General features: G+C 34.9%; 1 protein-coding gene and 1 long non-coding RNA gene across 2 annotated transcripts; both read right to left on the minus strand.

Annotated features, from left to right (window-relative positions):
* Positions 1-26065: 26065 nt before the first annotated feature.
* Positions 26066-27452, minus strand: LOC149551234 (uncharacterized). The gene is made up of 4 exons (XR_016352710.1): positions 27294-27452; positions 26975-27047; positions 26408-26487; positions 26066-26204 (listed from the first exon to the last, which is right to left on the minus strand). It is a non-coding gene; the product is annotated as an uncharacterized LOC149551234 (long non-coding RNA).
* A 54-nt stretch (positions 27453-27506) lies between these two features.
* LOC149551235 (E3 ubiquitin-protein ligase BRE1-like 2) lies at positions 27507-85997 on the minus strand. Its single transcript, XM_089786794.1, has 19 exons — positions 85578-85997; positions 82676-82837; positions 82449-82557; positions 81966-82199; positions 81690-81857; positions 81235-81428; positions 80985-81068; positions 80722-80841; positions 80440-80626; positions 80151-80311; positions 79961-80032; positions 79769-79845; positions 72209-72403; positions 61750-61822; positions 61572-61658; positions 29189-29326; positions 28894-29096; positions 28625-28787; positions 27507-28457 (listed from the first exon to the last, which is right to left on the minus strand). Exons 1-19 carry the CDS (start codon positions 85680-85682, stop codon positions 28326-28328), a joined length of 2664 nt encoding a protein of 887 aa, XP_089642920.1. The 5' UTR covers positions 85683-85997; the 3' UTR covers positions 27507-28325.
* Positions 85998-144179: the final 58182 nt, after the last annotated feature.

The following is a 144179-nucleotide window of genomic DNA, read 5'->3' on the forward strand; positions in this document are numbered from 1 at the left end:
CTTAGCACACATCCTCGACACTTAGCCTTTCTCCATCATGCCTTGTCCTTGTTGCCTTGGTTTAGAATTGGTCTTTGTCTAAGGGCATAACAGTGTTAGCTTTGGTCTCTTGGATGTGTTAGTCTTTAGGACACCTGAAAAACAGTGTTTTTCAACACCACCCCAATTGTATTTTTCAATACAACCCCTGACATCAAGTGTTTTTCAACACTTATTGGTTTGGTCTTACCCAGTTTTTTCATGTAATATTACCTATTTGCAAGCATTCGATCCTTATCCTCGGAACTCAATATCAGTTAACACACTTAAATTTTTAAACATAAACACATAATGTTTGAGCTATGTCATGATCTTTTCTTTGTGTGCTAACTGTTATTGATTTTTGTTGAGTGGCATTGTTCCTAAGTCTCTCTGGGATGGCTAGCTAGAGGACTTGGGGCATGAGGCATATATTTTATTTTCTACATTAAATTGGGTAAGCTAACATCAAAGTCATATTGACCTTTATGTCTTTGATGCTTATGTTAGAATCTTTCCACATTCCAATCCGATATAAATCACATTCATATCTCCGTAGTTGCACTTGTGTCTAGTGATAATTGTGTGATTTTCCAATGTCTATTAATAATGGCCCGATGATGATAATAATTTCCTTTACATTCTCTAATGAATGATGAACACAAAATCATATGTTATAGTTGCTCTATTGCAAGTACACCTTTGCATTTTCATGTAGCTTGCATTGTTAGGCTTCATGTTAGTTTGCATTTTTAGGCTGCATTATGAGTTTGAGAGGGTTTTCCCTTCATCTTTCTTGTGGACTTTTAATCAACTATGGTTGCATTTTGATCTTCATTTCCTTATCTTCTTTTGTGATCTCAAGTAAAAATTTATATCGTAAACAGTTGATTGATTTTGGAGCATTCTCTTTCTTTAGCAAATTCTCTTTCTTCTTTCCATTTCTTTCCATCTCTTCCAAATTTCTATCTTCCATTTACTTTCACCCCACATCTTTTCTTCTAATTCAACTTTAGGGCATAATATTTCATGCTTGATGATCTACCTTGGTTTTGTGATTCTTATATCTTTCATCTTACATAAAGAGCCTTATCTTTAGTTCGATTTGATCAATTTTATCAATTTTTTGTTTCTCCTCTATCTCATTTCGATTTTGATCACAAGGGGGCAGTACTTATCAAACTTCAATCCTTGATTCAATTTTATCAATTTTATCCTCGACTTTTTCAAGTCAAAATTTATTTGTATTCTTTCTCTTGATGTGTTCCCAAATCGATCACACATCTGGATTGTTTTGTGATCCCGAATCGACCTCACACTTCAATTTCTTTCTTTAACTACATGTGTTCCTGAGTCAACCACACATTAGTCAAAGAGGGTCAAATGTATGCACCCTAAAATGGTCACCTAGACTATGGGCCCCCATTATTCAATTTATCAATTTCTTGAATCAATGGTTTACAATATTTTATTAAATCAATTCAAATCAATTTTCTTGATCAAATTCGATTATTTCAATATTTTTTAAGGTTGATCATTTTATCCTAATTCTTATTTAATTAAAAGAAAATTTTCCTTTTAATTAAATAAAATAAGTCCCCATTTAATTAAAACAAAACCCTCTTTTAATTAAATAATTCATCCACATTTAATTAATTAAGATAAAAACCCCTCTTTTAATTTAATTAAATATTTCCTATTTAATTAAAATAACTTGCTCCATTTTAATTTTAAAAATCTCCACTTAAAGAGGAAATAAAATAATTAAAAATTAAAAATTCCTTTATACTTAAATGCACATATTTCTAAGTGGAATTCCATTTAATTCTTTTCATATTTTATCATTGGTGGATCTTTATTTCACACAAATCATTCTTTCTCCACCCTTGATTAAATCCTTTTGCCTCTTAATCTTGACCGTTTAATCTTCTTTATAAGGGAGAGCCTTCTCTTCATTTTACATACACACACTCTATGCTATTGTTATGTTGTAGGTTTGGAGAGTGATTTTTGAAGAAGGAGTTTGAATACTAAAACTTTTTGTGGAGAACTTTTATCTTCTAGTCTTCTTCTCTCATGCATCCATGGCTTCTATTATCATATCTCATCCATGCATTTTTATATTAGCTTAGATCTTGCTTTGATAGATTAGATCTTGCATTGATAGATTAGATCTTGTATTGTTTTGCATTATTATCATATAGATTAGCTTTCATCTCCATTTGCATGCATATTGGATCTTTGAATCTCTCATTTTATGGTTGTACTTGCATAGGCACAAACTAGGTCAAAACTAAGGGCCTTCACTACAAACCCTTGCACTCCATGAATAGAGAGCTATGAGCCACCATTCAAGACTTCATTCTTGAGCAATCTTGGATATAATGACTCATAGAAGTGTGCTCACATTTTAAGCACATAGATACCACTTGTTAGGATTAATGAGACAGAAATAACAATTACATGCAAATATAACCAATATCACAAAAATAATAAATCACGTAGAAAAAAACACAAGACACAAAGATTTAACGCGGTTCACCCAATCCCTAGGCTATGTCCACCAAAAAGGGAGTCCAATATTCTTATTATCTAGTGATTACAACCTTATTACAATTTATAATCCCTTACAGCTCAATACTCCCACAAGAAGCTACAATCTCACCATCCATTATGAATTTGTGACCATGTCATGTATCACAACCCTGCCCTGTATCGTGGCAAGGAGCACACCTAGGGCCATTGACCCCAAAACCCTACAAGAGGCGTTACCCCTTTATCCTATCTAGGGCATTATCCTAGGAACCCGCAAGGGGTGTTGACAATATGGTCAATAAGATGTCTTGAGTGTTTTCATTTATGGAAACATATATTTAGCATTTCATTTATGCATTTAGCATTAGAAAATTGTCTAAGTGTTAGATAGTTTATAGTAGCATAGAGACAGATATGATGTGTACAGATGACACACTTTGAATTAGTGTATGTGCAGTTGAGGATAGTTTTATGAAAATGTCATGATGATTTTCTTAAGTGCACAGATGTGTATGAACAGTATGGTGTAAAGTTACAGTTGAAATACCTATACAGTCATTTGATAGAGCAGAACAGAGCATAGCGGAGAATTGAGTTGTACCACTTAAAAAATTATTTTGGTGACAAAATAATTACTACGTCATGATGAGCCAACTTTTTGGATATCAATCCATAAGTTGTTTTATATTATATCAAGTGTGTGAAGACATGAAGGCTGACTGAGTAGAAAATTATAATTTGCGAAGTATAAGTAAAGATTTTATCTTTCGCATATAAGGGCGCTAGATGTGGAATATGTATGATGTCTGAACTATTTTACAAACAACTTAAAAAGATATGTGAGCCTTATGTGATGCAAGATCTGATGTATGATCAGAACAAGCGTAAATTATAGCAGTGAGAAAGTATTGTATGTATATCTAATCTTGTGAAGAACTTTATTGTATAAATGCATGTTGTTGGAGTTGATGAAATCCAACTTCGAAGATGCCCAAGATCACCTGCATGAAAATAACCTATCAAAGGGAAGCCAAGGAAGAGCGTGGAGCAAGGGAAAAAACCCTAAATGGACATGAGAGAGAACAAGTATGCAAACACAAAAAAATTGTATTTACAATATGCAAAATGTGATGTTGATGTGAAATACAATAAAGGAGCTCGAATATAAAGAGCTCAAGCAATCTCTTAGAACAAGCTAGAAGATGCTAGGAGATAAGTGTGACAACTAAGCATACATCCACATGAGGTGGAAATTCCTCGAACAAGGTGAGAGGATAAGTATGACTTAGGAGAGAACAAACTCCCATATTGTCAACAACTTATAACTAACTCCTAGACTACAACTAATAAATGAAATGTATTTACCTAAGTAATCTTAAGTAAATAGAATAAATAATTAATTATTAATTATTTACTCTAACACTCCCCCTTAAGTGCAACTTAGGGAAATGCCTTAAGCTCACAAAACTAATAAATGTAGAAATGTAGTACGGGTCCTAGCAATAAGGCCATGTTAGGTACTCATGTACAAATGCAAAAAATGCAACCTTTGAAAATGGGGAAAGAGAGAAAACCACATGGGAAAACCCCTCGCCCAAAAAGAGGTAAGAACCTAGTGAAGAACTAAAGAAGCCTCCAACTAGGAAAATGTCCCCTAAAATAAGAACAAGGAGTGATCATGAAGAGCATCACTAAAGCATGAAGAAGCTGCAAAATCTGCCATCAGGAAGAAACTATTGATCTAAAGAACCTCCATGGAAGAAGAAGGCACAAATCGAGCATGTCTATATGGTAGATGATCCATCTCACTGAAATGCATAGCTAGCCAGCCACTGCAATCGCCTAGTATATAGGATCAACCATTGAATACATAGTTCACACTATCGAACCATCGAACCAAAGATGCATTAGAACAACAGCATAAACCCCCCTTAATGCAAACGGGGTGAGATGACAGGCAACTGAGAAGGTGGGCCAAAGTCTCCTGCAGACGAACAAAGAACAATGAGAGAGGAAGAGGTACAAACACTTATAAAGACACGATCACAACGACATTGCATGGGGCTAATGTCGTGGAAGGGACACTCACCTGACAAAGGAAGAAGGCCTAAAATAGCAAACAACTATCCCCCCATGGTGCTTTATAAAAATAGTGCAAGTACAACTGACTCAAAAACAACGTTCATGATCTCGAAATGCAAGTGACACTTTATCTCAGTGCATATACAAAAGTGCTTACAAATAATGTCTACAATTATCAGAACAAAGAAAAAGGTGACACAAAAGAAAGTACAGCCTAAAACAAAAGAAACCATGGCAGGAAAATGATCCTCGAACCTAAAACACCAAAGATATCCACCATAGAGCAAAAATGCCAAAAATATGATAGAAAGAGCATGGGCCAAAATCTAAGAAAAAAGACTACATTTTTTAAAATATGACAGAACCAGCTTTCCAAAAATATAAAGTTTTCAAAAAATTGACATGGAATGCAAAAGATATGCATGCCGGAGTCAAAAATAGAACTTCAAACTTCAACTAAAAAAAAAGCAACAAAACTGCATCAAAACCTAAAAATACCTACACCAATTTCTCTGTCTCGGAACTAGCTTTCTAGCGCTTCTTTTAGATCGAAAAAATACCTCTGTATACTCAAGTTATGGCCAAAAAATGCAAGTAGGTCAAAAAGGACCTTGGAGTGGTGCAAGAGGGTGATGCAGCATTGACGTCATGCTAATGTCAGCATTTCATGAGGTAAAATTTAACGGCCTACGGCCAGTCATAGCAAAAAAGAAGCCATGTGGCAAGAAGGGTGAAGTGGCAGAGTCCACGTGGCACCTGTGCCATGTGTCACCCCCACACGTTGTCGAGTGGCTGAAACTGTGGCTGACTATACCACTGACGAAGCGAGCGGCACTGACCGAAGACACCTGGGAGAGTGACATATTGGGGAGGTGCTACGGCAGAGGCAGCAGGATCTAGGGAGGCGCTGCGGCGAAGGCAGCAGGATCTGGGGAGGCGCAGCGGTGGATCAGTGGTGGGGCCACAGTGGAGCTTGGGGTGGTGTTGCTTACTACAGCTGTTGCGGGCCATGCTTAAGTGGTGCAGTGGTGGCCCCGCGGTGGCACGACGGCGGTGCGCCCAAAAGAATATTTATTTTTTTAAAAAAAAAATTGCCGAAAATGTTCGTACGGTAGCCTACAACCAAAACAAAATTTGTCTCCCAGAGCTCTATCTCCAAAAATGACAAGTTTTATATGAATCCTGACTACAAAGGGCCTTTCGGATCCAATGGCAGTGTCCATTTGGGCCTAGTGTGCTCTGAAAATTTGCTTTACCCCCGATTTGAAGAAAAATACACAAATAAACTAGGGTTTGTGACTTCAAATCATGGCTTCAAAAATCCTTCAATCAAGCAACAGCAGGAAGGCTCTAATACCATGTTGGAGTTGATGAAATCCAACTTCGAAGACACCCAAGATCACCTACATGCAATAACCTATCAAAGGGAAGCCAAGGAGAGAAGAGTGTGGAGCTAGAGAAAAATCCTAAACGAACATGAGAGAGAAAATATGCAAAACAATGAAATTGTATTTACAATAAGAAGAATGAGATATGTTGACATGAAATACAATGAGGGAGCTCAAATATAAAGAGCTCAAGGAATCTCCTAGAACAAGCTAGAAGACGCTAGGAGATAAGTGTGACAACTAAGCATACATCCACACGAGGTGGAAAGTCCTCGAACAAGGTGAGAGAAAAAATATGACTTAGAAGAGAACAAACTCCCGTATTGTCAACAAATTATAACTAACTCCTAGACTACAACTGTAAGGAAACTTGGCAACAAAGAATATAACCGTTTCCACATAACCCATAATAGATCTGAAATAAACATAGAATTAAAATTCACATGCAAGAGAATAGACAACATACCCATAAAATGTGACATAAGATATACCCTGGGAAACCCTCATTGAGGGAAAAAACCCAGCTTTCAAAAGCATCCATCACCATGTATTATTCATCAAAAATACCATTGTCATACAACCATGGAAGCCTTCATGGTCATAGCCACAACCGAGCAAACTATGTGAACAAGCATGAATCCACACATCCCATGCCATGCTTCCAACCTTCACAAATGCTCCTTTGGCTAACCTATCAAGCCTTGTCCCGCTCGACTCTTGCCTTTTTTTTTTTTCCTTCTTGTCACTCTTACTCTTTCTCTACAACAACTACCCTTGTGGCTGTTTATATAGTAGCAAGTCCCACAAAACCACTAAGTGGTATTACATAAACCATGTGCTAAAACCATGTGCTACCTAACCCACTGACCCCACATTTAATATTGGGCATTTAATTCTTTTCCCCAATAATTAAATAATTACATAAAATATTTTTACAATGTTACAATACAACTCATCAAGAATATTCCATGGGAATCTTTACATGTTGCACGTCCATCTAGGCACAACATTACATAATAAAATAAAATAATAAAATAACAATATTATGCAATGTGTGCAACACCCATTATCTCAACAATCTCCCACTTGTTGTATACATTGCATAGGGTCAATCTGTAGCCACATAAAGAACAAGGGAACAATCCCTCCTAGCACATCCACCATCATGGATCAAAATACACCAAGTGCTCCATCCTGGTACCCACGACAAAATCAAAGTATCCAGCATCTCAAACATGAATGATCTCACCTCCTATTATGCCACTCCCACTGGACATACATAGAAGCCATCCAAAGAGAAAAAACCACCCAACCTGTCGCATTAGAAGATCATAAAATCCTATACCAACTGAAATTCCAAGCACAAAAAACCTGATCCAAAGGTAATCACATGTATCCGTAGTTGTCAAAATATCCATAGCTAAAATAGCACCCACAGCAAGTGCCAAACCCATCCAACTATCCATACCTCAAAAGGTATAACAAGTGAATCTCATATCACTGACATATCCAATCTGCAACCTGCAATCACAAGCTTCAAGAGCAATACCTGCCACATATATACCAAGAAGCTCCCACTGCAAAAGATAATGTCAAATCTATAACCAATCCACTCACAACATCTCAAAGAAGTGAATCCATGTAGTCTCAAGGACATCCACAATACATAAACTGATATCCTGCAAGAACAACTCTCATAACAAGTCTCCAATAGTCTCCAAGTTCTCCACAACCAACAGAAGAAAGAGATAAAGTAATAACCATGTCATCTCTCACATGACATACATGAGCACAAACCAGTGATCACAATCTCCAACCAATCTCAAATCCAATGTAAGAAAAATTGAACATCCAGGAAGATAACCAAGACTAGAGAAACCATGCAAATCACAACCTGTATCATGTCCTTCTACACACACCTCTAGATGTAAACTGTGCAAGTATGATCTCCTCCATTAAACCCCAACAAGAAGCCTCAAAAACACCCAAACCATACCATATAACTAATCATGGATGTAAGCCTCTCACAAGAAGATCAAACTCAATAAACCCATTCCTAAACCAAGGAATAGCCATTCCTAATCCAAAGAAAATGCCCAATATAAAACCATCTCTCAAATGAAACCTCCAGAACTAACTCATGTACCATAGCTCAAGATCCATATCCATGAAAGACAAGCATAAATATAATGCACTTGAGAAAAATAATGGGCTATACCTCTCAAGTAGCAAACCGTCGAGTAGACCAAGAGTGGGGAATGAGAATGTTCATCAAGATACCCAAGTCTCCAGCCAAGACTCATCTAAGAACAATCTCCTCTCAAGTCCATATCAGGTGACTGCCCCACGGACTTCCTACTGAAACTATCAACCGTCCCAACAAATACTTCTCTAATCCAAGAGAAAACAGCGTCACCACCGTCTCTAAGTATCCATGAGCACCTGTAACCAATCAATCCATGCCAACTCCAAATGCAACATAGCAATATCATGAAGTATCTAGCTTATGATCAGTGTACTCAATACTACGAAACTAAACCAAGATCAATGTCAAAGTTCCAACCATGGCCTCAGGAACATAAACATGACAACATGATCTAACCATCTCAACTAAAGAGATAACATGCTCCACATGAACATACCATAACATGTCACAACTCTAAACGCGTATCAAGAGTATACCATGACATAATAATGAAACCATCCTCATACCAAAGATAACATGCCAAATAAAAGCATAAATCACACCTTTTCCAAGAACCCTGTGAGTCCTCAAGATGCAACCTTCTCCACACACTATGAAGAAAACCATCTCCACATACCAAGAAGAACCATCTCCACATACCATGAAGATAACCAAGAACTCCATGAGTCCTCAAGATCTAACCATCTTCACACACCATGAAGATAACAAGTGCACCATGCAAATGTCAAAGACGCTTCTGCAGCAATAGGATCTAAGACAAACCTCCAACATCTGCAAACACTCAATAAATATATCAATGCCAACAACTCCCACTGAACCGTGGTACCAAGTCACCTATGGCATCATAAAATCCATCTCCTACTTGAAGATCCAAACCAAATCAAGAACTAATCCTGCATTGTCACCCCATCATTGTCACAAGCTCCCACTAAACCATGTATCCAAGCTATCCATGACATCATGATGAAAACCCATCCTCTAACCATGAGAATCAACCAAGGCATCAAACTATCAAAGAACTCAAAGTGCACATCATGAGCTCCTCAAAAAGAAACTAAATAACTATGATCCTCAACCAAGAAGATATACCACCATAACTGAATCAAAAATCCAAGTTAATGAACATCAAGGATGTACCTGTATAACCAATCATGTCATGCCAAAATCCATGACACCATGATCACATCCATGACTCGAGCATCAGGCTCTCAATATGTCCAACCTGTCAGCATAAAATAGTCAACCACAATCCTCCACCATGACTGTACCTGGTAACAACATCTCATCCCTTCTACATGAAGAAAATAGTAGATCATGTGACTTAGGGCATAGACAACCCAAATCCAAGCCACCAATCTGAATATGCATCAATAATGAAAGATCAATGGGCAAAGACAACCCATAACCAAGCTATAAATGCAACATGTAAGTATAGACCGCTTACAACACTGCACAACCTGTAGATCCAACAAGTCATCATGCATATCCAAACCAAACACTGATAACCATATCATCATGAGACCAAACTGAATAATGAATTGAGTATACAATGACATCAAAACTTAAATCTCCAATGCCATAAACTCACAAGTTACCATAGTCAAAATATATACCATAAACTGTTCAGATCAATATATCAACAAATAAATTATGCCAAACCTACACCAAATCTGAACCAATGTGTAGAGCTCTCCAAGAGCTTTCCGTTGACTACTCGAAGTCCAAAATCTGACTCCGTATGCCCAAGTTATGCCCTAATTCGTGCTCAAAATAAATAACATCTGACTTTAGGGCTCTCAAAACCTGACAAAATTTCAAAATCATAGAACCAAACCTACACCATGTTGTAGTGCTCTGAATTAGCTTTCCAACGCCTATAAGAAATTTGAAATCTGATATTCTGAGAGAAAGTTATGACCGTTTTACTAAGACAGTCTTTTTACCATTTTTAGTACGATTTTTCATTTTTAATTTTTTTTCAATGACGAAAATTCCGACGGGATTAAATTTGACGGCCATCATGGGCTGAAACCAAAAAAACTCTTTCATTTCCTCTTAACATGGCCAAATTAGGGCATACTATATATCAAATTTTATGGAAATGTCGACCCGGATCCAATGGTGAGGTCTATTTTTACCCAGGAGGTCATTTCTACATGCTACCCCCCAAAACCCTCATTTAAATGAAACATCCGAAAAAATCTTTTTGTCCAACAATTTCACATGCCCAAATATTTTAACATCCCATCATAACAGTAAATCCAAAGCCCTCATATCTGCAATAAATCATTCATATATCTTGCCCTTTTTCTTTTATCCTCTCATGCATTCCCATGGATTCAATCTAGGGTTACAATAATAAAACCATAGCTCTGATACCACTTGTAAGGAAACTTGGCAACAAAGAATATAACCGTTTCCACATAACCCATAATAGATCTGAAATAAACATAGAATTAAAATTCACATGCAAGAGAATAGACAACATACCCATAAAATGTGACACAAGATATACCTTGGGAAACCCTCATTGAGGGAAAAAATCCAGCTTCCAAAAGCATCCATCACCATGTATTATTCAGCAAAAATACCATTGCCATACAACCATGGAAGCCTTCATGGCCATAGCCACAACCGAGCAAACTATGTGAACAAGCATGAATCCACACATCCCATGCCATGCTTCCAACCTTCACAAATGCTCCTTTGGCTAACCTATCAAGCCTTGTCCCGCTCGACTCTTGCCTTTTTTTTTTCTTCTTGTCACTCTTACTCTTTCTCTACAACAACTACCCTTGTGGTTGCTTATATAATAGCAAGTCCCACAAAACCACTAAGTGGTATTACATAAACCATGTGCTAAAACCATGTGCTACCTAACCCACTGACCCCACATTTAATATTGGGCATTTAATTCTTTTCCTCAATAATTAAATAATTACATAAAATATTTTCACAATGTTACAATACAACTCATCAAGAATATTCTATGAGAATCTTTACATGTTGCACGTCCATCTAGGCACAACATTACATAATAAAATAAAATAATAAAATAACAATATTATGCAATGTGTGCAACACCCATTATCTCAACAACAACTAATAAATGAAATGCATTTACCTAAGTAAGCTTAAGTAAATAGAATAAATAATTAATTATTAATTATTTACTCTAAAACATGCTAGGGTAGTGGGCTCTTCTTGCATACATTGTATTTGATCTACCAAATCCAAACAAAGTTGAAGAAACTTATAACAAGGTTAAGGCTTCTTACGAGACCTAGTCCTCTAACAAGGACTCGAGACACTATATGTACTTCATAGACTCCTAACAGAGTCAATATCCTTAACAAGATCCTTTTGTTTATTGAATCATCTAGTGGGTATCATCTCCACTAGGATTTTCCCTTGGCTAGGGTTTCCTTAGTTAACAAATAATGGTGTTATGAGTTCTCTATGTGTATGGTTATGTTTATTGTTCAGCATTGTTGGTTTACTTTCATATGCAAGTTCTAAAATAATTAACAATATTCAGTTGTGGGTAAAAGTTTGTAGAATACTAATTCAACCCCCTCCCTCTTCCCGCCCCCCCCCCCCCCCCCCCCCCACTCTCCTCTCAATGTTATCTATTTCTAACAAGGGGCATTGCTCATTAACCCCTAGATCATGGGGGCACTGCCCCCAAAAGCCCATAGTAAAATCTAGAGGGAAACTGCATCGATCAAAGTGGAGAAAAAATTAACCTCTGAGTCTGATTGGGCTCTACATCACAACATGATGGATAGCTAGAAATAAATTCAAAAGTTGAAAGAAAATCCATGAATTACAAAAGAAAGGGGAATGAAGTTGTCTCAACAGGCTTTTCAATTTTAAAAGTAGGAGTGATGAGAATTTCGGTGAGAGCAATGGAAGCCACATTCTTTGTTGACACCAAGGATAACTTTAGTGGCTAATATTTGCCAAATGGATAATCTCACTCATCAAGGACCCCAAATTTGGCTAATTGGTTTGCACTCTTGGGGTGGCTATGTCGCCTACACTATACAAAAATTGGGTCTCATGCTTAGGCCAATCGCCAATAACAATACAGAAATTTTTGTGTTTTTGTGATGACTTCACGAGTGCAATCTATTTTTTCCATGTGGTAAATTATATATATTTGCTTACAACTTCCAATTCTTATCTTAATCGATGTCATATTAGCCAATATTTGGTGAAAATTGAAGTTAGTTTATAGGTTAAATATGTAGATTTGACATGCGTCTCTAATCCAGAGACTTTGTAATGCCTACCCCTACTTGATTTTTCTGTTGTATTGGACCAGATTCTTTTAGACCAGTTTCTAATTATGTTTAATGATTATCAGTACTTGGTTACTAGATTGGATTAAATGTTATTTTTACTCAGTTGATAAATGTGATGATACTTAGTTATTTTATGATTATTACGATAATGATGGATGTATGTTCATTTAGTGACTTCAGTTATCTCATGATGATTAGTAGATGGATTATTTATATGCAGTTCTATGGTTGCTTACCCCATACTTGTATGTGTATGGTGTACGTGTATGTTTTCTTTATGTATGACGTTTCTGATGTAGTTGAGGAAGGGAGTCATAGTCACCTGCTAGTCAGGATCTACACGAAGTACCACTTCCTACTAGTGCCTGTTTAGTTTAGAATATATGATTTTGTACATGCGTGGATTTTATGTAGATTGCAAGTATCAGGTATCAAATATCGACTTCCCTAAATTGCCAAGATGAGTGTACCCTATCACAATATTTCAATGGTATAAGTGGGGAAATAACTCTTGAGTCCAAATCCTAACCTAAGTCAATTTCCTAGAAAATAGGACAAGTATCTGAGTTAGTTTCACCTTTCTGAATTTGTCAAGTGACATGAATTTGTGACTTTGACCTTGGAGTTTGATTTAGTTTTATATTCTATATGATGGGTTTTCATATTCAATTTTGTGGGTCTGTGATGATTTTCAGTTATAATTAAATCAAATTAAAGATGATTTAATGATTTAATTTAATGAAAATTTTATAAAGAAAATTCAATAGTTAATTATATTAAATTAATTGAAAAATTAATTAAATAAAAGAATTAAATTTAAATAGTATATTAAAATTCTAATTTTGGTGTTTTATATTTATTAAATTTAATAGTAATTTATTTAGTAGTTTATTTTAATAATAAACTCTAAATAACATTGTTAGATAAATTAATAAATATTATATTAAAAAAGTCTCACAAATTAATAAGAGGGAGAAAGCAATAATTTTAATAAAGTTTATCTTAATTAAATTGCATAAAGCTTATGCATGAAATTAAAATATGATAAATTAAATTAAAGAGAGAAAGAAAATTAATTTAATAAAGATATTTTGTAATTAAATATCTAAAATTTTGGGCATGAAAATGTAAAAGATAATAAAATAATAAAAGAAATTGATCAAAGAGTTCCCTATCGTGATTGCACAATCAAAGCCCCAAATTTTGGGGAGAACTCTTTACCAGAGATCAGGTTCATTTTCAATAACCGGGGATTTTGGAGAAATGATTTAAGGGAAGGAAGTTTTCAGAGAAAAGGGATTTTCTCACGTTCTTTGTTCAATTGCATGTTTGCGGGTTAGCATCAGATTCAAGTAGAATCTAGTGTTTAATTTCACAACAGTTCAATTGTTCAAGTTTTTGTCTACTTCATGTCTGGATTGATCCATTCTCAAATAATTGTTGATTTGTTTAATTTCTTTAATGAAACGTTGTTGTGAATCTGAGTTTGATTTCATTTCAAAGTTATATGTGCTTGAGGAATGGAATTTTTTGGAAAACCCTCGTACTTGTAAATTTTAATCTGTTGGGTTTTTGTTTAAAATCAAAATTTAGAAAGTAAATTTGATTGTTTTATCCGGGTTTCCCTACCAAATTAAATTTACAATTTTCATTTAGAAAATATATATTAATTTGGTGGGCGGGGCCACCAACCTGTCACCCACCATTCCCTGTCTTGCCATGATGGCTAATGTACGTAGCAACAAGGCTACTGTAGTAGCCACCCATAGGGCAAGTCGAGGAGCCTTAAACACTTTTTTTTAATTTATTTATTAATTTTATTTTTGCAAATTTTAATTATTAGTTATTAATAATTTTATTAATAGTTTTGTTAATTATTAATTAATTAATAATTTATAATTTATTAATATAGTTTCTTTTAGAATTTTAAATTAAATTGTAATTAATTATAAATATTATTTAATAAAGTTTAAATTTATTTGTTTTTATTATTATTTATTATTTTGATTATTAATAAAATTGTAATTATTTTATTAAATAACCAATAATTATTATTTTAGTAATTTAATAAATAATTATTTTTAAATTATTTTATGATATTAAATTATGACCTTTGTATTTTCATAAGTTAATGTTAACTGTGTGATTTGACCTAGAATAGGAAATGGGTTAAGTTGCAAGGGGGATTTTATAAAACTTACATCGAAACAAAAATGTGAACCCTGATTGAAATCGAAAACATTATCAAGTGTTATACTTGGAAACAAAAACTGAAACCTTGGTTGTTAATTGAACTTTTGTGCTTCGAAAATCAGATGAATTATGAAAGTTACTTTTGTATGTACCTTATGTGATGTGTGATTTACTGGTGTTGGATTTTCGAGGTTGTCTTAGGTTTGACGAGTCAGGATGTTTACCAAAGGCCTAGAGGTATGTGTTGTGATGTCATGATGATGTTTTGATTGTGATCTTTTATACCCAACCATGGTAATGTGTCATGTGTGCTATATGAGGAATTTGTTCAAATGGTTGTTATTTCCTTCTAGTATCTCTTGTGTAGAACTAAAATGAATGGTGTGACTTTCTTGACATAACCTTTGAGTCTTCAATCAATATCCTTGATTGCTTTCCAGTTGTTTGTATAGGACTGAGGTGATTAAATGATTTGTTTGTTTGGTGATGTCATATTATGACATGGATTTGATTTATGTGTACTTATTTTTGGATCTATCCTGTTAGGATGATCATATTGGTGGAATCTTTGATTATGATCAATAATATTTCAGTGCTTTCTAGTTGCTTGTTTAAGAACTAATGTGTAGTATATGGTCATTTGAGATCTTTTGCTTTTGGTGAGCTTAGGGTAGGTTTTTTGTATGTCATGTTGGGAAGTGGCTTGCAATGGAGGTCGAGGCCCTAAAGACGCTAATGGCTAACCCATTATAAGTTATTTTAATTGTAGACACCTAAAAACCTTTAGAAAATAAAGTATTTTTATTTTCTGAAAAATTCCTGATGACATCATCATTTATTAATTAATTAATTATTTAATTTATTTATTTATTTTTATGCCATTAAATCCCTTTATCTTAATTAAAAATATTTAATTAAGGAATCCCTCCCAAAAATGTTTAAATCTTATTTAAACATTATTTCCTTATTTATTAATTATTTAATTAATAAATTGACCAAAAAATCCAAAATAAATAAAAAATTTATTTTTTGCCCAAAATTTGGCCAATTTCCTTAAGACCACTAACCTCTTCCAAAATCTTCTAATCCTTCTTTAATTTTGATTAAAGGCTAATCCCATCATTTCCTACCCCTAATCCCAACTCAAAATATTTAATTAAGATTAAATATTAATCCTCATGTTCATTAAAAAAGTTTTAATAAATATCTCCTCAACCCAAACCCTTGAAATAAATAAAACTTTATTTATTTCCTAAAATCTAATTTATCCTCATCCTAAGAAGTTCTAGACTCTTCTAGAAAGTCTTCATCCTCATCCTAGGAAGTTCTAGACTATTCTAGAAAGTCTTTATCCTCATCCAAAGTCTAGACTCTTCTAGAAGATGTCTTTAAACCTAATCCTAATCCCCTCCTAACCTTGTCACATTCCCTAAACATGGGTTAAGACTTACTAACCCAAGCCAAAGTTAACAAATATCTCCTCCTTCACCCACCCTCATTAAATGCCATCCACTTGCCTATCCCTAAGCTAATCCTAAACCATCCTAATCCATCCGCTAATCATTTGCACAATCCTAAGAAAGCTTAAAACCCTCCTAATCAAGCCCAAGTCGAAATTGCTCTCATCTCCCTCAAAATATCTCAACCATAAAACTTTATGAAGCCCACTAGGCCATAAATGACTCTTCCAAGCCCTTTTATTGCTCTTACAAGCCATTATGAGGGTCTTTATAAAGATTTTATCCCTTGAGCCTCCTTTCTTGACTCATCCTTCCCCTTTCCTCCATCCTCTCACCATGTGACATGTGTCACTCCTTGATTGGTTGTAAGGAAGCACAATCCATGTGCTCTCCTCTCATGCAATCTGAGCCCTCCATGAGCTTTTCCCCATCCTTGCATCTTAGCCCTCAAACCCTCAAGCCTCTTGCCTATAAATTGGATCCTTCCCCTTTGCAAAACAACACAATCCATGAAGTAAAGTCATAATGCCATTTTAAGAAGCCATTTTACATCAAAACCATACACTCACACCCAAATTCCAACTCCATTTGAAGCCCTTTTTGAAGCATAAGCTTGAGCATACATCCTATCTATTTAGACAAAGCCACTCAACAAGAGAGCTTCTCATTGAGAGAGTCCATTAATGGCTCATATTCTCAATTGAGAGTTCATCTTAGTCTATCTTGAAGTTTATGAATTTTGTTTAGTTTGTAGAAGCTTTATTTAAATTTGGCTTCTATTAGCATACTAACATTGCTCATATACATTAATAAGTGATAATATTTCATTAAATGAGTTTAAAATGAATTAATAAGATATTGGTACCACAGAAAGTCACTAGGGGGTTCAGAGTATTAAAAGACTACCGTGGTAACCTTAGAGCTAACTTGTTAGTATGCCTTGTCTGTACAAAAGGATATTGATGTTGCATAGAGTCATTAGGAGGTCTGGAGTATTAAAAGACTAGACCGGGTAACCTTAGAGTTAGCTCATGTGGTGACACTTGCCCACTTGCATAGTAGATTTCCTACTTGTCTGTGTTGCCTCTGGGATTAGTTGATACTCGTGTCTTGGAACCCCTTTGAGATAGTTTTTTTTCAGGTGATTCCTTGAACCTAGATGTTGGTTTTGACTTTTTTAGTTTGTTATCCTAGTTGGGACTTGAGTTTGTTTCCTCGGTGTGGTGGGAGTGGACTTTTTTGGGTTTCACAAGGTCAAGTGGTAGTGCATTTTCTTATACCATTGAGATCCGACTATCGGATGCAGTTGTTGGATGTGTTTGTGCATATGTTTTGTTCTATCTAATCTTGTATTTCTATGATGGATGGTTATACCTATTGTATTGTATTTTATTTCATGGATCTTAAGAGATGATGTAATCTATTTTATGATGTATATTATTTTAGCCTTTCATACCTTGTGACTTGTACAGTCGATGATTGTGCATTTTGATTATTGCCAAGTAGCATCTTGTAATTGTATATTATTTCAATGGAATCATACTTGTAGTTATTTCAAGATGTGGAATTGTTATGTGTTAGATTTAATATTAATGAACTTAAATGTGATTCAACATCATGGAACCCTTAGAGATGTAATATGTTTATGTTGGTTATTATGTATGTGAGTTGATGCTTATGCTATATTTCATCTCTTTTTGTTATTGCTTTCGTTGTATTATCTATTGTTGTTAAGTTATTATCTTTCAAAAAAAATGTTTAACAAACTTAGTGAAACTTTAGGTTAATTTCTTTTGGGTTAGCTGGAGGGGTGTTATAGACTTTCCATGAAACTTCTAATCATTTCTCACTTTGGCCCAAAATAGATTTGATGTGGAAAATGTTTCTTTACTTTTGACACTTTCTTCAAAACTCGGTATCCTTTTAAAATTTTGGCCCAAAATAGGATTTAGGCCATTGATTTAGGATCCTCCAACAATTATAAACAATAGGGATGTTTTTGATAAGGTAAACAGGTTTTAAGGGGTCCTGAAACCCATAAGTTTAACAACAAGAAAGGCTGAAAATAAGCGAAAAAATGCCCAGCCAAAACATAAGCCTTACGGCTGAAAATAAGCCCAAAGGCCCAGCCCGAAACAACTGCCCACTAAAAAGGCCAGAGAACCAACCAGAAAAACAGAGACCAGACAAGAAGCCAAAACCAGGAGAAACAAAAACCAAAGGACAGAGACCCAACCTAGCAGACTACTTCTCCATCTCGAGCATGGTCTGGGCAGCTTCGGCGCACTCTTGTTGCTCTTCTGCCTTATGATCCTGCCTCCATACCACTATTCAATAATTTGGAGGGAAACTATAATGATATAAGTGGTATAAATTTAACCTTCAAGTTTGATAATCAATTAGGTTCCATATAATAATAATAATAAAATCATGGTTTCTAGGTATGTGTACTTCTATCCGTGATTTTATTAATAATGAAAGATTCGCTAGGATTTTATAAAAATTTCATATAGTTGAAAAAAAATTTGCTAATAAAATTATTATTTTTCCTACTAAAAAAAATTAATTCACCAATAGAAATTAATTGTTTTCCCCTAAACTAATATTTGATTTGCCAAAATTTTATACATTTTTCCAAAGGGGGATTTCTTAAAGTTATCCTTGGTTGACACAAAGAAGCAGCGGAAAGGTTTCAAAGGGTCAGTGCCTAAAGAACAATTACATGGACTTCAAAAAAACAAGAGTGATGTCATGATTAAGTTTTATGTGTTATATGCCCACTATTTTAGGAATGCAAACACAAATGGAGGGTTAACTTGGACATAATCTCTATTATCATAGCTTGGGCACTCGAGATAGGTGAAAGCAATGATGAAGTCTGACATGTGATTAAGGCCTTATTTGAGGACATGTTGGATGACTTTGAATCCATTTTGGAGTGGGTTGAATTTTAGGGAGTGTTGAGGATGAAGATGATGCAAGAAGGCTTGGGATGGTCCCATTTCTCAAATGGTGGGGGTAAGTCGATAAGGTGAAAAAGTACAAAGAATTTTGTAGCTTCCTAGAATAATGTTAAGGAAGAGATCAAAAAAACATAAAGAAAGGATGGCTAAAGTGGAAAGGATTTGAACCCTATATATGCCTCGTTATGGAAGAAGTCATCGATGTCACAGTAGAAGACTAATGGAACAAGTGTTAGAATTTGCAAGAGAAAATGGTGAATTTTTTGCATTAGTTTTGTTTTCAAATCCCTTTTGGTAAGATGAACTAGCCTTTCAATAAGTCTTTTTGTAAATTGTGAAGTTTCAAAATCGTTAATATCCTTATAATGTTCGGTTGGATGCAAGCTTGTGAGCAAGTTACTAATAGGTGGTTTTGGGTAGAAGATTTGAATTATTAATCTGAAGGATAGTAGTTATGCAATGATAATGTAACCATAAATAGATGATGTAATATTTCTTATAAATATTAATAAAATTGAATTTTTTATTGATCAATAAAAAAAACTTTCATCACAATTATAACATGCTACTTTTTAATGTTTATCTAAAAATATACATCATAAACATTGAAATGATAGTTTTGAGAGTTTGCATCTTAATGTTTATTATTTTTATATACGAATTCTTCAATAGTTTTTGTTAACATGCTCATATCTTACCCCTCTTATAAGTACAATCAAACCTTACATAATAATTTTTTAATATTTATATATATTAAAAATTATTATATATTTTCTCTTTTTGTATTATAATGATTGTTGAGAAACATTTAATACAAAACAAATTACAATTTAATTTTCAAAAAAATAGAAATTCAATATGTGGTAATATAACTGTGTATATTACTTCGATAAAGAAAATTTTAATTTTAATTATAATAATTTTTTATATGGTTAAAAATACTATTCTTTTATGATTGTGTGTGAATGCAAAGGTAATAAACTAAAGCATGGTAGTGTAAAGAAAAGATTGTTATATCAAATAAATATATAATTTTTTTATTATATTAAAATAATAAATTTAAAATATTTTCTAACCTTAAAATAAATTGATTATCTATTTTATAAAATAAAATATTTATTTTATATATAAATGAAATATATATTTTATTTAAATAAAATATGTATTTTATTTTCTGCTGTGTATTTAAATAATACAATGTTTTTTTGTCTTTCAATTATTTTCTTTAACTTTTTTCAAGATTAATTAGATTTCAATCTTAGATCCTTTTTTATTATAAATTTTATTTGATATTGTAGTACTTATGTCAAAATAGTTTTGAGATGGGTGACATCTTCACAAGTCACATGTACAAGCATAACCTAGATGCAATAAGACCTATATGATTCATTCATGCTAAGAAATGGCTTTGTTTATGAAGTACACTTCAATGTCTTTGAATCCAACACTACATCAATTAAATCATAAAATAAACATCATGCTTTCATGTATGGAAGTTACATCTTTCCTGGCAATAAATGAGTTTAAGAGGATCCATAATGAAAGTCTAATAAGGTGCACCACTTGTTGAAGATTTAGTTACCTAGGGGTAGCAATCTAAGTAGACCTAGTCCTAGGGGGAATCCATGATTCAATGTGTTTGATTCAGGTAGTAACTAGATGGGCGGCATCCTAAAAAGGCTTGATGCTTCAACCTAGCAAACATCACCCAACTACAATAGGACTAAGTGAACCATTCATGCTCATGAGAGAAGTGTTTATGTGGACTACTCTTCTCCTAAACCACTTCAAATTTTCTCTCATAAAAGAGGAGAAATTTTTTAAAAGGTTGATCAAGCTCCAATTCAATATAATCTGAGACAATTGTACTCTTCTCTTTATTTTAGAAGATTTAGGCATGTTTATTCATCCTCACAAAAACTTTAGAAGCAATTAAATGTATAATATAATTATAGGTCATGACAATGAGTATATAGTTGAAAATAAATAAGCATGTTTATAGTCTTTTATTTGTTAAATTTAATAAACTTATCTTTCATAAATAAATAAAAATATTTTTGTATAGTTAAGGGCCTCCTTAAAGATCTTGTTCTATTTGTTTAATCCTTAAACACTTAAAGCGAAATTTTTGTGATATCATACTATTTAGAACTCTTCAAACAAGTATTCTACAAATTTGTTTTTTTACAAGTCACAAAATCAAGAGTCAAGGCTAATTTGTCAATAGTCTTCCAAATTTTAAATTCATTTTTAAGATTAGATATATTATCTTGCTTGAAACATGCATTGTAATCTTCTAAGGAGATTTGATACTCCAAGTTTTGTATTACATGTATCCCAACCCCTAAAAGATTGCCATGCATGTTTGAAGCTAGATAATATACCTAATCTTGTATAAGGTCATGCGAACCAAATCCCCCTAAAGGGATGTGAAGTTGTCAATGTCAACTAGAATGTGTGCAAAGGTACAAAGGCTCATTGTATTAGCATTGGCCTCAAAGCAATAATTCTCTTAAAAATGAAAGGGAGACTAGGGAGCTAAACCCACATAAAATGCACACTAAGCAATTCAATAGGAGTATTAATTCAAAGAGTGATTCCCCAACAACCATAGCTTTCTCAGCACCAAACATCCTTTAGGAGAAGAAGAAATATTACAAAATATCCCTTCACACCGAGAAAAATATCATTTTACCATAGACTAAAGACCTCCAAGAACTCATTATCCAACAACACAAAACTGAAAGATCAACAAGCCAACCTACAACATTAGTAAAAGTCTACATTATCGGCTACATTTGGGCAACGCACCACTAAAAGGATGGTTCGACATAAGCATGTGGTTGATATTTCTCCTTTGAAGGAATAACAGCAGTGAATTTGGCAACATGAGTAAAACTTTAGCTTGAGCAGCATGAGCAAAATAATAACCTTAATAAACCTAGTAACACCTCTATGAAGAGTGCCTAGTGTACACCACTCCTATGAGAACCCTCTACCACATATGTCAAGAACAAAAAGAATCCTGAAATCTTCACAACCAAGTAAGAAGCACCCAACACACGAAATAATTTCTAAAATACAAATCCTCCAACTCTCCCAACAAGCTTTTGCAAGTCATGTTAGTCTTATCACCCCCTCACCTAGCAAACCGTAATAGATCGCATTTGAAATCACATTGCAAGAAGATTCATTGATCCCAATGGTATAGTCATGAACATTACGAATTACATAATTAAAACAAAAAATATATTTTAGTTATATATCCTTTTATTATAATTTTCAAAAAAAACATTAATCATTAGTAATTTTGTTTGTTGCCATTGCATGCTCACTTCATTTCATTATACCTTGTTGCTTTTGTATTAGCATCCATTTACTCTCAACTAAATATCCATTTACTTGATAAATAAACTAATCTAATTTATTAACCTAGATTGTATATTAGTCGATGTTTTTATAACATTGCAATAAAAAAAAGTTTTGATTTTGATTTAAATATATTTCATCAAATAAAAAATTGATTTATATTTTATTTATATGTAAATTAACTTGTGATAAATGGGATTTCAATTTCACTTGAAAAAGTAACTTGCATATCTAAATTTTTGAAAAAAAAGTTTAGATATTGCGAGACTTCATAAAAAGTTAAAACCAAACAAATTTAAAAATACTCACATTTAATATTGAAATTATTTACAAATCTTGTGATTATTCAAGCAATAACATGAGACTTACAATCTTATTCAAGCTCCTTACAAGCAACCACACTAGAAACAACAATTGGAAGACCAAGAGTCACAACTTAGAATCCACATTTTTACAATGAGACAAATACAACCAATAAAAGACCAAGAGTCACAACTTAGAATTCTACAAAGATGTCCCTTTTGGGATTTGAACAAGGGTCTCAACAATGAGAACTCATTACTTCAACCAAGCTAAACCCCTTAGACAAAAAAATACTCACATTTAATAATGTAAATAACTAATATATTTATTGGAGGCAACTGTCCTTTGAGATGGTGCAAGAATTTGATGATCTTGTTGCACAGGATCGAGCTCCTTGTTGAGCTCTCCTTGTTGTATTCCTTTCTGTCTTAATAAATTTTTACCCCTCTTTTTGTCTAACTAATATATTTATTGACATATTTACTCCTTCAATATTTAAAATGAAAAATATTTTCAATAAAAATTAAGTATTCTTTTTTAAATACTTGTCATTATAGTTAATTGTATTGACTTTATTATATATAAATTATTATTTTTTATCTATTTTAATAAATTTAATTTTAATCTAATTCAAATATTTATTTATTTTATCAATAAGAGGTCGAAACTAAAACTCATTACTATTATTATGTCTCATGATTAATTATTATTACTTATTAACTTCGAGTAACTTTGAACCCAAGACCTCCCAACTTTACCATTGTGTTGTAGACTCTTGCCTAATCTAATTCAAATATTATCTTAATAAATAATTATAATATGTGTGGACATGTAAAAGGATACACCATATTAAATGTATAGCTAGAAAATTAAGATATTGCGTCTCACTTTTCAATTGTATAAGACCATTTCTTTTGTAAATTCAATTGAAAAAAATCAAAATATTTTCTATCTTGTTTTATCTTTTTCCCCAAATAATATAGTTTTTAGTTGACTTATTAACATTTTAAAAAAATTATATTCTATTTTTATTTATTAAATATTTGTAGACACATAAAAATATTTCAAACATTTTATAACTAGCTTATATATATATATATATATATATATATATATATATATATATATATATATATATATATATATATATATATATATATAAGCCGAGAGATATCCTTGTCCAAGCGCCTATTGTAATAATCCCACAATTTTCATCATCGCATATTTATGAGTCGTGAGGAAATGATTCGAGACTCTTGATCTGCGCATTATACTTAGTCTATTTCTATTTTTTTTTTATGACATGTAGATGAACGTCAAATTTTTTTTCAAAATGAAAAATGTTTACATTGATGATTGCCGCTGTAGAAAGCCTCTCAGCTTAAATATATAATTTATAATGCAATTTTACACATTTTTTTCATTTTATGAAGTTAAAAATAAAATAAACAAATGTTAGAAGAGATCAAGAAAGATTTTTTATTTTTTCATATTAACAATGATTTTACCCAAAACAATTGCAAAGATGAGTTATATATCTTAGCAAATATTTTGTAATAGATGTAATCTATTTATGAAGTAAATTAAAAACATAATTGTTTTAAAGTAATCATATTATCAAATGTGTATTTGCAATGGATGTAATCTATTTATGAAGTAAATTAAAAACATAATTGTTTTAAAGTAATCATATTATGAAATGTTTTTAAATAATATAACATACAAACTAGCTGAAATTTTCGGAAAATGGACAACTATATGAAAAAAGGACTTTTATAACACCAAAACAATTTAGTCAATCATGCAATTTGTATAGCATATAAAATTTATAAATTTAAAAAAAAATTAAAAGAAATATTTGAGTTACCTGAGAAAGCGAATACAATATTATATTGCCTGAACTGATTAAATAGCTTCAAATGTATTTTCCCTTTGATGTTCTCAAATTAATAAGATATCGGAGAAAGTGAAAACAATAGTATATTGCCTAAACTGATTAAATAGTTTCAAATATATTTTCCCTTTGATGTTCTCAAATTAATTAGATATCGGAAAAAGTGAATACAACAGTATATTGTCTAAACTGATTAAATAGTTTCAAATGTATTTTCCCTTTAATGTTCTCAAAATCAAGTAAATCTGTTTGTACTTGGCCAAATACTCTTGGAGGATTGCTCAGAATAGTTTTAGCAAATCACCACATCCCACATTTCACGAGTTAATCATATACACTTGAAATTACTCTTTTAGCAAATCAACACATCCCACATTTCATCAGTTGATCTTATACACTTGAAATTACTCTTTGAAATGTGTATAATTTTATATAAATGTAGCTCAAGTAATAACAAAAGAAATTTCAAGCACCAAAGGGAATACTACACATTCCGCAGCCAGCCTCTCTCTTTCACTAGATACAGATAGAAAGCTTACAAAATGGATTTCAACCACAAGAAAGTAAACGAATAGTCTAAAATGTTTTTTTATGACTACATTATGTAGCGTCATTGACCTTGATCTTAACCTTTTCATTCTGTGCTAAAGACAACACAAACCCAGTAAATTTACAACACCTCGCAATTACTTTGGCAAACATGATCTTGGCGACCTTTAGGTTCTACTTATAACCTCAGTTCTAACAGATAAAAGAGTGAAATTCCTTGGAACTCTTTAAGACTTCCGTTCAATTTGCTGGAAATGGTAGAACGTGAAATGGTTAGAATTTACAACCCATTCATTTTGCTAAAAGTTGGTAGGGAATGGAATTAACCGAATTATTTCATTCAATTGGGCAAATTCAAATTGTTAGAGTTGAACACCATATCTCAATAACATTCCCAACCAACCGAAAAAAAATGGAGGGACTGAAAACATGACCCTACTGCATGTTCACCCATCTCAACCATTTGAGTTTAAAGATATTTTCCTTGCCAGTAAGATCTTCCAAAGGCGACACCACAGTTCGGCTTCTGAGCATCGAGACATTTTTCTTCGCTTTCACCAAAAGCAAAAACCAACCACCAGTTCTGACGTGTTGGCCACCTGAAGGAACTGGCGAAATTGTTCACAGAGACTAGAATTCTCAAGCATCAGCTGCTTCATTTTCTGCCAGAGAAAGTATGAATATGTCTCATAACACCCTACATATTCTTCAGCTTAGAGATCTTGTCTCCCACTCTGGAACCTTTTCAAACCATTGCAAAACAAGTAAAATCGGATCCTTCAATGGATCAGTCTCGAAATCCTCTTACAGTCAAAGCAAACTGTGGATAATACATCTTGAACTATGCATGGAGAGAAGATATTTGAGTGTAAAGTACCCATAGAGAGTTTTGGCAATTAATCGAGAATATGGATGAAATTATGGTTCCTGCAAGCAACTAAATTTTGTTTGCTGTGTTAACTGTTACTCAAAAACTTATTCAAATATTTATATTTTAATCAAGTCAGAAGGCAAATTGCCAATTAAACTTCATGTAATATATTCTGGCAAAACAAAGCACTATTGGAAAGCATAAGCAACATGACAAAATAGTACTCGTAAAAAAATCTCGGTGCTGGCAATAACAGACTACATACTCACTGGAGTTCAATTTTCAGCCATATATTACGTCCTATTTAGGAACTAACACCAATTCCTTTTCAGGGTTGATTATCTGATTGCTGCACATAAAAAAAATAGAAGACAACTGGAGATTACTCACTTCGCAATGAAAATGTTTTAAGGTGGGGTCAAAATTAACTTTCTGATGTTCTAAGAACTGTGTAATTTCAGCTGTATTCAGATGTGCTATCCTAATGGATAACCAGCAGTTTGATAGCATTTTTCTTCTTCTTTTGGCTAGCTGGTTCTCAAGTCAAATGTGAACTAATCCAAAAATGTGCTATTCCAATATTTAGAATTTGGTCCACCTAAATAAAAATTCTAAAAACACGTAGATGGGATGGCCACGTATAAACTATCTTTTGAAAGCATTTTAGACAGGATAACGTTTGCTAGTTACTTTAAGTTTGATTCTTCAATATTTGTCCGCAGGTTGGTTTATATTTATTTATTCCTCACCTAGGCCAAGTATAAATGCAAGTCACACAACACTTTGAAAAAAAAAATTGAGGAAACCTAGTCAAGCACACCACTCTCACAACTTACATTAGGTTTTGCAGGTCTGATCTAAGCAAGGTTCCATTCTCCAGTTACATGTCACCTTCAGATGTACAATCATCTGCAGCATGCAACTAAATTTCAGAAACTTCCATATATTTCATGCACAGAACATACGAACAAAATAACATGCTTATGTTCTTCACAAACAAATGCAAGTCATTTATGATGTGTAAACCTCCATTAACACGGCTCGTATTTTTCTTCCAAAATATCAATGGGTCAGTTTTATTTTTCAATTAATTAATTTTTTTTTTTCATGTCTTAAATAACAAGAATCTAGTTAGGACCAACACTGACTACTCACAATCCTGGCAGAACTCTTGGTATAGCTTATTAATTCAATATAACTATTGTTTGTCATAATTTCCCATTCACGTTGGCCTCTTGGAATGCATTTCAATGGTATACAAAAGACAAACTTGCTTTTGCCATTAACATGTTCAGCTCAATCCAACTACTAGTCCTGTATTGGTAAAAACTAAAAACAATTAAGGTGTAAATATGCTCCAAAAAGGCATTGACACAAAATAAAGTAGTATATTGAAATGTAAAACCTTGAAGAATGCAAGACAATAGCCATGAAGATTAATTATGAACAAATTGATTCTCATCCCTCTACAATAACGGTACGCAATGGAAGGTTGAGGATAGTCGGCACCCAGATCTGAAATGCAAATAGGATTTCAAGACATCCCAAATACTGGGAGTGCCCAGTAAATGCATCCCTGGGTAAATACTGTGATCTCTGCAAGTACAAGTCAAACTACAGACACACTTCACCAACTATATGGCAAAGCACAGGACCATTTTGATGGAAAATAAAAAGCCACAGGAAAGTTTCACTTTGAACAATATCCAAAAGACATGATGCTTTGGTGTTAGGTTCCATTCCATATAAGCAATGGCATGATCACTGTCTTCAAGATCTGATCAAATGATTTGACAAATATTCAGTCAGCTACAGATAAATATACAGAGCAAGCCATCCATCCCAGCAAATCTAGAACTGAAACCTGAAAGTAACTGCATCTACAAGGCCAATGATATTACTTGGGAGGATGGACGGTATATACACCAGAACTCCCAGCACGTCTGAAAAAATATCTATCAGAAACAAAACCCTCCAAAAATGGAGAAATGCTAAACTTAACCAAGGAACCAATGTCTTCAATTAGAATTTTACATTTTTCAAAGGGAGATGGTCTACCCAGTTATAGGTTTGGGTAGGTCTTCACCAGCAAGCTCTGGTAGTAGATCCCCATCTTTGGTCTTAAACCCTTTAATCTACACTTCTCTCCCCTTCAGTTAGAAATACAATTTTTTTGGACCATGTTTATCATATGTATACTGGCTTCACATCATTCTGTCCAAACCCTACCCCACAGCATGGGCATTTGCGGTGACGAATCTCCAAGTTCCGGTGTATACAAGCAGCACAAAACAAGTGGAAACATTTGGTAATTACAACCTACCAAAAAAAGCACAAAACAACAACTTGTCAATTGAATATGACAAGAAAAATTAAAACAGATATTTAAATAGGGTTATTTTTCCCTTCATCAAATTCAATGAGTTGACACAATAGGTCAAACAGAGAAAAATGAAGAGCAAAATCCCAGTCTCGCTCTGTGTTACCTCTTTGGGTCTATCATGGCAAACACTGCATTTTAAAATTGCTTTATACTCCTTAATTTCTTCTTGAAGCTTTTCTAGTGCTCCACCTTCATTGAGAGCACTAAGGCGTGAAAATTTAGTGTTCAACGCTAACAATTCTTCTTCAACTCTCTTCTTCCCAAACCTAATGAATGTCATTCAATTGATATGTTAGATATGTAAATCTATTAAACGACAAGATAACAGTGTTTAAGAAATTAAGATAACTTAGAAAAGTAATTTCTACTAGCCTTTCATTCATCAATTCTGCTTGCACCTCGCCTGCTCTGTGCCTGCACTGTTCAAATTCTTTTCGCACAGCTTCAAGGCAAGACTTCAGAGATTGTGACTCTTTCTCTATATCAACTAAATTCCGTTTTGTGCTTTCTAGTGTAAGTGAAAACTGCCGGCTATCTTCACTTATCTTTCCCATTTGATCTAAGTAAGTCCTGATCTGTAGAATAAACAAGTGCAAGAGGAGAAAATACATAAGCCATATAATAGCATTGCTTTTCAAAAGATAGTCACATAAAAAACAAAATGTACCTGTTCTTCCAGGCGCATAATCTTCTGCTTATACATTTCTGCCGATGTATTTGCCTGCTGCAATTGTTTTGACATTTCTTGCCTCTCCAAAAGAAGGGAGTTTTGAACCTGCTTTGCCTTGACACTCTCGGATACGAGCTGGTACATGACAGTAACCCCCTTAGCAACAATACACAGAAAAGGACATTCAAACATATACAAAATTGAAAAGCAGGCTTCCCAAGTTTGTTTCCAACTGAAAATGGCATGCAGTCTTATTGTAAACTTACTGTATAATTAATTCCTATTCACACAAATAGTGTGAGGCCTCACCCCTACCCATCCTAGCATAGATACTGTACTTCCATTTTGTTATTTAAGACTGGATATCTCGACATATATTTTGATACTTGATGGACAGTAAATTTTGCTACTTATTCGATGATATTTACCTTGTGATCTTCCATTATGATATGTATTAGGACTTATTTGGCATAGTCGATGAATTAATGGATATTTATTCAATATTTCACTATTATGACAAGAAATGGAATTATGATGTGATTCAAATGCTAAATTTGATCTTGTTAGGAAAGTAACATGCAGTTTGTTTTTGAGGATTAATGATTAAATGCTTTATATGTAAATGATAGAGAATAGGATGTTAATTATGGAATGTGATATATGTGAATGGTGAAATAACGAAATTATTATGTACCTTTACTTTCATATGTATTTTATATGTGACTTTTCATTGGACTACTGATGCGCGAGTTTAGTGTGCAGGAAAAAAACCATAGAAACTTAACAGGGAAACAAGGTATAAACACATGTTAATATGACACTGCCAAGGTGAATCTTTAGAAGATTCGTAAACTTCGTTGTGATGTGTTTATTTTGTAAACGTGAGATGTATGCTTGTAGTATGTATTTCATGAGTAGATTCAAAACATGTCATGTGTGATGTATAGTGAATTTTGTGTGTGTCACTTGACACTTGTACTCGTTATGTGAAAATGACATGCTCTCTGAAAATGGATCATGTAGCCACCTTATCTCAAGTTAAATTCCTTAATTAAGAATTAGAATTATTGCCTTGACTTAGTAAGGAAAACAAAGTTACCACCATAGAAAAATTGAAATTGAACTTACCTAGCATTGTGAGGGCCATAAAGTAGCTTTAAGGTGAATTTGTGATAGAAATAAACCCTACCCATGTTAATACTTTAAGTTAGGGGACTAATAGTGACCACTAGGGTGCCTAGAAGACCTAGGAGACCCCAAAAAGGATGCATTTTTTATTGAATCTGAAAATGGGAGTCTTATATAGAGGAATGGCCAAATTAGACACTCACTTGCCCACTCTCTATCTTTAGAGACAACTAGGGTTTGGAGGAAGAGGATAAGGAGCCCTACTACAACTTTTCATTTGCCATTGCTTGGAGTGAGGGTGGTATCCATGATCCATGGTGTTTCTTCATTGCACTAAAGATTTGATATGGTGTTCCTTCATTGCATTGCAAGATTGATATGGTGTATTTTCATTGCATTATAGATTTGTTATGTGTAGATGTGGTTTTGTGAAGAATCTTGTTGTATGTGCGTTGAATGTGAGAAGTTTTATGAAATTTCTTTGCTTGAATCTTGTTTGTTCATGTTGATTGTTTGTGTAAATGGGTGTGAAGCATCACTCACCCTTGGGAGGGAAAAGATGCTTGGGTGAAGGGGTTAGTTGGGCTCACCCACGTAGTTGAGAAACTCTCCCATGTGTGGAGATGATTTGGATGTGTTTCAATGGAGTATGGACTTCATGATTTCTTGCATTCTTGGGAGGTATAAGGAGGTGTATGAAGGGGGATGATATTGATAAGCCTTGAAGGGCATGTTATTTATGGAAAAATGTGTTTTTATGAGATTCATGGATTTGGAATTCTCCTAATGGAGAGAGCCCACCTTCACCCTATATCTTGATTCTATGGTAGAATCTATGTGCAAGCCTTGGAATGGGTTGTATTGTGTTGTGTTGAATTTGTGTTGTTATAGTTGCATGGTATGTGAATGTGAAGGTGTGCAACCGTTTGTGCTTTGTTTCCCCAAGCTCGGTGGGTGGTCTCTTTGAGGCCTAGGTTGGGAGGTGAGCCTTCATGGTTCCCCATTTTGTCTCTATTTTGCAGGTTTACTTGACAATCTTGGAAACTTGGAGTTATGTAGTCTATTCCTTGCAAAGGAGAGAAGACTCTATTGTAATGTGTTGAAATGGAGAAACAAACTCCATCTTGTTATGTGAATTAGTTTGCTTGTGAGAGTGTTATTATTGTTCTCAATCATTGTGTTTAGAAAGATTGTGAATCATCTATGTATTGTAAAGAGAAAAGGTCCCTCCATTGTATATATTGATATAATGACTTCACCACCTTATGTGCATGCTTGTTAATTGTTGAATAAAAACTTGAGAGGAACATGGAAGAAAGAGTTATTGTAAAGATGATGTTGGTTCCTAATTTTGGATATGAATGTATTGAAAAGAAGAGTTAAGCATCAATGTAGGCATCTGTATGATGTAATAAGATTATCCATTGTTATTCCATTATTATCCATGCTCATAGAATAAATAGATGTTTTTCTTTATCAATCTTGATTCATACATAGTCGTAGCATATGCAATTGATTAGAAAATGAAATTGTATTTAGTTTAAATCATGAAATAGAAATTATTTTGAAAATTGAATACTTGTTGTTCCTAAAGTTGCATGCATAGATTTTCAGTTATGTTACGTATAGAAGTATTCTTGTAATTCAGTTGATAGCAATAGGATAATTGTTATGAACACAATCGTTTGATTTGCTCTATAGAATATGCATTGGATTGGATTTTACTTTGTTAAAGTATGATCATTTCATTTTTGAAGACAATCATAAGAATCCATGAAGAAAACTAGTCAAAAAAAAAATTTAACTTCAAAAGCAACCTGTAGGTGTTTATTTGCTTACTGGAAAATGTATGGCAACCCAACTAAATCACTCCCAGAAAAATTACAGTCAATAGAATATTAATATTTGAATAAAATAAGCATATTACACCTTTAGTACTATATATATATATATATATATATATATATATATATATATATCAGTCAACTTCATAATTATGGGGCCTGCCAAGAAGTAAACAAAAAAAATTATAATTTTAGGAATGTATGGAAGGAAGATAGTACCTTAGCCAAACACCAATAAATACATCTAAAAATATATATATATTAAAAAACTACATGTTATTGCCATCCCATGGACGTGACCTGGTCCTTAATCATAGCAGGTGGCTGATTTTAAAAACATAATATTAAATATTGCAAGTGGGGGAAGGTAGGACATACCTTTTCCCCCCACTCCCTAAACTAGGCGGCCTTTCCTTCAAGGGAGGCATTTATGGCATTAAGTGCCTTGTAAGGCACGCCTCCCTCCTTCCTCTTTCCCACGTGGGAAGAGAGAGGGAAGGGTGGGGGGCATTGGGAAAAGGGGAGGGTAGATGGTTAGGGGTAGGGGTAGTTAGTTAGGTAAGAAAGTTAGTAAGTTAGTTTTAAAAAAAAATTACTTTTTTTTTAATTGCTATAAAGTGAAAGGGGTAGGATGGAGTTTTAGGAAGTTAGGATATTATAATGAAGGAATTAAATTTTTAAAAAATATAGATGTTGTTTTATGGGATTGTTGGGTAATGAAGTTATGGCTTAGTAAGTAATAATAAATTAAGGTTAATGTAGTTTATGAAAACTAATAAATTAAGATAAATGAAATTTATGAAATTAACAGATTAAGGTTAGTGTAATGAAAAAAATTAATAAGTGTTAAGACAACATAGGTAGTTTCTAGAAAATAGTAAAATGTAAAATTAAGATGTTTATAGATAGCCAAAGGTTAAGGTAGCTTTATGATGAATTGGACTAACTAAAAAGGTATGTCATTTAGAAGTAATTAATGAGAATGTTTTCTAATAAATTAAGGTTATATGGATTCATTGAAAAAATTTAATAATTTAGCTAATTCGCATATAGGTACTAGTAAAGAGAGATATGTTTATGTAAAGATAATAATAACAATAAAATAAAATAAAATAACAAATCCATTGATTAATTAATATTTGGGGGCTAGTTAGTAGTGTCTAGTTAGTAAGTTACCAAATGGTTGAAGTGTAAATAAAGGATAAAAGATAAGATGTTCATTAAAGGGATGTTTTTACGCAATTAATAAAAAAAAATGGAAGATAAATGGAATAGGTAGGTATGAGATGGAGTGACTTGCATTTAAACATTCAGGACAATTACTAAACAATCCCATGTTCGTAAACCCTGGAAACCTCACAACTACATTATTACATGCATTGTGGAGAGTCTCAATTAAGAGTATGGTAGGTGGAGTACTTATAACCAATATCATGATAACTTAGTAGTGCAGGCATTGATAGACAATCAGGCAAGCCATCTTAGAAAACTCAAATCCAGATTTTCGAATGGAACTATCTTCGTTCCATCATCAATCTTAACATCCCCTAGTTAAGTATAGATTTTGTATCATATCTTCGAATATATCTCTTGTTTTAAGAAATTTTTTGTCAGTTGTGTTTTCTTTTGCCTTGTAGAATTGTGGGCATGATATTCTAGTATCAGAGCTTTTGGTTTTAACACTAGGAGCCTAACCCATTACATCTAACCTATGAACTGCAACTTTGTGTAGGATGCCCGCAGTCACCCGCAATGGTCGTCGGAGGGCCAAAGGTCCTAGAGCAAACCCAGCACGCCAAGAGGGGGTAGGACAAGATGTGGGAGGACCCCCACCGGAGCAACCTCCGACTCTTGATCAAGTTTTGAATGCTATCAATAATCTTATTGGGGTAGTGTAGCAGAGATTACCACATGTCATTCCACAGCCAGGACAACAGAGTGCAGAGGGGCATGGAGCCGATATCAAGGAAAGAAATAGGAGTCTCCCACCCAGACTTGCAGAGGATCAGGGGGAAGCATCTGTACACCAGGTCGAGCCACCCCCTACATTAGAGCGAGCACCAGTGAGAGCACCTCGTGACATTGGGGATGAGATTAGTGAACTACTACAACTCAAGCCACTCATATTCACCGGTACCATAGATGGCACACGTGCGGAGGCATGGCTACAGAGTTTACAGAGGTGCTTTGGATTGTGTACCCACGGGAGCAATCTGAAGGCACGACTGGCCATACACCTATTACGAGAAGATGCCTCCATTTGGTGGCAGCAGCAGGAGACCGTAAGGAGAGTAGACATAGAGACACTCACATGTGAGTCCTTTGTGGACCGTTTCAAAGATAGATATTTGTCAGAACACTTTACACAGAGGCAAGTTGAGGAGTTCCATGATCTTCAACAAAGGGGTCTCACAGTGGCCCAGTATGAGAGTAGGTTCTTGGAGCTACTTCCTTATGTGGAGTACATGAGAGATGAGAAGTTACGCATCCATCAATTCATTAAGGGCCTTAACTTATCTCTCCAGGGATCAGTGCGACTGGCATTTTCTACCACTTTTAGAGAGGCAGTTGAGACGACATTGGTTGCTGAAGACATTCGTACTAGACAGGAATCTCGGGATAAGTCCCATGACTAGAACCCCTCCCAGCAGCCAACACAGCAAAAACCCTCTTGAAAGGGTAATCAAAGTCATTCAACAAGGTCCTCAAAGGCCCCACAAACACAACAAAGAGGTCAGCAGGATAGCAAACACAGGTCATCTCAGGGTTACCGAAGCAAACAGTGGCAGACACAGGGCCCCAAACGTGATCAGAGGCCACAGAACTAGTATACACAGCCAGCCAGGACTCGGCAGTCCTCTAGGGGAGGCTTTAGTGGGTCTAGCAGGACAGTCCAAGCCATAGGGAGTACAAATTCAGACCCATGGGCCATGTTATGTTTGTGGTGGTATGGGTCATATTGCGAGAGTGTCCACAGGGTCCCACAATAGGTAGTCAGCGAGGAGCCACCTTTGAGCCTACAGTAGGTGATATGGGCAGATCTCACAAGGTGTTTGCAGCGGTTGATAACCGCCAGATCGAGCACCAAGCCACAGTGATTGAGGCTACAGGTATGATTAGAGGATATGAGATTACTATACTATTTGAGTCTGGAGCTACAAACTCTTTTATATCTCCATTTGTAGTGGAACGATGTAGGCTAGTGGCAACTAGACAAGATGTTGACTGGGAGGTTGAGTTAGCTTCAAGGGCTAGGGTGTCAGTTGACTCCTCCATCCATGGAAGATAAATGGAATAGGTAGGTATGAGATGGAGTGACTTGCATTTAAACATTTGGGACAATTATTAAACAACCCCGTGTTCGTAACCCCTGGAAACCTCGCAACTACATTATCACATGCATTGCGGAGAGTCTCAATTAAGAGTATAGTAGGTGGAGTACTTACAACCAATATCATGATAACTTAGTAGTGCAGGCATTGATAGACAATCAGGGAACCCATCTTAGAAAACTCGAATCCAGATTTTCAAATGGAACTATCTTCGTTCCATCATCAATCTTAACATCCCCTAGTTAAGTATAGATTTTGTACCATATCTTCGGATATATCTCTTGTTTTAAGAAAAAAATTGTCAAATGTGTTTTCTTTTGTCTTGTAAAATTGTGGGCATGACAAATAGCTGAGAGTTGCATACACAAATCACTCATCGAATTAAATAATTTAAAGAGCAAAATTCCCTTGGAAACACTCCCCTTTTCGACCTCTCTCAAAAAAAATACTCCCAAACTTTCATAAGCCTATGGAAGCTCTCAAACTTCCAAATCCCTATTGATTAATCTTCCAACAATAATCCATTCAAGGAATAACAATATACATACAATGTTGCACTGAACATTAAAAACAATCTTACAAAGTTCATGAACATAACACTAGCTGCATTGAACAAGGTAATAATCTTAACAAGTTATTTTTACAGGGTTATTTGTCAATGAGATTTTCTTCTCATTTTCAATCTGAAAAATCACCCAGCCCCCTTTAATTCAAATCCGGTTCCATCGGCAGTACCTGCAAACAATTATAATCAAGATGTTTGTTTGTTCTTTAAGTATTTCATGACATTAGAAATTCCTTCATTGTTTCCCTGTCAAGTGGAGAACCTCATTGTAAGCAGAAACTGAGAGCTAAGGCATTAGGGCTTAAAGCCCTGCCGTGCATTTTAAGTCTTTTAGAATGGTATTTAATCGGGGAACAAATGGTATCTGTTGGGTAGAGTGCAGCTAAATGGATTAAGAAATAAAGCCCACTATTGGTCGGAAAGGGTTAAGACACGAGGTAGTGCTCAATAACTCTTTAAGAAGCTATCACTCCTCACGCTTCAGAATATAAACATGCAGCAGCAAAAACTTAGAGCAGATAAAAGTAAACAAATGGGTGGGGCATACAAATGGAAACCAAGAAACTCGAAAACTTGCAGTTAAGCTGTAGGAAATTTTAGGTTCCACCCTTTCAGTGTCTACCAAGGGGGCAATGTTTCTCAACTCGACTTAGAAGTAAATACTTCTTGTACATATAATAATAAATATTCAGCAACAAATGACTGGAACAGTGAGGTCTACAAACAGCCTGAGAAGCTTAAGGACTAAGGCTGTAAAGATGTACATAGATCTCTACTGTGATTGGACATCACAGGAGCAACTCCCACTGTTTACAAGACGATGACATCTATGATTTGGAGAGGCAGACTATTGAGGAGGGTGGATTTGCAGGGGGACTGAATGACATTGATGAGGAGGAAGAGGGCTCTTAGAGCGAGGAGGATGCAGATGATGAGGCAGCATTGCAAGGGTCAGCCCCATGTGCATCTAAGATGGAGGTCCAATCACAGCTACAGCCACAGCCGATTTCTAGCACTAGACTCCCTCCCACTCCAACAGTTTTTACTAGAGCTGTTGGGAAGGGGAAGAGGAAGATGTGGCATATTTTGATATTGTACTTGACACCTGCATTTTCTTATAGTTTTACAAAGACAATTTGCTATTTTTAGTTTTATTTAGAGTTCAGAGTCCAGACTACCAGACTATGGCTATCAGAGTCCAGACTATCGGACTATGGCTATGAGTCATTAGCAGTCTGCGTGAGGATGTGATTTTGTATCCTGTTTTCATTTATATATACCTAGATGAGCTCATTTGGTTGGTTTACTTATTTACTAACTCATTACACGTGCCTCATTATTAAATTTTGCAAAAAAAATGAATTTCCAATTAAATTTAACAATTTTTTAAGTTCCTGGGAAGTTCCCAACTCTTATCTGATGTTTGCCGATATCTTTTTTGTTGCCCTCAACGATAAATCGCCAATACTGATATTGTGAACTATGATTATAACAAGTCAATTTTTAATACAAAGTCAAGCCAAGTCCTGTTGATGTGAGGTTTTGCATGCATAATCAAATACTTAGTATTCCACGACGAAACACTGAATCTCCAACTCTCTCTTGAATAAGGATGCTCATATGCTAAAACAATGTATCTGAATTGTAGACTTTCACTCAGTTTTATGATGTGATATGTTGGTTATCACAAAGGGAATTGCGTTCTTCAATCAACAGATATCAACTTGACTTTAACTTCTTCCAACTACTTCTAACTAAACAAACTACAAAGGATAAGGGAGAGAATGTCAATTTAACTCTGAATGTAAGATAATGGTGATGATGGGCTAAAACTCTAGCCAATCCTTACTTCGTAGGGTCAACTAGGCATAGGAGAATGCTATCTTCTATTGTTGCAGGAATGGTTTTCACATTGTCGACACTCATTCAAATACCCTATAAAGGTGCAATCTCAATGAACCTCTCCAGTAGAAGTTAAAACACTTGCAATTTAGGTCAGATTAACTTTGCACTGTTACTTACAATCAGCGAGTACCAAAAGGTATGGACACTAGCTTCACCATTAATCACCCTTCAACAATATCTTCCATCCATCTACTTCTACTCAACATGAAATCTAATCTATATGAGAAATTGCAGAAATATGCAACACTCCTAAGCAACACAAGTAATCCACCATGAAGACCAACAACGAGTCAGCAATTACTTTCATTAAAATACCATTAATCACCCTTCAACAATATCTTCCATCCATCTACTTCTACTCAAAATGAAATCTAATCTATATGAGAAATTGCAGAAATATGCAATACCCCTAAGCAACACAAGTAATCCACCATGAAGACCAACAATGAGTCAGCAATTACTTTCATAGAAATACCATTAATCACTCTTCAACAATATCTTCCATCCATCTACTTTTACTCAACATGAAATCTAATCTATATGAGAAATTGCAGAAATATGCAATACTCCTAAGCAACACAAGTAATCCACCATGAAGACCAACAATGAGTCAGCAAATGCTTTCATAGAAATATGGTAATAACTTCAACAAGTCTCCTCCTACTCTACCTCTATTCTATCCTCCTCTCTAATGAATCTAATCTCAGTAGTTACAAATGAGCAGGCCTTGGCCTTTTGTTATTGTTCAATTAAAATCAAGGGCCACTATCAATTCAAGATCAAGGGCCAAGAAAGCTAAATTTAATTTGTATAAATTATTGGCACCAAAGAAGGCCGACTGGGATGGAGACAAAGTTAAATTTAATTTGTAAAATATAGGCACCAAAAAGGGCCGACTGGGTAATTAAAATTGTAAAGCTGTCATACACACACACACACACACACACACACACACACACACACACCTGCGACATGTACTCTTGGCAGAAGGCAGCAATCCAGTATGATTGTGACAGCAGCGAATTTAAAGGTAGCAGTGATTGTAATTTACCTGTGAACTACAATCAGAACAGGGCTGTGAATCATAACAGTGAATTATCAGGTCAGATCTGGGCACACATCCATTTAGATATATTATTCTGCCTGAGGTCTACATTTAATTATGCAGTGGCGATACATCTTTGTTTCGAAATATCTATGATTTGCTTCATTGAGCAGTGATCTTCAGCAAATGAATAACTGTGCAATATGTAAATTGATTGATAAAAGAGCAATAATAGATGATCTAATTTGGTGTTGGGTTTTTTCTTCCACTTCAGAGGTTTTCGCAGGGTAATCATGTTGTGTTCTTATGCTTCTCTCCATTTTTTTAATTTACAGTTGCTTCTGATCACCAAAATCAACATGGTATTGAACCTAGGTTCGTACTAACTAGTGATCAGAATTAACCATATTTGTCCAGCTCCTTGTTTTTGTCTTCAATTGTCAAGAAGGGAACAGGTTTAAAGGTAGAAGATAGGCTGTAAGGAGCACTAAATTTTAACTCTTGGAAGGTGTGAGTTCTTCTTGCATTTGAGGAAAATGAATTGCTAGAATTTGTACAAGGAGAAGAACAAATTGTACCTACAGATACGGATGAGCTCAGTAAATTCAAGAAGGATGCTCTTAAGGCCAAGAAGATCCTAACAGATTCAGTCAAAGACCATCTTGTCCCTGTCACTTCCAAGATGTCTACATCCCGAGAAACTTTCAAACAGTTGAAAGGAATGTATGAGATCAACAACATGAGTAGGGCACTTACATTGAGAAGACAATTGCTTCAATCGAGATGAAAAAGGGTGAATCTGTCGTGGCACTCTTCTCGATGATTTCAGAATTGAAAGATCAACTAAATGCCATTGGTGGTGAGGTAGTAAACAAGGATTGTGTCATGCTCGCATTAAATGGTATTCCACACTTTTGGGAGCCATTCGTTCAAGGCCTAAGCGGAATCGATAAACTTCCTACATTTGATCTTCTTCGTGCTGATTGTATTCAAGAAAAATCTAGGCTTACAGCAAGAGGAATCAAGACTTCTCATGGTGAAGAAAATCAAGTCCTTGCTACCCAATCAATCAAGAAGAAAGGTAGTCCTTGGAAGAAAAATGAATTCAAAAGGAACAACAATTTCAGACCTCATGATGCTAGCAACTCAAGGAAGAAACCAAGAGATCTCTCTCATATCCGATGCTTCATATGTGATAAGTTTGGTCACTGTGCCAAGGAATGCCAAGCTCAACTCAATCAGCAAGACGCAAAACCTAAATGAAGTTGTCAGCAAAGATGATAACAAAGGCTTATCTCTTCTATTTCTGCTTTATCAAGTAACATTCCTACTGACAGTGATACTTCGTTGATAGATAGTGGTGCGTCTAGACATATTACTGGCTATAGAGATAAACTTTCAGATCTTATTGAAAAAGAATCTAACCTTCATGTTGTCATAGGTGATGATGCTCAATATTCTGTAAGAGGTTTAGGTAACTGTAACACCTCCTTTAACTTGGCTTCTGGATTTCCCTTACAGCTTTTTAATGTTTTATTTGTACCAGGAATTAAAAGAAATCTAGTCCATATCTCTGCTCTAGAAGATAAAGGTTATCAAATTGCATTTTCAGGAGGGTGCTTGCATGGCCTATGAATTCCAACATCAAATCAGCTTGGGTAATTGTTAACAGGTTTGAAAGTCTCTACAAGATCCAGCTAAACCATTTCAAGCTCTCATTCATGAATCACATGAGTCTAGCGATCTATGGCATAGAAGGCTTGGACATCTTCACTATCGAGCTCTTCCAATCCTTGAGAAGATGGTTTAAAGGTATGCCTAAACTCAGTCATGTTCATAATGATGTATGCAAGGGTTGTGCCATTGGAAAGAATACTAAAGGCTCTTTTCATAAAAGTGAACCTAGATCTAAGGAGAAACTAACTCTTGTTCATTCTGATTTATGTGGTCCCACGTTTGTTGCTTCTCTTATGGGTTTTTATATTATGTAACCTTCATAGATGACTTTTCTAGAAAACATGGATTTATTTCTTAAGATCAAAGGAATCTCATGAGGTCTTGAATAGATTCAAAGAGTTTAAATCTTTAGCTGAAAATTTATCTAGGAAAAGAATAAAAGTTCTTAGATCTGACAATGGAGGTGAGTACACCTCGGGTAGTTTTCATGATTTGTGTGTAGAAGCAAGGATCAAGAGGAGTTATGTGCTCCCTACAATCGTCAACAAAATGGTATTGCTGAAAGAAAGAACAGATCCTTTATCCAAGCAGCAAAGGCAATGATTCATGTTCAAAACCTACAGATGTTTCTATGGGCTGAAGCGGCTAGGGCTGTTGTCTATATTTAGAACAGGTGCCCTCAAAACGTCTTAAAAGATATGACTTCGGAAGAAGCCTTCACAGGAATCAAACTGGACATCAGCAATTTGAAAATCTTCAGCAGTCCAGTGTACATTCACATCCCAAGGAGAAGAGAACAAAATTGGAACCTTCAAGTAAGAAAGGTATACTTGTGGGTTACAGTGAAAATTACAAAGCATTCAGAATTACATTCCAAGATAGAAATACATTAAGTAGAGATGTTATTTTTGAAGAGAATGTTGCATTAAGGAAATCTAAAGGTTCAATAATTGAGAATGAAAACGATGTCAATGATAATCAAGATATGGACATCAACCATAATGTTGAGTATCAAAGGGCGTATGCAGAGCCCTCAGAGCCTTTAGATCACATTGAGCCTATGGATCCTACTGATGGACCAAGAGACATCACAATAAGCAAGAAAAAGAACACTTTGGGTGAGGAACACCATTCAGGAAGCTAAAACGTTTGCTGCCCCTCAAGCCACCTTCAAGGAAAGTAGAAGACCTCAATAGTTCTCCAACTACGTTGCATTGATGTACAACCTTATTGAATCTGAACCCTCTAGCACTAAAGAAGTGATGAACCAACAAGTATGAAAAGAGTCGTTACACCGCCCTAGGAGACGGGGGGACGGGGGGGCAAGTTTCCGAGACAGGGGGACAGAGGGGCCTTGATTTGGGGACGGCAGGGGGACGGCGGCAGGGGGTGGGGGGTGGCGGAAGGAGCAGGGGTGTATATACCATACATATGGTACTTAAAATGCTAGTTATGGAAAGATGTACTACAATTATACAATATAAGATACAAAGATGTAAAAAACCTTAAACGTTGAACATTGCATTGAAGTTTTCAATTGGAACATCATGATTCATGATCAAATGACAAACAAACAATGAACATTGAACATTGAACATCAGCAAATAATAAATATTAGTCTAGACTCTATATATCAGCCTTCAGATCAATAATATGAGTATCTAGACTCTACTATCTAATAGTAATCAATGATCATATGAGTCATGACATAAAGATGATTACAATAAGTATAATGTGCCATGAATCATGATATCAAAATAAGTATATAATGCAAACAAAAACTACAAGTCTCCAAGAGTCCAAATCAAAATGTCAAATCAATGAAAGAGACTCCTTGGCATCCCCCACTCCTTGGCGTCCCCCCTCAATGAAGAAGACTCCTTGGTGTCCCCCCACACCCCCACACTCGGAGACATCTCGCCGTCTCGGAGACCTCTAGCCGTCTCGGAGACATCTCGTCGTCTCTGAAACGTCGAGACGTCGTCCCCCCGTCTCCAAGACGGCCCCTTTTTTTTTTTTGTGGGGGGGGGGGGGGGGGACGCATCCGCATGTTACACTGGCCAAAAGATGTCATGGATGAAGAGTATGAATCCATAATCAAGAATGATGTATGGGAGATTGTACCAAGACTGAAAGGTAAGTCTATTGTATCCTCTAAATGGCTATGGTAGCATTAAGAGATATAAAGTTCGATTTGTAGCTCGTGGTTTTTCTCAAAAGGAAGGCATAGATTATCAGGAAACAGTGACACCTGTAGCTAGATATAACTCTATTGGATCTATTATAGCCATTTTTGCAGCTAAATGTTGGAAGTTGCACCAAATGGATATAAAGACTACTTTCCTTGAATGGTGTCATTGAGGAAGAAGCCTACATTGAGCAAATAGAAGGTTATGAGATCCATAAAAGGGAATCTCATGTATGCAGAATAAATAAAGCTCTTTATGGAGTCAGACAAGTACCTCGAGCATGGTACAAAAGAATTGACAAATATTTGGTAAGCTTAGGATCTTGTAAAAGTGATGATGATCCTAATCTTTGTTTCAAAGTATTTAATGATGAAATGTTAATTCTAGTTTTATATGTGACTTGTTTCTAACTGGTAAAGAAAGTCTTATCATTAGATGCAAGAAAAAATTAACTACCGAATTTGAAATGAAAGACTTAGGACTAGTACATTACTTTCTTGGATTAGAAGTATGGCAAAGATCTAATCAGATTATCTCAAGTCAAAGAAAATACTATAGATATTTTGAAAAGATTTGGTATGATGGATTGCAAGCCTACGGTAACTCCTATTGAAACTAACTTGAAAAAGTTGGGTGTATGTGTTGTTGATTCTGATTTTGCAAATCCAACTTAGTACAAGCAGTTGATCGGATCCTTTATGTACCTAGTTAACACTAGACGGAAGATTTACCATGTGGTCAGTGCTCTTAGCGAGTTCATGAATGAATCAAAGCATGTCCATCTCATTGCAGCCAAACATATATTAAGATATTTGCTTGTTACTATTGGCTACGGTTTGATATATGCTCTCAACACCATTGTTACCATTGAAGGCTATTGTGACTCAGGTTGGGCAGGTAGTGTTACCAACAAAAAAAGCAATTCAAGATTATGCTTCAGTTTAGGATCTGCTATGATTTCATGGGCCTGCAGAAAAAAGTCCTCAATTGCTATGAGTACTGCTGAAACATAATACATTGCTGCTAGTGTTGCTCCTCATTGGGTTGTTTGGAAAACTTTTGGATCCTTCAGTCATTCATTGTGACAATCAAAGCTGTATAAAAATGTCCATCAATCCGGTATTTCATGACAAGTGGAAACTCATTATCACTGTATTCAAGACATGGTACAAAGAGGTGCAATTCAGCTGACATATATCAGCACTCAGGAACAGATAGCAGATATTCCCACCAAGCCTCTTACTCGAGTGAAGTTTGAGTACTTTAGAGATAGCTTGGAATTGTGGAGAAAATAGCCCTTGCTGAGAGAGAGTTTCGGCATCATTGATACACCTAGCTGTATCACCCACTCTGCAGGCAATGCAAGGTAGTAGAGTATTTATTGACCTTCCTTGAGAGAAGGCTTGATAACCCTCTTCCACCCTCTGCAGGTATGCATGATGGGCATCATGGATATGAAAATACCTGTGACATAAACTCTTGGCAGCAAATTCCCATAGGCAGTGATCGAGTCTGATTGTGACAGCAGCAAATTCAAAGGTAGCAGCAATCCAGTCTGATTGCGACAGCAGAGAATTCAAAGGTAGTAGCGATTGTAATTTACCTGTGAACTACACTCAGAACGGGGTTGTGAATCATAACAGTGAATTATCAGGTTAACTCTGGGCACACATCCATTCAGATATTATTCTTCTGAGGTCTACATTGAATTATGCAGTGGCGATACATCTTTGTTTAGCAATATCAATGATTTGCTTCATTGATCAGTGATCCTCAGCAAATCAATAACTGTGTGATATGTAAATTGATTGATAAAAGGGCAATAATAGATTATCAAATTTGGTGCTGGGTTTTCCCCTCCAATTTGGAGGTCTTCCCAGGGTAATTGTGTTGTGTTCTTATGCTTCTCTCTGTTTTTTTAATTTACTGTAACTTCTGATCACTAAAATTAACAAGGTAGAGGCATTGAATGCCTTCCAAATGTACACTAGGCATGATATGATTGAATGTGCTTGAACACCTGTAACTCGAACCTTCTGATTGGTTGTTGATGACTGGGTGCCACCTTAACATTCTCATCTTGTAGACTTGATCAAATTATTGGTGATGAGAAAATATCTCTTGATACTTAACATTACCTCTTGATATTCTCAAATTGCTTCATCTTCTCATATTTTCTCCAAACTTCCTCTTAGAGATTTTCTCATTGCCATTACTTTGAATTTATTTGCTACTCCATGTACTTGAATTTTGATATTCCTGAGGTGATGAAGCCTTCATGTAGCTGGATCTCTCTCTTTATGTTTTAACTCATCTTGCCTTGAATTTGCATTCTCAACTTTGAGCTTTGACCTCGAACTGTAATCTTGCTTGTAGTTTTGAACTTGATCTGGTAGCATCATTTTTCGTTGGCGTGATGAATGAGGGAGTTGCTCTAATGAGTGAATCTCCAACTCAGCCCGCCCTCTTTCATAGTTGCCTTGAGAGACAAAAGAGAATTACTATCAAGTTCACAAAATGATAAGAATAAATGATCTGAAGAAAATCTTGAAGTTTTTCCATGATAGGAAAATGTATCCAGATTCAACCTTTCTTCAAGACAAGGTGACTTCACCATTTCAATTTTTTCTCAAGATTTTCATCACCGTGTCATGCAAAGATTTTGTCTGTGTTTATAATCCTTGAATCTTGCAAAGAAATGTCTTTTTTTTTTTTTCACCAAAAATAACTCAAGTTCTTTGACTGCCAAGAAATTTGATTTAATCCCAGCCTTATGAAGTTTTGACGACTCTATGAACTGCTCCAAAAATTCACCCTTAAATTGATCGAAACCGCTGTATTTAGAGCTCTGCTCTGCTTGTCTTCTTAAATGCCCAGCTTACTTGATTTTGGTGTTTGAATGGAGAGGTCTGACCTCTCATATATAGGCATCCAAGACCAAGAGTTGCCTCTCTAGGGCTGGCTGACCTCTTTGGGCAAGAAGTACGGAAAAATTATTTGAAAAAAAAAAAAGCATTTTGGTGGATAGCTCATAGCAGGCCAATTTGGTCTAAATTCAAAATGTGGGTAACCACAATTCAATCAATATGCCAATAATAAAAGGGGTGACCACCTCTTGAATTTGGCAAAATTTCTCTCTTTTTTTTTTGTGTTGCAAGATGATGAAATCGATTTTATTCATGAATGGATTCAGAATGGGAGAGGGTCGGAATCCGGCCTTATCCCAATAACCTCCTCTCGTTCCCCTAAAACTTTTCAATTCAGATTTTTGATTTTATATTTTATGTACAAGGGATTCATTTCCTTCAATTTGGTGACTTTCAGATTTTACGAGTGCAAGTGTAAATCAGATCAAATCCGACCTTATAAGGGCAAGAGAAATATAGTTTATTTTGCCTTGGAAAACTAATTTTAATCATTAAAATGATGCCCAAGCGATCTAAAGCTGTTCCAAGGAAAAGGGCTCGAATTTTTTGATGCTTTAATTGTGGGAAAGAAGAGGGTCAGAACCCAACCTGCTCTCAATCCCACTAGAATAAGCAAACGTCAGATTCTGACCTTCTCTCAGTCCCTTTTAAAATTTGCAGCAACTGCAACCTTTCCAATTGTCTAATTTAAAATTCTTGTGTGCCCAGATTTGATTCAATTGGGGTTTAATTTCATCAAAACTTAGATTATGATCAATAGCCCATTAAATGAAGCCCAAGCCTAAATAGAATGGTGCAAACTTTGCTGGTCCTTTGTAATGTGAACAAGACAAAGTCAGAGTCCGCCCTTGTCTCAATCCCATGGAAATGAAGGAAGGTTGGAATCCAACCTGGTCTCAGCCCCATGCAATTTCTCCTCCAAGATCCAACTCACCATTACATATTAGTTTGATTTCAAGTTTGAATTTTTCCTTGATATTCTTGGTTTATAATTTTTTCTGATCATTTATGGAATATTTTTTCCCCCATTTGAAAGATCACTCAAAGTGTAGGGTCTAATCTGTATGCTTCTTGAGAGGTTCAACCTCCTTTTCCTTACAAAAACCTGCCCTCCCTTACAAGGTCTGTTTTACACCCATATTTTCAATTCAAATTGCAAGGATATTTAAGATTGAGAAAAAAGTTAAGTGGAAGGGGGTGGAAATTCAAGACGGAAGTTCCAGCGGGAACGAGAGAAGGTGGGAATCCAACCTGCTCTCAATGTGTTTCATCCACCGATTCTCAAACCGATGGAGCACTCTCAAGATTTTAAAAAAAGGTTATATAAGTATTTAAGTATAAGTTATTACTGTTAAGATGTTTGAGAGTGGTTTCAGTTTCATAGGAGTTGCAATAAAAATTCTAAATTTTGAAAATTTCTAAATAAGTTACACCACGAAATTTGAGGATTTAGCATAACTCCATCAATGTTATATCCCACAAACTTTCCCAATTTTCTAAGATAAATTGAGACTAGAACAAAGATTTTCAAAAGATTCTAACTCATTTCATCACAAACCCTTGATTTTGTTGATGTTTGATAGCTTCAGTCGGATAAACCTATATATAATTTTATATGATTATATATATATATATATATATATATATATATGCGTGTGTGTGTTCTTTATATTGGGATATAAGGTCATTGTTAAATGAGAAAATATATATATATATATATATGAGATTAAATTTATTATTATTATTAATTATCTTATTACTGAATAGACATGTCTATTCGTGGCCAATTCTCAATAAATATAAATATATAAATATATATATATATATATATATATATATATGAGGATGTTGCATTTGGAACACATATACCATAACAAAGGCAATGCTTAATACATTTGCAGCAGGTCCTCAGGAAATCAACATGGTATCAGAGCAGCATGCATTTCCTTTGCCTTCCCTTCGGTGAAAGAATGACTTCTAATTATAGTAATATTTCCTGTCACAAATCTGAAACAAAGGGATCAACATCGATCAGAGTTTCAAAGGAGTGACAAGAGTATTATAGAATTGAGATGTGGGGAGTGCCTGATTTGAGTAACGATTCAAATCATCAGAAAAGCCGTCAAGATAATCACAGATATTATAGAGTAGTGTTCCTATAGATAGTGATAAAATGTATTAAGACATGGATTCCTTATTGTTATCACATACTCTTAATAACTGTGAGCAGAACCGTTGGAGAAGATCAAATCAGAAGGATTAATTGGATCGTTAGGGTCATGAGTGCAATTTTTCATGTCCAGAGTTGCACAAGTGTCGCAAGTATTAACCATGAGTCACCCGAGTTTAAATCGCAAATTCCAGAGATGCACTCTGCGACAAAGCCTCCTATGCAAAATTCATATCCTTATAGTTCTTCCCCCTTACTAGGGACGCTAATACGATTGCAATATGGAAAATGAGCACCTCAAGTGTCAGACAAACATATATTGTGATGGATAACTTTTTGTTTTTGTTTTGTTACCATTTGAAAACGATAAGCAACAATGGTGAAAATTGAAGGCAAAGAAGTGACTAGATTAATTCCTCAAATGTCAGCAATATAAAGAAATTATCGATGTCATTGATCTATATGGTTACATGCGCACTGTAGATTGTCAGATTTGTTGAAGCAATGTCCACAATAAGGCTGTCAATCCAGTAATATCACCAAATGTTCCTAAGATCATTGAAACTGGATTGCAGAATGAGTCACTAAATAATATTTGGGAACTTTTGATGTCAAGAACTACCCCATCACACAGGGAACGATGTGGAGTATAAGATGAACAATCAAGGTGAAGGAAGCAGATGTGGAATGGAAACCACGAGTTGAATCACGCATCATGCACACAGACATTTACGAGGGCAATACGATCACCATATATCTATTATGCCTTGCAACATGACCCTCCTTTGACAGATCGTACATGCCATGAATAGATGAGGGACCCACCGTTACTGAGTGAAATTAAATAGGAATATTTATATGGGATGATGCATCAAACGAGTATAGGGTCTAATGATCTAAATACCCATCATTCTCGTGCATGATTGACAATGACTACCAAGAGAACTAGAGGCTCCCATTATGAAAAAAAGAAGTAGGTACAATGAAGTTCATATTAATATTATGAAGTAATATTAATTGTTTATTTCCTATATAAGTTGGTGATATTGATTACCTTCGATTATTTTATGTGGCATTAATAAGCAAATAATATGTTGAAAATATAGATCAAAATATATATAGTAAGATTGAATATATATGCATATATGTTCAAAGTATATTTTTTCTCTATATTATATTGAAATTATCTTATTATGCAGAATTATTATCCTTGGGTATTTTAGTAGTCTCTTTCTTATTGCTATATGAGCTATATACCTTGATTTTTTCCTCCAAGAATGTTCTTGCAAGAAAAAGAGGGAGATTGAAATTCAAAGGGAGGTTCACATTTCAGGCAAACTTCAAAGAGCGAGAGCAGATAAAGGATATAATTCAGTCAACCTTTGGTGATCTCGATCATATTGATTCAGAGGGAGTAAACAATGATGAGATGGATTCTTCAATGATCAATAAATAGTAGCAGACAAGAATACTGTGAGTCATGAATATACCTCGTGACTGTGATTTTAATGAGCCTACCCCCCTTGTGTACATCATGAGCAAGTAACGACTTCCAAATGATGTCACTTCTATTTGCAGAAGTTACTATAAGTTTACAATCTTACAATAACTTGTATGATGAGATCAAACAAATTGAGCATATGGTGAATGTCTTGCATCTCAACATTCTGGAAGGCCATTACTCAAAGAGTATTTGGTGAATATCATTGATACTTTGGGAGGCCAAAATTCTTGATCTCAGAGGTAATATCAAACTTTATTTTGAGTATTCGGTGAATATCAATGATATTTTGGGAGGCCAATACTCTTGATATCAAATGTGATATCAAAACCTTTTGAGTACTTGGTGAATATCATTGAAGTAATAGTAATTTTTATGTGTTTATCCTTCTAAGCTAAGAGGGAGTGTTGATGTTTGATAGCTTCTTGATCAAGTCTTTTAAAATGATAAAAGCCTCTTGATCATTAAAGGATACACCTTAAAATCCATTAAAATATTGGTTGGCATTTCAAACACTAATTGAGTATATAGTTTTTGAAGGCTTCAAAGCTATGTCACAAGGTTCAAATTCAAATTCGAGTTCATGGATCATAAAATTCGGATGAAATTCGGCCAGGGTAAAAATTCTAAAAAAGTTCGACATTAAATTTAACTTATATAAATTTATTCATTTTTAAATATAAGTAATATATCCACAAAATTGTCAAAATAGTTTGACATTGCTAAATAATTAAACTAAAGAACTCAATATTATATTAAAAGTATTATTATAAATAGCACTATTATATTTAATGTCCTAAAATTTGGATGAAGTTCAGAAAGGGTCAAAATTCGTTGAAATTCGAACTTCATGGATGAAATTCGGCGAATCCTATGACTTAGCTTCAAATTAATTGGCTGCCACATCTACCTATTGCCTTTTTGTCATGTACGTTTAAATCTCAATGGCATAGACTTGCTATGTTTGGTGGGATATGACAAGATAGCTGTCCTATCATAATAAATGGGTAGACCAATATCAATCATCCGCCACACATCAATATTGTTGTTGCATGTTCAACTAATTCTTATTTCTTAGAGCTACTAATTGTTAAAAGAGGAGGAAGGATGCAAACCAGTGTAAAACGGGCTCTGGGGGACATTGGGGCAAGTTTCCAAGATAGCGAAAAACGAGGTCTTCAATTTGGAGACAGCAAGGGATCGAAGAGGGGTACTGTAATATATATATATATATATATATATCTCCAAATGCTAGTTATGAAATGATGTATAATGGTATAAGAACTATAAATACCAAATGCTTGAACATAGCAAAATTGCAACATAGTAATGTACTCGATACAGAATATGGTATACCATGTTTGACCAACATTAAATATCAAATTATGAATTACTACAAAAAATTCAAATAATAGAAGCTTTTGATTTATATTATATCAAATTATCATAAAGATGATTATGATGAGTAGCATGAAAACAAGCACAAAATCATGTCTAAATGTAGTGAAGTAAGTCCTCTAATCATTCCCCAACGCAAACTCCTCATCATTGGAACTACTGAACTCCTCATGATCAAGATCTGCCGAAGGAATAAAAAACATCTCTAGATCTGTGGCTGTTGAAATCTCATGCTCATCAATTGTGATGGCAACAGGGGACATTCAAACATCCTTGGGATGGTCAAAGGATGCCTAGCAATGGGACATCCCCGACTTGCGTGCATGGAGGTTTGAGGGGGGCATGTGTTCTCCTGTTACACTGATGCAAAATTCTTATTTCATAAATTGAAAGATGTAATAGAAGAGCTCGAAACCTCTAACATCATACAAATAGTGACAAATTCAAACCACTTACGTAAGTCAGAAGGCATGATGCTGTAAGGTTCTTGCAAGTGCTTTTTCAATATTGTGTTGTGCTCAAGCATTGAACAACACATTAAAAAACATTTAGAAGATCGATTGGATGGAAACAATGGTAGTAGAAACTAGAGTCATGGATGTTCATTTGCAACCAATATGCTTCAGTTGCTTTCTTTTAGACTCTCTTTTTTGTAAAAGGAAATCCTCATGCAAAATTTGATAATGGTCAACAAATGAGCCAACTATTTCACTTTAATAAATAAGATGGTTGAGGTACATGAAGCTATACAATTAATGATGATTAATTTAGAGTGATGTAGATGTTCAAAGGCAAGCACAAATAAGGAACAATAGATCCTTGGCAGTTATTGGCAGTCCATAATGAAATAAGAAATTGTTGATTTTAATAATTAGTTTTTTTTAATTAAAAACCTTATGTTTCTAACTTGCAACTTGTTTTTATTCTTAGTAATAGCATTCACTGTATTGTTTGAGTCCCAAATTCGAAAATCCTTTTCGAAACTTTAATTTTTGAAATAGTCTCCACTAACAAATATGTTGATTTTTTCAAGGTGAATGTTATAGTCATGTACTATCTAGACTCTCCTAGCAAGGATCCTACTTTGAGATTTTAGGAGTATGGTAGGTCTTGTTGTGACCTTTTAACAAATCGTCCATTAGAATTGGGAGCCCTTACGTCTTGATTTGCTTAGCCTTGTGTTTATCTCCAGAGCCTCCTTGTGTTCCAAATAAGGAGTGTTAAATTAAATTTTAGTTTAGTATTGAGTGGAAAAGAGTCCCTATCATTTTTGGTTTCGATTTTGAAATATTTCCTTGTTTAGAATTGTGACGTAGATATTTCCCAATAATAATTCTCTTTAAAGTCCTAGGGTTAAAATATCAAAGAGATTTTTTATATCCTTGGAAGAGTGAGCTAATAAAATTTGAAGTTTTTTGGTGATGTCCCCATCTTGTCATTTTCAGCTACTAATTAGCAACAATAAGAGAACAAACAAAGATGTCTCTAGTTCTTAAGTTGGAAAGATGAATTTAGTTAATCAGTTGATTAAAGGATGGATAACCAAAATGGGCACCAAGCATGAAATCACTAAGCTTAGCTAAACCTATTCCTAAGATATATCTCATGACATTCAAAGTATAAAGCATGGAGGCATGGTTAAGTGATAATAGATAGATAGTGGTTGCATAAAAGAACAACAAAAATGGCAGTGAATGCAAATCCCTTCACAAGGCTACATGTAGCACAGCAGTGCCGATTTTCAAGAGTTGAGGAATTCTGTAGGAGGTAATAATGCCTCCATCATTAGCAATGTACACTTGTAAGCACTAAATTTACACCATCCAAGGAAAGCTTCAAAAGGGATCCATCTGCACTCCAAGACATGGTTTCATAGTGAAAGAGAGTGCTTCAAATTCTAAAATCCACCTCCCTTCGTCAGAGGTGTCATGAACATAGGCCAAGGAGTGTCAAAGAATTGGTTCAAATACCAAAACTCACCTCTAATACACATTTGCAATCGTGAATGCTGATTTGTGATGCCCAAGTAAGCTGTGAAATACAAAGTTTTCCATCCCCAATAACCTATATTCAGCAACTATAGAAAGGTTGTAGTCCTGCCACTAAATCAAATTGACAACCAAATACAAATACGAATAAGGAGTGAAAATGTTCAAATCCCAATCATCTTGATTCACAACAGATATGCACTTTGGGTGCAATTCTAAGTATGTCGAGGAAACGGTATAAATGTAAAAACCCGTCAAAGCCTCAAAAACACACCTTGGAAGCAAATACTACATGTCATACCACTAAATCATATTGGCGCTCAAGAACAAATATGAATACGGCATTAAAAATGTTTGAATACCAAACATCTCAGGAAACAAAAACCATACGCTTGGGGTATAATTCTAAGAATGTTAAGGAAACTGTATAAATGTAAAAATGTGTTGAAGCCTCAACAATGCACCCAAGGCACAAATATTGTATGTTCACAAAAGAGTAATAAAGTTTAAAATCCCTCACATGCCCTCATACGCGCTCTGGGCACGAATATCATATGCCCACAAAAAGATTTGAAGCACAAAATCCTCCATGCCCTCTCCCATGTGGCTAGAATGTGGATTCACAATAATCATGGATTTTTAGAAAAGAGGAGAAATCCATCAAAAGGTCTAATATGCACTCTCTGTGCATTTTTCATTATGTCATGGAAAACAGTAAAACATTAGAGTCTACAAGCACGCCTTGTTTGTGCTCATCAATGCATTTCGCAAATCAAGAAAACATTAGAATTTCAAATGTTCGTCCCTATATAAACCTCGTATATTTCAGAAACATTAAATAATGCACTGAAATTTATATGTGCTCGTAAAGAGGATAGCTGGGGGGAAAAGAATAAAATTGACCATAATGTCAGGAATTTATTCCTATGTCCAAGTTCATGCTCATGGATAAGATGGGATGTGTGATTGAATTTTTTTTTTAAAATTGAAAACCTTTTTGTATTCAAGGTGTATTGAAAACCTTTTTGTATTCAAGATTGATTATTTGTATTAAGTGCTAAAGTTGGATAGAAGTACACAGAAACTTTTGGAACTTAGTTTGCGCCAAAGACTAGGTTAGGACATGAAAAATGTCCTTGACATCACAATTTAATTCATAATGGGAAAATTGTAAATTCATTGGATAAATGGCTAGATGGATTTAACCAAGTGTATGAAAAGGTTCAAGTCGAGAAATAAAATGGTGAAAAAGAGTTTTGGAATTATTTTTGGAGAATAATTAAATATTGGAATTTTCTCACCAATATTTAACTAAAATGTTAGAAATATTAAATTGCCAAAGTATTTGAAATCCAACCTATTAAAACTTAAGCCCAAAAATCAATGATGGTAAACAACATTAACGAGTCAAAACTGAAACAATAAACACCAAAAGTATCCTAGGAAAACCCTTCTAGAATGACGGGAAAAATCCAACCACACAACAAAAAGCATCATTTTATTGATCATAGAATTTCAAGTGTACAATGCCTATTGCTTGATGCGATATACATATCTTAAGGAGAGACACTTCACATTACAACCGTAAGTCTCTCCAATTTCCCAAAATGTGACTTTTTGTTTCAAAAAATAATTACAACTCTTCAATTTCCATGCCTCAATGCATGTCGAATGACACATGTTATTACATTTAATATTACAATTTAAAAATATGTGTCCTTTTCAGTTGAAGGTGACAATAACAGTAATAACGTCCATATTTCTAGGGATAAAGATCTCTATCGCAACTACAATCTTCAAAACTCCCTCTTAGCCAGAGAGAGATCTTTAGCTGAACAATCACACAAGACTACAACCAAAATGTCGATGATAAATCTCATCACTTAGATCCTATAAAATTCATGAAATCACTCAACATGAAAACCTATAACAATTACTCATATTCATGAAATTACTCAACATGAAATCATGTAACAATTACTCGTATTCATGGAATCACTCAATCATGAAATCTTATAACAATTACTAATTCATGGAATCACTCAACATAACAGATTTGAAAGACTCACAGCTAAGCCTTTAATCACAAACTCTCTCATCGTGAATTGTCATGGAATCTCTCAACATGACATCCGACTTCCATCATGGAATGTCTCAACATGATGACATCATGGACTATCTCAACATGATGTTCACTATCGCATAGTGAAAAAGTTATCATAGCTGATCTTACAATCTCATTTATTCACACAAGAATAGAAATAGACATAACACAATAAGACTTAGTTCCATTTAAGTATCAAATTTCACAAATACCACAATCAACGTAAGCATATATGAGAATAATGGGGATTCCAAAGCACTCCCTCTTAATTATGAACCCTCCCTCTAAAGCTCAGCATCTCTCCCTGGAGCTATAATCCATATCTTGTTGCATCCTGTAGCCAATATTAATTACTTATAACATCAACTATAATAGAGATCAAAAACCATACAATATGATCAATATAAAATACTTATCTCTTTGGAGATTTGGGCTCAACAAGAGATGATGAAACCGAGATAAAGCCCGACTTTCAAACTTTACTATTACAACAATTTGGATGCATCAATCATATAAAGCTTATCTCCTAGTAATTGATGAATGCTCAAATTCTGGAAAACCATCCTCAACTAGTATTCGAAATGTCTCAAGCAAATGCAATAATAGTTGCACTACATGCAATTCTACCTCATTACCATTGTAATGTTGTTGATGCTTTTCCTTTCCTTTACTGTTATGATAAGAAAACATCTCCAAAGTATACAGAGCAATATTGATTAATTGAACTAAACATAATGAATCTCATATAATATGAACAACTTTCTTATTATAAATGATATATTCTAATCAAAACCTGAAGATTGTAAGAAATTATTAGGGCTATGAATAAATATTAAAGAAACTTCATGTTTCCTACTCTTACTAGCATGAGTGTAGCCATTAGAAATATCTGAAGACCATCAATTGTTTTATCACCTCCACTCTCTTCTCTATCATTCATCTCTCGCATATGCATGCAATGTGAAGGCCACTTTAACATGATCCACAAGAACTGCAGTCCAAGTCACTATAAATTGAAACACAGGATCATTGATTTCTCCATTGGAATTAACTTGAATGGGTTTAAGCGCAGGAGGTTGTTGCAACCTTCCACTGCTTAGAAGGACTTATGGCTTGAGTTTTCCATTGAATAATATTATTTGGAAGGATATGCCATCTCAATTACGGAGGAACATGATATGTGGTAAAACCATAATCGACGTCTGAAGTCACATCGAGTCAACATCTTTTCTCTGACCTCCAAGACAATAGTAGTAAGAATTGAAACCTCTAAAGCAAATTGGAGCCGGTGCATTATACAACTGAGAAAATTATATCATATGACTCCTATTTCACAACAGAGAGCAATAATCCATTGAGAATTCCGTTGAATAATATTATGGCTTGAGTTTTCTGTTGAATAATATTATTGGGAAGGATATGCCATCTCAATTATGGAGGAACATGACATGTGGTAAAATCATAATTGACGTCTAAAGCCACACCGAGTCAACATCTTCTCTCTGACCTCCGAGACAATGGTAGTAAGAATTGAAACCTCTAAAGAACATTGGAGCTAATGCATTATACAACAAAGAACATTATATCATATGACTCATGTTCCAAAACAAAGAGCAATAATCATGCAAACAATGTTTTAAGAAACACTTTCCTTAATATTTCTCAAGTTGTAACTTCTAGAAGTCAATTGAGTTTAACATTGCACAATTGTGCTTAGTGCATGAACAGACTTAACGGCTTCTGAAGAGAGTAATAATAATATATGATGATGGAGGAGACGATAACAAAATGACATTAATACCTATTACCACACAACATGTTGAGTGAACGGTTATGACAATGAATAAGATCCATTTGTCATATACCATACAGATATAATACAAAATATCCAGATGTCACGATCAAGAAAATTGGATGACACCACATACAAAAGAGAAAAGAATGATGCTCCAGACACCCCACCGCTCAAAGATGCCATGCCCAAATTTGTTTAGGGATATGGTGAAAAAATAAATAAAATGCCTGACAATAGAAAAGAAGCGCAGATTCTAAAGAAGTATGCCACGAAACATTACCAAGAGCTACAAATTTGGCAACCATGAAAACATGATGAGGAGCATATGTTAAATAAGACAAAAAAAAAACACAACACTAACCAACTGAAGATATAGACTAGTCGACATTGTCCAGAAAAATCAAAGGAATGCAACCAAACATATGAACCACGATAATTCCAAAAAAGGAAAAAAGGAAAAATATTTATATAATCACTACTAATATTGAAAGGAATTTTCAAAGATGATCCACACCGAATCATAAATTAAACATACGTAATGCCAAAAACAAGAGACCTGAACATAACTACATTATCCAATACGAACAAGCTTCCATTATAGCTAAAATCAAACTAGGCTCTGATACCATGTGAAATCTTAAGCCCAAAAATCAATGATGGTAAACAGCAACAAGGAGTCAAATCTAAAACAATAAAAACCAGAAGTATCCTGGGAAAACCCTTCTAAAATGAAGGGAAAAATCCATCCATACAACAAAAAGTATCATTTTATTGATCACAAAAGTTCAAGTGTACAATGCCTGTCGCTTGATAAGATATATATAACTTAAGGAGAGACACTTCACATTCCAACCAAAGGTTTTCCCAAAACGTGACTCTTTATTACAGAAAACAATTACAACTCTTCGAATTTCCATGCCTCAACGCATGTCGAATGACACATGTTATTACATTTAATATTACAATTTAAACATGTGTCCTTTTCAGCTAAAGGTGACAATAACGATAATAACGTCCATATTTCCAAGGATAAAGATCTCTATCGCAGCTACAATCTTCAACACAACCCACTTAAGCGCAAACAGATAGCCAAAGCTTAATGATGAAGCTAAAATGCTCAAAACTAACATGGAAGCGAATTTAATGAATTTAAAGGGAATCTCTCCCACAATGGTAACTAGAAGGGAACTTAACGGAATTACACAAAATTAACTCCTTGCCAATTACGCATAGCATGACTACATAAGAAATGGATTTTTCATTTCATTCTCATATTTGAGAATTGGAGAACCAATAGCTAAGCTAAGGATTTTGAAGATCTTGGAGGTCTTTACTAGAAAGAGACAAAGTCACATTTAGTCCAAAGAGTCGAGAAAGAAGTTGTGAAGTTTAGAGGGAACAAAATCTACAATAAGTTTGAAAAATCAAAGAAAAGGCATGGATTCCCTGAGGAGAGAGAAACTGTCCTTCAAGAAAGAGACTAGAGATTGTGTAACAAATGTTTTAATTGTCTTCACCAAAATCAGAATGTTTCACAAATGAAGAGGTTAATCTGCTTTTTCATTCCTTGCATGTTCCTATATTGTTTATTTTGTTTTTTAGGAAGGAAAGCAGTAGCATTCAGAGGAGCCAGACTGTCCAGATCGGCCTTGAACAAGAACGAGCAGTCGGTATTTCACCTAGAGTCAAAGATTGTATCAAAATAGAAAAATGTGTGTGACAAAATTCTTGGAGGATACATATAAAGACCATAATTCCATGTACTTGGCTACTTAGATTGTCAAAAGCAAGATTGTGGCTACAGCTAGATTGATTTCAGCCTTCCACCATGCAGAGTTGATTGTAGAATGCTCAAGGCATTACAATTTAAAAGAGAGAATGATTAGAGATCCAAATGGAAAAGTATTAGCAAACCTTTTTCCACAAGCCTTTTCAGAAGCATTTAGAATCCCAATGTATAGATTTATGGTGTTGAAGTCAAAGGAGCAGGCACTTGGATTTTATACTGTTGGGATTTACCATTGCGATGGTGTGATCAACCATAAGTGGCTACGGAAGAACTGAGCTCACCACTCAAAGTTACCCAAGCAACTGGTCTAGCTAGACTTCCACCAAGAGTACAATTATTTGCTCATGATGTTGAATAGACTCTAGAGTATTTGGGATCTTCCAATCCTACACATTTGAACCATGGATGTGGTATTTTGTTAAATAAGTGATTGAAGGAGTCAACAATATGGATTGGGCAGGAATGATCAATGACAATCTAAATGAACAACTCAGAAATCTAGAGCAGTTGGGCAAATTCTACATTAGCTCCTATATCATATACAGATTGGCCCAGATGACAAGATATGATGGGTTACCATGCAAAGGAGCAATATGGAGTGGCTTACATCATTTGGAAGTGCATGAGTGCCACCCTCAGTTACAATTGTATGCTAAGGACAACTTCATCAGAGTCAATCACACTTTCCGCCATTTGCATTGTCAAGGCTTTGCAAGATAGATTACATGAGGTTGTTTGCTGAGAAGTGTAGAGCACGGTTCGTCCAGTTCCCAACCTTCTACATCAGGCTACAGGGATTTTCTTTAGAACCATATAAACTCTCGAGGTTTACTACTAACAAGATAGAAGTCATCACACAGCTGATGGCATATAATAAGATTCAAAAGAGAGAGGAAGTTGGGACTTGAATTCCAAATCACAATAGGAGATAAAGTTCAAACTGTACATGTTTGTAGGGCAGTCAAAAAACTGGCAGAGCTGCATTTCTACCATCTGGTACTTTTACCAGCGAGACAGAACTATGACCCCTACAATAGGATCAGAGTGGTGGCTGGTGTGAAATGAAATACCAACACAAGGTACACCATGAGGACTTCTAGGCCAACGCTGCAAATGAGTACGAGATAAAAAGGATAATGTTTTCCAGATTGCCACACAACATGATCAGAGATACAAAATCATTCAAGTGCCTGATCCAGTGGAGGAAGATATAAATGTGATCCAATCCAGCTATCAGGTGGAAAGGGAAAGGACCATCCAGCCTTATGATTGATTCAAAAAGTAAATTCTAGGTCATGATTTCATATCCGCATAAGTTGTGAAATTCACAAAATGGTAATATAAGCATCAGATCAGCAAACTGAGTGTGTCTAAGGATAGCCTAACTTATAAATTGATGGGTCATCAACCATTGCAGCATGAAAGTTGGACAAAATCCATAGACAGAAATTGTTCTCATGCAATGCCATAATTCCAAAATATGCAGAAAATTGATTGGTTGAAAAGGTTTAGAACCTTTGAAGCAAATGCAATTGGCAGGTCTACACCTAGATGCTTCTGCCTACTCAAAACAGAAAGGAAAGAAACAATGGTCTAAAACATCAGCAAGTATTAGAATGAACTTTCTCCTGCATGAGCGACCAAAGTGGTGAATATTGTCACCATTCAAAACCATTGCAAGGAAGAATGAACTTTGAAAAAGGAGCGAATGAAAAGTAGGAAAAAAATCAACGATAGGAATGGAATCCATTGTCTTGCATCCCCTTTCAAACAATCTGTAATGTCAAGGCTCAAAGTTAGCCGCCCAACTTCAGATAGGGAGTGCCTTCAACATAATAAGTGAGTGCACTGCACTAATATAAGAAGCGGAATAAGTATTATAACATATTGGTTTTTAAAAAGAATGCTTAAGCTTTAGTAGCAAAAGCCACATCTGGTGAAAATGAATATGGCCTAACCTCAAGTATGGAAGCTAACAAACAATACAGATCCCTTCTAAATAAGGGGTTAGCAGTAAAACGCAATACCATAAAGATGAAAACATTCATCACATAAAGATGATGCCCGTGTTGAAGTAGTCCTACTAGGGAAATACAAATTTTGCTTATAACTCTCAATGATCACTTTATGAAAATCAATTTTCACATTAATGTATTCACTCTATTTCAACAAGATTTACAAGACTTAAAAATTATCAACTAAAAACAACTGCACAGAATGCTTCCTCTGCAATATGCTAACAAGGCTGCCTCACAGATGAATGTGTGTAAGCGGGTTTGCTTGGATATGCTAACAAGACTAGGGTAACCTCTATTGTTGCTTTGGATCCATTTGCCCTTGTTTCTGAGCCAACTGTGGCTGCTCACAAGTAAATGTGTGTAAGCAGGTTTGCTCAGATCTTGATCAAAGTAGTCTACCCCCTACAAGCGGGTTTGCTCAGATCTTGATCGAAGTAGTCTACCCCCTACGATTCCGGCTAGGGTTTCTGAGGTAATGGACGTCAGTTCCTGAGGTAATGCACGTTGGCTCCCATCCAAAGCTGAGTGATATTCAAGTGAACAAGACATGGCATCCAAGGTGTGCTAGGTGTCTCACCATAAAAATCTGACATTTTATTATATGAAGAGACATGCGTTTGGAAATATGAAGAAATCTGCATTTGGTATATGAAGAGACCTTCAGTTATGATATGAAGAGTCTCTCAATTCAACATATATGATTGCTTTGTGTGAAAATTATTGTATTCAGTTGAAAGCATTGTACTTAGCTATTTATTATTTTAATAAAAGAGATATTCTTCTGGTGCGGCTGGGTTTTTTCCCTCAAGTTGGAGGGATTTCCTAGGATAAATTGTTGTCTTTAGGTGCCTTTTTCTTGTTCTTTTGTTTATTGCTGTTTATCTTTATTTCTGGACTAAACATTAACAAAAGAACCCTAGTCCTATTGAAATATTAAATTCAAGAACCATCTGCCACAATAAGATTATATATCTATTATTTGAAAACCTTGTATGAAATATTTACCTTGATGTTATAATCATCTCTCTCAGTAATTTGCTGAAGCAGTCGCTGGTTTTGAGTTTGCATATCTTCATATGCTTGTCCAATAGTCTGACACCCAAATTTGTACAATCAAACTAATTAGACAAAAATGTACACATTTCAATATTGTTTACAATTTACATCATTATGGAAAACTAACCTCTATTTCAGCAATATAAGCTTCTCCTTCTTCATTTTTAGCCTTCAAAGCCTCAGTAAGCTCTAATATATCCCTACATGAACACCAACGATCAAATATATCAGATAAGGAAATTACAAACTAAAGTTTTGAAAACAATAACAGAAAAAAATTATTCTTGAAAGTTTAAAGCACATATAAAAATGGTCACCATTCAACCGGCCAAAAAAAAATGTCACCATTCAATGTTTGGCAAAAAAAGCTCCACATTTCCAAATAAATAAAATCGACATCAATTCCAATTTCGTCAAAAAAAATCTTTCAAAAAGAATTGAAAACAATAGTTTCCATTATCTTCCTGGAGCTTTTGTATGCAAATGATCTCCCCTAACTAGACATTTCAGCATCAGCAGTCATTTTAAAATCCCCTTCCTACTACTTTTAAGGAAATATGACTTTTTAATTTCTAGATCTAAGAGGCAGCAAATATTTCGTAGACAATCCCAACCAGTAATTTGGCGGACAGACAAGTCACAATTTTTCAACCTAGAATTTATTGGAACCAAAGTTTGTTTCTTCTGAGCAAAATCACTTCTCAAAATATATTAAGCAGCGTATTCATGCTTTTGGCCTCATCAACAAACACTTCTTCCAGCATCGAACATCGTGATTTCATCCCTCTTAACTTTGTATTTAACTGAAATCATAATTGATTGACTGAAGTCTTGCCATCATTTTAACGGTCATGGCCTCCTTCACCTCTCTTTAGGTTCTTGTAAGGCACCCACAACACAAGATCAGAACTAAGTTTCAACAATCAAGCTTCCAATGTCTCTCAATCATAATACTAAAAAATTCATAATCAAACCATATTCTCTTCCAGAATCACATGGCTGCTTCCAGAAGTTCAATAATCACCCAAGGTTCATGTGCCCCTGCGAAGAACAGATCACATTCCGGTTTCTGAAAATGACACATCTTCGCTATTGATTCATAAGTATGGAAAGTGGATGTAGACTTGAGCTAAAAGCCTCAACTGTTAGATCAAAGGCAAATGAAAGACGTTATCCTCTGTTAGATATATTAATGATACCAAACAGGTATGTGATGGCTGTTCTTTTTTAAAAATCAGAAAAGAACTGTCTTATAAAGAGGGACCTCGTTTTATAGCAGTTCTAGTCTTTGTTTGAAACCTTGGGCAACTGCTTTAAAGTTTAAACTGAGCGGATGGCCTTCCAGGTGCAATCCTCATTTGGCTGTCTTATGCTACTCTCATACAAGATTTGGGATGAGTTTCTCTAAGAATAATTGTTCATTGCACTGATGAATTTACTGCATCCTCCAAGCTTCTTTTAATACCAAGGATTCATAGCAACTGCAAGGTTCCACAGGGATGGGAGCAATTGGATGCTAGGAAACGGGTACAGCTAGTTTTCAAAATAGTGGGATATGTCATTTTTTTTAATCTAATTTATTCTTATTAGAGAATCAGAAAATATGAGTCATGACAATGGTTTTTCAAAACAACAATAGTGATAAAGTTTGTAGATGTAATATATTGTTTTCAGTTTCAAATTTGCAAAATGTTTGTAACAATAATGTATGCTAAGGTGGGGACTTTAATCATGAACAAAAAGATCACCAATCATATAAAAATGACATGTTGCAAATGATAAACTTCTGCCTTGAACAGTGACAAAGTTTATTGTTAATCAGTATTCTATCAAAGTTTCAAACTGATTTCCTGTCGAATTAAGCTTGATAAACAACAAGCAGATACACAAACAAAACAACCAGAAATCTCAGTCCAGGTCCTCAGATATGATTCTCTCCACTGAGTACCCAGTACTTGGTTACGTGTACCCAGTATTTGTCTGCGTGGGTACGCGTCACAGGTGTGTGCGTATGTGTACCCATGCAACATAGATACCAAGGCTTGTCAGTGATAATATTAAGCTTGAAAGTAGGTGGTCTTCAGTCGGAGCAACTTGATGATTACAAGAACATTCCATTTCACTGCTGGATTTTACATGCCCATGGAACCTAGCTTGAGCATGCTCTATTCAATCAACAGCCACAGGAAACATCCATGCAAAAGCAAATGAACAAAATGCTGGAAATAATTCATGACAACAACCAAGGAGACACAGAATAAGACATCGCCCCAGCAAATAAAGAGAAACTAACAATCTTAAAGTAAACAGCTAATGCCAGTAAAGAACGTGCTAGGAATGAATCAAAGCCAGAAAGTGGCCTAATGTAATCTCCCTCTACCAAATCTTTCCGAAGAAGTGAATACAGACAACAGAGCATCACAAAACCTTCTACAAGGCTGAATCTGATGCAGTATCATGGCAGCGAGAGCCAAAACAAGGCCAATAGACAATCAATTATAGTCCAGTCTAATTTATAAAAGTGCTTATGAGCTCCAAAAAGTCCCTGTTTGAACATCTTCAATCTCAAGACAGGTACTGTTGCCAATTAAAGATTAGTTTAGCAGTAGCCATGAAAATCCAAGGAGCTGCACAAATCTGATTTTTGATTCCAGGAGCTTAGGCATGAGTTAATACAGATCAGAATTACAAGACCTTAGGCATGAGTTAACATATTACTGATCATAGTTCTTTTGATTGATCCAACATTTTGAGAAAATGATTTATTTATTTATATCATAATAATTCAAACTTCGAAAACCCATGTGGACCCAATCAATGCCCATATTCCTAGGGTCAATGGAAAACTGATGACAATTATGTGCACTAAAATTTTACTAGGTATAATGGTACTGAAGATCTTTCCCCTTTCATAGTACAAGCAATACGATGAGCTTGCAAACACTCATTTCAAATGTGCGTGAGTTAGAGTAGATTTAACATCTTAATCCTTCTTTTTTGTTACTATTTAATGAGCCAAAAGAATATTTGAAATAATCAAGACATTCTCCACAGATGTCAGTGAGAAAACAATCCCAATAGTAAGACATATTGTTGCCATACAAGTAGAGGAAACAATCCAGTCTCTCCAATATGAAGAATCAGACATCCATTAGCATGTCACCTCCTATATATATTTTTGTGAAGGGAGCATTGATAAAGCTTGCTTGGGCAACATTATGCACACATTTTTTGCATCATTAAAAAACCAAATTGGTCAAAACATAAAAGGTAAGAAAAATTGATCTTTATGTTCACAATTAAACAAAACAGATAAGTGGGGCTCACAAAGTACAATATGCTATAGAAGAGGTATTCTAGGTCGAAAATACTCAAGAATAAGATAATGAATCACAAACTGCAACAGAAGGTAAACAAATCCTCGTGAGCAAACTGAAATGATTAAACTCTGATTCATAAGACATAGTACAAGTATAAATTGCCCTGCATGGTTAAGAACCTTCAAAAAATATAGAACTAGTGAAGAAGTTCAACCAGGAAGCAACAAAAGGAATTCCCTTCTGTATCATATTTAGCACGACTTTGAACAAGATAACCAAACAACATCTGCAATTATCAGGTAAAGAAAACAGGCAATCCCTCTGTGTAGACCCCCCACTTCTCATAATAGGGTTGGGAGTGATAGAAAACTGTTGCAGAAATACACAAAGAACAATGTCGTCTAACTGATCCATCGCCCTTTTTTAATGAATTAACAATATGATAAGGACACTGCATGCTGAGACTACCTGTAGTGGATTGAAATAAGCGATCAGCCTCGCAGACTTAGGGGTCCTCTATATTGTTCTGTGTCTGAGAAATAACAGCTTCTAAAAGGTCGAGCTGTCTCTAATCAGAGCACTTACAAGGTGGAAAAACAACTGCCTGCAACCTGTGCAAAATGATATCTCCCCAACATATCAAAGCATATAGGACTGTAAAAAGAAAAGAAAAGCTAACCTCAACTTCCTACAAGTGCAAAGATAACAGGTCCTATTAACATAAGAGATGTCTTGTCAAGCTCAACGGATGACTCATGGATGTGTACCCTTAGCTAGCCAAAGGTTCTGAAATCTATAACTAATGTTCGACATAGAAATTGGGCTGAGCAAGTATGGAGAGGTACATAGGACATGAATGAATTTCCATTTGTCAGATGTACCAACGAAAGCACACAGGAGAATATGGGTCATCTAAGGAACTCAGGTAAAGGGCATTGACCTTTAGAGATGTACTAGATCAAAGCATTGTGACAATTTAGGAGTGTCAACAAAAAATTGTCTACTAGGGCACAGAGAACCATCTGTAGAACAAAGTGCCAACCAAGGGCATCTCTCATGGCCCAAAATAGAAACTTGCGGTTCTGAGACTGGTAAAGATAGAGCAAATGGGTTGGGCCAAGAAGCTCCAATTGTATAATGCTAAGCAACCATCCATTTGTAATGAATCGTTATGTTGATGTGTCAGAGTTTAAACTTTCTCTTGACCTAGTGGGAAGAAACTTTTATAGAACATTAAAACTGTAGGATTAATACCTGTGTTTATCAGGCATGTTATGGACGTCTTGGAAATTTCTCTAAAAACACTATGATTCCAAAAATAGAAAACGAGCATATAACTTCCAAAAGACTTCATGCTCACCGCTCTTTCAAAGAAAACTGTATAGGAAAAGAAGACTGGATAGGTCACCACTATTTGTGTTTAAGACAATGGCCCTAGCTTTACTAATGTTTCACCAAATGGAAACAAGGCTTGCAACAACAAACAAGGCCATAAAGCTGTCTTTGTGAACTGTAAGAATAATGCAACAGCAGAGTATCATCAATAGTATATTTCACATAAACAATATTAGATAACCCAACTATACTCCAACTGTACCCTAACCAAAGTGAAGTAATAATAATAGCAATAAAAAAATGTGAATTTACTAAATCACAAAAATTCTGGTAAAGCAAATGTCTCAAAACTGGATACAAGGCCTTCCCAAGAGTAATGATGAACTTCCTCACTAATTGCCTGACTACCTAACAGTAGAATATAATCAATTGCTTGGAAATGTCTTGCAAAACCAATTGGCCAACTGTTAGGTGGATATCACTCTCTGTGTTTTCAAAAAGATTCATGTCTAGCACTCCAGCATTTAGTTTAGTGAATGTCTCCTGCAATTGTTTGGAATAGAACTGTCCTCAAATTTCTGAATGTGGCGTACGATGCGCTCAGAGCCCTGGGAGTGACAACTTTAAACACATGGCCATATTAAATGATTCTACAAAATGAAATCAAAGTCAGTCAACATTATGATTCTCCAGACATCATACTTCCTTTAAGGATGAGTTTTGTTGTGTTTACGGACCTCAGTAAATTCAGAAATATCTATTATGGGTTATGGGAAACACCTACAACAGGATGAATTACAGTCTTAACATTCTTAGTAATTAACCTTGTTTTCCAACATTTTAACAAATTGACTTGTTTGCCTTGTAATGGAAATGGGCATGTTATGGCCACAAAAAAATTCCAACAATGTATTACTAAATAACAAGGTTACCGGGAGATGGGGAGACTTGGAGGTCTCCAGTAACGGTACTAGTACCAGTACTCCTAATTTTCAAAAAAAGAAGACAGGAGTACTTGGAGACAGCAATTTTTCTTTAATAGTTTAAACAGTCTAGTACTAAATACAAAATAGTAAAACTGTAAAACTAAAAGACTAAAGTAAATACTAATAGCAATATCACAATAATAAAGAGTCAAATAGTTCAAAACTCACATTACTGTATCTCATAGTCATATTTGATTTCTGAATATCACATATGATCATCATCATATTAGATTAATATTCACTGAGATTATCATTACATGTTCAAATTTAAAATCTAAAAATATATAGTTTGATGCTAAATTGCTGATATGCAAACAAAAATGAAAAAAATTAATACTAAGTAGGAGATGATTTCCACAGCTAGTCAAATTGTGATGTGAATATCAGGATTTAACTGTGTGATTTTTGAGTCAAACTCGATGACCCATGTTTCATGAGTAGTGATTCAACATGAATCCATCTCTCATGAGAATAAATGGAACACTTAGCACTCATTGGATCTAGGTGATGCTCACTCCGGTGCTTCACCCCTGTGAGCATCACCTAGATCCAATGAGTGCTAAGTGTTCCATTTATTCTCATGAGAGATGGATTCATGTTGAATCACTACTCATGAAACATGGGTCATCGAGTTTGACTCAAAAATCACACAGTTAAATCCTGATATTCACATCACAAAATTAATACTGTAAACAAAATCAGAAATCTATCTAGTATCTAGTATGATGATGATACTATCATCTACTCCACAAGGCTGTGATCATCCATCTCAAGGTCTTCAGCTATCATGCTCTCCAAAAAATCATCTCTCCATGTTGGATTCCATGTTATTATCTAAATAAATAAAACATATTTCTAATTATTGCTGGTCGGGTTGGATTCTGGAATAAAAATAAAAACATTAAAAGTGTTTCTAATGTTTTTAAGTTATTAAATAAAAAATTTAAATGATTAAATGATTTAAATTGTTGTTGGTTTTAATTTTTGCAGTAAAAAACATTAAAATGAGGTACAAAATACATAAATAATTTAATAATATTATATTTTACATTTTTTTTTAATCAAGACATTCTGGGGAAACTTCACTTTTTGGATTCAGAGACCCAGAGACTCTAGGAAACTTCATCATGAAGTCTTCAACCTTTTTTGAGGTCTCCATAAAAGCAAAGTGCCTCTGAGATGCATTTCTGCCTCCTAGTGGGAGGGTAGACAAATCTCCTTATAACACTGCTAAATAATGTAATGTTTCTTTAATGGTCATCTTAGCTAGTTTAGTTAGTTTCTAGTTCTGGCTTCCGTTAAGGAGTAACCATTTAGAAACATCGTCATGTAATTCCTTATCAAATAGAACCTTTTGTCTCTATTATATATATGTTCACATGGTATGAAAGCAGATCATTATATATATGTTCACATGGTATGAAAGCAGATCAATGGGGCTCTTTAAGGTTAGCAAATCTTTCCCCTTCCCTGGAATTTTTCCTGAAAAAATTTAATTGTTTCTTAAATTTTAAAAAAAAAGGTTTGGAATATTTTTCATGGATTTAAATATGCAAATGACATGTTCAAAGGTCGTGATTTTCGTGGCCCATGTTTTTGCAGCTCGCTCCTTTTGAGGCAATTTATTTTTGTCTCTGGCTCATTTTTATACTGCATGCGCCATCTAGAGGTTTGAAGCTGCAACTTTGTGTTTTTTTGGTCTGCAAGGCTTCTTTCCTGAGCAGAATTGTTTATCGAGCCAGTGTGTTTAGTTATTTTAGTTAGCTTCCATTAACAAGTGTTTCATTTAGAAACATCGTCATATATGCTCACATGGTATGAGAACAGATCAATGGGGCTCTTTAAGGTTTGACAAATCTCCTAATAAAAATTCGAGCCCCTTCCCTGAAAATTTTCCTGAAAATTTTTAATTATTTTTTAGTTTAAAAAAGGTTTGCAACATTTTTCATGGATTTAAATATGCAAATGACATGTTCAAAGGTCGTGATTTTCGTGGCCCACATTTATATTTTTGCAGCTCACTCCTTTTGACGCAATTTTTCTTTGTGTTTCTGACTCATTTCTATACTGCAGGCGCCATCTAAAGGTTTGAAGCTGCAAATTTGTGTCTTTTTCGCCTGTGAGGCTTCTTTCCTGAGCAGCATTGTTTCTCAGGCCAGTGTATCCTTTATTTTACTTACCTCACAACAGCAAGTTTATTTTACAGCCAGTGGGTCCTTCAATTTTCAGCCTTGTGACAGGAGGTTCATTTTGTGGCCAGTGTGTGACTTCTTCCGTCGTTTTTTCCTGGTTTGAGAGTTTCTAAGAAAAATTGGCATTTTTTCCTGCCACATTCATGGTGGGATTCAAAGGCTAGTGCTTCACATTTTTAACACATTCTTCACAGTTTTGGTAATTTCTGTCAAAATCAACAGTCATCTTCAGCTTTGGGTTTTCACATACTTCTGTGCCCTAGGGTCTACAAAATTGTGGTGGCTCTGCATATCAGTGCCCTAGAGTCTTGCACCAGCTTTCTCTTTTTCAAGATTTTTTTACAATAATCGATCTGCAAGTTTTTCTCTGGCCTAGGGTTTCTGCACATCATATCTGTCTTTTCATAGTTTTTTGAATTTTCGTCAAAAATTATAACTGGGTTTTATAATTTTGTCCCAAAAAAAAATATGATTTGGTTTTAAAGTTTCATACTAAAAAATTATTGTTGAGATTTTTCAATTTTTCTCCTCAAACATCATGTCTGGGTTTTCTAAATTTTTTCCAAGAAAATCGTGACTGGTGTTGCTGATCTCAAGATTTTTAATTTTTCCTGCAAAAAATCATTAAAGTATTTGGCATTTTTGCCACAAAAATCATCTTGCAATCTATTTCAGGTTGTAGTGATCATCTGCAAAAGTTTTTGTCAATTTTTTTTAAATGTAACTATTTTTCTCAAATATTGGAAGGTTTAACAATTTTCTCCTCAAAATCACAGTTTTAATTTCAGAAGTTGACTCGGTGTCTCTAATACAGGGAGGGACAACTTTGTTTTCCCAACATCAGATTGGAAAGTTTGAAGTTATCTTGGTCCTATCCAGGATTTCTGCAGAATCAGAGAGGGTCTCAGGAGTAGGCTTATCTTGCAAAGCAATCTATGCATTTGAGACCAAGAGGAAGCAGACTTCTATATGCATTTGTGACCAAGAGGAAGCAGACTTCTACATGCATTTGTGACCAAGAGGAAGCAGACTTCTATATGCATTTGTGACCAAATGACCTGCAGATTGTGTCTTTTATAGGATAGATAGAACGATGACCTTCAGAGATGGTATTGAATAATGTATGTTTTTTTAAAGGTCATCTTAGTTAGTTTAGTTAGTTTCTAATTTTGGCTTCTATTAACAAGTGGTTCATTTAGAAAAAACGACATGAGATCTCTTATAAATGGAGACTTTTATCCCTGTTGTATATATCGATCTATAATAGCATGTATTGGCATCCACTATTTAATATGGGGAGAAAATCACCTTGCTGCTAAGGACAGGTGTAACATACACATCTGCATGTAAGGAAACAAGAAATTTATTATTACCTTGGCCAATAACTCTTATCTGCACAAACAATTCCCAAGCTCAAACTTCCTCAATATAACTGGTCATTTGGTTATATATGACCCAATTTCAAGCTATCTGAAATTTCCACTTATTTCACTAGACGCAGGTCACATGAAATTTTGGCCTAACCAACAATTTATTGGTATTCACTACTGAATTTACGGAAAAGAGCACCTTGCTATGGACATGTGTCACAAATACATCCAGAGACGCACAACAAAATGTATTATAATTTATTACCTTGGCCAATAACCTCTTATTTGCACCTTCAATCCCCAAGCTCAACGAGTATCCTACTTAACTAACTGGTATTTTAAAATATAATCAAACCCACTTTTCCTCGGCTTTACATCTTTACCAAGTCAAAAGCAATTGTAGTGAAATAGCAAGACCAAATTGATAAAACTGTGACTACAAACCAATCTGCGAATTCCACTTGTTTCACTAGACACGAGTCAAATGAACATTTCTGCCTCTGCTATTAACTAGGACCCACTATGATTCTCAATCTAAAACCCATTCATATTACCATAAAAGTTCCGATGTTTTAATTTTCTGACAGCAATTCACCTAGACATGGTTAGGTGCATAAGTTGTTTACTATTAAGCAATAGGGTACATGCCCACGTCAAAGAGAGATTTTGTAGGGAGCTTACTGCTCCTTTTTTTCTCAATTTTCTTTTGCTCAACAAATCAAATGAGGGTTTTGCTCAGTTCTCTCCATGGGGACTGCCTACACTAAACAAAATATTTTCGTGCTTGAAAGTTGTTAAGCTCTCTCAACCCACTTTTTTTGGATACGAAACATACCCCATCGTACAAGCAATGAGATTGTTCCCTATAATTTTATAGTTTTGACAAAGCAATCAGATTTGTTTCTTAGTTGCTTAGATCTAGTAAGAAAGTAAATAAAATAGAGATATTAACTCTCCAAACAAACAGCTCTTCCCGCACCAAAGATTCAATAAGATAAACATTGCTTACTTTTAGGCTAGATAAAATATAATCTTTTGTCAAACTGTTCTTTATTTACATGTATAATCTTACACTGATAAAATATAATTTAGTTGCAGCTTTAGGATTCTATATGTTTTCCTTGTCCTTCATTTTAGCATTTCAACCTAAGAAAATGTAGCTCTTCTACTATGACCGATCTTCGGGATAGATTTTCATTTTGCATGATTTCATTGATCCTAAGAAAAATGTCAAGTCAAATAAGATCAAACAAACCAGCATGAAATTCTGAAGAAAAGCGACACCGTTTGAGATGGGTCAGCACAATATATCAATATAACATTGACCATTAGTAAACTTGCAACCCATCTGTACATATCTTCTTAAAAGAAAAGATTAACTACCTCTCTGCAGCATCAAGTTTTTGCCTTGAGTCAGCAATTTCCGCTTCAGCAACAGCCAGTCTCTGCTGGCACACTGCCTCAGCTTCATTGGCCGCCTTGACACGCAATTCCAAACTATGTTCATCAAGAGCAGACTTCAGCTTATGAACTTGTGCCCAAGCTTTGCACTCAGCTTGCCTTGCCTCCATGACATCCCTGCGTTATAAATGTCCCAGCAAAGAGTATATTAAGTTCCCATTCTCTTACATGTCCCGACTATGCTATAGCGCGTCCATATTTCCATTAGCATTTTCACTCAAAATTATAAACAAATAGTCAAGAATCAATTATCGTCAATCTGATAGAAGCTAGCAAAATATATTTATTATTATCAAATGGAATAGGTAAACTTGAGACAAAACTCTAACAAACTTCTTCAAGATATAATCAGCTATAAATTGTCACATGCATAATAAACCATAGATAAACATTGGCTTGGCCTTGTGCATATAGAAATACAGAAAAGTTCTGAACCGTGAGCCCTTGCCAGCCCCTCTTTGACCAAGGAGATATGCTAACATACCATTACAGAGGACAATATTAGAAAAACCACCAGCTCTCTTAAAAAATTCTTTCCCATTTGGCTTGATGGTGCACCACCCACTTTACTCCTGAAATATCTTGGATGGTTTTCTAAAAACATATTGCTGAAGACTAGGAAAAACTTTCCAAATTCGGATCTGATTTTACCTGGTATTTCCTGACCATTCAAGATCCTAACAACATAGCAATTGAACTACTATGTGTGATCAACCAGATATTTCCTGACTAGTCAAGATCCTGAAATAGTAGCATTGACCAGTTTATAGGGTCTCATCCTGAGAAAGGTAAGAGAAGGGTCTAAGAGAAAGTAAGAAAGATAATGTCTGCCTCATTCTACAGTTCAACATCCTCAAAATTTTCCAAACATGACCCTTTCCCTGAAATACTTTACAATTCAAAGGCGCATTCTTTTTTAAGGCTGAACCCATACTGGATGGTTGGTAATGTGCCGCTGTAGCATGAGGGGAGGCAAGCAGGGTAGTTAAGCCTGCCGGAGGAGATTGACTGACTTTTGCATAAGTCAAGTATTATTGAATAAAGATAGATAGAAGAGTTATTTTACTGAAGTTCTTTTCTTCTTATTTCGAGATATTTTCTTTCATCAATCTAATATTATTCTTTTAGATTATTTGGGTTTTTATTTTATGATCCTGAATAATTTCCAAAAAACACCAAACTTAAATCTGAGATGTGTGGCAAGATAATCCAACACAATCTCAAATCTGGCTAAACACTTTTGATTTTGACAATCTCTAGTATTCAAAGAGGAATAGCAAGCTCTAGAAAAGAAGATACATCAGATCAGTATCAGATGATTCACACATTTATTGCAAATAAATTAGGTTTTGTACAATTCCCATTGTTTTGTTTCATCAATAGCGAATCAATGACAACATATCTTAATAAAGGCAAAGGCAAATGCATCAGTCATCTTAATAAAGACATTTCATGGATTTGAAGATGGTGTGATGGGACAGACCACAATAAAGAGACAGATTGGTTTTCATGGCCAACAAATCTTGTATTGGATACATACAAAGATTAGAAAACTACTTAAAAGAGTTCACGAAGACCTTCCATGTCAAGTTGGTATTCTATTTCCACCAACAACTATTACTACAAGGTATGAGCAAAGAAGTGTACCCAGCATTGCAATCTCTAAAGAAACTTATCTGGATGTAGGACTTTAGTTTTAGGGTTAGACAGCAGGGTTTAGGAAATAAGTTTAGTGTTTAGGGTCTATGTTTTGATGCTTTGGGTTTAAGATCTTTACCTGAGGATTTCGTGTCCAGCAATTGAGTTTAATATTTAGACTTTGTTAAAATGAAATTAAATATTACATCATGTTAATGTAAATGACTATTAGTAATAATAATGCATTATTTTTCTTAATAGTCATGGGTGTTGTTAGTTTGGTGGTTGATGGTCGGTTGATGAATTTAGTTGCTTGGGCTTAGCCTTAAAAGTAAAGATTTAGAATGTGCATTCTACACCCACTCATTTGAGATTTGCAAATGCTTCCAACTAAGGCATGTATGAAAAGGAATTTAGTTGTGCCTTATACTGCTCAGATTTTGGTCTAAAAACTTAGCTGATATATTTTAAACCTCTGTGCAGGAATGTTTTATTCGGGAAATGTGACTAACAGAAATTCAACACACATGCCGGCTCATATCCTCTTGACATACATGATCGACTGTCCATATGGCCATCTATTTGCTTCTCATTACTATTACCTGTACTTTGAAGAAAAACGTTAGGCATTAGGATATAGGCAGATCTAAGGATTATATGCTTGTCCATACATTTCCCATTGAATCTGTTACATGAGTTTCCAGTCTAGTAAAGCAGACTTCTACAAATGTCAAAACATCCCATTAGTTTCTTATGGATCTCACTAATCAGTATATCAAAAACCATGAGTTAAATGATAATGCAATTTTGTTGCTAATGAAGTTTGTTACATCAATATTGATCTGAAAAATGGTCGAGTCAAGTTCATCCATTGACTAACTTAGATGATGTTCCTCATTCTTAAAGATTTCCTATACACCAGATAAGACATTAGACTTCATTTATAAAGCAAACATTAAAAAGAGTTGCAGAGAATTCAGAGAACAAGAAAAAAAATGCTTCAGTCATCTGGTCACTCAAAAGGCATCACCTACCGTGAATAACGACCACTAGTGACATTTTCCTCTACCATTGATAGTGGTGAGAGTTCCAACTGAGGCCAAAAAATAACTGCAAAAGATGGTTTTGCCTGAGGCTAAAACCATCACAAGTGTGGCAATATCACAAAGCTTGGGGACAAAGGCAGAGCTTAAGCACTTGGGATTCACTCTTATTGAATCCTGAACTATTTAGGATTCCCCCCAAGAAAATCTTGGGAATGAGGGTTATATGAACATTTGTATAACATTGGAAGAGGTTTATCTCACACTGTAATTGACTGTAAGAATACCGAGCTGCATCAGTCGACTAGTCTTGTGCATGTTCACAGGTATTTGGAAGTCACAATTTGAATGTTTAAGGAATATGTAAGGACTGAAGGATGCAGGAAATCTCTCTAATCAGCAGGGTATTAGTGACTTAAGGAGGTGATTTCTCACTCTTCCATAAAGAATTCTGATGATGAGCAATTCTAAGTCAAATGCTGTGTTTCCTTGTTTGAGCAGTAATGCTCTCTAATTAGCATTATTATCTTCCTTATGAATGTTTTAAGTTTTAAACTTACTAACTGTAAATGAAAAAATTACAGCAGTTCTATGCACGTTTTACATTATAATCAACAACTATATCAGTAGTAACTAGAATGAACAAGATGTATGTCAGTAAAGAAAGTAGTTAGATATTCATAGTGTCTATGGATCAGTTATTATTTGTCGATCCCTTCCAAAGTTCATTAGAAAATTAAATTTAGCTTTTCATCCAAGATCATCCCAGTCACTAATGAGTATTTATGAAATGACCCACTTAGTACATAAAAACATTGCAACCAGGGAACAGGTCAAACAGGTCAAAATCTTTGTCAAAATTCAATTGTTCAGTACAATGGAATTCAATCTGTCTATCTACTACCATGCATTTCAGGAAAAGATTCTTACTTGATTTCTGTTTTTCACACCCATCACCATAATTTCTTTTGATAAATTACTTCCTCGATACTATTTTACATGTTTTTAAGTTCTGCCACTCATCTAGCTGAGTCTGTTCTTATTTTTGTCTTCACTCATAGGACTCCTAACACTTTATAAATAAACATCAAACTTATTGATATCTCTTATGCTTCCTCTCAGCTAGTTTTTCTCTTTGTGATAATAATTTCAAAACTTAGCAATTACATCCTAATGTAAAGTGACATTGTAATAATAGTGCAATAATAAAAACTTCAAAATGTTGAAGCGAACACAGAAAAAACAGTTTTTCATTCCTTTAAAGAACTTACAAGGAAATCTCCACAAATAAACACTTTACAGCTGTACAAAAATTAAGAAGTAATATATTTTTCTGGCAATTACAATCAGCTTTTCAGTCCTTCAAAAAACTAAGTCTCTCAATCCTTTGAAAGAAATTTTGAAAATCAATCTTCCATCTTTATTAATAATTCAGTTGAAACTCTAATCTTCCAAAATGCATTCTTATTTCTGACAAGAGACAAGTTGGAAGATAACTCTATGCCATTAGTGATTACCTACACCTTATTAGGCTTAATTGCTGCTGTCAGTAGATGCATTTCTTCTCCTGTTTTCACCTTATCTAAATAATCTTTCTAGTGTTATCTTTAGTTGTCTCATGACACAAGGGAAAGGCATTTTTCACAGTCTTGCCTTGTCCTATCTCCCAAACTTTATATAAGCACGGCCTCATGTGTACATTATGTAAGTGCTATTATTGATCCATTATTGATCATTGTGTCATTACTGCATTGAAGATCAAGCAAACTATTCTCTTACTCTACTCTCTTGTGGAAGGCTGTCTTCGATTTTGCATGAATCCTACAAGATTGGGTCCTTGTGTGACTCTTACATGGTATCAGATCTATCAGCTCTTACATCAATTTGCTTTAAAATACTCACTTTAATCACTAAAAGTGAAACACAGAATAGAATAACTAGAACCACTCCAACACATTCATACTAAACCTACGCAGAAGTTCCAACGTAAGCTAAAAAACTCAACAGTGCCAATGTTTCATTTTATCATTTTCTGCTAATCTGTTGTCATTTGTAGTCCCCAAAAGTTTCCACTGGCATAAACAAGGACACAAACTACAATAAACTTGGACCAAATAAACCATTACAGATGTGATTGCCAAAAGGGTCAGAAATATAATCAGTGCCTTCCTCAAACTCACCGGCTTTCAATTTCTTGAGCTTTCCTTGATATTCATGAATCCGAAAGTCAGTCTACTACTAAACAAGTTTTCAGCTCATTCGCTTAATTCATTTTGTGCTATATAAAGACTTTTTGTTAGATTGGGCTTCCCACCTTCTTTACCTCTCAGTTTTTAAGCAGTTGTTAAATTTGAAAACTTCGGCACAAAACATGACTTCCACTTTGGCTAAATTTCCTGCCAAAAGTTTCAACTAATGATGCAAAACCAAAACATAGGGCATTTAAACTTCCACTGAGGTTATGAGGGTTACATGAAAAAGAAATATCCTATAATTTAGCAACTAAAATACAGCAGCAATTTTCCAGAATACTTAATGGAGTCTAACTTTAATTTGAATAAGACTTTGAAATGCATTTGTGTATGGAATTCAGATAATAAAATTGATCCCCTGGATTCTCAAACAGCAGATGATTGTGAACATATGGCAGCACTCAGCAGTCGCCAGCCACATGACATTGCTGATTTTTATGCCAAGGCATTTCCATTTCTACCGAATTGGCACAATTGATATCAAAATCCTTTCCAGAAGATCTCTGATAAATGTTAGTAGATAGCATATCCATTTGTTAAAGAATTTTTCCAAACGAGTGTTCTTCCTAATTGATCACTCAAGCTAACTCAGAGTTATCAAGGACCCAATACCATTTATGGTTGGAGACAAGCCATCATATCACTTCAAAGTTGATCTAATATCACCAAAGTCTTAATCTAAGTCACAAGGTTCAAATTCGAATTCAAGTTCAAGTTTGTCGATCATAAAATTTGGATGAAACTTGGCAAGGGTAAAAATTTGGGAAAAAATCAACATTAAATTTTAACTCATATAAATTTATTTATTTTTAAATGGAAGTAATATATACACAAAATTGTCAAAATAGATTGATATTGCTAAATAATTAACTAAATAACTCAATATTATTTTAAAATAATATAATATTTTGTCAATAACAAATTTAATATTAAATATCATAAAATTTGGATATAGGTTCGCAAAGGGTAAAATTCGCTGAAATTCCAACTTCATGGATGAAATTTGGCGTATCATCCTGTGACTTGGATCTTAGTGATATAGTCTTATAGAGATAACAAGCTAAATGAACATTTTTTAGATACCTAGTAAATACCTAAAAATTAAATATTCAAAAAATTATTACCTCGTTTGAACTCAAAGAAGTAGGAAAAAAAAGCTGTTAATGAGAAGATAACAGATTAGTCTGAATGCTGAAAAAAATCTGCCAAAGGGACAATAAGTTAAGTTTTGCAAATTCACCACAAAGCTTGGTGGCACCACCACAGCAGTGCCAATGTAGGAGGTGTTTCAGGTGACTGCAAGGAATTAGCAGAGGAAGATCTTAATTTTCCAATCCCTAAACAAGGTTCACTTCTTGAAAGTTCACTTTTTCATTCAGTACTATAATCTCCCGCTAACCTGTAAACTGGAAGTTGATCCAGTTGCTATGAAAAAAGATTGGTCCCTTTGCAACTTTGAAATCTGATTAGGATGGCTCCATTGTAGCCTTGCAAGATGGCATATATGTTGGTGAACCTTTCCCGTCCTATTATCCATTTTCTTTCTACCCAATCCTCTCAGGGCTCATAACTAAGTTTACAAATTTTGAGAGCCTATCTTTCAGGTATTTTTTATTGTAAAAGAATTGGTCATCTCACAATGGATTGGTCATCTCACAAGCAGAGCTCAAAAACGTTGCAGAATACGGTGCCAAATATGAACTTTGTCAAGAGGATCCATGGAATATTTTTGGTCCCTTCAAGTGTTCCCTCAATGATTTTATGTGGACAAGCCTCATGATAATTCCCAGGATGATCTTGGAACGAAGAGATTTGAGGTTTTGAAGCAGCAAATTCGTGATTTGACATTTTTGACGAAATGTTCCGGATAAGGGGAGGGAGTGATTTTCTTCAGGATTTTCAATCAGTACAGGAGGTTTTCAATTGCATGTGAGGTATTGGTTCTGTGAGGCTGAGAACTGTGGAAAGACCCAGGAAGCATGGGGGCACAATTCAGAAGTTGCCACACTTCACTCTAAGTGCAGGAAGCAACTGAAGAGCGCCTAATGGACAATTGAGTGACTCTCAAGATGGAGTTGAAGACTTATATCAGCTTATGCGTAAGATTTCCTACCCTGAGTTGCCTTTTTTATTGATTACTGCTCCTCCATTATTGCCTCCCCCGGGTTGGCTTTTTTCAACGGTTACTGTTCCTCCTTGACTAGTTAAAAGGAACTTACTTCTTTAGGTAGGGAGCTGCAATATTTGGGGTTGTTTTGAGTCAATATCTTATAGCTTTGGAGATTGTTTCTCGCTTTTTTGTTTGATCTGTATCCAAAGGTGTTATTTCTATCTTGGTCTCTTTGGTATGGCTGAGGACCCAAACAGATCCCTCTATTGAATGAAAGAAAAAAAATGTTCAAGACATAGCATCAACATAAAAGATTAATGTTAAATGAAGTATAGTCATCAAAATGTTTTACTAGTTTGTAATATTATTAGCTACAGACTACAAAGACAACAGACAAAGGCAGTGTTTTCCCTAGGAAAATATTTCAGTTGATTCTTACCTAGCATCTGTGGACTCCCGCCCATACATCTCCAGAATTAACTTTAACTCTTGCTCAGTCTCCCTTAATTCTGTAACCTGCATCAATGAGCCCATACCATTTATTGAAAAGTAGAATAGATTGCCACTCATATAATTTTTCAAGCAGTTGAGCAAACTAAAGCCTATACCAATTTTTTTAGAATAAGCATACCAGATCTTGCAATGATTTGATTTCAGAAGCCTGGGAAGCACATTTATCGGACAAATTCTTGCATTCACTTGACTGCAATACCAGCATCAATTCATTTGTGCAAGTTGACATATTAATTCAGCCTTCAACAAAGTTTAAAACATCTTTATTTTTAATTTTACTATGGAGGAATAGTTGTCAATGTCATTACCTTTCTATTTAGTATTCTTGTAAGTGAGTGAACCTCTGCTCGCAATGAATGGACTTCACAAGCTGCCTCCTTAAATTTATTCAAATGTCCTTGCATCATTCCCATTTCTTTGTGTAAAGTCGAAACCATAACTTTGAACTCGTTAATTATGTCTTTCCTTCCTAAAAAAGTTCCAAATGCATTTATCTCACAAGATTAGATTTTCTGCATGCAATGCAAAGAAACATTACAGAACAAATTTTGCTTTTACTTTTCATACATCACTGCAGCATTTGTTTGGAAACTATACCTGACTCTTGTAAAGCCTCTTCTAATCTATTCTCAAGTAAATTCCTCTCATTCATGCATTCTTGTAAGTCAGCCTCTAACTCTGCTACTCTACTTTCAGAAAGAGCAGCTGCTCTTCTTGCAATATCAGAGCTTTCAACCTTCAAGTTCATTTCTTTTTCCCGCCGCACTAAATTGTCCCTTTCAGCCTGCACAATAACAACAAATAATGTTTAGGAGGCACTCATGTAGATCTATCAATCTCAATTTGAAAGCAGACAAGGTGAGTTTAATGTTGGTAAACCTGCAATGATTCCACCATGGAATGATAGCGATCAACTTCAGATTTCAAGCGCTGAGCTTGGTCATTCAATAAAAGGTAAGGTCTAGAAGATAAAACAAGTTTCTCATTGTTTAAAGAATCCTGTAAAGAAATATGAAACTATTATGAGCACTGACAGTTAAAAAAAGTTATATAATATACATACCAGGGTATATACAACTGACATCTGAAAATTCAGACTTCTAACTGATTGCACCATAACAAGAGCATACTTGAATCACTACCTGCATGTGATCCATCTGCTGTGACATCTTCAACTTCTCTTCATGTGCCTCTTGGAGCTCAACTAGTCGATTTGTTGCCAAGGTCTATAAGAAATAAGAAACCGATGCAACAAAACAAGTTCAGACTTTATCCACAATTGATACCACTATAAATTATATTCATAATCTTGTTATCCAATAACCAAAAGAAATGATTTTTAGTAGTTGCTAACCCCAACTCATTCAAAGTTGCAGAAGACAGGCACTTCACCTTGAATTCTTCCAAAGCTGCTTCTGTCTCCCGTAATTTCCTGGACTTCTCTCCAGATCTTTCTCCTGATTCATTCTTATTCCCTAAGTGTAAACCTGGGAAAGATGCTCCAAGCGAAGCATCCCTCTGTGATTTCAGGCTTGCAAGTTTGCATTTGCTTTCTTCCAGATCTGCCATGATCTCGTCCAACTCACCTTGAAATGCATAAACAAAAAAAAGCCATTCATGTTAAGTCTTTCCTCATTTTTGTGGAATGGTTTGCAGATGCTCAACATCTCATCTAATGCATGCAAAGCTCATGCAGCATTCATAACAGATGCCATGTTTAGGTTTATAATGGCAAATGCGTTTGGTCAACTTTTGCTTATACAATAGTTTCAAAAAAGAGAAGCATACATAATGTATATAATAAGTATAGTAAACAGATATATTAGAGGCAAATGCGCATTACTTACCTGTCAATCGTCTAATCTCAGACTGATCCTTTGCATGACCGTCACGCAGAGTCCGAACCTCATTTGCATAATGTTTATGCTTCAAGTGAAGTGCATCAATTGCAGCTCGCAAGTTTCTAATTTCTTCCCTTAAGTTGTCATCATTATTTTGGAGTTGTTTGCTAGCCTCTATAAGATGCAAACACGTGTTAACCAATTTTTTTTCCTACCAAAATATACATGCTGCCTGCAGAAAAAAATTGACGAAATTAAAAGCCATTTTTTAAGAACCCTCACCATCTTCAGTCAGCCTCCCTCGCAGAATTAGGGACAATTCCTCATTTTTAGCACGATGAGAATCAATTGCTTTTACCAAAATTTGCATCGTGTTCGTTGTGGATGCATGCCTCGTCATAAGCACACTTTCTACCTCATTTGTGGAAGCATTTGCAACACATATGTCTGAGTTACATGCTTCCATAAGCCTACGCAAGAAGGTTGCCTCTGGAGGACATGATGCACTCTTGCCATCTGAAAAATCAAATGAATGTATAATTATTAGTGTGTTATAAAGGATGACATTGCCAAAAAATAAAATAGAAACCTTTAGTTCATAGAACTCCAAGTGTCATAAATGAACCTTTATACTCGGAAAAAAATTAATCACATTAATTTTTATCAAATCAAAAACATAAGCCTATTGTGATACAGAGGTTTTTTCTTTCAAGTTCAAAATGATAACAAAAGTTGGCCTCCTAAGAAAACGGAATGATGCCTTACTTTTGGCTAAGAGAATCTCGCCTTCCAAAGTTTCAGAAGCATCCAAAATCTTAACTCCATTTATGCAACCTCCGGCTCGTATTGCAAGCAATTCGAGATCATCTACCAGCTAGCATTTGACATTTACCAATACAACTAGGCTCTTAGCAGTTGAAATGAAGAACTGCAAAACATCTATTAAAATACAAAAACTCTTCAGAAAAAAGGAAGAGAACCTTGAAAGGTACCTGATTCCAAATTCTGTTTACCACCATAAGTGTGTCATCATAATTAGCCTGTTTGTTTTGAAGTTGATTAAACTTGTTCTCCAAGGCATGAAACTCACTTTTTTGAGCTTCTAATTGTTGAGAAAGCTTCTGATTCTGATATTGAAGAACTGCCGCATCAACCTACAGGCAATGCAAAAATTGCCAAAATGATCAGAGTTTTATAAATGCCTCTTTCTGTGGATTACAGAAATCTTATTAAATTGTACACTAGACTTATAAATTAAGGAGTTAGCTGCAGTCCATAGTCAATGACAAAGAACAAAATAGAACAAAGCGAGAACTATGAATAACGTTTAAATTTTGTTCTGTGACATGAGCCCTAAATATAAACATGCTGAAAGAAGGTCCTATTTACAAAATTACAAGTGAGATAGATAGCAAGATGCAATAAATAATATCTGGATTGACACACTGCTGTGAACCAAACAAGCTTTCAAAGAATCCTATTTTACAAGTTTGCAAGAATCCTACTTTTCAAGTTTTGCAATTGGCATTTTATTTTGAATTACCCAGTATCAACCAGTTTAAATGTCTTAAACCGAGCTATGTCAATTTAAAACAGAAGTTCAGTGAAGGAAAAGATATTTGATTATTTAATTTTGAGTAATTTTAGGTAGCTATACTGTTGATTCCAGAAGACTCACACTGAGAAAGTGAGAAACAATCAATTCAGTGACAAGGCATTCACTCCTGTCTTTCACATAAACTGTGAACCCATTTAAGCAGGAATATAGAGATCCTTTTCCTCTGATGCAATGATCAAGCTACTTTGAACTGACAAGTAGAGAAACTCATCTTAGATTGTGCAACTTAGCAATGACTCGAAGAATAGCATATGCTTTCTGTCTTCCAATGTACAAAATCTGTTGAGCTATTCAATCAAAATGAAAAGGATAAATTTGACTTCTGCTAACAGGCTTAATAGACTTATTCAAGTATGTGAAGACCTATGTTCACAAATTAATTTTCCATCTCCCAACAAACTATGTTGAGAACTTATTTTTCCCATGCTGCAAACTTAATCCATGAGATCTTTATTTTTATTACTAATTGATATAATTTTGTCACTGATATGAGCCTTCAACCTATTAAAGCTAGTGCAAAGATCTTACTAATCTAGCCTATTAAATCTACAAACTAATGAAAATCACTGCAATTATTTGATTTCAGTCAAAAATTAAAAGGTTTCTGAGCCAATAAAGAAAAACTTCAAATTATCTTAACTTGTACTATTTGCAAGTCTGAGACAGTCCAAAACAAATTTTAAACAGCATTGTTACTATTTCAAATCTTCACAGACTACTGGAATAGTGAAAAAGACACAAACATAAAGTAATTTTAGAAATGGTAATAACTATCATGCTAATATAGGAATTACACACAGCTAACAAGACTCATCTCCGACAAGGCTGGACCTTGAACATGCACAAGGGAAGAGATTTGATATGACGTCTATATATATTTTAGTGCAAGTGTCTGTGTCAAATAGAGAAAAATAATGGAACATCTTACCATGTATTATCTACAAAAGACAATTCTTCAATAGTGTCACTTGCATTAGAACGAACCTTAAGCAAACATTACGGTCACTTCGGCAGCCTTAAAGGATCTCCCTGGCCACTATAAATACTTTAAAGAAACTTGCCAGCTACTAATGGTAGCTGCAAATGAGGGAGTATGGTGACTATCATCCATGACTCTACAGGCCTTTATGAACCTCGCCAGCTACTTTAAAAACCTCAAGGACACATAGACACCTACCCTAAATATCTTAACAAACTTAGTCAGCTTTAGGAACCTTCTGGACTTTGAGCAACTATAAAATGCTCAAGAGAACCTCGCCAGCTACTAAAAACTTCTAATAGCCTTCCCAACTAGTCTAAAAACATTAATGAACCTAATTGCTACTGTTAATATTTTAAAAAGTCATGGCTGCTACAGAAGCCCGTGCCATAGTCTTTTTGATGATACTAAGAAAGAAACAGCCATCAACAGAACACACAAGATACTGTAAACCAAAGAATTCTACTAAATATTTCGGTATAAGATCTTGTTCATTCAGTCCCTATAGTTCCATGCCTGACATAATAAAGTGAACTCAAACCTTGCATTTGAATTACCTGATAAGTAGAATTAACAAGAATGAAGATATAAAAGCAAAATTTGCATGATACGTGTAGGTTTCAGTAAAACAACGGAGTCAACATAACAAACCACTTAATATTAACAGGAATTTACCTAGAATAATTCATTGTACCCGTTTGACTACGCAGATCAAGCAACACAGTTGAACAGAATTTTAACCTAGTTTTCATTCCCAACAAAGCAAGCAACCATAAATGGAAGGAAAAATTCTAACCAATACTCTAGTCAAGGACTACAGTCTTCAAGCCCTGGCAACGATTTGAAAATTTTAAAGAATAATGTAAATTCTCATATTGAAGTTGAATTCACCAATAAGTAGCATTTACCATCCGATGACATGAATTTTAGCAGCTCATATGACCCATAGCAAAGAAATAAAGACCGCACCATAGAAAACAATCATGTTGGAGTTAATCTCGTATTCCAAGAAAACTTCTGCAATATTCAGATAGAATTACCGACGCACCCCAGCCATTTGACTGAATAAACCAAACGACGCCGTGATGCAGGGAACTAAACTAGCCTTAAGCACCGAAATAACTAGCTGAACAAACACATAAAAGAAAGCAGTAGAGCCATACAAAAAATAAAATAACCCTAGAATGAGAGAGAAAGCGAGCAAGCATACCCTAGAGCACGGTTATATTGAATTGGCTCGAAATAATCACAAAGAGAACCCTAAATTTCACAGAACCATGAGCAAGAGCTAACTGACCTTTTTCTCATCCGAAGAGGGAGCGGGCGGTTGCTTCTTTACAACGGGAGGGCTTATGGAACTTAAATTGCGTCTCTTGCGCTCTGGCTCGCCGGTGCTCCCCATGCTGCAGCCCCCGGTCACATTATAGGCTCCACGCCAGCCGCAAGGACGATATTTTTACCACTATTTTGCAGCCACTTGAACGGCCTAGCTTCTCCCTAGCTCAGAAAATAAAACAACAAAAAATGCTTGCAACTTAGCAGAAAATAGCTTGTAATTTATACAGAACCTGCTGAAAGTTTTGGCTCCTTGTACGCTGGATCGAATTGGCGGTGCTCATGCGCACATGACCCTGCAGCTAACCACAACCACACAGGCTTTCCTTCCATCCATACAAAGGAAGCGCAAAGCGTGTCGGGAAAATGAATAAAAGCAAACGATGATAGTATAACAGGGCACGGTACTTAAACGAGGAGAGAGAATGTGGGCTTAGAGAGAGAATATTAATTTCACTTTTTAAGTCATGGAAATGGCAAGAGGAGAGAGAAAATGGTCACCGATAGGCACAGTTAATTTCCTGTATTTCTCTATTCATTAGAGAAATTGTGGAGATCACACTACCCAACTCACGGGATTCCCGACGAGGTTAGCCTAAATTTGAAGGCCGTATGGGGGCATTTTAAAAGATTTTATGGTGAAATTAGTTTGGAATAAGTTTAAGAATGAATATAGATAAATGGGGAAAAATTAATTGGTACTATGTATCAAGATAATTTTATTATGATATGATAGCTTTTAATGGCATCCACAAGGCTAAAGCAGCCTATGGGACCTATACGATCACCCCCCGAAGGCAAGAGCGGAACTAATTTAACTACAAAGTTTTGGTTAATTTGTCTCTCCTCTGAAGTTTGATAATCAAGGTCATTGTTCTCTTCACTTGATCTTCCTTGAATAAGTAGTTGAAGTTCATGTTTTGTAATATCTCTATATAACCAAATCTGATGTCACTATATGCCAAGCAATCCTTGACAAAGTGTTGCTCTGTCTCTACTACTCCCACATTACAAAATAAACACATTCTATCTGCCCACTCTTCCTTTGGAACTTGTCATCTATCAGTTTCACATCGCAGCTAGTGTGAACTAGTCCTGAGTTGCGCGATTAGCATTTTTTCTCTCCAATTAATAGGAGCTCTTATATAGGCCTTTTCATCATGACTAGAAGTGGGGTTAAATTCTTTAATGTAATAAGATTTTTTCCACCCTATGTGTCTTGTCCATTAAACATTGTGAAATTTTTCCATGACAAACTTCTTTATTTCTTTAATGCTATCCGGCCAAGTATGGATGTTGATATCCCATTTTCGCATCCATTTGTCATTTTGCTTCATCCATATGCTTTTTCACTTGACAAGTTTTTCATCTACGACTAGCTTGGGCCAACGATGTGTTTCTAGACCTTGGGTTTTCTTTAAATAGAATGTGATGACTTCTAATGGAGCAAAGACGAGGGAATAGAGTTTGAAGCCGATTGAAATCTCTAAAACAGTTAAGCAGTTTAATGATATCAAAGGTAAAGGGAAGACAGATAACTCTCAGGCAATGGACACAGTGGAGGATTGGTTGTCAAATAGTTACAGCCCCATGAAGACACCCCTGACATGGTACCTGGACATCTTTGTGAACGACTTGGTAACTATGAAGGAGAGGGTGTGGGCACTCGAAGAGAAAGAGCCAAATAGAAAGGATCACAATGAAAAGAGTCACCAAAGATAACTGGAAACTAGCAATGGAGGTCAATTCACTTAAAGAAAAAATTTAGAAATTGCAATTTAATATGGAAAAAGGAGAGTATGAATTAATATTGTTAAGGAAAGAAGTAGGGGAAAAGAGGACAACAGCAAGTATCACGGGAGAAGGAGGAGCTAGGGGAGGATACAAAAACACTCATGAAAAATATACAAGATGCCATGGCCAATATGAAAATAAAAGAGAACCAACTCAGAGAGAAAATTGAAGAAGTTAGATCATGGGCTAACATAGTAAAGGGGCCAGCAAACACTTCTAATGACAGCATAGAAAAACAAGTTCGGAGGCAGATTAGAGAAGAAAAGGAAAGAAGTGAGAAAGTAGCAAATATTGTCATCAAAGGGCTAAGAGACTATAGAGAATAGGAATTCATAATAGATCTAGTTAAAGACTTCTTTAAAGACCAATTAGATTGGCATGGAACAACCATACAAGCATAGAGAATCAAAAAATGGATAAGAGGAGGCAAGGACAGACATGTTAGAGTGACAATGAGGAATATAGGGGACAAAAACAACATCTTAAGTAATAGGAAACTTCTTAGAGGCACACACATATATCTCGATGATGACCTCACTTTAACTTAGGAAGAAGAAATAAGGAAGGAATGGGAAAAAGTGAAAGCAGCAAGAGAAAATGGCAAATGGGCATGGCTACAAAATGGCAAAGCTCAAATCAACGACAAAATCACACACAATAAATAGGAACTCGGACCTACCCAAGAACTTAACTTTATTATTAATTTAGTTATTTTATTGTAGAAGTTGATGATGAATATACTTAACTTCTCAATGTATTCCTCACTAAATAGGTTATGCCATAAGCTATCATATATAATATTCATAAATTTGTCTTTGTTGTTTATGAATGCATCGCATTGAAAAATAAAGTGTTGTTTCCACATTCCCAGAATTGCAAAATGTGCAAACTTTCTTGTTACAAGCCTCCTTCGGCCTCTTCCAACATATGATCTCACAACAGAGCTGATGAGAATTGATTCTTAGTTAAGCAATAAGAATTGTAGCTCTCCAAGAAATGTTGGCCCCTATATTAACCTTTTGAAGTTGAACATGTGTAGGGTTGAACTCACAATATAATAAATTTAATTCCTTCCAAGCTCATTTCCCCAATTTTCCTTGTATTTTTATTCCATGATGAAGACCTATATTTCTTTGTTATTCGTGGGGCACATTTTGAAATGTATATTCCATTTATCCATTCACTTGATGTCTTGTCACATTTGTGTTTTTTTCTCTCATTTGCACAATATATCAGTAAAGAAAACTTTAGGCCATCTACCTTCTTCTATTATTTTTAAATTCTTTTTAGATAGCTTATGAGACAAACCATATCAAGTGTCACGTTAGGGGCAACCCTTGTTTCACTTAGCAAGATATCATACGGGACAGTGCTTTTAATTTTAAACTTGTTTGTGATCAAAAGCTTTTGAATTCACTTAATTAGCTTCCATTATAAGATTGAAGTGTTGTTGGCCCATAATTCACACCCACAAAGAATAATTGGTAAAACTAAAAGAGTAAGAAAAGCTTTAGTGGTCTTTTAGTCCCAAACCTCTACCTCTCAACACCTATATTGTAGAGTGTAAAATGTCTTCTATCCTCCTAATATTATTTTCTTTCTATAGCTTTTCTAGCTTAGATTTTTGTTAAGGTCAATGTCGAGGTACTTATACTCCACAACTTTTGCAAGACCATTGCCCTTAAAATAAAACACATGTTGGTGTTGTTTTTACTATTAGAAAAAAGCCACGACATTAGTCTTGCTAGTATTGACTTGCATCCCCACCATTTTGCAAAAGCACTCAAGAGATAGTAAATGTTCACGTAAACCAAACAGAGACTTCGAAATCAATATGAGATCATCCACGTAGAGTAGCGACCTTATTAAAAATATACCTAGCTAGATGCCCTCGCCATTTATATGTTTAACCAATCTTCAAGTTTGTCAATATATAAGCCAAATAGAGTAGGTGCTAATGGGAAACCTTGTTTGACCCCAATATCACTCCTAAAACATTCTGAAATGTTAGTTGAAGTTCTAATTTTAACTTTCATTTCTTCGTACAACCTATGAACAACCTAGGGATCCCTAATTCTTCCATCCTGGTCCAAAGGTTGTCACCAGGGATAGTGTCAAAAGCCTAAATTTTATGGTTTTGTTTAAGTAAAAATAAGTTTTAAAGGACTCAAAACCTTTTACATAAAACCAAAAGTCTAGAGATAACCGAGAGAAGTAAACATCAGAGAAAAGCAACATAGGACAACATGAGACAAACCTCCAAAAAGAACAGCCATGAGGTCACCCAAGACAAAGCTGGAAAAGACAGTAAAAGAACAGCAATCGACCAGCTAAGAAGTCTTTATCAGGTCAACAGCCTGATCTGCCAGAATATGCATATTTTTAGCAATGACCTTCACCTTGTCCTTTTTACTCACATCCTCGTTCTTCTTAGAATGAGCTCGGGTGCGTTTTCTAGGTCCCTGAATCTCTGCCACTGAAGGGGAGTCCTGCCCTTTGTCATTCTCAAACTGCTTCAAGAGGTTACCCACATTATCAGCCATCTGTTTAAACAACTTTTCCAAATTGCCCAGCTTAGCATCCATTTTAGACACCTTCCCCTGAATACCACTAATCTCATTATCCATCACCCTTTGTTTGGCCTCGAGTAGTGGTATGCCTAAATTTTATGGTTGTATGGGGTGTATTTTAAAAGATTTTATGGTGATTTCAAATAAGTTTATGAATAAATGTAGATAAAAAGAATTTAATGTTTACGAGATTAAATGTAGTCCATGGAACATTATGTCTACTTAAGCCAACTTTATTAATTTGGTTCTTTTTTTTTGTTCAAGTTTATGATGAGCATGCCCAACTTCTCAATGCATTCCTCAGTGAATATACACAAATTTTACTCTATTGTTTATCATATATAATATACACAAATTTTACCCTGTTATTTATGTATGCATCACATTCCAAAATAAATTGTTGTTCAGTTTTCGCATTCCCAGAATTGAAAAACCTACCAACTCTCTTTTCTCAAGCCTGTTTTGGTCTCTTCCAACACCCAATCTCATAATGGATTTGATGAGAGTTGGTTCTTAATTGGGTAATAAGAATTTTAGCTCTCCAAGAAATGTTGCCTCGTATGTATACCTTTTGAAGTTGATCGCATGTGAGGTTGAACTCACTAATATAATAAACTTAAATTTTGTTCCTTCCAAACCTATATCCCCAATTTCCCTTGTACTTTTCTTTATAATAGAGACTTTTATTTGTTTGTTACTTGTGGGGCACATATTGAAATGCATATATCATTTACCCCTCCACTTGATGTATATTGAAATGCATATATCATTTTACAACTATTAGATATAATATACACAAATTTTACCCTGTTGTTTATGTATGCATCACATTCCAAAATAAATTGTTGTTCAGTTTTCGCATTCCCAGAATTGCAAAACCTACCAACTCTCTTTTCTCAAGCCTCTTTTGGTCTCTTCCAACACCCAATCTCATAATGGATTTGATGAGAGTTGGTTCTCAATTGGGTAATAAGAATTTTAGCTCTCCAAGAAATGTTGCCTCGTATGTATACCTTTTGAAGTTGATCGCATGTGAGGTTGAACTCACTAATATAATAAACTTAAATTTTGTTCCTTCCAAACCTATATCCCCAATTTCCCTTGTACTTTTCTTTATAATAGAGACTTTTATTTGTTTGTTACTTGTGGGGCACATATTGAAATGCATATATCATTTACCCCTCCACTTGATGTATATTGAAATGCATATATCATTTTACAACTATCAGATATAATATACACAAATTTTACCCTGTTGTTTATGTATGCATCACATTCCAAAATAAATTGTTGTTCAGTTTTCGCATTCCCAGAATTGCAAAACCTACCAACTCTCTTTTCTCAAGCCTCTTTTGGTCTCTTCCAACACCCAATCTCATAATGGATTTGATGAGAGTTGGTTCTCAATTGGGTAAAAAGAATTTTAGCTCTCCAAGAAATGTTGCCTCGTATGTATACCTTTTGAAGTTGATCGCATGTGAGGTTGAACTCACTAATATAATAAACTTAAATTTTGTTCCTTCCAAACCTATATCCTCAATTTCCCTTGTACTTTCATTTATAATAGAGACCTTTATTTCTTTGTTACTTGTGGGGCACATATTGAAATGCATATATCATTTACCCCTCCACTTGATGTTTTGTTGCATCCATGTTTTTTGTTTGTTTGCACAATATATCATTTGAGACCACTTTGGGTCATCTACCTTCTTATGCTTTTTAAGTTCTTTTTAGATAGCTTATGAGGTGAACCATGTCAAGTGTCTCAATTGGTGCAACCCCTATTTCACTCAACATGATAGCATATGGGATAGTGCTTTTGATTTTAAACTTTATTGTGATCAAACGCTTTTGAATTCCCTTGATTCACTTCCATTGTGAGGTTGATTTGGTGTTGGCCTATAGTTCACACCCATAAAGAATAATGGACAAAACTAAAAGACTAAACAAAGTTTGAGTGGTCTTTCAATCCTAAACCTTTGTCTCTTAACATGTATTTTATAGAGTTTAAAATGTATTTCATCCTCCTAGTATTCTTTTGTTTCTACAACCTTCCCAACTTAGATTTTTGTTAAAGTCAATGTCAAGATACTCATAGTCCGCAACTTCCTCAATAACATTTCCCTCAAAATAAAATACACGTTGGCATTTTTACTATTAGAAAATAAAACCATGATGTTAGCCTTGCAGGTATTGACCTGCACCCCATCATTTTGCAAAAGTGTTAAAGAGAAAGTAAATGTTCCTACAAACCAAAGGCAGACTTGGCAATCAAAATGAGATTGTCCACATAGAGTGGCAACCTTATTAAAAATTCACCCAACTAGATTCTCTCACCATTTGCATGTTTAACTAATAATCAAGTTTGTCAATATATAAACCAAATAGAGTAGATGATAATGGAAAACCTTGTTTGACCTCAATATCACTCCTAAAACATTTTTAAATGCTAAATGAAGTTCTAATTTTAACTTTCACCTCTTCATATATCATATGAATAACAACTCAAAGATGTGCAGGGATCCCCAATTCTTCCATCTTGAGCCAAAGTTTGTCCCTAGGGACAATGTTAAAAACCTTTTCAAACTTAATAAAGCAACAAAAACCTCTTCCCTTTCCACCCACATGTTTTTTTAATAATGTGCCTTCCAGCGATACAATGATCATTGGTTGAGTGCTTTGGCCTAAAATTAGCTTGCCCTTTTGCACATTTGTGATTTTTCTTAACTCGTTTATTGATCCTATTTTCAATCATGTTGTAAAATAGTTTTGAAAATAGAAGATTGATCATTATTGACACAAACAAGGATGAAGGGATATCAAAGATCTCAATCGAACAAAGAAGCAAGATGAGAAATGTGCATGATCTACTTTACTAAACAAGATCAAATCATTGGCAATGAGCCTTCATACATGTTAAGCTAATTAGGTCTATCTGGTTGTAGCATTGCGATCTTCAGTGAAATTTTTGATTCTATGTTATTCATATTATTGAACTCTTAATCTACCTAAGAGATGCATCATGTTACAATATATAGGCATCGTGACACACTGGTCATCCCTAAGAAGGATTACATTCCCCAAAAATAAGAAATGTATAATAACAAGCAGTGCATTTCCTAGATCATAAGGAACTAGGCCCATAATCAGTGTAAGAGATAGTAATCTAAGATTTAGGTTCACACTTGGTCCATAAACATATAATGGTGTGCCAAGATCATATCAAGTTATAGATATTCCATTGTAAGGTCAAAATTCACCAATCGGTCATAAATAAGAAAGAATGATCTACTTGAGATAGTATGAATCACAACAAGAGATACACCATTCTAAAAGAGTTACAATCATGGGAACATGATCTGGGATAGGTCCAAGATAAGATATGATCATTGCGCAAGTCAATATGAACACACAAAGAGTCACCTATATGATCTCTAAGATTAAAAATAAGAACAATATTTAACAAAGCTATATTTTTTGTTGATGTGAGATTGCTCCAAATCCAAGATTCTCTTGCATAAAACACTTGTGGTTAACTTTGCAACTTGAGAAGAATCAAAATGATCCAACTCAACTTGAGAAATCAACAAAGAACCCTCAATTGGTTTGTCCTTCCATTTCACCAATACTCCAAATACTCCCTTCCTATGGCACTCCTTCCAATTTTGTTGTCCAAAATCTTCTATGTTTCATCCATTTGTTTCTTAAAATACTCATGTTTCACTTTTAAATCATTCTTAGGCGCATGATACTCATATAAATATGCAACATTGAATATAGTTGATACATGCATGCCTTCAATTAATTCCACTTCAAAAGCATTCCCACTATTAAACTTCTTTAGTATCTTATAAGGTCCAAACTTCTTCATTTTTTACTTGCAATAAGTACCAACAAGAAATTTTATAAGTTGTCTCCTTATACTTTGGTTATTATGCTCCCAATGTGTTGGCTAACAGTTTGTCTCCCTTAGCTATTTGGTTTATACCTTGACTTTTAAACTACCCAATGGCTTATGGAGGACAAATAAGTCAACAACAAAATGGGTCATTGTAGTAATCTATCAAAGACCCTTGAACTAAAAGGTACAACTCCCTTCTTAATGTAGGATTTGCAATGAATTTTGTTTTTTGGATTTTGGGGATATGCTCTTAACCAGAGAGTAGGCGAGGAAAATACTAGATTGCTCAACACTTTAAACAACCTAGGCAAGTGAAAATGAGGACTAACTCACAACATGCAATCTATCCTGATTTAAACATAAGTTATGGAAACATGCATGACTAACTACTACAAGAAAAGAGTAGGAAGGATAACAGAATGGGTAATTCCAGAATTACAAAGTTAACTAATATTTTGACAATACCTAGATTGTCTATCTTTCAAGTACCCCATCAATCAATTTTTGGCCCTCTCATGTAATGAACTACACCACACACACAAAATACACTGGATAGCAAGAAGAAAAAAGAGATACTTATGCTGAAGAAAGTAAGGCATACAATCTATTGAATGAAGGAACTAAAACCAAGTTCATTTTCATTCATTCAATTTTCAACAATAGCACATTCATTCCACCTACTATAGTAAAATTAAATGAACAACATAATTAAAAATGGACTCAAAGTCACACATAGCAATCCCAGCTATAGGGTTTCTCCCAAAAGTAATTTTGCCAATGGATTAACTTCTTTAAAAGTTACATACTTAGGCCTTCTCAAAATGGCTAGTTACAATAGATAATTGCATCATAAAGCATCTCTGAATAGAATAAGCTAAAAATAGGACAAGCTTGAATCATTGTCCATTACAAAGACTGACAAAATTCCATGAATGGCTACAAAAAAGAAAGAAGAGAGAGAATGACAGATGTCTAGAAGAACATAAGAACATCATGCCTTCTTAGGAGTAACTACTTTGGCTCTGTAAGCTTTCATAGCATTAGTTATTTTGTCCAGCTCCTCGATATTTGGAATGATGATATTGTCAGCTTGAATCATCGAGTAGTTGTGCATCTTAGTCAATTCATCAATTATAGTGACCTTTGACTGGAACTTCTTTGATTCTCTCCTTATGATTGAGTTTGTTTATGGGAGTTCTTGGATCTTTGACATTTGGAAGTTGAGTGGATCAACAACTTCATCAACAAATGCCAAGAACTTTGACTTTATCCTCTTAATATCCACAAGCTTACCATTAGTAGACACAAAGGCCTTTGTATGTAGTATCTTCAGATATTCAAATACTTTCTCAATAACCTTGTGCACCAGGTCATGCACACCTTTGAGTTCATTCGCGGATCTTGCAGAGCTTTCCACAATAAATTTTAGAGATTGTTTCCAATGAAACAATGACCGATTACCTAATTTAATGATCCCATGGGAAATGGCAATGTTGGTCTTCATATTGAATACTTCTTGCAATAGAGTCAATTGCTCTATTAGTTTATTTGTTATGTTTTGCATGGTGGTATGATGGCTTGAAGCCACCTCCCTCAACTTGCAAGCATCTAACATAATATTTCCCAAGTTTTCGATCAATGGGGGACCTTGAACCTTCATTTGATCTATCCATGTTCAACCAATCTCCCTGAATTGCCTGTTCTTGCAGCTTTAGGAGTAGATTCTTGTTCTAGCTGTAGGAGTAGATTCTTGTTCTCCTCTGCATTTAGGTTGAATTGGTTGATTGATATTCTCCCAAGTGTATATTTGATATATTCCATCAACTCTCTATTTGAGGCCTTGAGGACATCCTTTCCCGCTCTGAGCTCTTATAGCCTATCTTCAATATTCTCATTGGTGGACTTCCATATGTTCACTATGGAGTCATGAATAGAGATACCAAGATCCACCGTTCTGATTTGGAAATCTTCTATGGAAAGCTCATGGAATTTTCCCTCTTTTTGTGTCTCAACAATTTCTACTAGCATGTGGCCAATGGATGGATCAGTGGCCAATGCAACAATTGATTTATGCTTCTTCATTTTCTTGGAGGGTGGCTTGTATGATAAAATATTTTGATGGATTTTCTTCTTCATATCTTCTCTTCTTCCTTTCAATGGTCTCCTTGAGCCATGACTTAGTAGAGAGCATATGATTGTAAGGTAGTAGGATCAAACAACTTCCTTGGTACTAGGGGATTTTGCGTGCTTTGGGAAGCAATAAGGAAGGCAATGAACTTAGTCACTAAGAGGACCAAGGTATCCCCTTGCTGAGATGTGTCTTGTTCTTGGCCATCCGTGGTGTTGGTGTCACCATCCAAGTTGATGATTTGGAAAGGGGAGGTAGGCTTGACCACTGATTTCTCTTGTTCTTTCTCCTTGTCCTTGTCCCCTTCCTTGTCCCCAACTTTTTTGTTGTCTGAAAGAGAGCCACCTCTGTAGGTAGGAGTGATTGGCACATTCTTCTCTAGAGGCTAGTCTACACCTTAACCAATAGATTGTGACGGGCCTACAGATGTTGAAGTAGCAGTTGTGATGGTGGTTGTTGTAGTTTATTGGGCAGCTCTAGAAGATGCTCCACTTGTAGAAACAGTGCTCCCTGTCTTCTTCTTCCTTGCTCAGGTCCATTCTACCCATTTGTTTATTCTCTTGATTATCCTATGCATGAGGACCTCCATAGTGTCTATGATAGGACCTACAGGTTGGGTAGACACAATAGGAGTGCCTTGATCTTCTCATAAGATGAGGGATACATGCAGGCGCCATCGTCTACAAGATCAAAAACATCAACAGAATCATTAAATAATTTAATTTCCTTAATAGTTAATTGGGACCAAAACTTCTCCTGAGTCTGGTATTCATTAAGACACCTAGCCCAATAATCTTTGATATCCAGAATGTATCTATATGCATATCCTAGCTTTAAGTGGTCCCTTGCAAAGTTCACCAGATCATATTGTAGCCTAAGTACCTCATTGTCCACCAATTGTTGGAATTACTTTAGAATAACTGAGAGGGGGGGTGAATCAGTTATTCAAAGTCCAGGTGTATAAATAAAACTTTTTCACAATTTAGTAAACCCATAAAACATTCATACCCATGTATGCATCCATTGTGTATTTACTATAACTTGTATGTTACTGTCAAATCAAATTGCAGAAATGTAAAGCATGAAACATAACACATTCATCAGCACACTCAATACAATGATTTACATGGAAACCCAACTTGGGAAAAACCACTAGTAACTTACTACTCCTTTTTCACTCTTTTGAAGTGATGGCCTGTGAAAGGCCAACCCTGTTAAAGGTTACAATACACACTGTTAAACGTGACCCAGTTAAGGAATTTTAATCACATTGTTAAAAGTGAGCCTTGTTAGAGGACTTTGGGCCATTCACTTGGAATGCCACCATGTCAAAGGATTTTCCAATGATTGTTAGGTCAATGTTAATCCAAAAGATTTACCCTAGACTGATACAATTGTTAGAGAGTAACATTAGAGCTTTGATCTTATACGACTTACAACTTCACTTGCAAATTACAAATCTATGGTCGGTCCTCAATTTTTCTTGGCTTTCATACTCTGCAACTTTGATAGCTTGTTCACCCTTCAAGCATTCATCTCTTTAAGCCTTCTTGCTTAATATGTCATTGCAAACTCTTCTCTTGGGTCACTTGATGAAGCAAAACCCTTAATTCCTGCTCCACCTTAGGTTTTCACACATGACACCGACCTCTCTAACCTCTTTACTTCATGACTAGACATTCCCATAAATAGGAAACTAGAATATTTTTTCGCTCATTATCCATCGTTTAAATTAGGGTTTTGGATGGATTAGGTAGGATATAATGTATCTACCCCATATCTTGTCTATTCTAGAAGCTTCTCCTAGAATCCATTTGAATGCGCCTAAAAATGGTTTACATCAAATTTTGTGCCACTAACTCATCAATCTTATCTTCCTCCTCATTCAAAAGTTTTAAGAAAACAAACTTGTCAGCTTAGATTCGGTGAATTTTCAATCTTTATCATAATGCAACAACTCAACATTATCGACCTTCTGATGTTCGGCACATACTGCATTATTCGGCATCAACTGTAAAATCACTCAACATCAACTAAATTTTACTGGTGCTCAACATCAACTAAACTTTACTCGACATCAAATATCTTGCTCGGCATCCACTAGAATTTGTTTTTACTTGGCTCCAACTGACTTTTTTCTTGATTTGCACTAACTTTGCTTTTATTTATTCTTCTAAACTTTCTAAGTGTAGCCAGCCATTTTGTAACCTTAAGTAGATCATCAATACATCATGTCATCACTGTCTTAACTAATCCTTGTACTTCATTACATAATCATAACTTAATCTTTCCTCTAGATGCTCTTGTTACATCTTATTGATCAAATCCTCCTCATCAATCAACTAAGTGATAGTAATTGAATCTTATAAGCAATTGTCTTACCAGCAAATAGCAGGTTTGACATTAGTGGCAAAACAATGATTGAAACACACAATCTTCTTCAAAACTCTCCCTCTTTTTCAGTTAGATTTCAACAATCTCCCTCTTTGGCATTGATGGCAAATCAAATTGATCAACCAAGTTAATCAAATGTTGAATATCTTGTGCAACCAATCTAACTAGGTTAAAACAGTAAGGCAATACCAAAGAAGGAATTTGTATTCCTCCCTCTATCAACAACTTCCATCTTCTGATTAGGTTAAAAAACTCTTTCTTAAAACTCCCTCTGAGTTCCTTCTTGCATCTCTCTCTTACTAGGTAGATTAGGATTTCTCCCTCTTTCTTTTATTCTAGATTGATTAGCAAAGTATCTCCCTCTAATGTAATCTTTTTGGCTCTCTAATCATTATCTCCCTCTTAGTTCTAACTTGATTCTTGATATCTTTGTCCCTCTTTGATCAATAGACCAGTTTAAGACATTCTCCCACTTTATCTCTTGCACTTGATCAATAAAACTCTTCTTCTGATGATGATCAATTTAATGTACTTTCTCCCTCTTTGACAAAAATGCCAAATACCTGTACCAAAAACTTGTCTTTAAAATATGCAAATCTAAGCTTTGTAGATTCCACATATTCTGCCTCTGTCACCTTGCTTGTGACTGATTTGAAATTTTCAGCTCTGTGATTACTTTAGGTAGTTCCTAAAGTAAGATCCACTACATCAATTTGTATTATATGAACATTAGCTTGTTTGATGCAAGGCACTCCTATTTCTTGCATAGCCTTTGATAGGGGTATCACCCCTAGTTTACCTCTTACATATTCATGAGCATCCTTAGGTAATGGTTTTGTGAAGATATCAACAATTTGTTCCTTTGAGTTAACATATTCCATCTTCACCTCTTTGTCTTGAACTAATTCTCTTACATAACGATACTTGATTGCAATGTGCTTTGTCTTTGTGTGCATCACTAAATTCTTTGATATATTGATAACACTTGTATTATAACAATAAAGTATAACTGGTTCTATGATTTCTTCCTTCATTCTTTTGAGTAGCTGTTTGATCCATACAATGTTTGTGCAATTTATAGTAGCAACAACATATTCTAGTTCAGCAGTAGATTGTGTAGTATAACTCTGTTTCTTGCTTGTCCATGTAACTAGTCTTTTGCCTAAAAAAAATGCTCCACCACTGGTGCTCTTTCTATCATCAATGTAGGCTCTCAAGTCAAACCTTTCATTCTTCTTGTAGTATAGACCAAACTCTTTTGTTCCTTTCAAATATCTCATTATTTTCACAACCATTAAGTGATTCCCCCTGGGATTAGCAGAGAATCTTGCAACTATCCCTATAGATAATGCAATATCAGGTCTATTATGTACTACTTATTGTAATTTTCCAATCATAGACCTGTAAAATGTTTGATTCACTGCAGCTGAATCATCATTCTTTGATAACTTGTGTCCTGTCACCATAGGTATACTTACTGGTTTGGAATCCTCCAGTCCAAATGTCTTCAATATCTCTTTGACATACTTTGACTGAGTGATGTATATACCATACTTCATCTAATATATTTATAATCCCACAAAATATTTGATTGCTCCAAACATAGACATTTCAAATTCTTGCTTCATTTGATTTGCAAAGTCTTTACATAAAGCATTTTGTCCTCCAAACATGATATCATCAACAAATATTTCAGATAGCAAAATACCTTGAGCTTTTTTCTACCTTTATGTATAGATTGTTGTTATCATTAGTCCTTTCAAATCCAATTTTTACAAGATAAGTATGAAGTCTCTCATACCATTCTTTTGGTGCTTACTTAAGTCCATATAGGGCTTTGTACAGTCTACATACCATATTCTTGTTGTTGTCATCAACAAATCCTTCTGGTTGTTCTATGTAGACTTCCTCTTCTAGTATGCCATTCAGAAATGCAAATTTAACATCCATCTAATAGACTTTGAAACCTTTGTATACAACATAAGCAAGTAGAGTTCTTACTCCTTCCATTCTTGCAACAGGAGCAAATGTCTCGCCATAGTCAATTCCTTGTTCTTGTGCATATCCCTTGCAAGCTAATCTTGCTTTATTTCTTGTCACTTTACCATTTCCATCTAGCTTGTTTCTAAATACCCACTGTTAGGATTAAACCATAGACATAAATAAAAATTACATGCAAATATAAACAATATCAAAAAATAATAGATCACGCAGAAAAGACCACAAGACACCAAGATTTAATATGGTTCACTCAATCCCTAGGCTATGTCCACCATACAACAAGTTCGGTATTATTATGATCCAATGATTACAACCTGATTACAATCTGTAATCCCTTACAACTCAATACTACCATAAGAACCAATTTTTGCATCACAACTATCAAACAATCCCTAACCCTAAGCCCTTTTATACAAGTATATTTATCGCTTTAGGGTTATGATTAATAATTACATGTCGACCCAAAATCCTGATAAAATAGGCCCCAATTTTTTTTCTTCAAGTCGATGCCCCAAGCCCCAAAGAATTTATGAAGTATCTACAGTACTTTCCTGATCAGTCACCGCAATCTAACAGTACACAGTGACTCTGAAGCTGAAAGACAAAATGTAGAAACAAGAGCTTAGCCAAGATTGTTTAAATATGTCAAAAGGCATCATCCTGCTAATCAAATCATTGGAAACAAAGATGCTATACCAATAACAAGAAATAGATTGAGAAGTGAATCATGTTTGTTAAGCATGAAGGAGCCCAAAATAGTGAAAGATGCATTGGAAGATGATGACTGGTACAAGGCCATGGAAGAAGAGATTCAACAGATAGAGAAGAACAAGACATGGAGTCTAGTTCCCAGACCAGAAGACAATAATGTAATTGGTACCAAGTGGGTGTTAGATTGTGGTGATTAGTACACAGCGACTCTGAAGCTGAAAGACAAAATGTAGAAACAAGAGCTGAGCCAAGATTGTCTAAATATGTCAAAAGACATCATCCTGCTGATCAAATCATTGGAAACAAAGATGCTAGACCAATAACAAGAAATAGATTGAGAAGTGAATCATGTTTGTTAAGCATGAAGGAGCCCAAAATAGTGAAAGATGCATTGGAAGATGATGACTGGTACAAGGCCATGGAAGAAGAGATTCAACAGATAGAGAAGAACAAGACATGGAGCCTAGTTCCCAGACCAGAAGACAACAATGTAATTGGTACCAAGTGGGTGTTAGATTATGGTGATTGATCAGAAAAGTACTGTACATACTTCATAAATTTTTTGGGGTAAAATTTTTTTTGGGCCATATTTTATCGAGATTTTGGGCTGACATGCAATTATTAATTATAACCCTAAAGTGGTTATAATACTTGTATAAAAAGGCTTAGGGTTAGGGATTGTTTCATAAGGTGGGATGCGAAATTGGTTCTTATGGCGGTATTGAGTTGTAAGGGATTACAGATTGTAATCAGGTTATAATCACTGGATCATAAAAATATTGTACTTGTTGTTTGGTGGACGTAGCCCAGGGATTGGGTGAACCACGTTAAATCTTGGTGAGTTGTATTCTTTTCTGTGTGATCTATTATTTTCTGTTATTGGTTATATTTGCATGTAATTGTTATTTTTGTTTGTGGTTTAATCCTAACATGTACATCTCTGTTAGGTATCTCAGCATCTCTTTCATGTGTACTAATCTCAGAATTAGAATGTGCATTTTCTTCATTTTGTAACTTGGCTTTTGAATGTAGCTTAGTTCCTGAATACAACTCAACATTCACAAGATGTGACTTGACAATCACTGAAACTTGCTGTTGATTTGTTACTTTATTTTCAGCATCTTTCTCAACATGCATTCCTTCATAAAAGTATATAAATGATTTGTATTCTTCTGGTTCTTTCATAGGCTCAGCCTCATGTGCTTTTGTAAATTCATCAAAATTCACATTTGCACTTTCCACAATTTTGTTAGTGTTAGTATTTAAACACTTATAAATTTTTCTTCTTGTGGAGTATCTAAGGAATATACCTTCTTCACTTTTTGCATCAAACTTTCCATTCCTAACATCTTTAAGAATATAACATTTACTTCCAAATACCTTAAAGTATTTCACATTAGGTGGATATCCATACCATAGTTCAAAAGGTGTTGAATGAGTTCCTTTCTTGACCTACACACGGTTCAAGGTATATACAGTAGTACTTATAGCTTCTCTCCAACATTTCAGAGCAACATTCTTCTCCATCATAAGTGTTTTGGCACGGTCCATTATAGACCTATTTCTCCTTTTAGCAATTCCATTTTGTGGAGGCATCCTGGGGTGTAGATGTTTGTATTTTGATTCCTTTGTCATTACAAAACATCTCAAACTCATTTGAAGTAAATTTTCCTCCTCTATATGATCTCAAGCATTTCAGACTCTTACTTGTCTCTTTCTCAACTCTTGCCAAGTATCACTTAAACATTTGAAGAGCATCATATTTATATTTCAAAAACATAACTGTCATCATCCTAGAGTAATCATCAACAAATAACATTATGTACTTATCTCCTCTATAGCTTCGTACTTCAACTAGTCCACATAAGTCAGTATGAACAATTTCTAGTATTTCTTTAAAGGTATAAGCTTTACTCTTAAAGCTTGACTTTGACATTTTGCCTAGTTGACATTGTTTGCACACTATATTATCAGGTTTCTTCAACTTAGGCAGTCCTCTAACTCTCTTCATGTTGTTGATACTAACCAAGTTATCAAAACTAACATGACACAATCTCTTGTGCAACAAGACATGTAACATCCTCTATATCCAAATAAAACAAATTACTTCTAGTTTGATCACCTTTTCCAATCAGTTCCCAATTTGTGTCATATATCTTGACAATTTTGTTTTAAAATTCAACCTTGCATCCCAGATTATTCAATTGTGACACACTTAACAAGTTATAATTTAGTCCTTCAACATAATAAGCATTGTCACATGAAATCTTGTCTATGTGTTTGATATAGCCTTTTCCTTTTATCAAACATGGTGCATCATTACCAAATATTACACTATTTCCATCATAACAAGTTAAGGTAATGAACTTACTTTTGTCTCCAGTCATGTGATGTGAGCATCCACTGTCAATGATCCATCTATCATTCTTGTTCACACAAGTCACAAGTGCAGTTGCCTCATCTTCATCAGATTCGTCCTTCATTGCAACATATACCACTTCATCATCGTGTTCATCAGCAATGTAGCATGACTTCTTGCCTTTGTCTTTGTAATCACTACTGGCATCTTCTCTTCTATTTGTGTACTTGTTTCCTTCTTTGTAGTTATTCCTTTGTGTACATCTTGCAATAATATGTCAAACTTCATTGCAATTGAAACAAATGATGGGTAACTTACCTTTGAACTTGCCTTTACCTCTATGAAATCTTCTTGCCAATAGTGCTTCCAATTGATTAATATCTTCCTCATCTGTATCACTATCACTGGATGCATACTTTATCTTTATTTTCTTCTTCTTTTGCTTCACCTCATCAGAATCCTTTAATAACAATTTAGTTTTGAAAGCAAATTCAAGACTCTCTGGTTTGTAATTATCAAAGTTAGATAGCTCAAAAGCAGTGAGTCTACATACCAGACCTTCAAGGGTTAGATCATTTCCTGGAATGCATCTCAACTCTTGGATTACAAAAACTCTAATAGCATAAATAGGCAGTAATGTTCTCAAGACTTTACTTAACACAATGTCATCAAACTTACCTCTGAGGCTCTCAGATTTAACTCTTTGAACATTTTTGTTTCCTCCATAGATGGTGGTCAGGGCATCCCACATTTTCTTTGCAGTGTTACAGCCTTTGATATCATCAAATTTGCCATAGCTTAGAGCAGAGGCAATCTCCAACATCGCTTGATTGTGTTCCTTTTTCTTCTTCACATCTTCAATAGTTAGGGCTCCACTTGGATCAACATGTTCCACTGTAATGGTAAATTGTGCATGATCTCCAAGTCCTCAAAGGTGTAGCTTCATCAAACTTTGCCATGTAGGAAAGTTATCTCTATTGAGCTTGGGTACTTCTCTTTTAGACATCTTGATCTTTGTGCTTCTAGTACCTTAAAATTAGTCCTCTTAAGCAGATGGCTCTGGTACCAATTTTTGGAATTACTTTAGAATAACTGGGGGGGCAGTGAATCAGTTATTCAAGGTCTAGATGTATAAATAAAACTTTTTTCACAATTTAGCGAAACCATAAAACATTCATACCCATGCATGCATCCATTGTGTATTTACTAAAACTTGTATGTTACCGTCAAATCAATTTACAGAAATGTAAAGCATGAAACACAACACATTCATCAACACACTTGACACAATGGTTTACATGAAAACCCAATTTGGGAAAAACCACCAATAACATGCTACTATTTTTTAACTCTTTTGAAGTGATGCCCTATGAAAGGTCAACCCTGTTAAAGGTTATAATACACACTATTAAATGTGACCCGGTTAAGAGATTTCAATCACCCTATTAAAAGTGAGCCTTGTTAGAGGACTCTAGACCATTCACTTAGAATGCCACCCTATTGAAAGATTTCCTAATGATTGCTAGGTCCACCTTAATCCAAAGGATTTACCCTAGACTAATACAATTGTTAGAGAGTAACAGTAGAGCTTTGATCCGATACAACTTACAACTTCACTTACAGATTACAAATCTTTGTTCAGTCCTCAATTCTGCTTAGCTTTCATACTTTGCAGCTCTGATAGTTTGTTCACCCTTCAAGCATTCATCTCCTTAAGTCTTCTTGCTTGATATGCCATTGTAGACTCTTCTCTTGGGTCACTTGACTTGATGAAGTAAAACCCTTAATTCCTTCTGCTCCTTAGGTTTTCATACATGACACCAACCTCTCTAACCTCTTTGCTTCATGACCAAACATTCCTATAAATAGGAAATTAGAATATTTTCCTGCTCATTATCATCTAAATTAGGGTTTTGGATGGATTAGGTAGGATACAATGTATCTACCCTATATCTTTTCTATTCTAGAAACTTCTCCTAGAATCCATTTGCATTCGTGTAAAAATGGTTTACATCAAATTTTGTGCCACTAGCTCATCAATCATATCTTCCTCTTGGTTCACAAGTTTCAAGAAAACAAACTAATTGGTTTAGAGTCAGCGAATCTTCGATCTTTATCATAATGCAACAGCTCGGCATTATCAACCTTCTAATGCTCGGCATATACTACATTACTCGACATCAACTGTTAAATCACTTTGCATCAACTAAATTTTACTGGTGCTCGATATCAACTAAACTTTACTCGACATCAACTGACTTTTTGCTCGGCTTGCACTAACTTTTCTTTTACTTATTATTCTAAACTTTCTAAGTGTAGCCAACCATTTTGTAACCTTAAGTAGATCATCAATACATCATGTCATCATTGTCTTAACAATTCCTTATACTTCATTACATAATCATAACTTAACCTTTTCTCTAGGTGCTTTTGTTATATCTTATTGATCAAATCCTCCTCATCAATCAACTAAGTGATAGCACTTGAATCCTATAAGCAATTGTCTTACCATCAAATAGTAGGTTTGACATTAGTGACAAAACAATGATTGAAACACATAATCTTCTTCAACAATCTCCCTCTTTTTCAATCAGATTTCAACACCAATTTGATTTTTTTCTCGAAACTCTTCACCAGATTCCAAGCATCGGATCTAGAGGCATATGAATAGGGTCCAACCACTATGGGTAAGGGAATCCTGACTATTTTCTTTATATTTGAACACAAGGTGTTCACTTCAAGAATTTATCAACATAATTTGACTAGAACCACTTTGTCCTCCAGGCACCTAGGCAGTCTCTTGGGAAAACCATCAAAGGCACCTATTCATAGGTAAGAGAAGCTCGAAAACTAGATGAATGGGCATCCCAATTGATTGATGGCCAAATTTTCCTCTAGTGAAAATCTCCTCTCAGGGCATCCTTGCAATTCCTTGCATAGCCTCCTTGTGAAAGCGTCATTACTACCACATACTCCTCGAAGCTTTGTTGCAGTTGTAGATGGGGGTAGAACTCATATACCTTCATATGTTCACAATAGTTCTAAATGCTAGGAAGGTCGAGCCACAAGTGGTGAGTAGCTAAGGTATAAATTAGATAGGAGCACATGTAAAACTATTTAAATCCTCTAGCCGAATTCATCCATGAGGCGAGCTTATCATAGATAATTTGTGACTAGTCAATTTACATATCTTCAACATAGATAGCTTGCACCAGGAAGAAATGGTGCTCAATGAGCTCGAGAATCACCTCCTTTCCCTTTAGTCTAAGCTATAGAGTGATGATATCTACGATCTCCCTCTTCAAATTAGTACTGAACATGGTCTTGGCATTTTTCTCTTCTTCGAGTGAGGAGTCTAAAACCATGTCCTCTACATGTCTTCCCTTTTGAGGGTCTTCTTTTCATTAAACATTGATGTGGAAGAGCTAAATGTGGATTGCATTAATGCCTTTTTGATCAAGATGAGGATGGATTGATCAGGAAATAAAATATGCTTTGTTTCTAGGTCGTATATCTTAATACATTCCCTCACAAGCTCTGGTGCATTTATTGTCATTAGAAAACCAACTGCCTCAACCAATCTACTCTCTTTAAGCTTTTGAGTGATCAGGTGAATAGGCTAAGAATTCAGTCTCCTATGGAGATCACCCAAATCATAGAATTTAAATGATGTATCTATTAATTTTTTTAACTCACTCTCCAGGCCTATTATCATAACCCGTAGCTTTGATTGCCATTTTCTATGATTACACATGTAGTTCTCGATAAATAGTCATTTTAAAAATACCTGGGGAAACCAATTTCAAGAAATTCTGATGAAATAGGTATAGGAATTTGAATGTTGGCACCACATGAATGAAATTAAGTTCGACCAATGATTATAATGGTAGGATTTGCATTTAGTTCCATAATCAACGACTATTTAAACTTTTTGTTTTTTTGTACACAAAAACTCATTACCTTGGAAAGCTTATTACTTTACATAAAGTAGTGTCTCATTACTAAAAATAACTTATTGAAAGAGGTGCTTTAGTTTTGTGGGAAGTGCCTTGTTTCGCTTTAGAATCAGGAATGTAGATATACTTGATAACTTAACAAAAGCAGGGGAGAGAGAAAAACTTAGTTTATCCATAAGCCCACTTTCCTTCTATTCAGAATCACAATGTGGGGAGTGATCCTTTGTTAGCTTGCTCACTTCATTTCCCTAAGCATTCAACACTTGGTTTCCTTTATATCAGGGTCATATATTCACCATTGACTTTTTTGAAAGTATCTTTTAAGCATTTTCGAAGAATATTCACATTTTAAAGTCACCTATGTTTTTCTTTCCAAAGCCTTTAGAGAAGTGTCCTTTTCATTACCTAGGGATGAAAAACCCCTCTCTTAGTAACATTTCCTAGAATCAGGTAAAGATAGCAATGCTTTTACCCTTTTTCTCAATTTGATGACTTCAAAGCTACATTTCAAATATGCTTCATTGATTAAGATCTCAAAACAATTCTTTTGACATTGTTCTTTTACTACTTGTATGTAAAGACTTGGATTTCACATAAATCATTGTAGCTTAGGAAGCAAAACAAAACACCTTCACTTCCATTAGTGTGCAACAAAAAACTCATAGACCCGCTTTTCCTTGTGAAAGTAGATTTTATCTCTGCAACATAAAAGGGCTTCTTCCTTGCTTTGATTCATGACTTTGTGGGTCTTTCTCTCATGACCTAATCATGTACACAACTTTTTAATCATTGTCAAGGATTCATTGTTTGGATACATACTTGATTAAGTTCGTTGAAGGGGAAAAATAGCTCGATTGCTCGAAATCTATAGGAAAAAAGATGTTGGAGAAAGATAGCAGAGGGTGAAACATAGATAACTTAGTTCTCATCAAGAAGATACCAAAACACATCCCAACCATATCTAGATCACCTAGACCCCGTGCACATCAGAAAAATAGCAAACCTACATAGAAGAAATAAGTAAAGGTAATGCAAGAGAGACCCAAAAAAAAAGAAACAAAGTGAGGTACTCGATAAAGATGAGAATTAATTAACCTAAAGGATACTTAGAAATCACACTTGGACACAAACTCATTTAAATACCAATGATTTGAAGTTTAACAAGCGTATAACTAAAATTTGGCAACAGTTGGCTATGACTAGGGATATAGGCATTGCAAATGTCTAAGAAGGGGCCTAGAATCTCTGGTTTCACATAGTCAGAACAAAAAATTACAACGTGCAACTAAACTATGCACACAACAGAAATGAAAACAACCTAGGAAAGCAGGAAAATAGAGCAAGGAAAGACACAAAAGAAAACTTACCTATATTAACACTAACTGCAAGTGCTACCTACTTTCAATTATGAACTTGATACAACTTTAGATACTGGCCATTATGGGAAAATGGCAGAATCTCTCTAGAGGGATACACCAGAATGAAACAATTATTCTAGTTTACTTGCATAATCTTGAAAGGGCCCTTCTATATGGAGTCAAACTTATGATGCATACCTTTAGGTTTATGCCTCTTATCCCATAGTAGGACCAAATCATCCTCCATGAACTTCCTTAGTTTGGCCTTCTTGTCAAAGAATGTCCTTACGCGCTTCTTGATGCAGGAGCATCTTGCATTGGAAAAAAATTGAAAAAGAAAAAGAAAAAAAAGAAAAAAAAAAAAATTCAGGAGGAGAGAGAAAAGTGACGAAAATTAGAGGAGAAATAATAAAAAATAATAAAAAACGAAAAAAGGAGAAAAGAAAGGAAAAGGTGATTTCTATTTTCAAGGTGCGTAGGTGGCGTAAATAGAAAAATAAGAAAAATAGTTGTCATTCCATTAATCGAGGTGTGTAGGTGGAAATTCTAGAAGGTTTTGGATAAATCATGTATTTAATATTTGTTGGGTGCTTAGTTGTATTTGGGTGGGAATTTAATATTTATTTAAAGGTAGTTGTATTTACCTTTTATCCCACATTGATAGTGTTTGTAATGTCTTGGATTAGAAGTGCCTATTTAAGCAAGGCTTATTATCATTTGTAATCAAGTTCGGAAAATAGAAGCTCTTCAAGTGTAAGCTCTTGTAGTGAATTTTCAAGTATTAATGGATGCTTTATGAAGCATTTTTGTCATCTCTATCTTCATATTGTTTCATTCTTGATTGTGAGTGGGTAGAGTGGTGTGGCCCTCCATCACTTCTAATGCTCCATGATATGATTAATTAGCCTCTCGCATTCTTCTTCTACCTTAGTTAGATACATGATGTGCTTTTCCAAACCATTTTGGAATATTGGATCCCCAATCACTTGTTGTGTTTTATAGATGAATAACTTAATAAGAGAGGAAGGTTAGCCTCAACTCTGCATATTAGATCGAATGGAGAAATTCTGATAGCCTTTTTTGGTGTCACTCTATCTGCCTAGAGTGTTTCATGTAGTCTTTTGTGCTAGTCCTTCTGATTCTCAGAAACTTGCAACTTCTTCATGATATTGATCAAGTTTTTGTTACTTGATTCTGCTTGACCATTCCCTCGAGGGAAGTAATATGATGAATGAATGAGGTGTATGTTGTCGTCATAGCATAACTCCATAATATTTGCAGAAGAAAAGTGACTAGCATTATCCATGGCAAGCTTTAGTAGCACCCCAAACCTGACAAAGATGTTCTATTTGATGAACTCACTGACAACTCCAGAGGTGGTTCTCTTGGTAGGCTTGGCTTCCACCCATTTGGTGAAGTAGTCTATAGCAGTGATGGTGTACAAGTGAACAACACAAGAAGGAGGATTGATTGGTCCAATAAAGTTAGTTCCCCACTGCTGAAAGGGGCCTTCTACTACAACTGGCTTGAGGGGCAGTGCAGCTAGTTGAGGCTCACTAGAAAATGTTCTACATTTGTCGCACTTGGCCACCCATTTATAAGTGTCCTTAAACATGCTAGGCTAGTAGTAGCATTGCATCAAAATCTTGTATGTCGTGATTGTAGATGAGAAATGCCCACCACAAGCCTCATTGTGGAAAGTTTGAAGCAGTCTTTCTTGTTGGGGCTTGTCCACAAATCTCAAGAATGTGCCATCTATTGCTCTCTTGTATAGTTGGTCATCATATATGACATACTTAGTTGACTTAATCCTGAGGTTTCTTTTTTTCTTGTATGTCAGTCCATCAAAGCCATCTCCATAAGTGAGAAGATAGGCAATGTTTGAGAACCAAGGGTCTTGGAAACTAACCATAAGTGCTCTAAAGGATTCCTCTTCTTGACTTGAGTCCTAATCTTTTGCCATCATCTTGCACAAGCCATTTCCTCACACCAATTTTTTTGGCTTTAGCTCAATGTCATATTCTTGGACCTTGGCAATCCATGCACTTCTAGCATTGCAACCAACCCACTCTTGACAGTTGAATCAAGTACATATACAACATAATGGGAATGTAAAACACAAAACCTAAAATTCTTGAGCGCTCTCACCACTGCATAAGTGTGCTTCTCCATCTAGGAATATCTCAACTCATGCTCCTTGGGGGAGTAATCATGAAAGCAATTGGTGCTTGGATACCTTCCTTATTTTCTTGCACGAGTATTGCAGATAACGTGTGGGCTGAGGCATAGCAATATAGTATGAAATCCTTAGTGTAATCTAGGTGGACTAGAATGGGTGCCTTGGCTATGGCATCCTTGATATGATCGAAAGCCTTCCTTCTAGAGTTGTTCCATTTGAAGCTTTGGCTTCCCTTCATCATATCAAATATGCATTTGGTGATTTCAAAAAAATCAGGGATGAAGCACCTCAAATTGTTCACCTATCCAAAGAATGACTTGACTCCCAATTTGTTTCCTAGAAAATTCAATTGTTGGATGGCTCTAATACACTCTGGGTTAATCCTGATGCCTTCCTGGGAGACTATATGACCTAGCAATTTGCCTTCTATAACATAAAACTAACTTCTTGGGATTGAGTGAAATCCCATGCTCCCTACATCTTCTTAGCACCTTCTCCAGGTCCCTTAGGTGATTTTCTCTTTTCTTGGAGAAGACTATCAGATTGTCTAGGTATATAATGATGATCTTATCCTTGAGATCAATAAAGGAGGAGTTCATGGCCCTTTGAAAGGTGGCTCTAACATTGATTAGCCCAAAGGGCATCTTATTATCTATGAATGTTCCCAAAGGGGTGGTGAACATTGTCTTGAACTGATCTTCCAGATCAACATCAATTTGGTTGAAACTCGAAGATCCATCTAACATGGACATCATTTTAGAGCTAGCCACTATTTGTAGTAGATGATCCATGTTGGGCAAGGCGTAGTTTTCATTTAGAGATGCTTGATTCAAATTTATGAAATCCACACAAATTCTAATCTCCCCATTTTTTTTCTAGATAGGGACAATATTGGAAATCCATGTTGAATGGTATGGGGTAGATGATTCTTGCTTCTAGCATCTTGTGAACTTCTCTAAAGATGGTGTATGAGACTCCGTCTAAAGGGAGTGACTTTAGATTTGAGGGGGATTTTGTGCTTGAACTCACCATTCCTAAAGGTCTTTAGGTCCTAATATCCGCAAGCAAATACATCTTGGTATTTTGACATCAGTCCCTTTGCTTTAGCCCTTTCTTCATTTGAGAAGCTGTTACCAATATTAACCATTTTGGGTTTATATTCGGTGCCAATGTTCATTCCTTCAAATTCTTCGAAAGTGCCCCCTTTTCTACCCCTTTCCCTTCTCATAAATGCATCATGTCTATCAAACATTTCTTCAAGGGAAATTAGATGTCTACAAAATCTTATTACCTTTGAGGTGCTGAGCTCCAAGCTCCAACTCTTTCTTGTTGTCAGGGGAGAAATCTTTGCAGGCATTTTCGCTTCCTTTGAAGTACTAATCACTGAAATGTTTAGAATCTTCTAGGAAATACTAGATCTATTTATCACTATTGAAGACTTGCCATGTTTCAACATTGTTAGGAACATTGGGCCTGAATAAGACTTCAACTTTGTACTAATTATCTAAGAAATCTGGATGCAGAAGTAGAAATGAGGAAGAGGTAGCTAACAAATCTATCCTTACATTCTGTTCTCTTGGAACACTTGTATCGAGAAGGCTTCCAGGTCCTCAATCTCATCTTAGACCCTATTTTTGCAATTCCTCAGCCTTGCATTCTTCATAGTATACTGAACTTGAACTTGCTTTACTATAAAGTCTACATCTCCTTGAGCTCTCAAGAATTTCACCCCTTTCTACTTTGCAGCAATGATACCTAACAACAAGGCTTCATACTCTATTGTGTTGTTGGTGTTCTTGAATTGCAGCTTGTATGCAAGCTAAGTTACATCCCCATATGGGGAAACCAACACCACGCCAGCTCTAGACCTAACAGTAGCACAACTATCATCAAACTCCAGGTTCCAAATCTCTTGATCAGTAGAAGGTTTTGATTGTTCTTTCGAATGATTGAAGTCAAAGAACATCATCTAGTTCCTAAACTCCATCTCTTGATATAGGATCTATGCCTTAGGATCATCATAATCAAGATTGTGAATTTGGCCTTCTCCTTAGGTTCCAACTTGATCTTCTTATTACCTATGAGGATTATGACATGAGACCAATCCATTTTGATTTCCCCTCCCATGTCCTTGCAAAAGCTTCTACTTAAAAGCATGTCATAGCTAGCCGAGATATCAACTACCAGGACAGTCAACTTCATTCTCTTTGTAGGGTGCATAGCTAACACTACTTGTGCATCTCTCACTTGTTCTAAGAGGGGAACCTATTTTACGTCCATGGAATAGAAATGTCCAAACATCTTGGTCAGGGTCAAGCCTAGAGCATGAGAAACAAAAGAGGGCATGACATTATCAGAGGCTTTGAGAATGATTATGCAATTACTAAGCTTATGACCATTTATGTATAAGGATACGTAAAATGGATTGGGTTTTTGACCAAGGGAGGTAGCCAAGACTAACACTTCTTCCTCTTTGAAGAGAAAAGACAATATAGGTTCCTCATCAGCTATTCAACCACCATTCAATTGGGGTTGGTCATTACTAATGGTAGAATTGACATTAGGCTGAGTTTTAGCATTGGCATCACTTTTTCAATAGTCCACTAGCTTTTGTAATTTAACAGGATGAGTTTTGAGATAATCAAGGGGAGACACCTGGATACGAGCATCTTTACAATATTTTATTATGTCAAACAAGGAGTGAGGCTTACCATTTTCCTTGAACCTTGTTTTCTCTTTCCTCCAGGATGAGGAAGTGGATGCTCCAACTACAACTGGTGAAGGGCCCGTGGTCGTGTTCCAGGTAGGAAAAAAGTTTACTTGTAGCTCTTCTCTCTCTGACTTCTTGTTTCCATGGTCATCTTTATTCCATCCAAGGTGGTGAAGTAGTCACCTCCAACCTCTAAATTCAATTCATACTCCAAAAAGAATGTTCCAAAGTTGCCATGGTCAGTAGAATCGTCTTCACTTTTAGGGTATTTAATTGTTAGCTCATGACTAGTAGTGAGTTGCTTATATCCATTCATTTATAGGCTAGAATCACCATCACGATCCACTCTTAGGTGAAATATGCACATATTTTTCTTCTTGGGAGGTTCCTCAATAGAAAACTTTTGCTGAGCGGATGCCAATTGCAATGGTTTGCCTTCATGTTGCCTTTGGGGAATGTCTTGATATGGTTGCTGGAATAAGGGGACAATCTTTCCCCATTTTCCTTTTCATGTAAATCATCTCATTTGATAGCTTCTAAAGCATCGCTTTAGTGTTGTTAGTTATACTAGTAGCAGAGCTTGTTGAGGCTCCACTTTGAATCTCTCTTTTCCATTTCCCGGTTGCTATGAGATCATCTTCCAACTCTATTGCTAGAGCCTAAGTAGCTTGGAGATTAGCTACATACATTCGTCTAATTTGAAAATAGTTGTTAGGGGGAATAGAGCTAATGAAGAACATTTTTTGATTGTTTGTTGTAGGTCTACTCACAACAAGGATTCTATTGACCAACTTGTTGAATTTTGCAATAGAGTCTCTCATAGGAACAATGGGTTCTTTATATATTTGGGTGAGTTGAGTCAATAGAGTGTGTTCATCCTCTGTACTCTTGTAGCGGGCTTCAAATTGATTATGCATGTCATCCTAGGTCATGATGCATCCCACTAGGAGATGTTGAAACTAGTCAATTGCATTCTCAACCAAGGTCTCCACAAACATCCTTACTGCTACATCTTCATGTTGAGGACAAACAATACTGCATGCAACAAAGAAAGCCATGATGTGCTCATTAGCCAAAACCTTCCCATCACCAATAAATTTGGGAAAATTCTTTTGGGAAGCTCTAGATAAATCATTGTTAGCTACAAGATGAAGAGGATCAATAACATTACCCCAAGGAACAACCATTGAGGTAGGAAAGATAACTGGTATGGGCTGAAAAGTGATAGCGAAAGGGGCAACTACTCTGTGAAGAGTGAGGGCATTACACAATGATGATAACTAAGTGCAAAATATGAAGAGAGGAGGAATGACTGTGTATCTAAGAAATAGGATGGGGTGGTAAAAAAAGAGCTCCATAGATACCCTAAAACACTAGATCCTGTGATTAGGCTCTTCCTCTTCTTAGAGGATCTTCCAATATTGGGAAATCAACTTTCTGCAATTCTTTGAACATAGGGTCAACTTGCCCTTTTCCACGAACACTTCTGATATATTTAGGATTTAGGGTGAACTTTCTTATTTCACAATGGGTGCACTTCTCTTAATCTTCTTTCCCATAAAACTCCCTCCCAATATTCAACATTGGCCTCTTCTCTTTCAAGGGCAAAGCTTACTCTTCTATATTGGTTAGGGGACTTTTAGTGTTTCTAGGCAAGGGTATTCAACTAATTTATTATGTCCTTATGTTTGTCCTAGAAATCGAGGTTAGATTGCACTACTAGGATTTGTCCCTTGTGACCTAACACCATTTCTCCTTATGAGTTGTTATGCATGACTCAACAAATTGAGTGCCACAGAGATAAGCTCTACGTTACTTAGTAAATACATAGATAGACTTACTAAGAAAACTTAGGATATATGAGTTATTTCCCGAGTAGAGTCGCCAAAAACTATTGCCAAATTTTAGTTCTACCCTTGCTAAACTTAAAGCCATTGGTATTTAAATGAGTTTGTGTCCAAGTGTAATGTATAAGTATCCTTTAGGTTACTTACTTCTCATCTTTCTCAAGTACCTCACTTTCTTTGTTTTCTAGGTCTCCCTTGCATTACCTTTACCTATTTCTTCTATGCAGGTTTTTTTTTTTTTTTCTGATGCGCACGGGGTCTAGGTGATCTAGGTATGGTTGGGATGTATTTTGGTGTATTCTTGATGAGAAGTAAGTTATCCATGTTTCACCATCTTCTATCTTTCCCCAACATCCTTTTTCCTACAGATTTTGAGCAATCGAGCTAGCTTTCCCCTTCAAGGAACTTAATCAAGCATGTATCCAAAGAATGAAGTCATGACAATGATTAACAAGCTATGTACATGATTATTTCATGAGAGAAAGACCCACAAAGTTGTGAATCAAAGCTAGTAAGATGCCCATTCATGTTACAAAGGTAAAATCTACTTTTGCAAGGAAAAATGGGTCTATGAGTTTTCAGTTGCGCACTAATGGAAGTGAAGGTGTTTTATTATACTTCTAAAGCTACAATGATTTATCTAAAGTCCAAGTCTTTACATACAAGTAGTAAAAGCATGATGTCAAAAGAACTATTTTGAGCTCTTACTCAATGAAGCATATTCAAAATCTAGCTTTGAAGTTATCAATGTTACCAAGAAAGGGGTTTTCTGTCCCCAAGTAATGAAAAAGTCACTTCTCTGAAGGCTTTGAAAATAGAAACATAGGTGACTTTAAAATGTGAACATTCTTTGGAAATGCTTAAAAGATACTTCTAGAGAAGTCAGTGGTAAAGATGTGACCCTTATATAAAGGAAAGCAAGTGTTGAATGATTAGAGTGAAAAGTGAAAGAATGAAGTGTGCAAGCTAACAAAGGATCGCTCCTCGTGCTGTAATCCCAAATAGAAGGAAAGTGGGCTTAAGCTAAGTTTCTCTCTCTCCCTCACATTTGTTAAGTTATCAACTATATCTACATTTCAGATTCTAAAGCAAAATAAGGCACTTCCCGCATAACTAAAACACCTCTTTCAATAAGTAATTTTTAGTAATGTAACTTTACTCTATGTAAAGTAATAAGCTTTCTAGTGTTATGAGTTTTTTTGTGCAAGAAAATGGAAAGTTTAAATAACCATTACAATTATGGAATTAAATACAAATCCTGTCGTTATAATCATTGGTCAAACTTAATTTTGTTCATATGGCGCCAACTTTCTGATTCCTATACCTATTTCATTAGAATTTTTTGAAATTGGTTTCCCTAAGTATTGTTAAAACAACTGTTTATCGAGAACTGCATCTTGTGCAATCATAGCAAATTGCAATCAAAGTTGTGGGTTATTATAAGTTAATAGGTTTGGAGAGGGAGTTGAAAGAATTAACATATACATCATTTAAATTCTCTGATTTGGGTGATCTCCATAGGAGACTTAATTCTTGGCCTATTCACTTGATTGTTCAAAAGCTTAAAGAGAGTGGATTGGTTGAGGTAGATGGTTTTTCAATGGTAGTACATGCACCAGAGCTTGTAAGGGAATGTATCAAGAGATACAACCCATAAAAAAAGCAGAAAATGTTTCCTGATCAATCCATCCTCATCTTGATCAACAAGGCACTAATGCAATCCACATTTGACATCCCCACAAAAGAGGAGTGTTGTGGTATTGACTTTGGCTCTTTCACGTCAATATTTAATGAAAAGAAGACCCTCAAAAGGGAATACATGCAAAGGACATGGTTTTAGAATCCTCGCTTGAAGAAGAGCAAAATGCCCAAGACCCTATTCGACACTAATTTGAAGAGGGAGATCATAGATATCCTCACTTTACTGCTCAAACTAAAGAGAAACGAGGAGATTCTCAAACTCATCAAGCACCATTTCTTCCTAGTGTAAGCTATCTGTGCCGAAGATATGCAAATTGACTAAGCATAGATTATCTGTGATGAGCTCACCTCGTGGATGAATTCGACTAGCGAATTTAATTTTATTTACATGTCCTCCTATCTAATTAATGCCTTGGCTACTCACCTCTTGTGTCCTGACCTTCCTAGCATTTAGAACTATGATGAGTGTATGAAGGTATATGAGTTCTACCCCCATCTGCAACTGCAAAGAAGCTTTGAGGAGTATGTGGTAGTAAATGATGCCTTCACAATGAAGCTATGTCGAGAATTGCAAGGATGCCCTGAGAGTGGATTTTCACAAAAGGAAATTTCAGCCATTAGTTAGTTTGGATGCTCATTCATCTAGTTTTTGAGCTTCTCTTACCTACGAATAGGTGTCTTTGATGGTTTTCCCAAGAGACTGCCTAGGTACCCGGAGGACAAGGTGGTTCTAGTCAAATTATGTTGACAAATTATTGAAGTGAACACTTTGTGTTCAAACATAAAGAAAATAGCTGGGATTCCCTTCCCCATAGTGGTTGGAACCTATTCCCGTGCCTCTAGATCTGATGCTCAAAATTTGGTGAAGAGTTTCAAGAGCAAAATCAAATTGGTGGTCCATGAGGTACTCAGGCCTCAATATGATCTAGTGAACTTCGTAAGGGACCACTTAAAGATGGGATATTCCTTCAGACATGTTCCAAAAATTGAAGATTTCTAGGTCAGGTGTCTTAATGAATACCAAACTCAGGAGAAGTTTTGGTCCCGATTAACTATTGAGGAAATTAAATTATTTAATGATTATGTTGATGTTTTTGATCTTGCAGATGATGCTGCCTACATGTATCCATCATCTTATGAGAAGATCAAAGGCACTCCTATTATGTCTACCACACCTGGAGGTCCTGTCATAGACACCATGAAGGTCCTCATGCATGAGATAATCAAGAGAATGGACAAATGGGTATAATGGACTTGAGAAAGGAAGAAGAGGACAGGGAGCACTGGTTCTACAGGTGGAGTATCTTCTGGAGCTACCCAGTCAACTACAATAGCCACCACCATAGCTTCTATGTCAACATCTATAGGCTCATCATAGTCTATTGGCCAAGGTGGAGACCAGCTTCTAGAGAAGAATGTGCCAATCATTGCTACTTATGGAGGTGGCTCTCTTCTAGACACCAAAAAAGTTGGAGACAAGGAAGTGGACAAGAACAAGGAGAAAGAATAAGAGAAATCAGTAGCTAAGCCTGCCTCCCCTATCCAAATCATCAATTTGGATGGTGACACCAACCCCATGGATGGCCAATAACAAGACACATCTTGGCAAGGGGATACCTTGGCCCTCTTAGTGACTAAGGTCACTGCCTTCCCTACTGCTTCCCAGAGCAAGAAAACTCCCCTAGTACAGAGGAAGTTGTTTGATCCTATTGCCTTGCAATTTTCTATCAATGTGCTCTATACTAAGTCATGGCTCGAGGAGACCATTGATAGGATGAAGAGAATGTATGAAGAAGTGGCTCCATCGAAAGATTTGATCACACAAGCCACCTCCTCTTAACCACCCTCCAAGAAATGAAGAAGCAAAAATCAATTGTTGCATTGGCCACTGATCCATCCACTGGCCGAATGCTAGTAGAAATTGTTGAGCTACAAAAAGAGGGCAAATTCCATGAGCTTTCCACAAAAGATTTCCATATTAGAATGGTGGATCTTCATATCCCTGTTCATGACTCCATGGTGAACATATGGAAGTCCACCAACGAGAAGATTGAAGACAAGTTGGAAGACCTTAGAGCAAAAAAGGAGGTCCTCAAGGCCTCAAATAGAGAGTTGATGGTGTATATCAAATCTTCACTTGTGAGAACATCAACTAGCCAATTTGACCTGAATGTAGAGGAGAACAAGAATCTAATCCTAAAGTTGCAACGAGAGAGGCAATTCAGGCATATTGGTCGAACATGGATAGATCAAATGAAGGCTCAAGGTCCCCCATTGATAAAACTCTTGGGAAATATTCTATTGGATGCTCACAAGTTGAGGGAGGCAACTTCCAGTCATTAGACCAATGGAAAATGCAACAAAAAAGCTAATAGAGCAATTGGCACTATTGCAAGAAGTGGTCAATATGAAGACCAATATTTCCATCTCCCATGGGATCCTTAAAACTAGTAATGGGCCATTGTTTCATTGGATACAATCTTTGGAATTTATTGTGGAAAGCTCTGCAAGGTCCACGAATGAGCTTAAAGATGTGCATGACTTGGTGCAGAAGGTTATTAAGAAAGTATTTAAATATATGAAGATACTACATATAGATTCCTTTGTGTCTACCAATGGTAACCTTGTGGATATTGAGAGGATGAAGTCAAAGTTCTTGGCATTTGTTAATAAAGTTGTTTATCCACTCAACTTTCAAATGTCAAATATCAAATAAATCTCATCAATAGACTAAATGATAAGGAGAGAATCAAAGAAGTTCCTATTAAGGGTCACCAAAATTGATGAATTCACTGAAATGCACGACTACTGGATGGTTTGAGCTAACAATATCATCATTCCAAATGTTAAGGAACTAGACAAAGTAATTAACGCTATGAAAGCTTATAGAGCCAAAATAATTACTCCTAAGAAGATATGATGTTCTGATGTTCTTTGAGCCATTTTTCATTCTCTCTGTTCTTTCTTTTTGTAGCCATTCATGGTATTTTGTCAGTCTCTGTAATGGACAATGATTCAAGCTTGTCATATTTTTAGATTATTCTATTTAGAGATGCTTTGCGATGCAATCATCTATTGTAACTGGCCATTTTGAGAAGGTCTATATATGTAACTTTTAAAGAAGTTAATCCATCAACAAAATTACTTTTGGGTGAACACCTATAGCTCGGACTACTGTGTGTGACTCTGAGTCCATTTTTAATTTTGTTGTTCATTTAGTTTCAATATTGTAGGCGGAATTAATGTGCTATTATTAAAAATTGAATGAATGCAAATGAACTTGGTTCTATTTCCTTCATTTAGTAGATTGTATGCCTTACTTTCTTTAGCATTAGTATCTCTTTGTTCTTCCTGCCATATGTTGTATTTTGTGTGTATGGTGTAGTTCATTGCATGAGAGGACCAAAAATTGACTGATGGAGCAGCTGAAAGATAGAAAAATTGGGTATTCTCAAAATATCAGTTAACTTTGTAATTCAGGAATTACTCATTTTGTTATCCTTCCTACTCTTGTGCTATAGTAGTTAGTCATGCATGTTTCCATATCTTGCACTTAAATCAAAATAGATTCCATGTTGTGAGTTAGTTCCCATTTTCACTTGCCTAGGTTGTTTAAAGTGTTAAGCAATTTGGTATTTGCTTCTTCTGCTTTCTGGTTAAGAGCATACCCCCAAAATCTAAAAAACAAAATTCATTGCAAATCCTACATTAAGAAGGGAGTTGTACCTTTCAATTTAGGGGTCTTTGATAGATTACTACACTGACCCGTTATGTTGTTAATTTCTTTGTCCTCCATAAGCCATTGGGCAGTTTAAGAGTCAAGGTATAAACCAAAAAGATAAGGGGGACAAACTATTATCCAACAAAATGATGTTTAACTTCCTTGTGTAAAGGCTTCATAAGATATGCATAACCTTTTGCTTTAGTACTCTTCTTCTCCTCGTGACCAAGATCCCTTAGATCTATTTCTCCCTTCAAATGCATGTATGCGAGAATATCAAATGGTGTTTTTATTGTTCTCATATTCCTTGAATTGGTACATTCAAACTCTTATTGTACTAAAACTATGTCCCAATCACCAGGTTTATCTCCAAACAAACATCTCAATAGATTACCTAAACTCTTATTCGCAACCTATGTTAGTCCATTTATTTGTGGGTGAAATGTAACTAAATTTTAAATTAGCATTTAACTTCTTCCAATGTGTCCTCTAACAATAACCAATAAACTTACTATCTTTTTTAGAAACTATGATCTTAAGTAATCCATGTAATCTCAGAATCTCCCTAAAGAATGTTAGCAATATGCACAGTTTATGATGTCTTCTCATAAGGCATGAAATGTGACATTTTAGAGAATATATCCACCACCACAAATAGAGAATCATTACCTATATGTGTCTTTGTCAAACCTAGAACAAAAACCATATTAATGTCTTCTTAAGGTCTACAAGTATTACTAAAGATGTATACAATCCAACATTCTATCAAAATCCCTTAGAAACTTGACAAATTCTACAACTCAAAAAAATCTTTTAAACATCTATATGAATGTGTGGCCAAAAGTATCTTTTAATGATCAAACACATTGTCTTGGCAATATTGAAACATCCTGCAAGCCCTCCATTATGTTTATCCTTAATAAGTTTATCCTTTGTTGATCCTATAAGTATGAATAATTGAATTCCCTTAAACAACATATTTCACTGAATGAAATAGTCTATCTACTTGCTTCGGTCAACTACAACTAGATCTTTAGAAGCTTTCCAAGGTTATGTGAAATTACTCTCTCATACAAGGTCTTCAAATCATAAAACCTAAGAACTTCTACTTTCTCCTCTATCAATAAATTCTCTCTCCCACTCAATACATATGCAACCTTATTTGATTTTCCACTCCTATACTTTAATAAAAAGGTAAAATTTTGCAAATACTCAACCCATTTCATACGTCTCTGATTTAATTTACTCTAACTACCTAGATGCTATAATATCTTATGATTTGTATATAGCACAAATTCCTTCTATAACAAGTAATGTCCACATTTCTCCAAAGCTTAAACTATGGCATAAAATTTCTAATCACATTTTAAATATTTCTTCTTAGTAACATTCAATTTATCACTATAAAAAGTAACATGTCTACTTCTTGACTCAATACAACTCCAACAACATTTCCACTTGTATTAGAATGAACTTGAAATACCTTAGTGTGATATACTAAGGCTAAAACTGGTTGTTTGGTAACTTTTTGTTTAAATAATTCAAAAATCTTATGTGCTACATGTTTCCACTTAAAATTCTTTTGATATCCTCTCATAGTCTCTATCATAAGGATATAAACTGAACTAAAATTCCTGATAAAATTTTGGAAGAAACTTGCCAATCCATGAAAATATCTTACTTCTCCAACATTATCTGGTGTAGCCCATTCTAAATTTACTTTAACTTATTTAAGATACATCCATCTTCAAACCTTAAGTTGAAATATAAAAATCCAAGGTACACTATCTCTTCCTTTGTGAAAGTACATTTTTCAAAGGTTAATCAACAACTTTTTCTCTTTCAATCTTTGCAATACTTGTCTTAGTACAACAAGTGCTCATTCCTACTCTTATTGAATATTATAATATCATTCATGTACATAATGACAAATTTACCTAATAACTTATTTAATATCTCATTCATTAATGTCATCAAAATACTAGATGCATTGCTCCACCTTCATTTATTCAAACCAGTCTTCCACTCATCCCCTTATTTGATTCTAATATGATGATATCCACTCTTCAAATCAATCTTGGTAAAGTACTTTGCTCCACTCAAATAATCCATTATTTCATCTATCCTTGGAAAATGAATTTTTTTATCTCATTGCAATCTTGTTTATAATTCTAGAATCATTAGACATTTGTCACTCTCTAATCTTCTTTGGTGTCAATACTATTGGTATTGCACAAGGAATAAACTTTCTTTGATCCAACCTTTTTGTAATAACTCTTGTAATTGTATGTTCAACTCTATATTCTCTGATGGCATATTTTGTGTGGTGTCTTGTTTGGAAATATTTCTCCAACTATCAAGTACATGAAATGACTAATGCTCCTAAAAGGTGGTAATCTACTAGATACATTATCTAAAACAATATCACTAATTCCTTAATCTTTGGTGGTTGTTCATATGATATTCTCTTATCAGGTTTCCTAGGAATCAAATCATAACACATACTATCCTTCTCTAAATCATCTATTAATGTCTTTCCTTCAACCCAAAAAACTCTCATTGTAGTACAATTCTCACTCTTTAAATCTCCTACCAAATGTAACAATACTTGTTTCATTCTATTATCCATAACCATATACCAATTCAATCTACCATCATGTATTTTTTTTTCCATCATATTATCATGTTCTACCCTACAAGATATGACAACAACCCATTGACATAATATAACAAAGAACTTCATCATGATAAGATCTATTCTTTAGTTTCACAAGACATTGATCACTTACCAAAACCTTATGATCATCCTTAATCCAAGCAATTTGATATGGCTTCACATGCTTCATTTTGGAAATTGCAACTTGGTAACTAACTCCTTTGATGATTGGTCCCTTTGGTGAAATGGTGGGGCTTCTTGCTTGTAGGGCCTATATCCAAGGTTCAAGTCCCTATAGGGCCATTCTCTACTGTGGATCTTAATTGAGAATGTTTTCCATTAACACTTGGTGAAATAGAGGGGCTTCTGGCCTGTAGTGCTTACAACCAAGGGTTAATAAAATTTGAGTATGAAACTGAGGGTAGTGTCCCGAAGAAAGGCTATGATTCGAATATTGAGGATGAGTTGGAGGGAGGTAGTCTGAGTTTTAAAAGGGGTATTAGATGCAGTTTGCAATAGAAGAATAATAAAGCCAAGGGGAGTGATTCCAATAGAGATGGTGATTTTGATGAGGGACGAAGGAGGGGCTCTCAGAAGAAAGGAAGCAGAGGACAGGGTTCGGGGAAAAGGGGCCAGAATGAGGATAGGGTTTCAGTTCCCTCGAATGAGGAAATTATAAGTCACATAATGGAAAAGAAAAGAAAAAGGATGATGGCTCAAGAGAAAGGAGATGTGAAGTTCTCCAAGAATATGGCTCTAGAAAAAGAGAATTATGGGGAGAAGGATCAATCCCTTGATAATAACACAAATGAGGGGGAGATGGGTATCACAAAAGGGCTTATGGGTAATCTTAGGACCATTATGAAGGAATTTGTTAATCTAAAACAACAAATGTAGAGTATTTCCAAAGATTTTGAGCATATTAGTAAGACAACCAGAAGGGAACACGCATTGGGTCAACATATTGATCAACTTTTGGAAGTTATAGGTAATGCTGAAGAGATTAAAATTTAATGAAAAAGGTCCCAATGGTTGAAGATAAAAACAAGGTCTTGGAGAAGGTTAATACTAATTTCAAGAAGAGACTGGAAAGTCTAGAGGCCAGAATGCGTAATATTGAAAAATGATTAAGAAGATGGCTGATCAGAACACTAGCATTTTAAAGACAATGGAGGATAATGGTAGCAGTCTTATGAAAAAGGTTGAGCAGGATAAAGGGCATGATTCACCTACTGTGACTGAGAACCAGGGACCAAGTAAAAAAACAAGGGCTCATTACAAGAAGGTTGGTGATGCGAACAGGATGGCGAAAATGAAGGCTACTACGGAGAACATGCACATCCTAGCAAATCAAGTTGCTGACCTCCTACAGACTATGTAGCTATCCGGGTGCTGGCTTTTTGCTGTCTTTTTGATTTTTTGATTTTTGATTTTTGATTTTTTTAGCTTTGTTTATAGTTGGCCTCCAATTTTTTGTTTGTATTTGATCTCTACGAGGCCTTTAGTTCATGTACTATGTTGTTAGACTTTCCGTGTTTTGTCTTAGATTGCTCATGTACTATTTTTATAATTTCTTGATAATTTGTTAAAGGTTTTGAGTCCTGGAAAACCTGCTTTTACTTAATTAAAAGTAACTACTTTGATGCTAGATTATCAAAACTCCATATGTCTATGATTACCTTGCAACATTTTCTTGTAACTTTACATCTAGTATTGAACAAAATCTTTGTCATTGTCAGTTCTTCATCAGTTTCCTCATTATATAAGGCTCTCATAATGATCAGGTTATATCCATCTCCACATCTATTCATGAAATTTAGTGATTCTTCTTTCACAAGAACATTTCTTCTATCTATATATCAAAAAATGTTTGAATTTTCATGGGTACATTAAAATTCTCTATGCCATTTCTCTCCATACTTAAAAAAGGGCCCTTAAAACAAGTCTTGTATTCTCTTTTGCAATTATTACTTCTAGGATTATTTCCTCCTTTACCTTGGTATGAACTTTTTTCTTTCTATTCAACCTTGCCTTTGTTATGATCAAAGTGTGATCTTCCTCATTCTGCACATGATTGTCCTTTACTTCTCTAAAATACATTACCTCTTCCTCTCTATCTTTGTTAATGTTGTTTGTTTAGCTTTTCTTCTTTTAGGGAAAATTGATAAGCTTCTTCAATTCTTTCCATATTGACCAAACTAAGTTCATCTTGAATAGATATCCCCGAGTCATTCAGGTACCTTTCAATCCTTTCAACTTCATCATCTAGATGTTTAGATATGATATCCAACATATTAAATTATTTAGTGTATTCCTTCATAGTAAATTCCTTTCATTTTAGATTTTGTAATTTTCTCAACAAATTGACTTGATAATCACTAAGTAAGAATATACACTTTAATTTGATCACCATTTTCATCCAAGACTTAATTTTTTCTGTTCCTCCACTCTTTCTACCAGTCTACAAGTGTTCTTGTTATAAAGATGCATGTCTCTTAAATTTTAAACAAGGAATCTTCACCTTCTTATCTATGATAGTGCTCTCATAGTTGTTAACCTACCTATGAAACCCCCAATTTAAATGTATAAAAATAAAGCCCTTATCCCATTAATGATGGTTAAAGATGAAGTTTTCATAATCTTGTTTGGTCATCTTTTTGCAAGGATAACATTTTATAAAGGGTAGCATTTGAAATAATTATTGAACCAAATCTTGAAGAGTTCAGGTGGTTCAATAAGGTTAAACCATGTTCAAAGGTTCAAAGGGGTTCAACAAGGTTCAACCGATTCAAAATGTTCAACACTGATGAAAATAAAAAGGCAAAAGACATGAATGAAGGAAAATGATTTTGGGAAAAATTTGTAATTTTGAACTTCAGGTTCAACATGTTCAATAAGGTTCAAGGGTTTTAAAAGATTCAATAAGGTTTAACAAGGTTCAACAATTCCAATAGGTTCAACATGGGACATATATGCCAATTCAAAATTGTGACTGAAATAAAGTTGTTTATTTAAATCTAATGACAACCCACCTAATAATTTGGTCTTAAATATTTTTAGATTTAATTTTATGGTCTTACAAGCTCGTATATATATATATATATATATATATATATATATATATATATATATATATATATATATATATATATATATATATATATATATATATATATATATATATATATATATATATATATATATATTTGTCTTAGTGTAAGAATATGATTACACATAATAAATATATTTTTTAGAGAAATTGTGAGATTACATGGATTATCAAAGACTATTTCTTGAGATAAAGATACAAAGTTTACGGGTTATTTTGGAGGACACTTTGGAAGAAGTTGAATACTAAGCTTAAGTTTAGATCTACATTTCATCCACAAACATATGGACAAACTAAGAGAGTTTGGGTAACCTGTTGAGATGCTTTATTGGAGATAAACGTACTAATTGGGACTTGATTTTGGCACAAGCATAGTTTGCATATAACAATTAAGTAAACAAAAGCACTAAGAAGACTCCTTTTGAGACTTTGAATGGTATACATCCTAGAGGTACTATTGAATTGAGAAGCTTGAATACTAAAGTGAAGAACAATGTTGGAGCAGAGGAATTTGTGGACTTTACAAAGAATTTGCATAAAGAAGTGAAAATTAATCTAGATAACAAAATCATAGATATAAAGAGAGAGCGAGTAGGAAAAGAAGGCATAAAACTTTTGAGGTTGGAGATGAAATGATGGTACACATGAAGAAAAACAAATTTTGAGTTGGTACATATAGAAAACTAAAGATGAGGAAGTTTGGACCTTGTAAAATCTTGAGGAAATATGATAGTGAAAATGCTATTGAAGTAGAATTACATGAAGACATAGACATTTCACCTGTATTAAACATTTCAAACATCTATGAGTATTTTAAATTTGATGAAGAGGTGGTTGATAATCTTGATTATCCTAAGAAGAAAACAAAGGGAATTGAATGAATCTTGGATACTAGAGTGAGAAAGAGCACTCGAGGGAAATACTACAAGGAATACCTAGTTTAGTGGAAAATTAAACCAGTTGAAGACAATTCATGGATCTCTCAAGATGAGTTAGATCTTTATAATTCTTCTCAGAATATTAGGGCTTCTTGATGTGGACATCAATCCTTATTTACCCTAGGTGTCTAATGCAGGAGCATCTTGGGTTTCTTGGCAATCTTGCATGGACCAAATAATATTTCATGCTTTATGTTCCAATTTGTTATTCTTGGGGCAACACTTATTGTTCATGTTATTTTTTTATGCGCAATTGGTTACATGATGAAGACCTATTGTGGATTGTCTTCCCATTTTTTTGCAATTTAATTCTATCTCGTCAAAGAACTTATCCTTATTCTTTCTCAAGGTGTTTTCATTTACTAACATATTGAGTAACACGTAGGTTTTGGCTTCTATGAGGTTTGTGTGATTTCAAGGCTTTTCATTGTTGGAATTTTTTTTAAAAAGTTAAGGTGCTGAGAAGGGGGTGAATTAGTACCTTCTAAAACTTTTAACCACTAATACCAATTTGTCTGTGTCCTCGTTTTGCATTCATAAACTTAAGAACATTTGTTGAATAAATTAATCAAATCTAATAGTTATGACAATAACTAAAAATGACACAATTTTTTGGTCTCATAGTATCCCTTGGTTAGAGGTAAAAACTGCAATGGGGATGCTAACCACAAATCCTTCAACACTATAGCATAAAGGGTGCTTGGTTAGAGCACAAAAAAGTATCACTTTTGATGATTTACCTTGTTAGGAGTAACACAATAGGATTTTCTAAAGTCCACCTTGTTAAAGTATTTTCACAACACTCTTCAAATGTGTATTCAGTTAGGATATTTACAATATAAGGCTTGTTAAGACTCATCATGCTTAAGGGATTTGAGAAATACAATAACAACAAAGTAATACTATAAAACTAATATGTATGAATGCATCTACCCCATGCTCATGCATATCCTTTATGTTATCTAATGATTCATCACCTTCCTATTATTATTTTCACCCAATTCACCCTCTATCTTTGCTTGATAGCTTTGCTTTACTAAATCTCTACAATATCTTCAAATAGTCTTCCTCTCAACAACTTCTAATTTGTTCTTGATTTATCCTTATAAAGGAATCTTGTGGATTTTTCAATACATGACCCAATGAGGGTTTTAGATCCTTTTGGAATGCTCAAAAGATAGATCAAAATCCTCATTCATCCTTATCTTCAAACACATTAAGATTTTATTTCAGTAGCTTACACTTTGCCTTGGTATTCATAAAATCATACATCACTAGTACATTTTGGCAAATATGTGACTGTGTCTAAAACATTTAGTCACACCACTAAAATTTTTAGTCACGTGACTAAAACTAATCAAATTCCATTATTTCTTTGGAATTTATATGTATAGGTGACTAATTTGATCACCAACTAAAATAACAAGATCAATCAAATATAAAATACTAAATAAACTACCAAATAAATGACTAAATAAGTGTTTGGATAATTAGTTACAAATAATTTGTCACCTAAACATAAACAAATAAATAAACCATCAAATAAATCACTAAATAAGTGATTGGATAATTAGCCTCTAATTATTTGTCATTTGTACTTCCTCTCTTTAATTTTTCTAAGGTTTATTTATTAATGGATCATATTGTTTTTATTTTCCTTAACTCATATATAGTCATTGGATCTTCTCTTTCTTAAACTAATCGTTCGTGGCTTCACTTTGCATCTTCCAGGATACATGTTTCTTTGTTAAATGGTTCTAGAAATATTATTCACCATTTTGGGAGATGTCTCATTTGGAAATGAAAGGAGTCATTATTACTTCCAGATGTTCTTATTTTTGAAATGGTTAAATTATTGTCTTGCTTTGTCTTGTGCATTTATTATTATTATTTATAAAAATGATTTTATTTAACTATATAGTCGTAACAAATAAATCTAATAATAATTTGATTTATTTTTAATTATAAATTATCATATAGTTTAAGTATAAACAAGACAACATTTGGTTAAAAAACTCCAAGGAAATGTACATTGTTAGAAGAGATCAAACACCAAATTTGAAGGTCAAGGATCTTGTCATGGTCTATTTTAAGATATTGTAAGTTGATTTTTTTTTAATATTTTAAACATTTAAAGTATTATTTTAATAATCACAAATGAAAAAAGAAACTATTGTTATTTTTTAAAGTTAAAACTTAAGACAAACACTCGTACACACAGTTTACACGGTAAGAAGAAAGAAGAGGGTGGGAGGAAGATGGAAAATAGTTTTTTGGAGAAAATTTGGAGATTTTAGAATAAAATTATTGAGATATGTCATTTTGGTGCTTACCAAAAACCCATCCAATCATGTTTTTCACATTACAGGAAACCTAAAAGGAATAGCTTGGTGGTTAGGGAAGACTTCCATCAATACAACCTGTAATGATTATTTTACCAATTTACCCTTCTGTAATCTTTGTAGGAAGAGCACTCAAGAAGTGGTACGATATTATGGTTATACATATTTCTTCTTCTTCTTAAGTTATAATATCATGAATCATAATGTTATATTATGCAGTATTTTCAATAAAAACTTGTCTCTTGCTTGAAATAGATCTCTCACACCACTAACACAAAGTGTTGTTAAACATTTTTGAGCCTTAACAATTGGATAGCTTGACCCCCATGGAATATTGAATAGAATGGGAAAATCGCATATATAAATAGTTGAACTGGAGAAAGTGACTGTCATTTGGGGTCACCCACCTAATTGGGGGATGGGGAACACATGTTGTTGAGGGTTGGTAAAAGAAGAGGCCTAGGTCCTATCAGATTTCATGCATGAATCCATCAATGTGACTTTGGTTTAGCTTTGTAGTAGATAATTGGTGCTTTAGATAATGATAGAGCTAAAGTTCCACTATCAAGCATAGGTTCTATAGGGATAATTATAGTTTTATTTTTAGTTAATTGGTTTTCCCATTCTCTGTAATGCATATTTTATGTTTGTTTCCACTAAAATTTCTTAAAAGTCTACTTGTAATAATGGAGAGTTTATCTATTGTTCAAATCATATGGGTTTTATTAACACGTAATAACCAAAATAAAACTTTTTTTAGCAGCAATTATCCTAGTTCCATGCTCAAGTTCCTTTCTAATCAATAATTTCTAATAAAAGCAAGAGTACTCTATATTTTTGTAACGTGCAATGTATTCTTAATGTAACGAAGATCTGAGGGTACCCCTACTAGAGGTAAAATAGATCCTTGCAAATAACCACACAATGGAAACATGACACAAGATACACAATCTAATACCAAATGTAACTCTTTATTCATAAAACAATTCTTTACATGCAATATGCCTGGCTATAAGGCCTTTTAGGTTAGGGAAAATATAATAGCAATTACAAAATAGTTATGCTAGATCCCTTAAGATTCAATCCTAACACTAGCTAGTCCAGATCCACACTTTGGTAGAAACCTCCAAGGAAGATCTCAACTTGTGCTCGCAAGCCCACCCAACAATCTCCTTGCTTCCCAAGCCTCAGCTACCAGTCCTTCTCAAAATTTTCTCTTCCACCACATCCTCTTCTCCAAGCTAGATAATTCTCCATTAAGACTCAAGAAAACACCCCTACTTATACCCAACTAAGCCACATGTCAACCTAGCCCAATACAAATTAAAATAAACCCTTACATTAAATGCCCATGCAAGCCACAAGTCAGCTACAACACAAATTAAATATATTATATAAAAAAATGCCAAGGTCGGCTCACATTATAGACAACTTGGGCACCACAGAGACCAAGACATGACTGAGTGTCAGAAACCATAACCGAGAATCACCAAATCTCCCAAGCATAACCAACCCCTTCATTGACCAAGCCAACTTGGGCAACGCTATTTTCAAGTTCCTCCTTTAGTAACTGAGTCCCTTCAATGACCGAGCTACTCGGTCAACACTGCAACCAACATCACCAAGCTCCCAATGCATGCCGAGTGCCTTCAATAATTGAGTACCTCCTCCTTCTTTAACTGAGTCACACATCTTTCTTTGACTGAGTTCCCCAACTCCAAAGCCAAACCACACCATCATGTAGGATTGCGAGCAAGCCTAGGATGCTCTTGCATTAATTCTTTAGATCATAAGAAATGTTTTTGAGTATTTACTCTAAAACAAAAAATACATTCTTTTCAAAGAAGAGCATTACCTATTTCAGATTGTATGTTTATTACTATTAGCCATTAATTTATTATCTTAGGATTTTGGAGCTGCTTCAAAATTTATAGGCTTGTGGTTAGACCTGAAATATGGGGTTGGTGACTAGTTGTTTACTGTTGTGCTAGTAATCTAATGCCTACAAATTTTGACATTCTCAAGTCTAGGTTGTTTTATATAATTTTCTAATTGTGTGTTATCTTTGATGTTACAAAAATGTCATATCAGTTGTCACTCTGTGCTTACCGAGCTCACTTGGTCAGCAAGACAAATTTTTGAGTCTACCGAGCATTCTTGGAGATTACTTTGCAAAGACAGTATCTACCGAGCTTACTCGGGCGTCAACGGAATTTATGGCAAAAAGTAGTGTTAACTAAGCTGTCATGGTTAACGAAGGAAAGATGGTTAGAGTCAATGTTCACTGAGTTCACTCGGTTGCCAAAGGATTTTGCAAGTTCACAGTGTTAACCAAGCTTCTATTAGTTAACATAGGAAATCATGTCAGGACCAATGTTTACCGAGCTGGGTCAGCCAATGAAGGATTTTGTTGATTTGGGATTTGAAGTTTAATTATTTCAAGTGTTGATTCTAACCGACTATGGTAATGTTTATTGGTCATTGTAATTTGTAATTGAGCCGACTTGATAATCTGGATGGTATAAATGAAAGGTCAAGTTGAGATTCTAATGTGAGAGTATGCAAGTGTATTTGATTGATTAAGAAGGAAAGTGTGAGAGAATTTGAAGGATAGTCAGATATCCTTGTGGAGCAACAAAGTAACATTCAATCAAGAAGGATCTAGTATGAAGTAGAATAGAGATCTATAATCAGCAATTTAGTTGCATCTCATTTAGGTCATTTCATTGTTACTTTTTTACCATTATAGCAACAATCCAAAATCTCTTAATAGAGTTGGTTTAACAACCAACTGTAAATCCTCTAATAGGGTGATAGTTCCATTGAATTGTTTGAAGACCTCTTGCAAGGCTACTCCTAGTAGGGTGATTAAATCCTCTAATAAGGTCACACCTAACAGTGTGTTTTGTAACCTTTAACCAAGTTGGCTCCTAACAAGGCTCACTTTAGAAGAGTCAAAATAGTAACTAGTTACATTGGTGGTTTTTCCTATATTGGATTTCCACGTTAAATCTGGTGTCTCTTGTGTTCATTTCTTTTCTCTCATGCTTGCAAATTATTACTATTGATATTAAATCTACTAAAGTAAAACACACACTATATTTACTGAGTTACATCATTTTCAATATGTTTATTGAGTGATAGCAGTAATTAGTTTTATTAGACATCTAAGGGATCTGTAGATATGTTTTTGTGGTGATTGATTCATCCCCCCTCTCAATTACTCCATCTATATTTCTAACAATTGGCACTAGAGCTTTTGGTGCTTGCAAGAAAGGTTTCAAGGACCTAAGCTAAAGATTAGGATGTCTTAGAGAGAAATTCCAAAGCTTAACAGAGACAACTTTTTAACATGGCAGGGACTCATGAGACTTCATCTAGCTTCCATTGGTGATTCAGGATGCAAATACCTTGATGAAGAATACACAACTCCTACTGGTACATTATCTGTTGGATATATTGCTGAGAAAAAGAACCATAACACCATGATGATAGATATTGCATCTGCTCTTAGCTATGAGGAATTTGATGATATCAAGGACTGCAAAACTGTTTTTGAAATGTGGAATAAGCTAAAGGACATCTATGGTGGTGATGACAATGTGAGGAGAGCCAAAGATGAAAGCCTTAGAGGATAGTTTGATCAGATGAGAATGAAAGAAGATGAAAATGTTGCCAAATATGCGGAAAGAATCAAAGCCAGTGTCAGTGCAATTAAAGCATCTGGAGGAGAAATCAAAGAAGAAACTGTTGTAAGTAAAGTTCTCAGAACATTGCTTCCTATCTATGCAATTAGAGTATCTACCATTCAAGAAAGGAGGTGTGAGACAAATCATAAGATAACTTTGGATACCTTAGCGGGAAGATTGACAACTTTTAAGCTAGACAACTATGACAATTATGTTCTAGCTTCCAAGAATATTAAATCTGCATTTGAGGCCAAGCTTTCACTTAAGGAGAAAGGCAAGAAAATAAAGGACATTTAGTCAGAAAGTGAAGAAGAATCAGAAAAAAGTTCTAATAGTGATCTTTAAGTTGTTGAAGCTTTACTTGCAAGGAAATATTCTAGAGGCAGAGGAAAATATAAAGGTAAAGTTCCCCTAATTTATTTTTCATGTGAAGAAATTGGTCATATTGCTGCTAGGTGCCCAAACAAAGAAAGCAAGGATGAGAAGAAAAGTCACAAGTGCAATGGCAAGAAGGATTTCAAAAATCACAAATTATTCAAGGACAAAGGTAAGAAGACTTGTTTTATGGCTAAAGATTCTAATAATAGTGAAGATGAAATAGTATACATTGCTGTGAAAGATGAATTTGATGATGAAGAAGATAAGGTTGCACTTATCTCTCATGTGAGAAAAAATGATACATGGATTATAGATAATGGATGTTCACATCATATGACTAGTGACAAAAAAAAGTTTGAACACTTTGAAGACTATGATGGTGGTAGTGTAAGGTTTGGAAACAATGAACCTTGTTGCATAAAAGGGAAAGGTCAAATCTCATTAACCAAAGAACTTGTATGTGACAATGCCTATTGGGTTGAAGGACTAAAACATAATCTACTAAGTCTAGCACAACTAATCAACATTGGATTCAAGGTGAAATTTATGCATGGCAAGGCAAGATTGCTGGATGACAAAGGAAAACTGATTGGATTGGGTAAACAAACAAAAGGTAACCTATTCTATCTTGATCTTGGTGATTGCTCATGTTTTATTGCTCAAGTTGAAGAAAGTTGGTTATGGCACAAAAGGTTATGTCATGTAAATTTTGATAACATGGTGAAAATAAGAAAATTTAGAAAAGTGAGAGGCATTCCTAGTTTGAAGAAACCATATGTTGGTTTATGCAAGAATTGTCAAATTGGGAAAATGGGAAAGACTAGTTTTAAAAGAAAAAACTATCAATCTAAAGATATCTTGGAAATAGTGCATACTGATTTATGTGGACCTATTGGAATAGAAAGCTACAGTGGAGAGAAATTCTTTATTCTTTTTGTTAATGATTACTCTAGAATGATGACTGTGATGTATTTAAGAGAGAAGTCAGAAGCATTTGTGAAATTCAAATAGTATCTAGCAAGAGTAGAGAAAGAAATAGGGAAGAGACTAAAATGCTTAAGATCAAAAAGAGGTTGTGAATTCATCTCCAATGAATTCAATAAATTTTGCATTGAAAGAGGAATCAAAAGATAGGTGTCAACCCCTAGAACTCCTAAGTAGAATGGTATAGCTAAAAGGAGAAATAGATCCATCATGGATTGTGCAAGAACTCTAATGATTGAAAAAAATGTTGCTATCAAATATCGGAAGGAAGCTATTAGCACTACAGTTCATACCTTAAACCAAGTACAATTGAAGGACTCATATAAAACTCCTTACGAGTTATGGTATGGCTATAAACCCAATGTAAGTTACCTGAAAGTATTTGGAAGTAAATGTTATATCTTGAAAGAATCTAGAAAAGGAAAATTTGATGTGAAAGGTGATGAAGGTATATTCTTAAGATATTCTTGTAGAAGTAAGACATATAGGCGTTTGAATTTGTCTACTCATAAAATCATAAAAAGTGCACATGTGAGAATTGATGAGTTTGCAGAAATGACTGAAGAAGAAAGCAAAAAGGAACCATAAGACTACAGGAGATTTGTTTACATCGAACTTGATACATTGCCAGATGCACTTGTCAATAAGGAGACTTCTACTCCAGAGTCTTCCTTAGTCACTGAGTTGCAAGAAGTTCAAATCGAGTCACAAGGACCCGAGTCACATTTTGAAGCTACCGAGCCAATGCCTACCGAGTCTGAAGGACCTGAGTCACAGACAGAACAACCAAAGATAGAAGTTGAAATTCAAAATAAAGATAGTACAATTCATTCAAAAGGAAAGGAACCTATATTAGCCAAGTATGTCAAAAGGCATCATGCACCATATTAGATTATTGGAGATAAATCAGAAGGTTCTATGACAAGAAGTAAGCTGAAAGGTACATGTTTACTTACTGATTTTGAACCTAGAACTCTTAAAGATGCATTGAAAAATGAAAGTTGGATTAAGGCTATGAATGAAGAAATAGAAAAAATAGAAAGAACAAAACTTGGACTCTTGTTCCTAGGCCTAAAGACAAAAATGTGATTGGCACAAAATGGGTATTCAGGAATAAGTTGAATGAAGATGGTAAGGTATCAAGAAACAAAGCTAGATTGATGTGTAAAGGCTACTCTCAAGAAGAATGAATTGATTATGGTGAAACTTTTGCTCCTATTGCAAGATTGGAAGGTGTTAGGACCTTGTTTATGCAACACATAAAGGATTTAAGGTATATCAGATGGATGTTAAATCTGCATTTCTCAATGGTATTCTTGATGAAGAAGTCTACATTGAACAACCATAAGGTTTTGTTGATCCAAACAAAAGAGACATGGTTTGCAAGTTGCACAAAGCCTTTTATGGTTTGAAACAAGCTCCTAGAGTATGGTATGAGAGATTGCACAACTACCTTATATGGATTGGTTTTCAGAGAACTAATGATAACAGTAGTTTGTACATCAAGGAAGGACTAGATAACAAGATTGTATTGGCATAAATATTTGTGGATGACACTCTATTTACAGGGAATGATGATCTATGCAAATAATTTTTAGAGCAAATGAAAAAAGAGTTTGAAATGTCAATGTTTGGTGAGATTAAATTCTTTGTTGGACTTCAGATACAACAGAGTAAGAATGGTATCTACATCACTTAGTCTAAGTACAACAAGGAGATACTCAAGAAATTTGGTATGGAAGATTCAAAACTAGTTGGAACCCCCATGTGTACTAGACTAAAGCTTACCAAATATGATGATTCAAAAGAGGTAGATCAAACCTTATATAGATCTATGATTGGAAAATTACAGTATGTAGTTCATATAAGACATGATATTGCTTTAGCAGTTGGTATAGTGGCAAGATTCTCGACAAAATCTACAGAAAATCATATGATGGCAATCAAAAGAATCTTGAGATATTTGAAAGACACTAAAGACTATGGTTTATGGTATAAACTTGGAGGAAATTTGGACTTAAAAGTATTTACTAATGCTGATTGGACAAGATATATTAATGACAGAAAAAAGCACAAGTGGTGGAGCATTCTTTCTTGGTAAAAGGTTGGTATCTTGGACAAGTAAGAAGCAAAATTGCACATCCTAATCCATAGCAGAAGTAGAATATGTTGCAGTAGTAGTGAATTGTTCTAACATTGTTTGGTTTAAACAGTTGTCAGAAGGCATGAAGCTTGAGATTAAAGAACCAGTTGTCATGTATTGTGATAATACAATTGCAATTAACATATCAAAGAATTCAGTGATGCATTCCAAAACCAAGAATATTGCTATAAAATATCATTTTGTCAGAGAATTGGTGCAGGACAAAGAAATCAGATTGGAATATGTGCATACAAAAGAACAAATTGCAAACATATTTACCAAGCCATTACCTAAGGATGCATTTTTGTATCTAAGAGGTAAGTTATGGGTTATTCCCTTATCTGAAGCCCACTAAATGAAGTTTTAGTGATGCATCAACAGGAACCTAGTTGTAGATGTATTAGCTGATGCAACATAATCAAGAGAACATTGCATATGAATCAGTACTCAAGGTACATTGATACTCATTTAATATGTGTTGTCTTTGGCATGTGTTGTCAAAGAGAGAGAATTTACCATCATATCTTTCTGAAATTTGTTTAGGGAAGAAGCTATGTGATTCCTTCATAGGGGGAGATTACTGCACTAAAGAAGTTTGTGGCATAAAATCTAAGAGGGAGAAACTTTCTATCATAGAAAGTCTTGTTTTCAAATTTCATTATGCTATGACATGTTGTGTTGCCATCAATGTCAAAGAGGGAGATTGTTGGATATAATTGTCTAATTGTGTGTTGTCTTTGATGTTACAAAAATGTCATATCAGTTGTCACTCTGTGCTTACCGAGCTCACTTGATCAGCAAGACAATTTTTTGTGTCTACCGAGCATTCCTGGAGATTACTTTGTGAAGACAGTATCTATCGAGCTCAATCGGGTGTCGAAGGAATTTATGGCCGAAAGCAGTGTTAACCGAGCTCTCATGGTTAACGAAGGAAAGTTGGTCAGAGTCAGTGTTCACTGAGTTCACTTGGTTGCCAAAGGATTTTGCAAGTTCGTAGTGTTAACCAAGCTTCTGTTGGTTAACATAGGAAATCATGTCAAGACCAGTGTTTACTGAGCTGGGTTGACCAATGAAGGATTTTGTTGATTTGGGATTTGAAGTTTAATTATTTCAAGTATTGATTCTAGCTGACTATGGTAATGTTTATTGGTCATTGTAATTTTTAATTGACCTGACTTGATAATCTGGATGGTATAAATGAAAGGTCAAGTTGAGATTCTAATGTGACAGTATGCAAGTGTATTTGATTGATTAATAAGGAAAGTGTGAGAAAATTTGAAGGATAGTTAGATATCCTTGTGGAGTAGCAAAGTAACATTCAATCAGGAAGGATCTAGTATGAATTAGAATAGAGATCTATAATTAGCAATTCAGTTGCATCTCATTCAAGTCATTTCATTGTTACTTTCTTACCATTGTAGCAGTGATCCAAAATCTCTTAATAGAGTTGGTTTAACAGCCATTTGTAAATCCTCTAACAGGGTGATATTTCCATTGAATTGTTTTAAGACCTCTTGCAAGGCCATTCCTAAAAGGGTGATTAAATCCTCTAACAAGGTCACACCTAACAGTGTGTTTTGTAACCTTTAACTAGGTTGGCTTCTAATAGGGCTCACTTCAGAAGAGTGAAAACGATAACTAGTTACATTGGTGGTTTTCCCCATATTGGGTTTCCACGTTAAATCTAGTGTCTCTTGTGTTCATTTCTTTTCTCTCATGTTTGCAAATTATTACTATTGATGTTAAATTTGCTAAAGTAAAACATACACTGTATTTATCGAGTTACAACATTTTCAGTATGTTTACCGAGTGACAACAATAATTAGTTTTATCAGACATCTAAGGGATCTATGGATATGTTTTTGTGGTAACTAATTCACCCCCCCTCTCAATTATTCCATCTATATTTCCAACATAGGTCTCTATGTCTCTATGCTTCATATTCTTAAACTTCCATCCAATCTAGGACTCTATACCTTGGTCTTGCAAGCTGGGCTTTTCTAAGATTCTTATTTCTAAGCTTATTGCATTATCAATGCAAGTTCACTACAAGCTTTAGTTATATAGTAGATGCAAACACTTGCACACCAAATTTTTCTCTAAAATTCATCACATTATAGTAGAATTTCTTGTGCATAGGAGCATATCCCACTAGTCTATAGTGTGAATGATCTTATTATGTTTGATTTTATAGTTTTTTTATAATATAGAAAAGAGTAAACATTTTTTAAAATGAAGATTTAGTAAAAATATTGATCTGTTTACCAGAAACACTTTGCCTTTTTAATTCTTTATGGAAGAAAATTAAAATCATTGAAAGAAATCTTTGACAGACTTAACATGGGGAACTAAAATTGATTACAAAGTTACATGCTCCGGTATAAAGAATAAGATTCATATGATGTCCCATCAACTAGGCATACAATCCTCGTGTTGCAACCTCTATTCATAATTTGAAATCACAATTTATCTATTATTGAGTTTATTGGTCCATTATTAAATATCTAGCATGCATTTTATTAAAAACATCATTATTATTTTTAATTATTTTGTATTTTTTCAAAAATATGATCTTTGTGTTCAACAACAGTTCTACAAATTTTTCTCATTACTTTCCTAAGTAGTACAATCATATTTAACACTAATTAGGACATATCTATCCAGGATTCTTATCCTATCTACTCAAACAATATAAAAATATATTTGTCATTAGATGTCCTTGTTTTAATTAGTTGATAATAAAAACAAATATATTTTGGATTGCAAAGTTGAATTAGTGATAGAAGCTATGATAACAAAGGATTTCGAACTAATGGCTGTAAAAATATTTGGGGATCCCTAACTAAGGTCATACATGTATCAAAGTGTAAGGTTAAATAAAATGTTAAAAAATTATCTTTATGGGAAAAATGAATGTAGATGAAACTAAACTAGGGTGCCAAAGTAAGTACTTGAAATAATTACAAGGTATACAAAAAATTGTCATGCCCTAAATTCAATGCAAAACACAACTTCAAAATTTTTTAATTTTAATTTTTAAAGGTAACATCTAAGACAAAACATAAGGAACTAAGCACTACTATACTAGATTATAGAAGGCTAAAGGTTTGGGATAACCATCGGTTATGATTGTAGGGTTGCAATAGAACCTTAAGCCTTCAATCGAATTGATCCTTCATAGAGTATTGGAGGTTTGAATCTTACTTCCAGGTTGGGTACACACGTGAATCTGATAAGGCTTAGTATGTTTCTATGAGGGTGGTGGAAGCATGATTTACTTGATCGAAGAGCCACATTCTTAGTTTAAGGTACTACAAGATGGTTTGAGAAGCTTTTAAAGAAATTGTTCATTTATCTCCTACTATGTTATTTACGTGTTTAAAAAAAATATTAATATGTTGTTTCCACATAATTTCATATTTCAGGAAATCTAATTTTAAATCTATTTATGAGATCATTTAATAAGATCAAATAAGTATCAAGTTAAATCACCTACTTAGGTATTTCTATGGATAACTCATGATAGGCAAACATTTTGCAAAACTACTTGTTGATCAATATAATTCTAAAATTTTCCATGTATATCCCTATCAAGGAAGTACAATTTAATTTAATTTTGGATCTAAAATGTTAAATATATGTTAAATATTATTTATTATTTAGACATTTACCTTATACTTCAATAGTTCCACTTTACTAAACATCCTGAACATTATTTTAATTCCATTAGCTATTTACTAATATTTCGCTACTGAAATAATCCCTACTCCAAACTCTAGTTGTCTAGTCACTATTTACTAACTTTATTATTCTCTTCATAAAAATCTAAACCCATATAATTTTGCCTCCTATAATGATTGTAATTCCAATCACTCCTTATACTAGTTACTAACTCAGTTGATCTACTATCACTTCCTACTAGTTTATACTTCCTTATTAACCAAGTTGGTTACAAAAATCTACCTACTTCTATACTATTTAAGCTTATATATATGCCTTAATATGCATAGATAAATAACATCCATCTACACTAAGTTTTCACTGACCATTATTGAATTTCAAATCCCACTCAATAAATTCCCAATATATATTAATTTCTAACTACATGACTAAAACTCATTTAACACCTAATGGTCTCAATACTACTCCCTAAGTATGCATTAATACATTCTAATCATTTAATATATTCCTAACTTTTTCCATCAACCAATCCACTACCATCAAGCGCTTGCGCCCCACCTATGCATACTTCCCAATCTCCTACATTTTCTTTTTTTTGCTAACACTCTAAAATCCTTCCCCAAGGTTTACGCACTGCTCCCCATTCCTCCCATTTTTTAACATCTTCCTTGGAAAAAGGTCAAGTCCACTCACATAGACATTCTTACTTTATGCATCTTTTTTGAAACCCTTCCAAATGCATTTTTCCTTGGACACCTCCCCAATGCTCGATGTGAGAGGACAACTTTGGTGGGGACTACTTTGACTTAAACAAAGGGATGGTTCCTATCTCCTTGGGTGCCCAACAAGGCGTGGGATTGGTATTGTGTCGTGGAGAACATTAAGTTTGTCTTCATTTTATTTTATTTATTATTTGTATATTTTTGTATGTTAATAACTTTCCCTAGGCACATAGGCCGATGGGCTAGAGATACATAAAGGATGAGATGCTATTCTCTTAGGGAGGCAGATGGGTACCATTATATCTTTTTCTTTCTTTCTTTTTTTCTGACTATCCTTGAAAGTTATTATGCAAGGTCACATGACTCCCTTTAGGTAGAGGTGTAGTTTTATATCTTATGTTATAATATTGTTGTTATTATATTGCATATATTAAGTACATGTGATGTGTGGCATAGGCTTCTTTAGGGGTCAGGATATTATGGAATATTCTCTAGTAATATTTTATTGAACTGTAATGGGGACGAGATTTAATGATCTCTCCCATACAAAATCTAGAGAGGTAAATGTGCATGCACAGGTCTCTTTTATGAGAAGGTATTCCTAGTTGCTCCATTCTCTTTAATCAATCACAATGCTAAGTACATGGGTTAGTAATATTTTGACATTATTTTCTTTTATAAGGTTTATTTTTCACTATCTATCTATCTATCTATCTATCTATATGATACCAAGAGTCCTCTTTTGATAATTATCTTACATTTCAATGCATCACATAGGTAATGGTTTTTAACCAGAGTAATTATCATAATAAATGGAGTATGGGTACTCAAATTTAAACAAGATCTAATATGGAGGAGTTATATTATCATTATCTATCGCTAAGAGACTTGAAATTTCTTCCTATTGGAATTATGTAATTGAAGCTATTAAATGTACACCATCACTTTGAGATGCATTTACTAATGTTGATTCATAAATCCAAATGAATACAATTCTATATTTATGTTGCTTGGGCATTCAACACTATGACTATCCATTAAAAAGAATCTCTTTGCATTTCATATGTGTCTACCAGGACAAGTTGATCCCTCACTTTCAATGCAACTAGATTCATCACAATAAATCTTACAATGCAAAAAGTTAATAGGACATCCAAAATTACTTTCTTTCTTCCATGAAACCATTCTTCACAATGATATACACAAAATGGAGAGTTCCTTTTGTAGCACAATACACAAATCAACAAATGGGAACTTTGCCCAAGGAAGATTTCTCCTTCCAAATATATCACACAAAACAACTATGGAGGTTTTGACTTTGCAAATGGAGGAGGATTTCATCCTTCCATATATACTCTAGAATGACATATCTTTTGCTTCTTCCATAATGAGATGGAGAGACCCTAATGTCTTCATGGATCCAAGGAAAAGATAGCAAAATAAATACACAAGAACCATGGAGGCTCACCTCCCATCCTAGGCTTCTAAGGAGCCACCCACCGAGTAGGGAAACAAGGCTCAAATGGGGTTGCACTCGAACATTTAATATGCATGAAAATACAATATCACAAGATATTTACAACCCTCCAAGGTTTAACACAATGAATCACCATTGGAATCATGAAACAATGGGTGAAGGTGGGCTCTCCAAAGAGGAAAATTCCATATCCATATACTTGTATACCTTTGCAAATGCACAATGCCTCTTCAAGGCTACCAAAATACTTCCTCCTCATCACCTCAATACTCTTATACCTCCCATAATACAAATTCCTCTTCAAGGCTATCAAACAAGGCATATGGCTTCAATGGAGCCCATACTCCATGAACAACAAAACCCTCTCCAAGAGGAAAATCTCTCAACTTCAATGTTGAGCCCAACTAACCCCTTCACCCGAGGCATCTCTTTCCTCCCAAGGGTGAGTGAAGCCTTCACACCCATACAACATTTCACACACAAAATCAAGAGAATAAATAAAAATGAGGAGAAATTCATCACAACATTTACACATAACAACAAATACAACACCACATACATTACATATTTCCATTCACAATATGAACAAGTATTCTAAACAATGAACAAGAGTAATGAGGATCATGGAATGGGCACCAACCTTTGTGCAAGCTAATGTATATGAAAGTTTTAGAAGAGCTCCCTATTTCCTTAGCTTCCTCCCAAACCCTAATTGTCTCTAAACTTGGAGAGTGGGTGAACACCCCACTAGTTTGTCCAAGTCTCCCAAAAAGGATTTCCCACTATCTATTTTTGGCAAAAACACCAAGCCACTCCCTCTTACAAACTTGTCCCTACCAAATTTGTTACTTTTTACTAAGAGCAAAGATGGGGTTGAACTGATGGGACAACTCAATTTTCGAATTGGTGGAAGAATGCATTGGTTCAAGGGTCCCCTAGGCTAGCTAAGCAATAAAATGGTCAAATTTAGGCCCCTAACATGTTATGCTAACACATGGGTAGCTTATTTTCACAAAAATGGCACTTTCGGATCACCTATTGACCCTCCAAAATCCTTGTCAAGTTTGAATTCGAATTTCTCTTGATGGTGACCCATCCTATCCTTTCTCCAAGTG

Source organism: Cupressus sempervirens, chromosome 6, assembly GCF_028749045.1.
Source record: "Cupressus sempervirens isolate cs-2001-9-10 chromosome 6, ASM2874904v1, whole genome shotgun sequence".
NCBI lineage: Eukaryota > Viridiplantae > Streptophyta > Pinopsida > Cupressales > Cupressaceae > Cupressus > Cupressus sempervirens.

Excerpts from the sequence above, each read along its gene's own strand:
- LOC149551235 (XM_089786794.1), bottom strand. The coding sequence starts at position 85,682 with ATGGGGAGCACCGGCGAGCCAGAGCGCAAGAGACGCAATTTAAGTTCC. Across the intron at positions 82,838-85,577 it reads CCTCTTCGGATGAGAAAAAG|GTTGATGCGGCAGTTCTTCA; the intron begins GTCAGTTAGCTC and ends CATTGCCTGTAG. Across the intron at positions 80,033-80,150 it reads CAAGAATACTAAATAGAAAG|TCAAGTGAATGCAAGAATTT; the intron begins GTAATGACATTG and ends CTGGTATTGCAG.